This window comes from Myxine glutinosa, chromosome 14, assembly GCF_964187855.1.
Source record: "Myxine glutinosa chromosome 14, kmMyxGlut1.1, whole genome shotgun sequence".
In the NCBI taxonomy this organism is placed as follows: domain Eukaryota; kingdom Metazoa; phylum Chordata; class Myxini; order Myxiniformes; family Myxinidae; genus Myxine; species Myxine glutinosa.
In genome coordinates this window covers 4,912,730-5,047,711 of record NC_136274.1, presented here as the reverse complement: position 1 = coordinate 5,047,711, position 134,982 = coordinate 4,912,730, and the positions used below count along the sequence as shown (strand labels likewise).

General features: G+C 44.5%; 1 protein-coding gene across 1 annotated transcript; it reads right to left on the bottom strand.

The window, feature by feature from the left end:
- Window positions 1–48,579: 48,579 nt before the first annotated feature.
- On the bottom strand, window positions 48,580–126,691 carry LOC137439309 (transmembrane protein 132D). Its single transcript, XM_078767937.1, has 5 exons — window positions 126,680–126,691; window positions 96,174–96,379; window positions 68,533–68,791; window positions 68,123–68,317; window positions 48,580–49,887 (listed from the first exon to the last, which is right to left on the bottom strand). The coding sequence occupies exons 1-5, from the start codon at window positions 126,689–126,691 to the stop codon at window positions 48,847–48,849; spliced, it is 1,713 nt and encodes a 570-aa protein (XP_078624063.1). The 3' UTR covers window positions 48,580–48,846.
- Window positions 126,692–134,982: the final 8,291 nt, after the last annotated feature.

Genomic DNA, 134,982 nt, shown 5'->3' with positions numbered 1-134,982 from the left:
GACAGTAAATTTATTAACATTTCAAGGGTACGTTTTGGAATACAATCCTGATGTGAATATAACAGATATGATCCTAATATTTCAGGAGTATACACTCCGGTAAAGGTTCTTCGACATAAGTTCCGTTTTTAGCTTTACGACTGACGATCCGGATTTCGCGACCGGCTAAACGAGTGCCCCTCTAGTTAAGTCTTTTTTAATTTTATGTAATTTTTTGGGGGAAATTATAATATTTTCTTTTTAAGTTTTCAATATTTAGTATTTAAAATGATAATGATTGACTTTGAAAAGTTTTAGTTTCTAAAAGGCAATATGTATTTCATTTTAACCCATGACAACATAACAATTTACTCTAGTTTGAAAGAATTTTATTAACATCGCATCACATATAATTCATAAGAAAACCACAGAAGTCAGGTTCTCAGAGAATCAGGTAAACACACTAAGTTATTACTCGTCCTTGTGACCACCCTGCTTATCCTCCCCTATGTTAGGAAGCTGTATCACTGTCGTTGATGCCTCGTCCCGCTCTCCTGACCCCTGGTACTGCAGTAGTTTACTGCTAATGTACGCAGAGCCGCGCCTTGTATACACGATTGCCGTGCGGACCCCGTAACATTTGTGAACACTGCTGCCGCAGCCCGCAAAGCAGTACGATAAGTAAAAATCCCATCTACAAACCGCAGACCGCAGAACCGTGCGGCGGCAGCATCATATGTGACTAAGGCATTAGTGTACAAGCTGAGCGTGCATACTGGGAGAAAGCACGAATTCCAGTGCAGAGAGTAGATTCCTGTGAGCGCCAACTTTTGAAGTTGTATGATGCCTACAAACTGGTAAAGAAAAATAGAACCAAGACATTCGAAAACTATAGAGTGAAGGAGCAGATGTTCAAAGATGATCTTCAATCCCTCTTCGATATCTCACCAAATGATGCGCTTGAGAAAATGACGAACGAAGAAGACAAAGCATTCCTTATCATGCAGCGTGAGGATCCCTCAAGTTCACGGATGGGATCTGTGGACAACACTCTGGCAGTGAAGGAGAACAGAAAGCGTATCAGGCTTGAGAATGAAGATAAAAGAAAGAAGAAACATGCCGCTGAGACTCGAACAGCAATGCAATCTGTTCCATCAACATCGGCTGTGGTTGATGATGATGATGAGTCTGAGATTGAAAGCTCCGATTCAGGGGACAATGAATTCAAACTCCAAAGTCCATCCTCTGCCAAACAGGCGAAAAAGGCTCCCATCAAGGTGATCACTCCAGCAATAGCGGCAACTCTGGACAGAGTAAATCTCTCAGATCGGCGTGCTATGTTTGTGGCCAGTGCTTTTGCACAATCTCTTGGTCATACCAATGTAGACAAGTGCAAGCCAACAATAATAAATAATCTGAGGAATTGAAAATAGATAATTATCTATGAATTGATGTATGATGCTAAAAATTGTGTATCTTATTATTCATTATAATTTGTCAACATTTTGAGCAACCTCTAAATGTTGTCCGATCAAGCTCACATTTTCACCGCAAACTCCATTCTTCAATAGGAATAGGGGCAGACTTGTGGAGAAATGAAAATCCAATCTTCAAATTTTTGGACCACCCAAATGTGAATATACAGCGGGGATATACAGCGCCTGTCCATGTGCCCCTTCTTCATGCTCATCCCCTTCCATGTATGTCGACGGTATCCTTTCCCAGAACCTGGCATATACTCTGGGGTATCTGGTCACCATCAAACCACTTGATCTGGCAGAGCCCATCCATGAGAATCCAACCGTGTGTTTCAGGTAGCACTCCACATGGGTTCGGTAGTGATGCATGCTTCCATAGACATGTCCCAGAGTTCTCAGTATCTTGTATTTCAGAACATCCCTACATGGGGACATGCTACTTGGATTCACACCTTTAATATTGTCTCTAGAGGTTCATCATTCCTTTTGGGAGCACAGTGCTGCTGGAAGAATCCATATCGTACATCATCAACATTGTTCATGTGACCCTTTCCATACAGTGCAAACTTTTCCAGACCAGTGATGGAAACCTGTGAGATAACCGTGCTCTCACCCAAACAGAGAACATTTCATCATGGGCATCATTGTTTTCCAGTGTCTGAAGTGGCCTGCACTTCCCTTTATTCAGGAATGCTGCTGTAACATCAGATCCGGTGAATGCATTAAGTCCAGGAAGTGCATCAATCACATTTGGATTTGCATAGAAACAAATGGGGAGATGCTTATGCAACGCCTCGTGTTGGTACGACTCAGCCCAACATCCAATCATACCTTTGGGTTGCTGGACATATGATGCACATGATAAAGCAGTAATACCAGGACATGTGTCATTGCTCAGGACTGATATTTTAGATTGCGGCAGTACATCTACGATCTTGTGTAAGTGATGAATCATCCTCGTATCAGCTTCCTCATGCTGGCACATGGCACACCAGGGAAGGGACTTCTTATCGTTGGACCTCTGGGATTATCAGGTTTATGAATTTTGAGAGTTTTCCCTTTTTCCCCACAGTGATGTCAGGCTTTGAACTCACAGAGGGCACGTAAATCAAGGTTGTTGAAGGAACACAGCAGATAAATAATTCCATTGTATGGAAACTTATTGTGGAGCTGATGCCATAATTACTTCCAATCATCAGCAAGGCCATGATGTCCATCATCCAGTTGATATAAAATTCTTCAATTTTGAAGACTAAACCTTTAAAAAGCAACTCCTCCAGAGCAGCTTGATAGATCGAGTGGAAACTTCACATCCATGTTCCCCAATCCTTGCGAATACCGGGGTGTTTTTGAATAAATCAGAGGTCACATGTTTTGGCAGCCATGTTTGATTGAAGGAAAAAAAAAATTTAAAAATATTTATCTTGAACCGCTCCATTCATCGATGTGAAACTTCAAAATTATAAACGTCATCAAGGGGAATTCTTGTTTAAAATTTCAACGGGATTGGTCGCACGGTCTGGCAGACAGAATATTTCATATTTTGAAGAAGAAGAAACTCTACATTTTTATCTTCTCCAGCCGTGTGACGTTTCGGTATATCTATTAATTACGTACTGTTTGAACTCGGTGGCATCCTGTCTTTTAATTACGTACTATCGGATTGTACCTTTTGCCCCATTGGACTGCTGAGACCCATTAGACCTCTGAAGACCCTTTACGACCCCAAGACTCTTGAGACCACCAAGACCCCAAAATACCCCGAAGACTCTTAAATACTGGGAAGACCCAGAGGACCCAGAGGACCCAAAAGACCCCGAGGTCGCAAAATACCCAAAAGACCCCGAGGAATCAAAATAACCCGGAGCCTCGTCATGTTTTAAAAAATATTTAAAATGCAATTCTGTATCAGTTTTTTTAAAGAGGACCTCATTGGTCACGTGTCCGATGAAAGCGGGGATGTGTCAAAGCGGAGCACATTGTATCCCCGTCATAACTGCGCACAGTTATAAAGTAGTCCGTTGTAGGTGGCCCATCTAGATGTTTTGAGAAAGTTACTACCATGATGTTTCTTATGGTGTTGTGCAGCACATCACGCGTGGCTCAAGTAAGTTTATTATTTTATTTTAAAAATATGAAAACATCCTCTAATTGCCAGTCGTGAGATTTAGTTTTCATTTTTTCGCACAATCATTAAACGTTTGGATCCTTGGTTAAGAACAACCTCATCGACATGGGCATGGACATCGACATGGACATGGACATGGACATGGACAGTTGCAGCTGTGTGATATTTTATTTATTTGCTCCTTCTAGCAATTTCGCCTTGAAATCGCTTCGACTTTGCTTGTGCTTTATTTGACCCCTCGTAGTCACTGTTATCAAATATCCCGAGCATATTGGCGAGTTCGTAAGTTACAGTTTTGTGTGTGTAATTGAAAATTACTCCCGAGCTGTCTTATCTCCCGAATGAGAATTGGATAATGCAAGAATGGCTGCAATACGTGACGGGCAGCAGAGAGCACATGACGTCACAGTAAAGCTGAACACACAAGCAATGTGACCGTTAACCAGAGTGGCGGGTTCGGGTTCGCCCTGTAACCTGCATAACCGGCTCGACATGAAATCGTTCTATTAATGAGCACGTCCAACGGTATCGTGGTAGTGTTTCTGCTTCGATTAACACTTTCCAACTTTCACTTTCCACTGTCTTCCAAAAGAGTGCTAATTGGTTTCATTCGTCGTCAGATGGACTTTCAATCACACAACGTCTTGCAAAGACGAAACTTTATTCCTTCTAAACTGTGAAAAACAATGACACACACACACACACACACACACACACACACACACACACACACACACACACACACACACACACACACACACACACACACACACACACACACACACACACCAGGTTGGCATAGGCCCTACCTTGAAGGATCGACTACCCTGAACATGAAAACAAGACCATTTTCAAAGGCAAACAAACTCACGGTTTGTGGCCAAATATTTACAGCAGGAGCAATGATTGTTTAATCACAAGACCCAATAACAGTGGATCCAAATAAAGACCTGCACCTGTGTACACAAGTAAACTTAGTGAGGGAAAGCACATGTATGTGTACCTACCCTATCTACCTACCTACCTACATGAGCTTGAACATATTCCTCATGAGACCACCACTTTAACCCTCACAGAGCACCACCTTCCTGATTACTTCACCACTTTAACCCTCACAGAGCACCACCTTCCTGATTACTTCACTACTTTAACCCACACAGAGCACCACCTTCCTGATTACTTCACCACTTTAACCCACACAGAGCACCACATTCCTGATTGCTTCACCACTTTAACCCACACAGAGCACCACATTCCTGATTGCTTCACCACTTTAACCCACACAGAGCACCACATTCCTGATTGCTTCACCACTTTAACCCACACAGAGCACCACATTCCTGATTGCTTCACCACTTTAACCCACACAGAGCACCACATTCCTGATTGCTTCACTACTTTAACCCACACAGAGCACCACATTCCTGATTCCTTCACCACTTTAACCCTCACAGAGCACCACCTTCCTGATTACTTCACCACTTTAACCCACACAGAGCACCACAATCCTGATTACTTCACCACTTTAACCCACACAAGCACCACATTCCTGATTGCTTCACCACTTTAACCCACACAGAGCACCACATTCCTGATTGCTTCACCACTTTAACCCACACAGAGCACCACAATCCTGATTGCTTCACCACTTTAACCCACACAGAGCACCACATTCCTGATTGCTTCACCACTTTAACCCACACAGAGCACCACAATCCTGATTACTTCACCACTTTAACCCACACAGAGCACCACATTCCTGATTGCTTCACTACTTTAACCCACACAGAGCACCACATTCCTGATTGCTTCACTACTTTAACCCTCACAGAGCACCACATTCCTGATTGCTTCACCACTTTAACCCTCACAGAGCACCACATTCCTGATTACTTCACTACTTTAACCCACACAGAGCACCACATTCCTGATTGCTTCACCACTTTAACCCACACAGAGCACCACATTCCTGATTGCTTCACCACTTTAAGCCACACAGAGCACCACATTCCTGATTACTTCACTACTTTAACCCTCACAAAGCACCACATTCCTGATTACTTCACCACTTTAACCCACACAGAGCAAAACATTCCTGATTGCTTCACTACTTTAACCCACACAGAGCACCACATTCCTGAATGCTTCACTACTTTAACCCACACAGAGCACCACATTCCTGATTGCTTCACCACTTTAACCCACACAGAGCACCACATTCCTGATTGCTTCACCACTTTAACCCACACAGAGCACCACATTCCTGATTACTTCACTACTTTAACCCACACAGAGCACCACATTCCTGATTGCTTCACCACTTTAACCCACACAGAGCACCACATTCCTGATTGCTTCACTACTTTAACCCACACAGAGCACCACATTCCTGATTGCTTCACCACTTTAACCCACACAGAGCACCACATTCCTGATTGATTCACCACTTTAACCCACACAGAGCACCACATTCCTGATTGCTTCACCACTTTAACCCACACAGAGCACCACATTCCTGATTACTTCACCAATTTAACCCTCACAGAGCACCACATTCCTGATTGCTTCACTACTTTAACCCTCACAGAGCACCACATTCCTGATTACTTCACTACTTTAACCCTCACAGAGCACCACATCCCTGATTGCTTCACTACTTTAACCCTCACAGAGCACCACATACCTGATTACTTCACTACTTTAACCCTCACAGAGCACCACATCCCTGATTGCTTCACTACTTTAACCCTCACAGAGCACCACATCCCTGATTGCATCACTACTTTAACCCTCACAGAGCACCACATTCCTGATTACTTCACTACTTTAACCCTCACAGAGCACCACATTCCTGATTACTTCACCACTTTAACCCTCACAGAGCACCACATTCCTGATTGCTTCACTACTTTAACCCTCACAGAGCACCACATTCCTGATTACTTCACTACTTTAACCCTCACAGAGCACCACATTCCTGATTACTTCACTACTTTAACCCTCACAGAGCACCACATTCCTGATTGCTTCACTACTTTAACCCTCACAGAGCACCACATTCCTGATTACTTCACTACTTTAACCCTCACAGAGCACCACATTCCTGATTACTTCACTACTTTAACCCTCACAGAGCAACACATTCCTGATTACTTCACCACTTTAACCCTCACAGAGCACCACATTCCTGATTACTTCACTACTTTAACCCTCACAGAGCACCACATTCCTGATTACTTCACTACTTTAACCCTCACAGAGCACGACATTCCTGATTACTTCACCACTTTAACCCTCACAGAGCACCACATTCCTGATTACTTCACTACTTTAACCCTCACAGAGCACCACATTCCTGATTACTTCACCACTTTAACCCTCACAGAGCACCACATTCCTGATTGCTTCACGACTTTAACCCTCACAGAGCACGACATTCCTGATTACTTCACTACTTTAACCCTCACAGAGCACGACATTCCTGATTACTTCACTACTTTAACCCTCACAGAGCACCACATTCCTGATTACTTCACCACTTTAACCCTCACAGAGCACCACATTCCTGATTGCTTCACTACTTTAACCCTCACAGAGCACCACATTCCTGATTGCTTCACTACTTTAACTCTCACAGAGCACCACATTCCTGATTACTTCACTACTTTAACCCTCACAGAGCACCACATTCCTGATTACTTCACTACTTTAACCCTCACAGAGCACCACATTCCTGATTACTTCACTACTTTAACCCTCACAGAGCACCACATTCCTGATTACTTCACTACTTTAACCCTCACAGAGCACCACATTCCTGATTACTTCACTACTTTAACCCTCACAGAGCACCACATTCCTGATTACCTCACTACTTTAACCCTCACAGAGCACCACATTCCTGATTACTTCACTACTTTAACCCTCACAGAGCACCACATTCCTGATTACTTCACTACTTTAACCCTCACAGAGCACCACATTCCTGATTACTTCACTACTTTAACCCTCACAGAGCACCACATTCCTGATTACTTCACTACTTTAACCCTCACAGAGCACCACATTCCTGATTACTTCACTACTTTAACCCTCACAGAGCACCACATTCCTGATTGCTTCACTACTTTAACCCTCACAGAGCACCACATTCCTGATTACTTCACTACTTTAACCCTCACAGAGCACCACATTCCTGATTACTTCACTACTTTAACCCTCACAGAGCACCACATTCCTGATTACTTCACTACTTTAACCCTCACAGAGCACCACATTCCTGATTACTTCACTACTTTAACCCTCACAGAGCACCACATTCCTGATTACTTCACTACTTTAACCCTCACAGAGCACCACATTCCTGATTACTTCACTACTTTAACCCTCACAGAGCACCACATTCCTGATTACTTCACCACTTTAACCCTCACAGAGCACCACATTCCTGATTACTTCACTACTTTAACCCTCACAGAGCACCACATTCCTGATTACTTCACTACTTTAACCCTCACAGAGCACCACATTCCTGATTACTTCACTACTTTAACCCTCACAGAGCACCACATTCCTGATTACTTCACTACTTTAACCCTCACAGAGCACGACATTCCTGATTACTTCACTACTTTAACCCACACAGAGCACCACATTCCTGATTACTTCACTACTTTAACCCTCACAGAGCACGACATTCCTGATTACTTCACTACTTTAACCCACACAGAGCACCACATTCCTGATTACTTCACCACTTTAACCCTCACAGAGCACCACATTCCTGATTACTTCACTACTTTAACCCTCACAGAGCACCACATTCCTGATTACTTCACTACTTTAACCCTCACAGAGCACCACATTCCTGATTACTTCACCACTTTAACCCTCACAGAGCACCACATTCCTGATTACTTCACTACTTTAACCCTCACAGAGCACCACATCCCTGATTGCTTCACTACTTTAACCCTCACAGAGCACCACATTCCTGATTTCTTCACTACTTTAACTCTCACAGAGCACCACATTCCTGATTACTTCACTACTTTAACCCTCACAGAGCACCACATTCCTGATTACTTCACTACTTTAACCCTCACAGAGCACCACATTCCTGATTACTTCACTACTTTAACCCTCACAGAGCACCACATTCCTGATTACTTCACTACTTTAACCCTCACAGAGCACCACATTCCTGATTACTTCACTACTTTAACCCTCACAGAGCACCACATTCCTGATTACCTCACTACTTTAACCCTCACAGAGCACGACATTCCTGATTACTTCACTACTTTAACCCACACAGAGCACCACATTCCTGATTACTTCACCACTTTAACCCTCACAGAGCACCACATTCCTGATTACTTCACTACTTTAACCCTCACAGAGCACGACATTCCTGATTACTTCACTACTTTAACCCTCACAGAGCACCACATTCCTGATTACTTCACCACTTTAACCCTCACAGAGCACCACATTCCTGATTACTTCACTACTTTAACCCTCACAGAGCACGACATTCCTGATTACTTCACTACTTTAACCCTCACAGAGCACCACATTCCTGATTACTTCACTACTTTAACCCTCACAGAGCACCACATTCCTGATTACTTCACTACTTTAACCCTCACAGAGCACCACATTCCTGATTACTTCACTACTTTAACCCTCACAGAGCACCACATTCCTGATTACTTCACTACTTTAACCCTCACAGAGCACCACATTCCTGATTACTTCACTACTTTAACCCTCACAGAGCACCACATTCCTGATTTCTTCACTACTTTAACTCTCACAGAGCACCACATTCCTGATTACTTCACTACTTTAACCCTCACAGAGCACCACATTCCTGATTACCTCACTACTTTAACCCTCACAGAGCACCACAATCCTGATTACTTCACTACTTTAACCCTCACAGAGCACCACATTCCTGATTGCTTCACTACTTTAACCCTCACAGAGCACGACATTCCTGATTACTTCACTACTTTAACCCTCACAGAGCACCACATTCCTGATTACTTCACTACTTTAACCCACACAGAGCACCACATTCCTGATTACTTCACTACTTTAACCCTCACAGAGCACCACATTCCTGATTACTTCACTACTTTAACCCTCACAGAGCACCACAACCATTGGATTTGCTCAAATTGATATCCAAGGAATCCACTAATCCCATTTCAATCTAATTACACAAGCCACCATGTATTTCGGCCATTTTAATGCACAATGGACGGCAAGGACGTCGGTGGCAGTTGGAGGGACATCTATCATGGCACCTTCGCTATCCAGGTACGTGCTGACCCCAGGTAATGGGAGAGCAGTGAATGAACAATTATTGGTTTTTAATCTCCGTTTGTAACCAATGATGAGAGAGGACACAATTTCCCACTGGAATGTCTAAATTTATCTTCATTATGTGAGAACAATTTTTTTTTTTTGATCAGGTCGAGTTCATATCTATCTGAGATTATTTAAAGAAATGATTGCTGTCTCCAGGTGCAACGTCCCTTTAATAAGGTGTGCGGAGTTGTTATTCGCGATGGAGAAGGTATGCGAAACTAGACGGTGAATTGTAATAACGATAACACCATTTACACAGCACTCACTCCCTTCAGTTGATGTTATGAATTAAAGCATTAATAATAAAACAAGCACCATTATTGTTCTTTGTCGAGATGCTTTGTCAATTAGTACAGTGTGTAGGCCTAGTGTGTCGTGTGCTGCTTCATAAAATGAAAGTTTCCTCTTCATCATTGTTCTGTGATGCTTGAAGCATCCATCACCGGGAAATGGTGCATCTCCGCTACCTCCGCTAGATCCGTGCCTCCGGCACCGAACAATGGTGCATCTCCACGACCTCTGCTAGATCCATGCCTCCAGCACCGAACAATGGTGCATCTCCACTACCTCTGCTAGATCCATGACTCCAGCACCGAACAATTGTGCATCTCCACTACCTCTGCTAGATCCATGCCTCCAGTACAGAACAATGGTGCATCTCCACTACCTCTGCTAGATCCATGCCTCCAGCACCAGGCAATGGTGCATTTCCACAATCTCTGCTAGATGCGTTCCTCCAGCACTGGGCAATGCTGCATCTCCACTACCTCTGCTAGGTCCATGCCTCCAGCACCGAACAATCGTGCATCTCCGCTACCTCCACTAGATCCGTGCCTCCAGCCCCGAAAAATGGTGCATCTCCGCTACCTCCGCTAGATCCATGCCTCCAGCACCGGGCAATGCTGCATCTCCACTACCTCCATTAGATCCGTGCCCCCAGCACCGAACAATAATGCATCTCCAATACCTCCACTAGATCCGTGCCTCCCAGCACCGAACAATGATGCATCTCCACTACCTCTGCTAGATACATGCCTCCAGTACCGAACAATGGTGCATCTCCACTACCTCTGCTCGATCAATGCCTCCAGCACTGAACAATGGTGCACCTCCACTATCTCTGCTAGATCCGTGCCTCCAGCACCGGGCAATGGTGCATCTCCACTATCTCTGCTAGATCCGTTCCTCCAGCACTGGGCAATGCTGCATCTCCACGACCTCTGCTAGGTCCATGCCTCCAGCCCCAAACAATGGTGCATCTCCGCTACCTCCGCTAGATCCATGCCTCCAGCACCGGGCAATGATGCATCTCCACTACCTCCGCTAGATCCGTTCCCCCAGCACCGAACAATGCTGCATCTCCACTACCTCCACTAGATCCGTGCCTCCAGCACCGAACAGTGATGCATCTCCACTACCTCTGCTAGATCCGTGCCTCCAGCACTGGGCAATGGTGCATCTCCACTACCTCCGCTAGATCCGTACCTCCAGCACCTAACAATGGTGCATCTCCACCACTTCCACTGGATAGGTGCCTTCAGCACCGGGTAATGCTGCATCTCCGCTACCTCCACTAGATCCGTGCCTCCAGCACCAAACAATGGTCCATCTCCACTACCTCCGCTAGATCCGTGCCTCCAGCACCGGGCAATGGTGCATCTCCACTACCTCTACTAGATCCGTGCCTCCAGCACCGTGCAATGGTGCCTCTCCACTACCTCTGCTAGATCCATGCCTCCAGCACCGAACAATGGTGCATCTTCACTACCTCCACTAGATCCGTTCCTCCACCTCCGGGCAATGGTGCATCTCCACTACCACCCCTAGATCCATTCCTCCAGCACCGAACAATGGTGCATCTCCACTACCTCCAACTAGATTCGTACCTCCAGCACCGGGCAATGCTGCATCTCCACTACCTCTGCTAGATCCGTGCCTCCAGCACAATACCATGGTTGTTTCACCTCCTGACGATGATTTCTTAGGTACTGTGGTGGTGCTTCGTGTTCAGCCTGTGGCTGAATGGCTGTGTCAATTTTCTGAAGGTGCAGCTTTGCCACTGATGCAGTGCCCTCCATTGCTCATTTTTCCGACTTCGGAAACATGACAGGCTGAGGCAACACGCTTGGTGTTACTTCAACAGCATGGCAGGTGCTCAAACTCAGAACCCTAATATCTGAAGCGTGCCTCCTTAACCGGCCAACACCGAAGTATCGAATTCGAATGTTTCTAGGTTCTGCTACCCGTGCCTCCGCATTTGGTGATGTTGAAGCGCGATGCTGCGCGCGCTAATGCTTACGCAAGGAGCAAGCGGACAACGCAGTTCATAAAAGAGTTTATTGAAAGTACTCAAACTGCAGCACTAAGCTGCTCAGGGCTGCGCGCCCCGTGTATATCGTGAGGTCACGCCTCTCTCCCTGGCGTGGCCCATCCCCACTTGGTGTGCGGGGTGATGTCACCACGTCAGTGCTTTCGTGTCCGCCACAATGTCACACTTACGAGGTGTGTTCTTCGATCCTTTAAAAGGAGATCTCTAAAATTGGATCGCCTTGTCTCCAGCACTGTATTCGTGTCTTCATCACCAAACCATTCTCCTTCTGCACTTCCATCACCAAGCCATTCTGCTACTTCCAGCCCCAAGCCATTCCGCTTCTCCCAGCCCCAAGCCATTCTGCTTCTTCCAGCCCCAAGCCATTCTGCTTCTTCCAGCCCCAAGCCATTCTGCTTCTTCCAGCCCCAAGCCATTCTGCTTCTTCAAGTCCCAAGCTATTCTGCTTCTTCCAGCCCCAAGCCATTCTGCTTCTTCCAGCCTCAAGCCATTCTGCTTCTGCTCCTTCCAGCCCCAAGCCATTCTGCTTCTTCCAGCCCCAAGCCATTCTGCTTCTTCCAGTCCCAAGCCATTCTGCTTCTTCCAACCCCAAGCCCTTCTGCTTCTTCCAGCCTCAAGCCATTCTGCTACTGCTTCTTCCAGCCCCAAAACATTCTGCTTCTTCCAGCCCCAATCCATTCTGCTTCTGCTTCTACCAGCCCCAAGCCATTCTGCTTCTTCTAGCCCCAAGCCATTCTGCTTCTTCCAGCCCTAAGCCATTCTGCTTCTTCCAGCCCCAAGCCATTCTGCTTCTTCCAGCCCCAAGCCATTCTGCTTCTTCCAGCCCTAAGCCATTCTGCTTCTTCCAGCCCCAGGCCATTCTGCTTCTGCTTCTACCAGCCCCAAGCCATTCTGCTTCTACCAGCCCTAAGCCATTCTGCTTCTTCCAGCCCCAAGCCATTCTGCTTCTTCCAGCCCCAAGCCATTCTGCTTCTACCAGCCCCAAGCCATTCTGCTTCTTCCAGCCCCAAGCCATTCTGCTTCTGCTTCTACCAGCCCCAAGCCATTCTGCTTCTTCCAGCCCCAAGCCATTCTGCTTCTGCTTCTACCAGCCCCAAGCCATTCTGCTTCTTCCAGCCCCAAGCCATTCTGCTTCTTCCAGCCCCAAGCCATTCTGCTTCTTCCAACCCCAAGCCATTCTGCTTCTTCCAGTCTCAAGCCATTCTGCTACTGCTTCTTCCAGCCCCAAAACATTCTGCTTCTTCCAGCCCCAATCCATTCTGCTTCTGCTTCTACCAGCCCCAAGCCATTCTGCTTCTTCCAGCCCCAAGCCATTCTGCTTCTTCCAGCCCTAAGCCATTCTGCTTCTGCTTCTACCAGCCCAAAGCCATTCTGCTTCTTCCAGCCCCAAGCCATTCTGCTTCTTCCAGCCCTAAGCCATTCTGCTTCTTCCAGCCCCAGGCCATTCTGCTTCTGCTTCTACTAGCCCCAAGCCATTCTGCTTCTACCAGCCCCAAGCCATTCTGCTTCTTCCAGCCCCAAGCCATTCTGCTTCTGCTTCTTCCAGCCGCAAGCCATTCTGCTTCTGCTTCTACCAGCCCCAAGCCATTCTGCCTCTTCCAGCCCCAAGCCATTCTGCTTCTTCCAGCCCCAAGCCATTCTGCTTCTTCCAGCCCCAAGCCATTCTGCTTCTGCTTCTTCCAGCCCCAAGCCATTCTGCTTCTGCTTCTACCAGCCCCAAGCCATTCTGCCTCTTCCAGCCCCAAGCCATTCTGCTTCTTCCAGCCCCAAGCCATTCTGCTTCTGCTTTTTCCAGCCCCAAGCCATTCTGCTTATGCTTCTTCCAGCCCCAAAACATTCTGATTTTGCTTCTTCCAGCCAAAAAACAATCTGCTTTTGCCTCAAACACCAAAGTGTAGTAGTAACCTTTGGGATTCTCCTTCATCACCAATCAATGGTGTAATCCCAAACCATTCCACCTCCCGCACCAGGCCATGCTTTTCCTTTCACAAGACCTGTCCAAGGTTTTACCAAGTTCCAATTACCTGTACCAAGCAGTTTTAACTATTGCATCCCAGAAATATTTGCTGCTGCAGTTTATTTTCTGCACCCCATGACCCTGGATATTCTCAGACGATTGAGCACGGATAAATTTAAGTTTGATGGAAAATAATTATTCAGACGAGATTGTGCAGATATGTCGAGTCTTGGCCTTGCAATCATAATCTTGCAGACCCAACTTTAAACTGTCAGATTGCTGTTTATAGGCATGGTGTCGCATTGCGAAGTGTGCCTGCCGTCAGATGGACATAAAGCGGGTATCATACGTCATCAATATGTTTTTCTTGACCAATTTATCCCTAGATCACGCTTAAGAAATTTCATACTGATCGGATCGAGCGTTCTTCTTGTCGAATTATGACGTCATAATGAAGGCAACAATGACATCATCACAAATATATGTTGTTTCACACGGGGAGTACTTGACAATGAGCGATGTTTCAATGTTTTCCATGGAGCAGTTTCAGAGATAGAGGTGCAAAGCTTTTCTAAGATGGCGCCCATACCAGGTAACCTACGACGTCATAATTATCAACAAAAATTGTACAGGAGGCGGTGCTGCTATGGTGAAAATCTCGTGTTAATCGGACCAACAGTTGCAGAGAAAAAAAAATTCATACTGATCGGATCAAGCGTTGTCCCTGTCAAATTATGACATCATAATGAAGGCACCTATGACATCATCATTAACATATGTTATTCCCCATGTGGAGTACTTTACAATCAGGCACCTTTAATTATTTTCCATGGACCGGTTTCGGAGCTAAAGAGGTGCAACGTTTTGTTTTTTTTCCACCAAGATGGCGACCTGTACCACGTGACCTATGATGTCATAATTATCATTTTAAAAATGATACAGGAGGAGGCGCTCCTATGGTGAAAATTTTCTGTCCATCAGAACAAACAGTTGCAGCAGAGAAAAAAAAAATCACACCGATTAGATCAGGCGTTATACTTGTTGAATTATGACATCATAACAAAGGCACTGATGACATCATCATTACCATATCTTATTCAGCATGCGGAGTACTTGACAACGCTGCATGTTACAATTTTTTTTCCATTGAGCGGTTTCGGAGATATCGAGGTGCAATGTTTTTCCAAAATGGCGCCCATACCATGTGACCTATGATGTCATAATTGTGAATATAAAAATTCTACAGGTGGAGGCACTCCGATGGTGAAAAGTTCGTGTCAATCGGACCAACGCTTGCTGAGAAAATGAATTTTAAAAATGCCAACACACACGTACGGCATACATAGGACATACGTACATACATGCATACATACGGACAAAACCGATCGCTTAACCCAGGTTTTTGCTTCGCGAGAGGAGGGTAACAACATATACAAACTGCAGTGCCAAGTCCCCACCCAAAACAACATGTCTATTCCATTTCCCTGCCTTTTCTCGATCATAGAGATACTGTATTTAAATCCCACATCTAGCTCCGTTGGACTTGGTTCCAAACAGGGGCTTATGGATTGAGTTCATCCGTCTGTCCATCCATCCGTCTGTCCGGACGTACATTTGTGCGTCCGCAACCATATCTCGGACATGTATGGACTGATTTTGTTCATACTTGGCATGATGGTGCACATATATGCACATCATCTTGTTTCACGATACGATCAAAGATGGCCGACTGGCGGCCATTTTAGTTGTAAAAAATCCCAATGTTGAGCACATCCTCAACCATTTACTGGACATGCATGTACCAATGCTGTTAAAACTTAGCAAACAGATAATGAATGATGGGTTACATGTGCACGTCATTTATTTGGGAGATCAGATCTGACTGGCGGCCATTTCGTTAGTTAAACGTGTCCCCAACCATTTCTCGGACATGCATGTACCAATGCTGCTCAAACTTGGCACAAAGTAATACATGAGAATATGCATATATGCAGATTTTGTTTTGTAATCTGACCAAAGATGGCGGAATGGCGGCCTTTAACTCCATACAGAAAAATTACTAAAACCATTGGAGCTGTGACATTTTGTCTTTTTCTCCTTTTTTCCTATCCACTTGCTCTCTTGCAAACATTGAGGTCCCACACAATGTTGTTCGACAATCTCTACAGAGGTTCAACGATATTCCTACCTTTTCCTGTCAAATAAGCAATCCAAGACCCAAATCTCAACTTTCTGTTACCCCTCAGGTGAGCTCCTTGAACAATTGGCAAAAGATAAGGTGGTGCATTTCCCCTTCCCCCTTAACCATACTGGGTGAGGTACAGTGCATTCAGAAAGTATTCAGACCCCTTCACTTTTTTCACATTTTGTCATGTTGCAGCCTTATGTTGAAATCGTTTAAATTCATTTTTTCCCTCATCAATCTACACTCAATACCCCATAATGACAAAGAGAAAACAGGATTTTAGAAAGTTTTGCAAATTTATTAAAAGGAAAAAACTGAAATATCACATTAACATAAGTATTCAGACCCTTTGCTATGACACTTGAAATTTAGCTCAGGTGCCTCCTATTTCTCTTGATCATCTTTGAGATGTTTCTACACCTTGATTGGAGTCCACCTGTGGTAAATTCAATTGATTGGACATGATTTGGAAAGGCACACACCTGTCTATATAAGGTCTCACAACTGACAATGTATATCAGAGCAAAAACCAAGCCATGAGGTCGAAGGAACTGCCTGCAGAGCTCAGAGACAGGATTGTGTCTAAGCACAGATCTGGGGAAGCCGACAAAAAATTTCTGCTGCATTGAAGGTTCCCAAGACCACAGTGGCCTCCAGAATTCTTAAATGGAAGAAGTGTGGAACAACCAGGACTCTTCCTAGAGCTGGCCGCCCGGCCAACCTGAGCAATCGGGGGAGAAGGTCCTTGGTAAGAGAGGTGACCAAGAACCCGATGGTCACTCTGGCTGAGCTCCAGAGATCCTGTGTGGAGATGGGAGAAACTTCCAGAAGGCCAACCATCACTGCAACACTCCACCGATCTGGGCTTTATGGCAGAGTGGCCAAACGGAAGCCTCTCCTCAGTGAAAGACACATGAATGCCCACATGGAGTTTGCAAAAAAAGCACCTGAAGGACTCTCAGACTGTGAGAAACGAGATTCTATGGTCTGATGAAACCAAGATTGAACTGTTTGGCCTCAATTCTAAGCGTCATGTCTGGAGGAAGCCAGACACCGCTCATCACCTGTCCAATACCATCCCAAAGGAGAAGCATGGTGGTGGCAGCATCATGCTGTGGGGTTGTTTTTCAGCAGCAGGGACTGGGGGACTGGTGAGGGCTGAGGGAACAATGAATGGAGCAAAGTACAGAGATATCCTTAATGAAAACCTGAAACAGAGCGCTTAGGACCTCAGACTGGGCATAAGGTTCACCTTCCAACAGGACAATGAGCCGAAGCACACAGCCAAGACAACACAGGAGTGGCTTCGGGACAACTCTGTGAAGGTCCTTGAGTGGCCCAGCCAGAGCCCTGACTTGAACCCAATCGAACATCTCTGGAGAGACCTGAAAATGGCTGTTCACCGACGGTCCCCATCCAACCTGACAGAGCTCGAGAGGATCTGCAGAGAAGAATGGCAGAAAATCCCCAAATCCAGGTGTGCAAAGCTTGTCGCGTCATACCCAAGACTCGAGGCTGTAATCACTGCCAAAGGTGCTTCAACTAAGTACTGAGTTAAGGGTCTGAAAACTTATGTCAATGTGATATTTCAGTGTTTTCTTTTTAATAAATTTGCAAAACTTTCTAAAATCCTGTTTTCTCTTTGTCATTATGGGGTATTGAGTGCAGATTGATGAGGGAAAAAATGAATTTAAAGGATTTCAGCATACGCTGCAACATAACAAAATGTGAAAAAAGTGAAGGGGTCTGAATACTTTCTGAATGCACTGTACAACCCCTATTTGAAAAGGAATCGTTAATGCTGTTCACTCTTTCTTTTGAAGGTCTCATGTCCAAGGTTGTTAACATGAGTGTTTTACCTTTGGGTGACTAGTCCCTAAGATAACCTGGAGGATTGGAGATTTGAATTTGGAGTTTCATATCCAAGCACCTGCCAACCAATATTAGGGTGGGTGGGGACATGGCATGGCATTAAAATAAATAAATAAATCACAGTTTCCTTGTTTTTGATTCGCCAGACTCTGTGAGGCAAACTCACCAAATTGTATTATTACAACAAGTGTGACTCGGCGTGCTCCACGCGCCTCACCACACGTCGTTTCAGAGGGATAGGCATCTTTGACCATTTCGGTGTCTTTTGGATCTTTGGGGTCTTTGGAGTCTTTTGGAACTTCAGTGTCTTCAGGGGCTTTTGGGTCTTAAGGGCATTTTGGTTTCTCTGGGTTTTTAACGGTCTTTGGGGTCTTCAGTGTGTTTTGGGTCTTCAGTGCATTTTGGGTCTTCAGGGTGTTTTGGGTCTTCAGGGTGTTTTGGGTCTTCAGGGTGTTTTGGGTCTTCAGGATGTTTTGGGTATTTGGGGTCTTTTGGGTCTTTTTGGGTCTTCGGGGTCTTTTGTGTCTTCGGGGTCTTTTGTGTCTTCAGGGTGTTTTGGGTCTTTGAGGTGTTTTGGGTCTTTGGGGTGTTTTGGGTCTTTGGGGTGTTTTGGGTCTTTGGGGTCTGTTGGGTCTTTAAGGGTATTTTAGGTCTTCAGGGGTCTTGGTGGTCTTAAGGGTCTTGGGGGACTTAAAGGGTCGTCAAAGTGCTGAAGGGTCTCAGCAGTCTAAACGTAAATTAAGAGGGTGTTCATTATATTTGAAGAAAAAGAAGACGTTTTGGTCGCATATAAACATACATATTTCAATTTCAATTATTCAATTCAATTCAATTCAGTTCTTCAATTTCTGATATTTTGCCTTTTCATTCGGGCCTCCCAATTGAAGCCCTGCCCCAAGGGCGGGTACCATTGCTAGTAATATATAATGGCGACACAACAATTTTTACCGCTTTGCTTTGAAGAACAAGATTGAAGGGGGAGGGAGCATGTTAATATGTCTGGTCGAAGGCTTTGGATAGTGAGGGGGCTTGAAGCCAGATTTTAATCTTACAGCCGCCATGTTGGTGCTCGCCGTCTCTGTGATGCGAAGCGAAACACGCCTCAGAGCTGTCACATTCACAATCGCTATGTCGTATGTACTCCCGATACGTGTTTCCTTCATTGTAAAAACTACCAAATCAACAGTTAAAAGGATTTTGAGCCGATAGGTGTTACGGCCTTGGCAAGATCGATGGAGACAGCGATCTGTTAGCTTATACACTGCCTAAATAGCTATGTGGAATTCTCTCATGTAGAGATTAAACTCACGTCGTTTAAACTTTGGCTGAGGTCATTGTTTACTTTTAATGATGTTTATATACGAATCAAAAAAAAGATAATTGGTTTTGGGTTGTCCTTTCCGCATATCTCGTGGGATTGTGAGTTGGAGAGATGATCGTGATGGTGGGGAGGGGGTTGGCATTCTCTCAAGGAGGGAGTCAACCCATGTCCTTATAAAAGGTCTTTGTCCGAGGTCATTATTTTTAACTGTGTGTTTTCATTCTTCAGGTTGCGATCGGTGCAGCCGTTTGTGAGGAACCCGGGAAAATAACGTTATGCGGGAGTCCAAACCTGAAAATTCTGGAGACCAAAGCTGAAATTGGAAAAACAATTTAGCCTATTTTACTCCAGGGGGTCCCAGGATTACCCACCCAAAATATAGTTGCGATCGGTGCAGCCGTTTGTGCGATACCCGGGAAAATAACGTTATGCGGGAGACCAAACCTGAAAATGCTGGAGGCCAAAGTTGAAATTGGAAAAACAATATAGCCTAATTTACTCAAGGGGGTCCCAGAATTACCCACCCAAAATATCGTTGCGATCTGTGCAGCCGTTTGTGCGGTACCCAGGAAAATAACGTGAGGCGGGAGACCAAAGCTGAAATTGCTGGAGACCAAAGCTGAAATTGGAAAAACAATATCGCGTATTTTACTCAAGGGGGTCCCAGAATTACCCACCCAAAATATCATTGCGATCGGTGCAGCCGTTTGTGCGGTACCCAGGAAAATAACGTTAGGCGGGAGACCAAAGCTGAAATTGCTGGAGACCAAAGCTGAAATTGGAAAAACAATATCGCGTATTTTACTCCAGGAGATCCCAGGATTACCCACCAAAAATATCGTTGTGATCGGTTCAGCCGTTCTTGCGGTACCTGTGAACAGACGGACGGACGGACATTTGGTGAATTATAGTAAGATGAATTTTTTTTTATCACAGCCATCAGTTTGTAATAAAACAGTGTTACCCTGTTGAAACAAAATTCAAACTTCAGTGTTTTTTGTTTTACCCCATACGTACGACTCCTCCGGTCGGTTGGGAGCACATGGGGTAGTGATGGGGTATGGCATGGTATAAAGGTACGAATACACCAAGGGGATAGGGATAATGACTCACCACCAATACTGTCATTAGTACTACATTAGTACGTTAGTACTATTACATTTACCTTAGTAATTTTACTTTTAATATTATTTAATAATAATAAATATTATAAAATTAATATTAATAATTAAATAAATAATATTAAATTAAATATGAAATAAAATTTATTTTATGAAATAAATATTTTAAAAATTAATAATTAAATAATATAATATTCGAATAATATTTAATAAATAAATATTATAATAATAAATATAATAATAAATATTATTTAATATTAGTAATTTAGTATTACATTTACTTTCGTACATTTATTTTAGAACTACATTAGTACTCACCACCAATATTGTCATCACCACCAATACTCACCCCCAATATTGTGTTTACTGTCATTGTTTTGACAAATATGCATTTGCATCAGTGCCCCCATGTTGATAAAGGGCCATGAGGAATTTTCATTGCACCCTCTCTTCTCGTATGACCCGGTGACCACGCTTCACCTCCTTTGTGCGGGAATGCTTGCCTGGCATCTCCAAGTCCCAGCACAGCTGCAATAAACAATGACTGTGTGCTGCATTCAAACCACAAAAAGGCAAACGTTTAGACTTCTTCTGGTCTTTGTACTTTCTGTTCCATCAGGACATGCCCACAGATGCCAGCAGAATGCTTTTACAGTTGGCACACACACACACACACACACACACACACACACACAGACTTACTTGGATCCCCTTGTGTCCAAGGTCAGTGGTCTTTCCTCTTGGAAAAGAGTTCAATTATTTATTGTGAGGGGTCTTGCAAAAAATCGAATTCAGTGTCTCTGAGCACCCAACATGTCGCACACCTGTGTTCATTGTGAAGGAAGGGGATGCACATCCTCTCGGACCGAAGCTATTGGCGTTCCCTTCACAATGACACTTTTCCCATTTCCATTCCAGCACAACCAAAGTGCTGCGTGGGCGCCATTCCTGTGTGTGCTGTAATCATCTGTCTGGCAAAGTGTTGTTTGTGATTTGCTGGATTTCAGGTGTATTAACGAGCAGGACAAACTCGTCCTCTTCTGCTTTATTATCCAAAGTAGAATTATTTGTTGCAAACTATGGTGACCCTCACTTGGACACGGACGCGAACTTTAGATGGAAAAACGACACCACTGAAGGCCTGTTCTATTTCAAACAGCAGTTACAATAATGACTTGTTACAAAGACATCGCCATCAATGTGGCAAGGTATATACCTGTGTGAACCTCAATTGTGAGTATGAATTAACAACAACCTGGCACTCCATTGCAATCCAAACATTGACCCATTTATTCATTCCTCGCACCTTCCTCCTCCTGCTAGTCTCGCTGTTTTCTGCGCCATGATCATTTGTGCTTTTTGAGCAAATAGTTTCTTTCCAGCTTCAGAAGTGAACTCCCACCTGGGAAACCTGACTTGTTTTTACAAGACCTTTGTGTTGCTGTTGTTGTTGTTGGGGTTCTTGTTGGGGTCGATTTTTCACCATTTTTTCCCCACCTTTTCCAGTTTGTGCACCCCAACTTCCGCTCCCACTACACTTCACCCCCAACGATCAGGTGGTGCGAGGGGAGCTGGGGGCGGTGGCCGGTTTGGGGGTGGATTGAGAAACACCAATGTCGCCGTCTTTTGATTAAGGCCATCAGTGAAGCGACGGGCAGGATTGGAATGGAAATGTGATACGAAATGTGTTACAGCATGCATGGAGCAGACCAGCTCAAATAGTTAGACCACGGTCGAATAGTTAGACCAGAGTGGTGAAGTCGTAAAAACACTGGTGGGTAAAGCGAAACTATTGAACGACATTCAGTTGAGGCTGTGAAGCAGCAGAAGATGAAGGCTAAGCCATGGGGTGTTCGCAGGCCGTTCCTGCAGGATCCTTGTCTGTGTCCGTGCTGCGGACCCGTATGTGCAGAAGAATAACATTTATATGGAAGACCATGTGGTGCAGGATCTCTGGCTCGTTCCTGGGACATCGATCAGCTATCTTATTCCCATATTCTGGTCGAGTTTATCGTGATCTACAGAATCAATACAGACGCAGTGAACCAATAAACCAATGTTTGGCAAACAGGATGACTAATTGGTCCATCAGCGAAGTGAAAAGTAGGTGTAGTGCTCGTATTCCAGTAATATAGATATCCACATTAGGACGGGCTCTGAGCTTGGCTCACATGGGCCTGGCTTCAAAACAACACGTAACTCCCGCCCTGTAAGTGTCTGTACGGCGTCGTGTTTCAGCAATTTCCGAGGCTTGTTTCCCAGGTATTGAGCCTGTTGATAAAATACAAACACCAACTGCTCGAAGTGGTCTTTGCAAACACCACGATATTTTGAATGAACATACGTTTTGATGTTGAATTTAGTTATTCCTAAATTTTTAAACCACAAAGAACACAATTGTTGATGATCTTTTGGTGGATCAGGGATGCAAGAAACGACTGAGTTTTGTGGGCAACTTGTTGACGATTCGAACAGTTAAAAGCTTGGTGCATTGGTATCTTGAACGCAAGAATAATTTGTGATGAAACGCAGACGTACATGTCTATTAATGAGTTGTGGACTTGTGATGTCATGTGAATCGACTGAAGTTGAATCATAGCAAAATTGAAAATAGTCCGATTATAAAACACGATTATCCGGCTTAATATTCTCCCCAAATTGTTTTTGTGCTAATGGGTCATATATATCATCCTCTTACACATATCTCTTTAAAAGTTTCATGATTGTGTCCCTTTAAGCAATCAGTGAACAAGTGACGAATCAGCTCATTCTGATATAAGCGTAGGAGGGTGACATGGATAAGAAAGTTTGTGTGTTTCCCAATAGTGCTGTTCATCAACATATATATTCACTATATAATACATTAGTATACTATAATCATATATATTCACCTATATTTCATATATATGTTCACTAAATCATATATTAGTACACAATGATCAAAAATGTTGACCTATATATCATAGATATTCACATATAATATTGTTACAGACACGACTTTGATGTTAAGGTGGGCCGAGCGGAATGGCCGTCGTGTCCGCACAAATTACCCGATTGTACTCGAACGTCGACGAAGCCGCGCTACGCTGGCTCAATAGGAAAGAGAAGACACCCGGCTGGGTTATAATGACACAATACGACACCAGGGGTTCAGTTCTCAAGACCTCCGGAGGAGGTTATATTAAGGCGGAAGGTTAGATTACAACTACAAGAGGTACATCATAGGAAGACAGGCACTTAGACACAACCTTATATTATTCCCGACAGACCACAGAGAAACAGGACAAAAACTGACTCACACGGGGATTGATGGCAAGGAAAGCGGGTATTCGATGGCCAGCACAAGGTGCACCTTGTGCTCAGGGACAGGATGGCGCGGCCCAAAAGATGCAGGAGGTCTCTCAGCGCTCGAGGTGGCGTCTTGTCGTCTCAAGCTGGGGGCGCATCTGACGTCACGTCCGGCAAGCGGCTGCGTATATCCGGCGGGGAGTGACACGCCCTCGGCTCGTTAGCTCCGCCTCGTGGAATCGGCACGTTGCTTCTCATTGGGTGCGTGCGGGGGGGGTTACTGGCTCCGCCCCTGACGAGGAGCTGACAGCCAGCCCCTTCGTGGTAACCCCGTGGGGCGCATGGATAATGGCGGCTAACCGAGCCGGAGGGAGGACGCACACTCCCCGCGCGCGCCGTTGTTGTAGTTGTTGTTGTAGCTGTAGTTGTTGTTGTTGTTGTTGTAGCTGTAGTTGTTGTTGTTGTAGCTGTAGTTGTTGTTGTTGTTGTTGTAGCTGTAGTTGTTGTTGTTGTTGTTGTTGTTTGGGGAAGAAGATGGGAGGGGGTATGGGAAGGTCCTAAACTCACTACTGGTGCCATATAATCACATTCTGGTGCAACGAAGTCATAATTAATGGAAACGAGGCCTTAACTGACATAGATTAAGAATAACTAGGAAGATGTCCGAAAGTTGTCTACGTGTGGTGCGGTGGACCTGGGCACGACATTTAATGGGGGAATAAGGGGAAGGTCGGCTCTACTGATTGTTATTTACATGCAATGGGACTAGGGAATGGGGGACTGGGGAAAGTTGGGGAGTATTGGAGAAAATAGGGGAATATTTACAAGCGGATATGGAGGCCAAATTCCATATTCGCAACATTGCACCCTTCTCTACCCTCGGGGCGTCCCGACCCGATAAATTTTTACCTACTTTAGTGTGGCACGCAATGTAGTTCCCTCTACTATTAACTCTACCCTGAGTGCGACAGTTTTACAGATATTCACAAATGAGTAAATATGTCCCCCTGCGACGTTGCACCCTTCTCCTCACAGAAACACACCCACAGGATAACCGAATCCGGAAAGAATTCTCAAACTAAACATACAGCCGGTAGGGAGCATTATTTACACGACTACGCTGCTATTTACACTACGATCCAGGACCTGTTTTTGGAGGGACACATGCAGATGTTATGCATAGAGAGAGCGCGCTTGCCAGCATCGATACACCAACCCACGAGTGCTCTGTGGCCGACGGCCTTTAATAACGTGCAGAGCACCCTTCCCGAGCATCAAAAGCACCACCCCACCACCAATCGGTGCAGTCACCATTGTTCATTGGAATAAAAATAAATTCGACAACCCCTAACCCTGCAGGTGTCTCTTGCTCTTCTTGTGGTGCACTTGGTGTTAATTAACAGTGGTTCACCTTTATGGCATAGGTGCCACGTTGACCCATAGGTCCTTCCACGGGTGGTGCTTGGCCGCAAAAGAGCTGCGGTCCATTGTGGGTGGCCACAAACATTGCGGTCCATATGGTGTATCGATCCAGGCAGCCAACAGCGAAAGTGCAGGCCCACAACTGCGTAGCCAGCACCTCTCTCTCCTCTCTCTCTACCCCAAAGCCAGATCCTCGGAGGTGGGAGACAAAAGAAGAAACAAGTGAGTAAGGTGGTAAGGGCGCAAAAGTGCACGCAATGTAAGGTGATGCACACTGGGGGCACATGGGAACCAGGTGAGACAGGTACGTTCCTATCGTACGCCCCCCCCCCCACCAGGTAACCTACATGGCCCCTCCCTTACCCCTTACTGCATCCACAAAACACAACACTACCCATAAACATCTACTTTACAAATCGACAAACATCCCTACTGTCTTCCCCGTTCCTCCCATAAACCAAATTCGTCTTCTCTCCCTCCTAACCAATCAAATTTGCCATTTTCAACTCTCATCAAAATTTGCCATCTCCAACTCAACATCATAATTTGCCATTACCAATTCATCATCAGTCCCTCCTAGGGAGGGAGAGATGGAATCACCCCAATGTCTCATCCACGTCGTGATGCGTCTCACAAATCCACACAGCGATTCATCTCCTGCAACAAAACAAAGAAAACACAGGTGTGGAGTCATCATCATCACCACAGGTAAGTGGCTGCGTATGGTGCGACAGGTTCATCAATCCTAACTATCTCCTAAATGACTTTAACAACTTTACACTACCCGGGGTCTCTCTCCGGCCAAACCATTGGCCCTCTTACACTATGGGTTCTAAAAACCAATTCCCATTGGCCAAACTGTGGTGCTCTTCAATTTGGGGTCTCACTCCCCCGATTCATCTCCCGGTGCCCTCGCACAATTTCTGGGCTGCGGCGTGTACCTCTCCCAGTGGGTCTACCCACCTGCACACCTCCACCACTGCAGTTGCCTCCGAGCTTACCTGCTCCTTGCCCTAACCTAACTACCTGGGGAAGGCCCTCTGGCACTCTCCCCACTCGGTGCCCTCTCTGGCACTGGGCTACCCGGGTCCATCCTCCGGATCCTCGGGCCCCATCCACAACTCTACCGGCTCCCAGAGCCCACCTGCGGCCTCACCTGGCCGACATCCTCACAGTGGTGGAGTGCCCAACCAACTACACACACTAACAGGCTACACGCCCAGCCATTTCCACAACACTAATGCACCCATCCACAACACCATTCTGCAACCGCACCACAAATGCCAATATCCAACCACAATTTACCTGTACCCTCTACCTAACACTTACACTACCCGCCCCGGGTACTCGTGAAAGGGGTCCACTCTTCCCCCATCCACACCTTCGCACCACGCACACCACTCCATACCACTTACTCCAACTCTCTCCACACACCTGTACTTGCACCCTGTGCTCTCACACCTGGTGCCACCTGCACCCTTCTCTCCCCAAGCGCATTCGCGCTGATCCACACACTCACTACTCATACACGGCTCCACACACCTGTCCAGTTGCACACCTGTGCAATCACACCTGTTCAATTCTCACACACACGGCATCATCTCAGCTAACTACTCCCTTCTGAAACTTGCGCTTCCCAGTCGTCCCTTTAACTATTGCGCTCCCTCGTCATTATAATCCACACTAATCTACCTGCGTCCCCACTACAGGTATCAGTCACTAACTAATCTTAACGTTACCTAATGTCAATCTTCGCTAGATCCCTACACACCATATCCTAACCCACCCGGGCTAGTTTTCACTGCCATACACCCCATAATCTATTGCGCATTTGCCCCACCCCTGTGAGGGATGGTGGATTTGCCATCCCACCACATCGGGGGTCTCTCACTACCAATTTTGCACATCTAATTTCAACAAATTAAAAATTTGCCAATCACTGCCCATCATCTGCCAATCACTACTGCCAATCCCTTGCCAATCATCAAATTTTGTTTTTCTCTAATTTTGGGTCCAAAACACTAACCTCATCACCCAGTCGACTCACTAATACCTCTCGGTGCGCCAATTCCTGTCCAAAGCCCGGCTTCGTAAAGCCAAGCAATGGATGCTGGTTGTTTTGTGCCAGCGGCTGAATGCGTCCGGCACTCGGTGCAGGGACGGGGGCTTACCCGGGCCGAGATCCCACGCATCACCTCGGCGTGGAGCCATCCAATGTCCCGATCTCGACCTGCCGGCACGTCTCAACAAAAAGTGGTCGCCATAACGACCCTTCCTATCCAGCTGCCCGCTCCGCCTAGTGGAGCACGGACGCGGCCGTCCCACGCGAGGCCCAGCGTGGATCGCGCACGGCGGTCCTTTCGAACCCGCCGTGGCTCGGATCCCCGCTGGTTCTCGCGGCACGCGAAGCCCGGCACGCACCGAGGGCCCGATTCGGCTATAAGTCGTTCTAAACTCGACCCCGTCTAACGTCGATGCTTCACCTGGACGCTTACACCCCGCAGCCCGTTCCTTGCTCACACATCCAGCCGTGCCCATGCTCCTCGTACCTTTCCTTACACACCCAGGTACACCCATTCCACTCACAGCCTTGGTCACACACCTGACCACCGAACACTTTGGCACACATTCGTTGCTCGCACACCTCACCAATACACCGCTTCGCGCCCCCTCCTCGGTCACCTCCTCTGTGACAATCACAGGTGTGCCCTCATTCGCACACCCAACCACGTGCCTCACCACCAACTCCAGCGTGCATTCCCACTCACGCTCTACCATTCCAGGTGTGCATCCTTCCATCCCAGGTGTACATCCTCGCTCACCTGTCACAACTAACTCACGCTCCTTGTCACTCTCACTACTTTCACCTCCATTCTTGACAGCGCACTCACCCTTACTCTTGACAGCGCAGTCTTTCCCCATGCACCTGTCCGTCACACACCTTTCTCGCGCACACTCTCCCGTTACACCCTCTGTAACACTCACCACAGGTGGACACTCTTCCTTACTTCTGACAGCGCACTCTTTCCTCATGCACCTGTCCGTCACACACCTTTCTCGCGCACACTCCTGCGCACACTCTCCCGTCACACCCTCTGTAACACTCACCACACCACGCTTCCATGTGCTCCCTCGCACACGCGCTACGACCGACTCACTCTCGCCAGCACACTCACTCCTTGGCACGCACTTTTTCCTCACACACCCCAGAGTCGGACTTTCTTGCACACCTCCTTTTTCGCACACCAGACCCGTCGCACACCTCACCAACGGCCTTTCACGAACACCCGGGTCCATCTCGACCCCCAAGCCTCTCAAATCCCCTGGCGCATCATACGCACGACCATATTGGTCACCACTTACACCGGGTCCTCTTCCTCTTCGCCTCTCCTCCATCACCTGCGAATCCCTCATCCGGTCAATGAGCACATCACGATCCAAACACAGACTTTGGACCAATTCTTTTATCTCCTCTTTTATCTCCTTGTTATCTCCTCTCCGTCGCTTCTTAATTTCGCTCACCCCTTCTTCCACTTCTTCTAATTTGTGCCTCACCTCTTTTATTCCCCGGTACGTCTCCTCAAGCTCGTCCTCCAAGGCTACCTTGACCGTTTCCATGTGCGTCCTCACCTGCCGGTCCTTCGTCTCCATCACCTCTATCACCTCGTCCAACCTCGTTGTCAGTCCCTCACGTACCATCTGACATTCCCTCTTTGTCGCTATCAAGTCGTTTTTTATGTCGTTTTGTGTCGCTTTCAACCCTCCTAATACCGCAGTGTTCCTTTGAACCTGCTCCACTAACTCCGTCTGTCCCACCGTCAGCTGCTCCACCTCCTGCGTCAGGTCCTCTATGCCCCCTTGTAACTTTACAGTCCCCTTTCTCACCTCCTTCTCCATGTGCTCCTTACAGTGCCTCACCTCCTCGCGCACTCCTCCGATCTCCTCACTCACTCCTCTTCTGATCTCCTCTCCCATCACTTGCATCTCCTGCCCAGATGCCACCCTCATCTGCTCCATTTCCTCCCTGTGAGCATCCAGTTTGGTTTCTACCCCCATTCTGACCCCCTCTATCTGCTGCTCCATTTGTTTAACTTCCCTTTCCGCTTGGTCCCTCATGTCCCTCAATTTGCCTTCCATACTGTTTTCTAACCCCTCTAACCCATTTTTCACTCCCTCTATCTGATTCTCCTGGGCAGCCATTCTATTTTCTACCCCCTCTAACCCCTTTTGCATCCCTTCCATTTGATTCTCTTGAGCGGCCATTCTGTTTTCTACCCCCGTTAACCCATGTTTCACCTCTTTTATCCCGTTGTCTAACCCCTCAAAATTATTGTCTAACTTCCCAATTTTCTTGTCTAACTCCTCAAAATTTTTGTCTACCTTCTCACCAGTACCCCTCGCTTCGTCCCTCATTACCCCCATTTGGTTTCCCAACCGCTCACTATCAGCCCTCATTCCCACCATTTGTTCCATAAGGGCCCTCATTTGCAGGAGGAAAAGGTTCGAATCCACCAGGGGCGCTGCCGCGGGCGTGGACGCCGTGGCCACCTCGTGCGTGACAACGCTATTTTGCGACCCTGCCGCCCTCACTGCTTCGCTCTCCTCCTGTCCCTCATGTCCCTCAATTTGGTCCTGGACCGACCCTGCTTCACTCTCCCCTACCGGACCCCAGCCGTCTTGATCCGCCATAGCGCGACTTGCAAAATTCGAGTTTCGTAAAACAAATCCAATTTTTTTTTTTTTCGTTATAATTTCGTCGAGCGCAGTACGCGCTCCGAATCGATTTTCCCTCCCAAAATTTGGGCCTAACTAATTTAGTCCCGGGTCCGAATCCAACTCCTCGACACCAATTGTTACAGACACGACTTTGATGTTAAGGTGGGCCGAGCGGAATGGCCGTCGTGTCCGCACAAATTACCCGATTGTACTCGAACGTCGACGAAGCCGCGCTACGCTGGCTCAATAGGAAAGAGAAGACACCCGGCTGGGTTATAATGACACAATACGACACCAGGGGTTCAGTTCTCAAGACCTCCGGAGGAGGTTATATTAAGGCGGAAGGTTAGATTACAACTACAAGAGGTACATCATAGGAAGACAGGCACTTAGACACAACCTTATATTATTCCCGACAGACCACAGAGAAACAGGACAAAAACTGACTCACACGGGGATTGATGGCAAGGAAAGCGGGTATTCGATGGCCAGCACAAGGTGCACCTTGTGCTCAGGGACAGGATGGCGCGGCCCAAAAGATGCAGGAGGTCTCTCAGCGCTCGAGGTGGCGTCTTGTCGTCTCAAGCTGGGGGCGCATCTGACGTCACGTCCGGCAAGCGGCTGCGTATATCCGGCGGGGAGTGACACGCCCTCGGCTCGTTAGCTCCGCCTCGTGGAATCGGCACGTTGCTTCTCATTGGGTGCGTGCGGGGGGGGTTACTGGCTCCGCCCCTGACGAGGAGCTGACAGCCAGCCCCTTCGTGGTAACCCCGTGGGGCGCATGGATAATGGCGGCTAACCGAGCCGGAGGGAGGACGCACACTCCCCGCGCGCGCCGTTGTTGTAGTTGTTGTTGTAGCTGTAGTTGTTGTTGTTGTTGTTGTAGCTGTAGTTGTTGTTGTTGTTGCTGTAGTTGTTGTTGTTGTTGTTGTAGCTGTAGTTGTTGTTGTTGTTGTTGTAGCTGTAGTTGTTGTTGTTGTTGTTGTTTGGGGAAGAAGATGGGAGGGGGTATGGGAAGGTCCTAAACTCACTACTGGTGCCATATAATCACATTCTGGTGCAACGAAGAGTCATAATTAATGGAAACGAGGCCTTAACTGACATAGATTAAGAATAACTAGGAAGATGTCCGAAAGTTGTCTACGTGTGGTGCGGTGGACCTGGGCACGACATTTAATGGGGGAATAAGGGGAAGGTCGGCTCTACTGATTGTTATTTACATGCAATGGGACTAGGGAATGGGGGACTGGGGAAAGTTGGGGAGTATTGGAGAAAATAGGGGAATATTTACAAGCGGATATGGAGGCCAAATTCCATATTCGCAACAATATATTAGTAGACAATATTTATATATATATATATTCACCGATATGTCATATATATTCACATGTAATATATATATACACTTGTGGGGTCACCCATGGGAATCCCAGGGGCATAGACGAGTTTGACATTTGGACATATAGAGTTAGATGCTGCATATTCAGTTTCACAAAATGGTTACTGGCAATTTATCAGATCCACAACTTATGTAATCGACACAATGTAATTACTTCTGATAACATGTGAATGCAAGTGTGTGCATATGGGAAATAAAGTTTTAAATGTGTGTTTACAGTACATCTCATGTAAAATGTGACTTCAAGAGCTCTAATCCTCTCCCTCACACATCACGCACACTGCACTGGGGAGTGGATCACCCATGGGGGAGTGGGTCACACACGGGGGAGTGGGTCACACACAGGGGGAGTGGGTCACACATGGGGGGGTAGTGGGTCACACATGGGGGGGGGGAGTGGGTCACACACACAGGGGGGGGTCACACACATGGGGAGGGGGGGTCACACACACTGGGGGCTGGGTCACACACACTGGGGGGTGAGCCACACACACAGGGCGCAGGGGGTGGGTCTCACACACTGGGGGTGGATCACACACCTGGGGCGGGGGTGGTCACACACAGAGGAGGAAGGGTACAGGATCGCGATGTACATTGGTGGTCTCGTTCTGTTCCTCAATTCTTTTATTCATTTTGAAAATGACACTTACAAACAACCCTCATGCAACTCATTGAGACAGCGCTGACATAAAGAAGCAGGAATGACCACCCACATGCTCCACATTGCGCAACCTTGAGCAAAAGACAGCTCGGATACACACGACACATATGGAGCATATTCTGACGTCAAGAGCAACTCGCACCAAGAACCTGATAAAACAATGTCTGCAACACGTGACAGCATGGGATCACGACGAATGGCAGCGGACATTAAGCCGCAGCGATTATAGCCGGCGAAGCCGGTGTTGTCAATAAACGCGTACGTATTATGCCGAAAACCTGATTATGCCTTGGCCTGAGAATTCCGAAGCGCAATGGAGGCCACCATCTTGCAGATGCGGAAGTATGCATAACAAATTGAAAACGTTCAATAGGAGTTTCTTTCAACCATCTTTGTTTGATTCACAATCCTATGCATCTCTAATTGATAATTAAAATACTTTAAGACCAACCTCGGCCCGCACGGGCCTGGTTATCTTCAATGAAACGCATCACCAAACACCGGACCCAATGAGAGTCGAGCATTTGAAAAAATATTTCTAAAACCAAATCACGCAATGGAGGCCGCCATCGACCAGATGCGGAAGTTTGCATAAAACAATTGCGAAAAAGTTCAATAGGAGTTTGTTTCACCCGTCGTTCTTTGATTCACAATCTACTGAACCTCTAATTTGTAATTAAAATACGTTAAGACCAACCTCGTTATCTTCAACGAAAATCGTCACCAAACACCAGAACCAATGAGATTCGAGCATTTGAAAAATTATTTCAAAAAAGCTTATTACGCATTTCGGAGGGTGAAAATGGCGTCAAATATTCTAAAATTGACGAATAATTATTTTTTAGAAATCTCGCGGCCGTCGGGGATAGTTTTTCACAGCCAGAAATACGGTATAAGCGGTTTACATATTTAGTTTAGAAATACGGATAGTTTTTCACGGCCGGAAATATCCGAAGTTGAGACGGAATTCACCGAATTAATCAAGAAGTAAATTTTATCAATTTTAATCTCATCCAGAATGCAAATTGTGTCATTTTAGGTCTGAATTTTCGAAATTTTGTGAGCTGACCAATCAGGGATCAGCTTAGGTCAGCCAATCAGCGCCCTCGACACAGGACATCTGACCAGGGCGTCGTCTGCGACGCCGGGAACGAGGTTGGTGCAAAACAACCGAATCACGCATAAGCATATGCTGCTCGAAATAGTTCTCATCATATGCTCAAATTTCCTAAGCTAAATCGTCATTGCTTTGGGCACTGTGAAACGTATCAAGTCACTCGCTTAGTGCACAGCGAAAAAGTACGAGCACTTGAACAACGTGTTTTTCGACTCGATTCTGCAAAACGCCATGTCACTCGGTCAAAGCCAAAACGAGGAACAATGTTTCGCCTCCATTCTTCATCGCCACACCGACCTATCAGATGTGGCATGAAGGACGACGTTTATGCTTAACCACGACATAAATGTACCCATGTCTTGGGTACCCAAGCTAATTCGTGAGAAAGTGTCATGTGACTCCTGCTCATTCACCAGGTTACAATCTACACTGTTTCAATTACCAGTTTAAGTCTACACTTTAACTGTGCACTGCTAAATTTCTCTAAAGCGTGTAAAGACCTTTGAGTGCTGGCACCAGCACATATGTGTTGTTGTGGATGTTCAAGAGTACTTACAGGTCACTATCAGCGTCTATCACCTTCTTTTCGCGATAAAAAACATTGTTCTCACGAAACGTAATTGGAAAGTAAACCACTCTGGGCCATTTTCGAAATTTTTCTCTTCTTTAGTGGTAGACCTAAAAAGCCGAATTAGGCTTCAATCCCATGCTCACATGCTCAGTAGGTTTGTCTGATTTATGATGTTGTCCTGCACCTACTGGTATAAGCGGTTTATATAAAGAAAGAAAGTTCGGTTTGATTAACGACAGTCACACATTGCCGTTGAAACGGTGCTATCGTCTGATCTGTCGGCACTGATCTTACTGCAAGCTAACTTCTTCTGGTGGAGGAAGCCGCAGTGCCCAGAGAGAACCTGTCCTGACAGCGACTGAAGTTAGAAGACTACACACATACTGTGTATGTTAAGCCCAGTTAAAATTTCTTAAAATAGGCCTTAAGCTAGCACATCGTATAGTTACTTCCTTAAGCTTCTTATGACATTTATTGTATGCAGGTATTGGGGAGGACTGTCTGCTCTTCTCTTTTACTAAGTCTTACCAGGTACGGTACCTACTACACCTACCTACTATCAACTACCTAACCTACTGATGCCATAGTGATGGGTAAAATAGTGGCAAGAGGCTTTGGCTTCGCCGGCTCATTGTGGCTTTGCAGTCGGTACTAGTAATCGTAATTACCGGACCAGATTATTTCCCGTCTGTGTTTCTTTCTTTATTTCACATCTGTGAATTGCATGTCAATGCACACGTGAAATGGAGTTTCTTTATGAATCCAGGATGTGAACACGATTCAGCCTTGAAAACTTGTGCGAAAACAAAAAAAAAAATTATTTCCTATGGCTATATGAAACGCATCTTCTTTGGGTGGTGTATAATCGGCCCAACCGAAACAGGCATTGCCTGGTTTCCTTTGCTCGAGTTGTAATCAAAATGTACCTTTGTTTCTTCAAAAGGTAATTTATGATCGAAGACGTGTTGATTCAGTCTTAAAATGCACATCAGAGGCCGATCGTAGGCCTATGGAGCCATGACTTCTTCATTTTTAAACTTGAACGTATCGAAAACTTTTCACTTTACAAAGTAGAAATAGATTAAAACCAAACGTTATTTATAAATATTGTATTCCATAGTTAGTTTACATTATTATGTACATTTTTGAAGTACTGTATTGTTTCATTCCATGGTTGGAAAAGAGTTGACTCGCTTTAAACAAACTCTGTGTATACACCTCAGGAACATGAAAAAATATCATTAGACTTCGGTTCGATCCTGAAATTCAGTATTCAGTTGCTGTACTTTTACGAAGTAATAATATAAACAATGAAGTCCTGGGAACGTTCTCTTCTCTCCTTCTCCTCTCTCCTTCTCCTCTATCCTTTCCCTCTCTCATTCCCCCCTCTCATTCTCCTCTCTCCTTCCCGTGCCCACATAACAGTCAACACATTCAAAACGGCTGTTGGAATATATTTTTCCGATTTTCTCAACTTTAGCTGAAACTGAGACTTGAACCATACCAGCGACTGTCATGGTGAATTAGAGTCGACATAAAACCATGAGGGAGACTCAATGAACTTTATGTTACAGGCCTTTGAAAATGCATTTCGTTCTATAAACGGTAACTTTCATTGAATTTTCTTCCCGTTTTTTGAAACCGAGTCTAAAACCATGTTACTGTGAAAGGACTGTGAAACCGTTCCCAGGACTGTGAAAAATGAAATGAGATATCGAATTGGAGTCGAGATAAAGCCATGAGAGAGAGCAAGCCACCACGGGCCTAACAAAAGAGGCTTCAAAGCTATGCAAGGAAAGAAAATGGTGGATATTTGTTTTTGAAGCCTCTTCTAGAATGGGTGGAGCTACTCCATCAACGGAGAAGGCCACTCCCCCGGACAGACTCACAGACCGACAGATTCACAGAATCACCTACGGAGAATACTAGTACCGACTGCAAAGCCGCAATGAGCCGGCGAAGCCAAAGCCTCTTGCCACTATTTTACCCATCACTATGGCATCAGTAGGTTCGGTAGTTGGTAGTAGGTAGGTGTAGTAGGTACCGTACCTGGTAAGACTTGGTAAAAGAGAAGAGCAGAGAGTCCTCCCCAATGGCAATACCTGCATACAATAAATGTCACAAGAAGCTTAAGGAAGTAACTATACGATGTGCTAGCTTAAGGCCTATTTTTAACTGGGCTTAACATACGTTTTCACAGTATGTGTGTCGTCTTCTAACTTCAGTCGCTGTCAGGCGCCAGGGCTGGTTCTCTGACTCTCCGGGCACGGCAGCTTCCTCCACCAGAAGACGTTAGCTTGCAGTGATTCATTCGGTGAATTCCGTGTCAACTTCGGATATTTCCGGCCGTGAAAAACTATCCGTATTTCTAAACTAAATATGTAAACCGCTTATACCATATTTCTGGCCGTGAAAAACTGTCCCATACGGCCGCAAGATTTCTAAAAAATAATTCTTCGTCAATGTTAGAATATTTGACGCCGTTTTCACCCTCCGAAACGCGTAATAATATTTTTTCAAATGCTCGAATCTCATTGGTTCTGGTGTTTGATGACGATTTTCGTTGAAGATAACGAGGTTGGTCTTAACGTATTTTAATTACTAATTAGAGGTTTCATTAGATTATGAATCAAGGAACGACGGGTGAAACAAACTCCTATTGAACTTTTTCGCAATTGTTTTATGCAAACTTCCGCATCCGGTCGATGGCGCCCACCATTGAGCGCTTTCATTTTAGAAATATTTTTGCAAATGCTCGACTCTCATTGGGTCCGGTGTTTGGTGACGCGTTTTGTTGAAGATAACCAGGCCCGTGCGGGCCGGTTGGTCTTAAATTATTTTATTAATACATCGGAGGTGCGTAAGATTGTGAATCAAACGATGACGGGTGAAAGAAACTCCTAATGAATGTTTTTAATTTGTTATGCATACTTCCGCATCCGCAAGATGGCTGCGTCCACTGCGCTTCGGATTCTCGAGCCAAGGCATAATCAGGTTTTCAACATAATACGTACTCGTTTATTGACAACACTGGCTTCGCCGGCTATTATATAGACTAGTGGGGTCACCCGTGGGAATCCCACGGGCATGGACGTGTGTGACATTTGGACATCTTCATTTAGATGCTGAACATTCAGTTTTACAAAATGGTTACTGGCAATTTATCAGGTCCACAAATGATGTCATCTACACAATTTATTTACTTCTGATAACATGTGAATGCATGTGCGTGCACATGGGAAATACAGTTTGAAATGTGTAATTGCATCTCATGTAAAATGTGACTTCAAGAGCTAAAATCCTCTCCCTCCCCGCCCCCATCCCTCCCAAATCATGCACACTGTACTGCGGAGTGCGTCACGCACAGGGGAGTGGGTCATGCACGGGGGAGTGGGTCACACATGGGGGAGTGGGCCACACATGGAAGAGTGGGTCACACACATGCACGGAGGAGTGGGTCACGCATGGGGGAGTGGGCCACACATGGAGGAGTGGGCCACACACGGAGGAGTGGGTCACACACACGCACGGAGGAGTGGGTAACACACACGCACGGAGGAGTGGGTCACACACACGCACGGAGGAGTGAGTCACACACACACATGGAGGAGTGGGTCACACACACACATGGGGGAGTGGGTCACACAACCACACAAGTACAACAGCAGAGAACAGGGACAATGGCTGATCTGTGGGAGGGAGAGGGCTTGGGGGGAGGAGGCATGGGAAGGGGGGTGGGTGGGTGGAGAGGTAAAAAAAACACATGGACACTGCAAGGACTTCCAGGAAAGAAGTCGGTATTTCAAAAAGTGGATCTTGGGTGAATTAGCGGGGGTAGAAAAGATCAAGGTTTTGGATGGGGGAAGACAGGAGATGGTGGTGAACAGCTGTTTTGATGACCTGGAGCGAGGAGTGGGATTGAAGAGAGTGGGGGAGTTTGTTCCAGAGGCGGGAGAAAAAAGGATTGAAAGAATGAAGGTGAGTAGAGAGTCTTGATTTTGGCAGTTTCACCATAAGAGGGTTACTGGCAGATCTTGTGCGACCTGTAGGAATATTTGGGGGACAGAGCACAGACAGAGCTGGGGGAGCAAGGCCGGAGAGGAGTCGGTAGAAGACAGAAAGACCACCAACCTTGCGGTGAGTGAGTGAAAGGCCCTCAGAATCAGCTTCATCGCGGGAGATTCCAATGATTCTGAAAGCTTTTGTTTCAACAGCGTGAAGCCGAGCTAGGTGAGGCAGGAGCAACAGCCCAGAGGGGACAACAGTATTCAATTGAGCTGCGGATGAAAGCCTTGTATGTGTTGAGGATCTGAGGTGTGCTCAGGTGAGGAGCTCAGGTGTATGCACAAGAAGAATGGGCCAAACTGCAAGTAGATAGGTGGAGGAAGCTCATTCATGGCTATTATATAATATAATTATATTATTATTATTATTATTATTATATTAATTATATAATATATTATATTATAATATAGGAAGCACTTGGCTACAGTTATTTTGTCCAAATGCTGTGCTACCAAATATTAAGTCTATGGTGTCAATAATTTTGTCAATGCCATTTCTTTTTCTGATTTAAAAGGATATATTAAGTTCTTAATCAAAAACAAAGGTTCTGTAATATTAACAGTGAAATAAAGTATTATAGAGACCAAATACTTTCGTCAATTTCAACTTATTTTTAGAGAAAATTGCAAGTTATTTTAAACCAGAACAATGCGAATGTGTCGCCAATATGCCTCCGCATAGTCCCACAATGGGTAGATGCCATCACTCTGCATATCTATGGATATATCTGCATATGTATGGATAGTGGATCACGTTTGTGAAGTTTCATGTTGATCGGATAAGGTTCGTTTTTCTATCCAACATGGCTGCCAAACCACGTGACCGATGGCATCATCATTTTCAAACTATATGCAGCAGTGCTGTTAGATGATATTTGTAAAATTTCGCATCGATAGGGTGAGCGGTTTTAGAGATAGAATTATTTAATATTTCCTTCAATCCATTATGGCTGCCAAACCATGTGACCTATGATGTCATAAATTTAATATTGCAATACATATGGGTCATAGATTATGTGCATGCAATTTCAGATTTTTAGGATAAGGAACTCTATTAAAACATTTTTGGCTGGTATACCACTTCGCCTATAATGTCATCATTATCATACTTTTGTTCCCCAATGGGAGTACTTGACCTTGTGCCAAGTTTCAAATTTCTCCATTCAGCGGTTTCCGAGAAATATTTTTTTAATTATTTGCTTTTAGTCCAAGATGGATGCCATGCCATGTGACCAATGACATCACTATTATCACAAAAACATTCTGCACGGGTGTCGCTCCTACCCTGAAAGTTTCGTCTCAATCAGACATGTGTTTGCTGAGAAAAACGAGGTTTAACCCGTACGGACGGACATACAGACGGACAACCTGAAAACATAATGCCTCCGGCCACCTTCCGGGCGGAGGCATAAAAATGACGCCTGCAAGATTCGCACTCGGGACCTGCCGGTCCACAGGTGTGCGAGTTCATTGTTGAGCCATATGGTCAAACACCATTGAGTGTGAAGACAAAGTACTGTATATACACAAAAAGTACAGTATATCGTATAATGTCGTCTGCACCAAAGCAAAATGGCTGTCCGGAAGGTGTGCGGCACGTGTTTTTTTGCTGGAAACACCCCCTAAGGCCTAAACGAAGGTTCGCAAAAGTCATAATACTTACTGCAAACTACAAACATGTCAAGGTGGGTTTGCAATCAAAGAAACGCGTGCATGCTGTCGCTGGTCGGAGAAGAAGCGTGGACAAAGATGGTCCCTTAGCCTATAAGTATATAGACAAGAAGGGATCCGTGGAACATCCACACAATTTAAAATGGGACTTCAAGTCCTCAACTCTCGCCCCACACCCACCTCTCAAACCCAAGTTCTCACCCTCCCTCCCCTCAACACTCAATGCCTCCAGACCCCTCTTCACCACAACTCCTCAATCCCCCCCACCCCTTCAGAAGCCTCAACCTCCCCCTCCCAATTCTGTCCTATATTTTCTCTGCCTCTCCCCTCCCCCATCCAACTCCTCAATCACCCTCCACAACACCAACCCCAACTCCTCAATCCCCCATCCCGCCAGAAGCCTCAATCAACCGCACCCTCTCACTCAAGCAAATGGGCATTTCTCCATCAAAATAACGGAATACAGTCGGACCCCGCTGTTCGCAGTTCCGCTATTCGCTGGTTTCGTGTGTTTGCAGTTGACAAAATGCGACCTGTTGCGATCAGGGATCTTACACAATGAAAACGCTTCGAGAGATGTTCCATCAGCTGCGTAAACAAGTCAATCCCACGAATTATAGAATGCAAACGCTTCATTAAATCTATTATTTAAATTAGGACATAGGCTCAATACGTCATTATCCGATAACATCCCCCACTAACAATGTGCACAGTATTCACCCCTCCCGAAGCTACCCACAATGCCCGCATTCCTACATATATAGACTGTCTTGGGTTTCAATCATTCTTCTCGTCCCGTTGCTTTCACCTGCGTTTTTGACTCTCGCTCTACTCATCGTTCAATCATGGCTCCCAAGCGTAAGACCAGTGCCGGAGATGCGTCGACTTCCAAGATGCAGAAGAAAGTGCTGAGCCTGAACCAGAAGGTGGAGCTGCTCAACCGGATTTTGAGAGGAGAGAGTGCAGCCTTTGTGGGCAGGCATTATGGCGTCCACGAATCCACCATTCGCTACATAAGGAAGAATGAGAAGGCGATTCGTGAGTGTTTCAGCGAGCGCTGCATCGAGTATGAACCCATGTTCTGCATGTCCACATAGAAAGGATTGAGAAGGCTCTTAGCATATGAACCGAGGACAACACGCAGAAGAATATCCCTTTAAGTGGACCTCTCATTCATGAAAAGGCCAAATTAATTTACGATCAACTGTCTGGCACGGGTGGTGCTAGCACAAGTGATGCTCTGAGCGATAATGGTATAAACAGCGCGACTTCATTCACGGCAAGCAGGGGATGGTTCCATCGTATCAAGGAGCGGTACTGTCTCAAAAATGTCAAGCTCTCAGGGGAGCATGCCTCCGCGGACCACGAGGTGGCAAAAGTGTTCCCTGCTCAACTCACGAGGCTGATCGAAGAGAAGGGATACCGACCAGAGCAGGTGTTCAACGCTGACGAGACCGGCCTCTTCTGGAAAAGGATGGCCACGAGAACTTTCATCTGAAGTGTGAGGAGACAGCATCGGGATTCAAGGCTGTCAAGAACTGGGTATCTCTTCTCCTCTGTGCAAACGCAAAAGGAGACTTCATGCTGAAACCCATGATGTTGTACCATTCCTTGAACCCGCGTGCTCTCAAGGGCAAGAACAAGCAAAAAAACGTGTTTTGGAAGGCCAACAGAAAAGCCTGGGTGACGGCAGCAATCTTCCTGGACAGGTTCCATAATTGTTTGGTCCCTCAGGTGGAGAGATACATGGCAGAAAAAAAACCTTGCGTTCAAGGTTCCCTTGCTCCTGGACAATGCTCCTGGCCATCCCGCGAACCTGGACGTGCCTCACCCGAACATCGAGGTGTCCTTCCGGCCACCCAACACCACCTCCCTCATCCAGCCACTCGACCAAGGTGTGATTTCAACATTTAAAACATATTACATCCGTCACACCTTTTGCCGCATTTTGGATGCGATGGAGTCTGGACCGATGCTCACCGTTGCGATGCGATGCGACCGTTGCTCACAGATGTGATGCGATGGACCCAGGGCTCACCATTGGGCAGTGTTGGAAGGATTTCAACATTGCCCACTGCATCAGTGCCATCAAGGAATCGCTGGATGAGGTGAGATCCTCCATAATAAACGCGTGTTGGCACAACCTGCGGCAATCTGCCAGGCAGGTCTCCATTACCCATTTCTTTCACCCTGCTCCCTCCACCTCAAGACCATCAGCACCCTCTCCTGCTGCCCTCTCAGTGTCCTCACCAACAACCTCAACTGCCTCCTCTCCTGCCTCTACCTCAATGCACGACGTTGCAGCACCATCATTTGGGTCATCCTCAGAGTTTGAGGAATTCATGGGATTTGAATTCATCAACATCATCATCATCCCCATCATCATCGTCATTTGAAAGTTGCGTGTGTTTGTAAAATACAAAATTTAAACAGTACATGATGGTGTTGTGGTTTTTTTTGTTTCACGGTACGGTATGGTTAAGCTGGTTAAGCACTTTTAATAAAATGTAAGCTCATTCCTTCAATAAATTGGAAATGGTACCTGGTGTTGTCGTTTTTAAAAATTTGTATGCATTTTTTGTGAAACTGTAATCATGTGCATTTACGGTCAAAAACATTTTAAACTTTAAAAAATTTCCTCTATGAATCAGGAACCGCCGGGAAGCTATCCCCCTTTTCCCCATTGAAACAATTCCATGTCACACATTAATGGGATTTTCATAGACCTTCGTGGATTTGTCTCACAATTTCCAGGATTATTGCCGACATTCGCGGGTTTTGTCTCACCATTTTCCGGGACTTTCATCGACCTTCGCGGATTATCGTCGACATTCTCGGGATTTGCCTCACCATTCCCGGATTTTGCCTCGTCATTCGCGGTTTGTCCCTCTATATTCGCGGATTTTCGCAACTCGGGAACCCATCGCAAAGGCTCCCCCTTTTCCACTGAAACAATGTTCCGCTATTCACGGTTTTGCAATTCGCCCAATTTTCCAGTAACGCATCCCCCGCGAATAGCGGCGTCCGATGGTATGTAATGCTTTTCCCTCCCCTATAAGGCTGTCACAGAAGCCGGAATTGAAACAACTCCAACATGCCATAGCCCATCATGATCGTTTGACGAACTCACAATCCTGCGAGATATGCGGAAAAGATGTGTGACCAGAAGCAGGTTAATCGTGCCAATAAACAACACAAAACCAATGATAGTCTTCCTGATGCATTCAAAGCCCCTTCAAAAAAACATATCGTCAAAAGTAAATAATGACCTCGGACAAAGACCTTTATAATGAACTCGGACAAAGACCTTTATAGCTGGCGAAGCCGGTGTTGTGAATGAACGCGTACGTATTATGTTGAAAAGCCTGCTTTTGCTGGATCCCTTGAGAATTTTGAAGCTTTGACGCACCAAATCGCTCCATGGAGGCCGCCATCTTGCGGATGCGGAAGAATGCATGAACAATTGCGAAAAAGTTAAATAGGAGTTTGTTTCACCCGTCTTTTTTTGATTCACAATCTTATGCACCTCTAATTTGTAATTAAAATACTTTAAGACCAACCTCGTTCCCCGGGCCCGCATGGGCCCTGGTTATCTTCAACGAAAATCGTCACACCGGAACCAATGAGATTCGAGCATTTGAAAAAATATTTCAAAAACCAAATCGCTCCATGGAGGCCGCCATCTTGCGGATGCGGAATTATGCATAAAAAATTGCGAAAAAGTTCAATAGGAGTTTGTTTCACCCGTCGTTTTTTGATTCACAATCTTATGCACCTCTAATTTGTAATTAAAATACATTAAGACCAACCTCGTTCCCACACGGGCCCTGGTTATCTTCAACGAAAATCGTCACCAAACACCGGAACCAATGAGATTCGAGTATTTGAAAAAATATTTCAAAAAAGCTTATTACCGCGTTTCGGAGGCTGAAAACGGCGTCAAATATTCTAAAATTGACGAATAATTATTTTTTAGAAATCTCGCGGCCGTAGGGGATAGTTTTTCATGGTCGGAAATATCCGAAATCGAGACGGAATTCACCGAATTAATCAAGAAGGAAATCTTATAAATTTTAATCTCATCCAGAATGCAAATGGTGTCATTTTGAACTAGGTACGGTACCGACTACACCTACCTACTACCAACTACCGAACCTACTGATGCCATAGTGATGGGTAAAATAGTGGCAAGAGGCTTTGGCTTCGCCGGCTCATTGCGGCTTTGCAGTAAGGTACTAGTAAATGTAATCATAAATTATACAAATTAAATTACATAAATTATAGCCGGCGAAGCCGGTGTTGTGAATGAACGCGTACGTATTATGTTGAAAAGCCAGCTTTTCGAAGCTTTGACGCACCAAATCGCTCCATGGAGGCTGCCATCTTGCGGATGCGGAAGTACGCATAAAAAATGGCGAAAAAGTTCATCAGGAGTTTGTTTCACCCGTCTTTTTTTGATTCACAATCTTATACACCTCGAATTTGTAATTAAAATACATTAAGACCAACCTCGTTCCCACACGGGCCCTGGTTATCTTCAACGAAAATCGTGACCAAACACCGGAACCAATGAGATTCGAGCATTTGAAAAAATATTTCAAAAAAGCTTTTTACCGTTTCGGACGCTGAAAACGGCGTCAAATATTCTAAAATTGACGAATAATTATTTTTTAGAAATCTCGCGGCCGTAGGGGATAGTTTTTCACCGCCGGAAATATCCGAAGTTGAGACGGAATTCACCGAATTAATCAAGAAGGAAATTTTATAAATTTTAATCTCATCCAGAATGCAAATGGTGTCATTTTGAACTAGGTACGGTACCTACTACACCTACCTACTACCAAGTACCTAACCTAACCTACTGATGCCAGAGTGATGGGTAAAATAGTGGCAAGAGGCTTTGGCTTCGTCGGCTCATTGCGGCTTGGCAGTGGGGTACTAGTAATGACATCAGTTAAAGCCCTACTTCAGAAAATTCACATTGTATTAGGCAACAGACTGCTGCCTCAATCGTTGAGGCCTACCTTCACAAGACCCTGATCACTGAGGCCATGAAGGAATTGTAATGAGTCTTGAGAAGAATTCCTCGTGTCTCCGTTCTCTCCTCTCCTCCCCTTCCCTTCCTCGTCCTTCTGGGCGGAGCCCGCCACCCGCCTTCCTGCCGTCTCGCCCACGGGTGGCCCCAATAAAAATAAATCAATTGCCTGCTTCCGGGCCCTACCGCGCATTACACCGCTGTGGCTGGCACACACTGGCCAGACACATCGTGATGGCCTTTTTGAAGTGTGATGAGAAGTCCTTACCTGGCTCCGCCCACAACCAAGAGGCGTTTATGCATACCATATTTTACACTGACTATCCTGTCTATAAATGGCATACACAGGCTCCTCACTTGTAACAAAATGACTTTCTCTCACAAGTGCCTATTACATAACAATGCAACCTACTCAAAACACATTGACCATGTTACACGTACCATTCCCTCCCTCCCCCCTCCCACCCCTTCCACAAAACAGTATCTTCCTCATTTGCTTTCCCAAATCACTCCCTTTTTAAAATATTTTATCTTGCACTGGTAAAATTCAATTTTGTATGGCCCAGCAACCTTCACTTTCAAGCACGATCTGATGCACTCAGTTCAAGCACCGTCGTGGTCACTAAGGAGATACAAATCAATAACCTGTGGCTATTCTTTAAGATTAGCATAAGATAAAAAGCCTTCAAAGGTTTGGTTCATAAATAATTAGTGATATCTGTTACTGCTAACAAAATGGCCACCTTCAAAGTGGAGAAGAAGCAATTTTCTAGGAATGCCGCATCCCAACCAGATGCTCTGTTTTCCTACCGGATGCTCTGTTTTCCTACCGGATGCTCCGTTTCCCTACAGGATGCTCCATTTCCCAACCTGTTGCTCTGTTTCCCTACCGGATGCTGCGCATCCCAACCAGATGCTCTGTTTTCCTACCGGATGCTCCGTTTCCCTACCGGATGCTCCCTTTCCCTACCAGATGCTCCGTTTGCCTAACAGATGCTCCGTTTCCCAACCGGAGGCTCCGTTTGCCAACCGGATGCTCCGTTTCCCAACCGGTGGCTCCGTTTCCCAGCCGGATGCTCCGTTTCCCTACCGGATGCTCCGTTTCCCAACCGGATGCTCCCGTTTCCATACAGGATGTTCCGTTTCCCTGCTGGATGCTCCCTTTCCCTACCGGATGTTCCGTTTCCCTACCGGATGCTCCGCTTCCCTACCGGCTGTTCCGTTTCCCCACCGGATGCTCCGTTTCCCCCACCGGATGCTCCGTTTCCCCACCGGATGCTCCGTTTCCCTACCGGATGCTCCGTTTCCCTGCCGGATGCTCCGTTTTCCTACCGGGTGCTCCCTTTCCCGACCAGATGCTCCGTTTCCCTACCGGATGCTCCGTTTCCCTACAGGATTCTCCATTTCCCTACAGGAGGCCCCATTTCCCTACATACCGGATGCTCCATTTCCCTACAGGATGTTCTGTTTCCCAAACGGATGCTCCGTTTCCCTACCGGATACTCTGTTTCCCTACCGGATGCTCCATTTCCCTACCGGATGCTCCGTTTCCCTGCCGGATGCTCCGTTTCCCAAGCGGAGGCTCTCTTTCCCTACCGGATGCTCTGTTTCCCTACCCGATGCTGTTTCCCTACCGGATGCTCTCTTTCCCTACCGGACGCTCCGTTTCCCTACCGGATGCTCCGTTTCACTACGCGATGCTCTGTTTCCCTACCGGATGCTCTCTTTCTCTACCGGATGCTCTGTTTCCATACCGGATGCTCTCTTTCCCTACCGGATGCTCTGTTTCCCTACCGGATGCTCCGCTTCCCAACCAGAGGCTCCGTTTCCCAACTGGATGCTCCGTTTCCCTACCGAATGCTCCGTTTCCCTACCGGATGCTCCGTTTCCCAAACGGATGCTCCGTTTCCATACCGGATGCTCCGTTTCCATACCGGATGCTCCGTTTCCCTACCGGATGCTCCCTTTCCCTACCAGATGTTCCGTTTCCCTTCCGGATGCCCCGTTTCCCTACCGGATGTTCCGTTTCCCCACCTGATGCTCCCGTTTCCCCACCGGATGCTCCGTTTCCCCCACCGGATGCTCCGTTTCCCCCGCCGGATGCTCCGTTTCCCCCACTGGATGCTCCGTTTCCCACCCAGATGCTCCGTTTCCATACCGGATGTTCTGTTTCCCTACTGGCTGCTCCCTTTCCCTACCGGGTGTTCCGTTTCCCTACCGGATGCTCCGTTTCCCTACCGGATGTTCCGTTTCCCCCACCGGATGCTCCGTTTCCCCACCGGCTGCTCCGTTTCCATACCGGATGCTCCGTTTCCCCACCGGATGCTCCGTTTCCCTACCGGATGCTCTCTTTCCCTACCGGATGCTCTCTTCCTGTACCGGATGCTCTGTTTCCTAACTGGATGCTCCGTTTCCATACAGGATGCTCCGTTTCCCAACCAGATGCTCCGTTTCCCAACCGGATGCTCCGTTTCCCTACCGGATGCTCCATTTCCCTACAGGATGCTCCGTTTCCCTACCGGATGCTCCCTTTCCCTACTGGATGCTCTCTTCCCGTACCGGATGCTCTGTTTCCTAACCGGATGCTCCGTTTCCCTACCGGGTACTCTGTTTCCCTACCGGATGCTCCGTTTCCCTACCGGATACTCTGTTTCCCTATCGGATGCTCCGTTTCCCCACCGGATGCTCCGTTTCCCTACGTACCTGATGCTCTCTTTCCCTACCGGATGCTCTCGTACCCTACCGGATGCTCCGTTTCCCTGCCGGATGCTCCGCTTCCCTACCGGATGCTCTCTTTCCCTACCGGATGCTCTCTTCCCGTACCGGATGCTCTGTTTCCTAACCGGATGCTCCGTTTCCCTACAGGATGCTCCGTTTCCCGACCAGATGCTCCGTTTCCCGACCGGATGCTCCGTTTCCCGACCGGATGCTCCGTTTCCTTACCGGATGCTCCATTTCCCTACAGGATGCTCCGTTTCCCTACCGGATGTTCCCTTTCCCTACCGGATGCTCTCTTCCCCGTACCGGATGCTCTGTTTCCTGACCGGATGCTCCGTTTCCCGACCGGATGCTCCGTTTCCCTACCGGATGCTCCATTTCCCTACAGGATGCTCCGTTTCCCTACCGGATGCTCTCTTTCCCTACCGGATGCTCGCTTCCCGTACCGGATGCTCTGTTTCCTAACCGGATGCTCCGTTTCCCTACAGGATGCTACGTTTCCCGACCGGATGCTCCGTTTCCCGACCGGATGCTCCGTTTCCCTACCGGATGCTCCATTTCCCTACAGGATGCTCCGTTTCCCTACCGGATGCTCTCTTTCCCTACCAGATGCTCCGTTTCCCCACCGCATGCTCCGTTTCCCTACCGGATGCTCCGTTTCCCTACCGGATGCTCCATTTCCCTACAGGATGCTCCGTTTCCCTACCGGATGCTCTCTTTCCCTACCGGATGCTCCGTTTCCCCACCGGATGCTCCGTTTCCCTACCGGATGCTCTGTTTCCCTAACGGATGCTCCTTTTCCCAAGCGGATGCTCTCTTTCCCTACCGGATGCTCCGTTTCCCCACCGGATGCTCCATTTCCCTACCGGATGCTCTCTTTCCCTACCAGATGCTCTCTTTCCCTACCGGATGCTCTGTTTTCCTACCGGATGCTCCGTTTCCCAACCGGATGCTCTGTTTCCCTGACAGTGTTGCAATTTCATTTTTGTCACACCGCCGCCTCCTCAAATCCCCCGCTCGAGTCAGAATTTATTTAACTGTGTTACACAAAAGGATAACAAAAGGATGACAAGCTTTTGCCTCGAAAATATGGCATTTGCTGCAATGAACTGACATTCTGACGTCACATGTGTTTATGATAAATGGTAGAGGCCTCGATTCACTGGTTTAACCAATGTCATATTTTATTCAAGTCCACACAGTTTCATGGAGCATCATTCTAAGCAACTACTATAACCATGGTACCATGAACAATATTTACAGCAGATATATAAAGTCCACAAAAATATTTTAAAGGACTTTGTGAGGTTCAGCTCAATGACAAGAATGGCCTTATAAGCAATGCACTTTAAGGCCTTCACTTGGAACCAGGCAGGCCCAGCAAGATACTGAAATGGCCAAATCCAAGGAAATAATGAACGTATCCTTTTGTCCACCTAATTTCCGGGTCCGGCAGAGTTTATGCCATGCATTTCTAAAGAAAAAGGAATTGGACTGTTGTCTTTGGATTGTGAAATGGGACTTGATATCCTAATTGGCCTACAATCCCTTCCCGAAAACGCTGGCAGCACCAGCAAGGAGTTTTTCCTTTGAAGTGTTGGGGAGGGAAGTATATCTTGCTGTATGCTTTCATGGGGTCCACAATCGTCAGGCACGTGCAGAGGCCGTTCGCTTTTAGGAGGTGTTTGTTTGTAGAGGCGAGCGACATGGTGAGGATATTCCTGAGCAAGGAGGCTCCCCGGGTCACAAATGTCACTCAAGGAGACCCACTCGTGCGCATGGGGCAGGGCCTCGTTGTGACGGTGCACGGAACCACAGCGATAACGCAGCACGTACACCAGACAGTTGATCAAGAACATGAACATGGCCAGACAGAAGACGCCGAGCAGAGTGAACATCGAATTTTGCACATCCTCCATACCTGTGGGGTTTCGTGTGGACGATGTTTCCTGCTCGGTTCTTATGGAATTTCTCAAGTGTTGAGATTGGCCACAGAGTTTCTGTCGATTCCCCAGCACCTCCTCTCCCTCCCCTCTTGTGATGTTTATATCGCCTTTCTCACTTGTGGAATATTCTCCAGGAGTTTCATCGTCACCAAAGCAGCTCTCGTTCTTTGACTCCCGATTATCACGCCACTCCTCGATTTCCTTCTGATCATCCGTCATCGTTTCAGAAATCGCATTGGCATACTTCTTTGCCACCTTCTTCTGCGTGACGGTCGCTTTTACTTTCCCCGTTGCCAAAACAGATTCCATTTCAATTTCTTGGCAGATTTCCGGTGCGTGCAGCATTACCTGGGCAAACGCGTTGTCTTCTTTCAACGATGACCACATCAATGGCAGTTTGCTGATTTTATGACCATCACCAAAGCCACTCGTTGAACCAACAAGTGAAATGAAATAATCTTCTTCATCATAAATGTCCAAAGGAATTTTCATTCCATCGCTAAATTTGATCCAAACTTGTAATGCCGTGTTCTGTAGAGGAGAAAGACATTAGAAAAAACAAAATTAAAAAAAATATTGAAAACCACAAATGCAATGAAAAACTGTTTTATGAAACTTTATCATAGAGTTGATTGGTCGTGGACATTCAGCATTTTGCTTGAGAATAAGTGTGACGTTTTTGTGAATCAGTGTCTCAGTATGATGTGTAAAACGTACCAGTTGTGATATTGATGACAAGTGGGTAGTTACATTTACTGAACGTTAAATTATGCATTTAAAAAATCTATATAATAAAGCAGGACTGTCTGTCGGTCTGTCCGTCCCTGAACTACTTCCTCTGTTTTGGGACTGGCCTCGCCAAACTTTCTGCAGAACCCTTTGGGGTCCCAGTGGGTGTCCTAAAGTGGACGGGAGGTTTCATAAATTTCTCAACGCAATTATGATTTTGAGTTTCCACCTGCACTGCAAGTATCAAAATTAGGAGAAATGGAAAGTTTTCGGACCAGAAAATGGACAACTGATGGATAGGTAGTACCACATAACTCCGACCTGCTCCGACATTAAACTGCCACATCAATCACATCACACCATGTTCACTTGAGATTTTGTACTACTTTTATGGAATAACTCATTTCCTTCATCATGACACAAAAAAGCCAACCCCCCCCCCCCCCCCCACCCCCTCCACAGCCAACAACATCACCATCGTGACGATGATGATCAGCTTCATCATCATCATTAAAGGTACATTGATTTTACACACTACTACTCACAGTTTTGGGCCAAGCCCCACCAAATTTTGTGTGCACATTTTGAGGGTCACTGCATGTGTCCTAAATTGGGTGGGAGTTTTCATAAAATTTCTCAAAACATTTTCTTTTCAGATTTTGGGCTCCCACCTGTGTGTAGCACAGGTACCTCACTCGTATTCTTTCAGAGAGACGTTTGTTTGTCTGTCTGTGTGTGTCCATTGTTCTCAGAGATGGCTGAACGGATCTTTGCCAAACTTTCGGAGGTTCATCAGTGAGTGGTGGAGAGTGTTTTTGGGCAAAATTAATTTTTTTGAAAAATTTGAAAAAGAAAGTTCGATTTTCTTTTTCTGGATTTTTTAAAATCACTCCATAGTGCCTGAGCCTCTGCAGCTATGTGAAAGGTAATAATAAATTATCCCGATTAGTGTGTGTGTGTGATATTATGATATTAAATCTAAATTTTCCTTAGTGGGTGTACAGATGTGTTTTAGGCACCCACAAAAAATAGAAAAAAACCCAAAATGATTTCTTCAAAATGCCAACAGGATTATCACTGGGCAACACCGAGTACTCCTGCTAGTTTTATATAAAAGTCATTTCAAAATGCAGCTACAGTCCCAATAAAAGCATGTCTTGCTTCATTTACATTAATACACACAATGTAGTCTTCTTTTTCAAACAAAAACACAATTAACACATCACAATATGTCTTTTCCTTCAGGATGGCACAGGATGAGTGAACTTGCATTTGTCATCTTATCTGAATTTGATTCCTGACCTGCTTTGAAATTTTTTAGCTTAATAATGGATTAATTTTTTTTTGTTTATTAACAGATTAAAATGTTCGTTTAATGGCTTGATAAATTACATTTTTCGTTTATTAACAAATTAATTTTTTTGGTTTATTAATGAATTAAATTTTTTAGTTTATTAACACATTAAATGTTTTAGCTTATTAACAGATTAAATTTGTAGTTTAATGGATTAATGAATTAAAATTTTTAGTTTATTAACATATTAAATGTTTTAGCTTATTAGCAGATTACATTTTTAGTTTAATGGATTAATGAATTAAAATTTTAGTTTATTAACATATTAAATGTTTTAGCTTATTAACCCATTAAATTTTTAGTTTAATGGATTAATGAATTAAAATTTTTAGTTTATTAACATATTAAATGTTTTAGCTTATTAACCGATTAAATTTTTAGTTTAATGGATTAATGAATTAAAATTTTAGTTTATTAACATATTAAATGTTTTAGCTTATTAACAGATTACATTTTTAGTTTAATAGATTAATGAATTAAAATTTTAGTTTATTAACATATTAAATGTTTTAGCTTATTAACCGATTAAATTTTTAGTTTAATGGATTAATGAATTAAAATTTTTAGTTAATTAACATTAAATGTTTTAGCTTATTAACCGATTAAATTTTTAGTTTAATGAATTAAAATTTTTAGTTTATTAACATATTAAATGTTTTAGCTTATTAACAGATTACATTTTTAGTTTAATAGATTAATGAATTAAAATTTTAGTTTATTAACATATTAAATGTTTTAGCTTATTACTCCTGCCAGGGAGTAATGCATTCGATCGTGTCCGTGTGTGTGTGTGTGCGTTCGTGTGTTTGTGAACAAGATATCCGAAAAAGTTCTGAACGGATTTGGATAAAAGTTGGTGGGATGATTGCCCTTGGGATAAGGAAGAATTGATTAGTTTTTGGTGAAGCTCAGGATATTATTCCGGATCCAGGAATTTTTTGAAGGATTGTTTACCATTGGAAGATAGGGCTCATTTTTTTTAAACGTTATCTTCTATATATTCTATATTTAACATTGTGATATGAAAATAGTTTTCATATTTGTTGTAAATGTAGTTTAAACTGGTGGTTATGCATTAGAGCGGTGTATTTTGTTAGCAGCGTCCTCTTCAAGGTTCCTTTTTTTTTTCTAATAAAGACATATTCTGTCATTTTAAAACCACCAAAGTGTGTATTCGGTTTCCCCGTTTCATAAAAATGTATCGTTTGATACGTATAATGCTTTAAAACTGTTGTTGTTTTTTTTACCTCAGAAGTGATATCAACATTTACCTCAGCGAATGTCAATCGCGGTGTCAGTATTTGATGAACTTATAAAGACTTAGGTGAGTTATAAGTGTGACAAGCATGTTCACGGGATTCTTCCCAGAAGAATGAGTGGTCGCATTAGCTTGTACGACTTAAAATGAGCGAGTTTTGTTTTCACGTCTGGGCCAGTTTTACATGTTGTATCCCTAAGGAATGAAACGAACGGTTTACAATAATTTTATTTGAAGTCACACATGCCTCAAAATACACTCACTTATATAGAATTGAACGCTAAATCCGAAAATGTAAGTGAAATTGCCTTGTTTTTTTTTTAAACATTATCTTCTATATATTCTGAATATATATCTGTACAGTGTCTGTCTTGTGTTGTCTTGGCTTGTGTTGTCACTGAACTACTCCCTCAAACTTTTGTGAAATCGTACTATTCCAACTTGACCCACGGCGGGAGTATGCGCTCTACTGACTGGCGTTCTAGTTAACAGATTAAATTTGTAGTTTTAATGGATTAATGAATTAAAATTTTTAGTTTGTTAACATTTTAAATGTTTTAGCTTATTAGCAGATTATTACATTTTTAGTTTAATAGATTAATGAATTAAAATTTTAGTTTATTAACATATTAAATGTTTTAGCTTATTAACAGATTAAATTTGTAGTTTTAATGGATTAATGAATTAAAATTTTTAGTTTGTTAACATTTTAAATGTTTTAGCTTATTAGCAGATTATTACATTTTTAGTTTAATAGATTAATGAATTAAAATTTTAGTTTATTAACATATTAAATGTTTTAGCTTATTAACAGATTAAATGTTTAGTTTAATGGATTAATGAATTAAAATTTTAAGTTTATTAACATAAAATGTTTTAGCTTATTAACAGGTTAAATTTTTAGTTTAATGGAATAATGAATTTAAAAATTTTAGTTTATTAACATATTAAATGTTTTAGCTTAACAGGTTAAATTTTTAGTTTAATGGATTAATGAATTAAAATTTTTAATTTATCAACATATTAAATGTTTTAGCTTATTAACAGATTAAATTTGTAGTTTAATGGATTAATGAATTAAAATTTTTAGTTTATTAACATATTAAATGTTTTAGCTTATTAACAGGTTACATTTTTAGTTTAATGGGTTCATGAATTAAAAATTTACTTTATTAACATATTAAATGTTTTAGCTTATTAACAGATTAAATTTTTAGTTTAATGGATTAATGAATTAAAAATTTTAGTTTATTAACATAAAATGTTTTAGCTTATTAACAGATTAAATTTTTAGTTTAATGGATTGATGAATTAAAATTTTAGTTTATTAACATATAAAATGTTTTCGCTTATTAACAGATTAAATTTTTAGTTTAATAGCTTAATGAATTATAATTTTAGTTTATAAACATATTAAATGTTTTAGCTTATTTACAGATTACATTTTTAGTTTAATGGATTAATGAATTAAAATTTTTAGTTTATTAACATATTAAATGTTTTAGCTTATTAACAGATTAAATTTTTAGTTTAATGGATTGATGAATTAAAATTTTAGTTTATTAACATATTAAATGTTTTAGCTTATTAACAGATTAAATTTTTAGTTTAATGGATTAATGAATTAAAAATTTTAGTTTATTAACATATTAAATGTTTTAGCTTATTAACAGATTACAATTTTAGTTTAATAGATTAATGAATTAAAATTTTAGTTTATTAGCATATTAAATGTTTTAGCTTATTAACAGATTACATTTTTAGTTTAATAGATTAATGAATTAAAATTTTAGATTATTAACATATTAAATGTTTTAGCTTATTAACAGATTAAATTTTTAGTTTCATGGATTAATGAATTTAAAATGTTAGTTTATTAACATATTAAATGTTTTAGCTTATTAACAGGTTACATTTTTAGTTTAATGGATTAATGAATTAAAAATTTTAGTTTATTAACATATTAATTATTTTAGTAAAGCGCGGCGTTACGCGCGCTGCTTGCGAGCAAGGAGGAAGCGGACAAGCGGTAACTTATAAGCGTCTATTTCAGGAGCCCACTGTAACACTGGCGCGCTCCGGGCTGCGCGCCCGGTGTATATCATGAGGCCACGCCTACCCCTTGGGCGTGGCCACCGCCCACTTGGTGCGCGGAATGATGTCACCACGCCAGTGGGCTTTTGTGTCCGCCACACGTGCCCCCCCAGAATTCCCGCGCACCTGGAGGGCCTGTTTGCGGGGCAGATGAATGACCCGGCCGAAGCGCCCCCTGGCGATCGGCGGCGTCCGGGGTGCAGGGATGCCAGGTGGGATGCCCCTGGCTGCCCCTGGGATGGGTGCAGGATCGGGGGGCGGCGTGGCGGCGGGGCTGGGTGGTGCCGGGGGTCCGCCCGCAAGGGGGCGGCCCCGACGTGGGGGTCGGGCCACTGGCGGTGGATGGTCCACGTCGAGGTGGGCCGGCTTGAGGCGGTCCACCGAAACTCCTCAGGAGTACCGCCGATGTCCAGGGTGAAATGCTTCGCCCTGGTCTCCAGCACGTGGAAAGGCCCGTCGTACGGGGGCCGCAGTGGTGTCCGGTGGGCATCGTGGCGGACGAAGACGTACTGCGAAGCTCCGGGGCGACGTGCGTCGGTGGGTGCCCGTGGCATGCCGTTGGCACCGGGGCGAACTTCTGGGCGGTCTCTTGCAGAGCGGAGCGCTGCTGTGCCGCGGACCATGGTGCCGTGGAGTCGGGGAGGAACTCGCCCGGCACCCGCAGCGGTTGCCCAAAGACCAACTCCGCCGCGGAAGCGCGCAGGTCCTCCTTGGGCGCCGTCCGGAGGCCCAGCAGGACCCAGGGGAGCCTGTCGACCCAGCCGCCGTCGCGGAGGGTGGCCCGGAGCGCGGCCTTCAATGAGCGGTGAAATCGCTCACACAGGCCGTTAGCCTGGGGGTGGTAGGCCGTGGTTCGGTGCAGCCGGACCCCGAGCCCCTGCGCGACCGCCCCCCAGAGCTCCGAGGTGAACTGGGGGCTGCGGTCGGACGAGATGTCTGAGGGGGCGCCGAACCGGGCGACCCAGGTGGCGATGAAAGCCTGCGCGACATCGGCCGCCGTTGTCGACGCCAAGGGCACGGCCTCCGGCCACCGGGTGGTGCGGTCCACCATGGTGAGGACGTAGGTGAAACCCCGTGAGGGGGGCAGAGGTCCCACCAGGTCCACGTGGCCGTGGTCAAACCGGCGTTCCGGCACCGTGAAACGGGGCCAACGGGGCCTGGGTGTGCCGGTGCACCTTGGCGCGCTGGCACGCGAGGCACGTCCTGGCCCAGCCGCGGACGGCCTTCCGGAGGCCATGCCAGACGAACTTGTCGGCGATCAGCCTTTGGGAGGCCCTCGCGCCCGGGTGGGACAGGCCGTGGATGGCGTCAAACACCTGGCGCTGCCATCCCGCGGGCACGATGGGGCGAGGACGCCCGAGGGAGACGTCGCACAAGAGGGCCGCGCCCGCGCCGTCGAACGGCACCTCGGTGACGCGGAGGCCCGTGACGGCGGTCCGCAAGGCCTGGACGTCGGGGTCAGCGGCCTGGTCCGCTGCCATCCGGGCATAGTCGATGCCGAGGTGGACTGCGTGGGCGACGGCCCGGGAAAGGCAATCCGCCACCGGGTTGTCCTTCCCCACGACGTGCTGGATGTCCGTCGTCTACTCGGACATGGCCGAGAGGTGACGCTGCTGCCGGGCCGACCACGGCTCGGTGACCTTGCCCATCGCGGTGATCAGCGGCTTGTGGTCGACGAAGGCAGTGAACGCACGGCCCTCGAGCAGATGGCGGAAGTGCCTGACCGCCAAGTGAAGCCCGAGCAACTCGCGGTCGAAGGTACTGTAACGGCGTTCGGGCGGGCGAAGCTGCCGGCTAAAGAACGCCAGCGGTTGCCAAGCTCCACGCACCCATTGCTCGTGCACCGCGCCCACCGCGTAGTCCGAGGCATCGGTGGTGAGGGCGATCGGTGCATCGGGCACCGGGTGCGCGAGCATGGTGGCGTTAGCCAAGGCGAGCTTCGCGCCCGTGAACGCCGTGTCCATCTGCTCGGTCCAGGTAACGTCGCCTTTGCCCGGCTTACCTCGGGGAGCTTCGTGCAGGGGGCGCAGGAGCTGGGCGATACGGGGCAGGAACCGATGGTAAAAGTTCACCATGCCCAGGAACTCCTGCAGCCCTCTGATCGTGCGGGGGCGCGGAAACCCCTTCACCGCCTCCACCTTGTCCGGCAGGGGGACGGCTCCGTGCCTGGTTACACGGTGCCCCAGAAAATCGATTATGGCGGCGCCGAACCGGCACTTTGCGGGGTTCACAATCAGGCCATGCTGGCCCAGGCGTTCGAAGAGCGTGCGGAGGTGGCATAGGTGCTCTTCGCGGGACGCGCTGGCGACGAGGATATCGTCCATGTAGACGTAGACAAAATCCAAGTCGCGCAGGACGCTGTCCATCAGTCGCTGGAACGCCTGAGCCGCATTCTTCAGACCGAAAGGCATGCGCAGGAACTCGAAGAGTCCGAATGGCGTGATGACCGCCGTCTTCGGGACGTCCTCCAGCCTGACGGGGACCTGATGGTAGCCGCGTATGAGGTCCACCTTCGAGAAGAAGGACATGCCCGCCAAACGGGCGGAAAAGTCCTGAATGTGGGGGACGGGGTAGCGGTCGGGAGTCGTGGCGTCATTGAGACGGCGATAGTCCCCGCACGGTCGCCATCCCCCGCCGGGCTTTGGCACGATGTGCAGCGGCGACGCCCAAGCGCTCTCTGAGCGCCGAACGATGCCGAGTCGCTCCAGGGTAGCGAACGCTGCTTTTGCCACCGCCAGCTTCGTCGGCTCGAGGCGGCGTGCCCGGGCGTAGACCGGTGGCCCGACGGTGGGGATGTGATGGGCCACCCCGTGCTTGACGGCCCCCGCCGAGAAGGTGGGCCGCGTGAGGGCCGGGAAGCCGGCGAGGAGGCGGGTGAATGCGTCCGCTGCCGGAAGCGTACAGACCAACGTGGCCGGAACCGAACCGTTCGGCAAGCCGCTTGGCAAGCCGCTCGTTGAGCTGCTCGCCGAGCTGGGCAACGCACAAGCGAGCGAGCTGAATGTCTCGGCCTGGACAAGACGTCTGCGCTTGACGTCGACCAGGAGCCCATTAGCGCACAGGAAGTCCGCGCCAAGCAGTGCCATGGGCACGTCGGCGGTGACGAACGTCCATCGGAAAACCTGCCCTCCGAACCGCAGAGAGAGGCAGCGTTTTCCGTACGTACGGATGGGCGTCCCGTTCGCGGCAAGCAGCGCGGGGCCCCCACCCGCGGCGTGCTTGTCTGACGTGCCAGCGGGAATGACACTCACCTGCGCTCCCGTGTCGCACAGGTAACGGCGCCCGGAGAAGGTGTCCGTTATGAACAGCAGGCTGCTCGAACGGCCGGTGCTCATCGCCACTATTGAGCGCCGGCCCGGGCGTTTCCCGACCTGTTGAAGGAGCATGGCGGATGACACTGCCGAGCTTCGTGGCCGAACTTGGAGTGGAACCAGCACCAGGTGGTGGAGCTGGAGGGGTGCGGCTGGCTCCGCCAGGCCGGTGGAGTTGGCGGGTTTCCCCGCGGTGGCGGTTTTCGCCGCGGCGGTGGGCGGGGCGTGGCGGCAGTCACGAGGTGCGTATCAGCATGCTGCGTATGCTGTATAAGCTGATGCTGTGGATCAGCAGCATCAGCAGCATTAGCAGCATCAGCAGCATTAGCAGCATCAGCCACGAGGGCTGTGACGGCCACGCCGACTCTCGCCCGCGTGTCCGAAGCGGCGAAGTACTTGTCCGCCTCGGCCGCCAATGCTCGGGGTTCCGTTAGCCCGGTCCCGTCCAACGCGAGGCGAACCTGCGCTGGAAGTTGGCGACGGAAAAGCACCCGGAATAGAGAACCGGGGGCTTCGTCGCCCAACAGTGACAGCATATGGTCCATTCGAACCGACGGGCGCGTGTCACCGAGCTTGGGGAGATCCAGGAGGCGGTCGGCCCGTGCGTCGTCCATGAGGCCGAACGTGGCTAGGAGTAGCCGCTTGAGTGCCTCGTACTTGTGGCCATCCGGTGGGTGGCGAAGGACGGACACAACTCGAGCGGCTGTGCCGGGCCCGAGGGAGGCGACGACGTGGCAATAGCGCGTGTCATCGCCGGTGAGGCACCGAAGCTGAAATTGGGCTTCGGCCTGGATGAACCAGACTTCGGCCTGAGCCTCCCAAAATTCGGGAAGTTTGATGAAGTTGGCCATGGCAATGGCGTCGCGTGTGGAAGGATCGCTCCGGCAGATCCAACGTCGAGGGTCACCAGTAAAGCGCGGCGTTACGCGCGCTGCTTGCGAGCAAGGAGGAAGCGGAGAAGCGGTAACTTATAAGCGTCTTTATTTCAGGAGCCCACTGTAACACTGGCGCGCTCCGGGCTGCGCGCCCGGTGTATATCATGAGGCCACGCCTACCCCTCGGGCGTGGCCACCGCCCACTTGGTGCGCGGAATGATGTCACCACGCCAGTGGGCTTTTGTGCCCGCCACATTAGTTTATTAATGAATTAAAATATTTAGTTTATTAATGGTTTAATTTTTTTAGTTTATTAATGGATTGAAATTTATTTATTAATGGATTTTTTTTTTTTTGCTGTTCTCCTCTTCCCTTTATAAGGTGTGAGGTCCAATGGTGCCAAGCTCCTGGCCTGCCTTGACCACGAGATTCCTCCACTTCCCTCTGTCCTCAGCCCACTCTCTCCACTCTCCAACCACCCACACCTCACTAATATCTCTCTTCACAAAATCCTCCCATCTCAACCATGGTCTTCCTCTTTTCTTCCGACCTTGTTCCTTCAACCCTTCCGCTCTCTTTGCCATTCTCTCTTCCCCCATCCGCACTAAATGACCAGCCCATGTCAGCCGTCATTTCACCAATCTCTCCATCAAGCTCATCTGTACACCAATCTCCCTCAGTTCAGACATCCTCCTTCCATCCACCTTCTTCACTCCTGCAATCCTCCGAACCCAGTTGTTCTCGTAAACCTGCAGACTCAGTTGTTGTCTCTGTATCGGTGCAACCGTCTCCAGACACAAGACATCAGATCATTTCCTTTCAATCTCATTGAAATATTTTTTATCCGCCATTACACCCTCCACTCTCCACGCATTCACACCCACCTGACATTTACTGAATGTTAAATGCATTCAACTCTATATTCGCATTCGCACCACAAATTTTTCTTTTTTTCATGCCACAAACCCTCCCGGGACTTACCTGAATGCACCAGTAGTTGGATATATTGGAATCCGTTAACCCATTGTCAAGTTATAAAACGACAAAGAAAAAACATGGCACGACTCTTTGTATAATACTAGAATATAAGACTCATCGCTTCGCTGACAGAAATACCAATCTTTGCTGCGATGGCTAATCTATGGGGGAAGAAAGAAAAGGCTTCCAGGGAGATCCTGCTCTCCGTGCACGGATAACCAACATCACGTGTTGGCATTTGCAGTTTTCACACGCGTGTCCATGCAACAATAAAAAATAAAAAATAAAAATTATATATATATCGATACATATATATATATGTGCAGTGTCTGTCTTGTGTTGTCCTGTCTTGTCACTGAACTACTTTCTCAAACTTCTGTGAAATCGTACCAAACTTCTGGTATGCACATATCTCTCCCGTCGGGATGTCCTAAGGGTATTTTTTGAAAAAATGTCAAATATTGTTTTTGGGTTGTTTTGGAATTTTTTCGGGAATTTTTTTTTTTTCAACTTCAATTGTTTATAAAATGTGATATCATGTATATTACAAATACATTTGTGCAAAATAATTGTAAGAATTATGATTGGTTTAAACCATGACAAAACGGCAACTCGGGTACAGTCATTTATCTATATATCGACACATCTCGGCAGTGTCTGTGTTGTCACTTGACGACTCCCTCAAACTTTTGTTTCCGTGGTTGTGAAGTGTTTTTAATAACGTTGTGGTGGTTTTGAATCACGTGGTGGTGAGGTATTTTGACTTATGTGTGGTGAGGTGTAATCGTCCCAAACTTCCAGTCTGCACCTACCCCTCCCCTCTGTGTGTGCTGAGGGGTTCTTTCTTGAAAAAAAAACATTCAACCTAAATTGCCTATAAAAATGTAATATCACAAACACAACAAATACATTTGTGCAAAATAATTGTTTGTATTATGATTGGTGTAAATCATGACAACACAGCAACTCAGGTACAGTCATTATCCTCAGCTAAAATAAGCCCGATCCTCAGTAACGACGCTCGCGAGCCGGGCCAAGCTAGTACAGTATATGTATGTATATATATATATATATATTGGCTGACAAACATTCCCGGGAGTTACCCGAATCCACCGTTTGATTTATTGAAATCCGTTAATCCGTTCTCAAGTTATAACACGACAAACGACAGACAGACAGACAGACAGACAGACAGACAAGGCTCCCTTTATAATATCGAAAGATTACATAAACATTTAAGTAGTTTCTCTGTACTTTTTCATTTAAAGTTCAATAAACCATTATCAATGCAAAAATTGATAATTCCTGAATCTATCTTTCGTGATCTACAATAAAGATTTTCCCAAAATAGTTTTCATCTGTTTACAAATCAACCTATTTGATCTTTGGGGTGGTGGGAAACACTGGGGGGTTTGCCTCACATCTCCTTTTCACTAGATATAAATACTCAAACATCCCTCCCAACTGAAACCAATGATCTTCATTCTCCAACAAACAGGTGCCTCATTGGTCATTATCGCACAACTGTTCCACCAATAAAATAGATTTGACGTCGTCTGGCTCTCTCTCCCACGTCATTGAAAACAATTCAATGACGTAAAATAATATTAAATCCTAAATATAGTGGCCGCTGATTGGTTATATTAAAACAGGCGTCACACCAATATGATTCGCATGACCTAGTCTACGTTTCTGACTTGACAGAAAAGTTCCATATCATAATAATTACTTACACAACGGAAGGTAACAACACAAATGTAAGTGATGTTTTAAAAGGGAATAGCACCGGAAATAATCTCACATTTGTGTAAGCTAGTAAAAAAACATAGGGGCAATACACCTGGCGCTCACCTGGTAGAATAAACAGTATACTGCACCAAATAAAGGTATTTTAAACCAATTTTAACGGTTTCTAGAAGACAGGGCGGCATGGAGAATCATACTAACATAATCACAAGACTTTAAACAAACAAACAAACAAATACCTATTTGGGGGGGGGGTGACCCCCCAGTAGACCCCTCACTGCCCGATTTTTTTAAATGTTGTGAACAAACTTTGGTACAACACGGGTGATTAGGGTTGTGGTCAAGTTTCATCAGAATTGTGTGTGTATATTGTGAGAAAAAAGCCAATACCTATTTTGGGGACAACCTTTGGGGGACGGACTGACGGACTGACGGACTGACGGACTGATGGACTGTTGGACTGATGGACTGACGGACTGATGGACTGTCGGACTCTCAGACTGATGGACTGATGGACTGACGGACTGATGGACTGACGGACTGACGGACTGACGGACGCGCCATCGCATAAGCTCACCTGAGTTTCGTTCCAGGTGAGCTAAAATATATAAATAAGTTTAGAGGCCTGCCAACTATGAAAAATAACCTGTGTAGAAGAGATTTTGTATTACAAATGGTATGATCCCTGATGATGAGCTTGGATCCCCTCCAGGCACACACTAAGGATGTGCTGCTACTTTTCTCTCAACAATGGAGGGAGTACCTGAATCTCAAGCAAGAGGGTAGGACTGTATCTCCGGACACATCTCAAGCGCACGACAGTCTGACACCTTATTCTCCTTGATATGGTTTCTGTCTGTGACATCCGAGGCCACATCCTGTCTTGGCTTGCTGAGTTTCTCCACTCCGACAGTCAGCCCATAGCTTTGAATGGAATCCCTTCATGTAGTCTCCCAGTCATGTCTTTGTCGAGTCTTATTACTCCGACACATAAATGGCTTTGCTGGTGCTCTGGAGAATCTTCAATCCACCTTTCAGATTAACCTGCATTATCTGCAATGAATAATGAACTAAAGTACAGTCCTCCAAAATAACAATACAATCTGAGCACATCCAGAGAGGATGAAGTGTTTGTTTAACAGATGGAATACGCCATTCAATCCAGGAAATTCTCACATTCTTACCTTCTCTCTCCAGAATAATCTATCAAACCTAACGTAAAACGTAAAAAATGTATCAACTGCATGACATCCAATCCTTTAAACTTGTGGGCCTTACCATCAGTTACGATGTCTCAAGAGCACCACCAGCCAGGTTCATGCTGGGTATCCCTCATCGTGCCAAGTCTTTATTTGGTAAAACTGAACTCCTTGGCTTCCAATGTCTCAGCCTACAGCTCAATGGAGTCACTATTCTATCCTATGGACTAATTCCCTTGCTTCACATCTCTCACTTCTGAATGCTGTGAAGTCCAAAGCTCAACATCAATGGTGTCTCTCATGAAGATGCAGAGGCACAGGGCCTGTTGCTCTTTCACTGACGGAAGGATGGTGAACGCTCTTCTGGTCTTTCTTCCCCAGCTTTGTCATATGAAAACAGGGAAATTTTGAAAAATGAAACAACAACCCCTTTAGTTTAATAATTTTTCATTTTACTGGCTCTGTGGCCTTTCTGGTTTACCAAGGCACCTGCATATCAATGCCAGATTGGGTATTTCTGAGGTAGGATGATCAATGCTTTGACTGACCCTGATGTGCAGGGTTATGGGTGGTGCCTTGGTTTCGGTACAGCCACTCACAAGAGGTCCTTCCAAAGGATACTGTATGTACCGAAAGTCTAATGTGCGGAATTTCAAGACTCTCTGCTCACCTTCACTCTTTCATTCCTCTTTTCTCCCGCCTCTCGAACAAACTCCCCCACTCCCTTCAATCCAACTCCTCCCTCCAGGTCTTTAAAACAGCTGTTCACCACCATCTCTTATCTTCCCCCATCCAAAACCTTGATCTTTTCTACCCCCGTTAATTCACCCCCAGATCCACTTTTCTGAAAAACCGACTTCTTTCCTGGAAGTCCAAGCTGTGTCCATGTTTTCTTTTTTTACCTCTCCCAACCCCACCCCCCTTCCCACGCGTCCTCCCCCCAAACCCTCTGCCTCCCATAGATCTCCCGATGTCCCTGCTCTCAAATATTGTACTTGTGTGCTTCCCCCTCTCTCCCCCTCTCGTCTCCAGCTCCCTTTATTTCGTTTATGTGTCCGTTTGTTTTTTTGTTTTGTTTTTGTCATTAATGTAAGCTCTTACACGAGCCTCGATCTTGTATCCCCCAAAAAAATTAATACACACTGCATAGACAATAAAGATAACACATGGAAGATGGCGGGAAAAGAGCACAAAGAGAAACTTATTTGATATTTAAAGAAAGTCTGAGATATTGAACCAAAGTCTCTATAAATGAGCTCAGCTGACATCATGCTCCAATCAAATCTCACCAAACACAATGTACAATCCATGTCAGGCAGGATCCAGCTTCGAAAACTGGAAACGGAAACGGAAAAATTTGCCTTGGAATGGAGTATGTTCATCGAGTATCCCTTTACTTTGGCCGACATTTCAGTCACTTTGGTCTCCAATCGTGTGTGAGCAGAGGGTAGATTAAATATGGCTAAGATCTCGAAATTGTTTCCAAAGTCGTTTGAGGATTCAATAAACTTTATACATCATGTCAAAAGTTTTAACTCTCATGATCAACTACCTTGAGTAGTGGAAGAGCTTTTGGTCATCTACCAAGTATACATTGACGATGGATCGTTGTTATTTTGAAACTTCTTGTTATCATTGTACACTTCCTGCTGCATCTACTCACACTTCCTGCTGCATATACTCACACTTCCTGCTGCATGTACTCACACTTCCTGCTGCATATACTCACACTTCCTGCTGCATATACTCACACTTCCTGCTGCATCTACTCACACTTCCTGCTGCATATACTCACACTTCCTGCCGCATCTACTCACACTTCCTGCCGCATACACTCACACTTCCTGCCGCATATACTCACACTTCCTGCTGCATCGACTCACACTTCCTGCTGCATCTACTCACACTTCCTGCTGCATATACTCACACTTCCTGCTGCATGTACTCACACTTCCTGCCGCATCTACTCACACTTCCTGCTGCATATACTCACACTTCCTGCTGCATATACTCACACTTCCTGCTGCATATACTCACACTTCCTGCCGCATCTACTCACACTTCCTGCCGCATACACTCACACTTCCTGCCGCATATACTCACACTTCCTGCTGCATCGACTCACACTTCCTGCTGCATATACTCACACTTCCTGCTGCATATACGCACACTTCCTGCTGCATATACTCACACTTCCTGCTGCATATACTCACACTTCCTGCTGCATATACTCACACTTCCTGCTGCATACACTCACACTTCCTGCTGCATCTACTCACACTTCCTGCTGTATATACTCACACTTCCTGCTGTATATAATCACACTTCCTGCTGCATATACTCACACTTCCTGCTGTATATACTCACACTTCCTGCTGCATATACTCACACTTCCTGCTGTACATAATCACACTTCCTGCTGCATCTACTCACATTTCCTGCTGCATCTACTCACACTTCCTGCTGCATATACTCACACTTCCTGCTGCATATACTCACACTTCCTGCTGCATGTACTCACACTTCCTGCTGCATGTACTCACACTTCCTGCTGTATATAATCACACTTCCTGCTGTATGTAATCACACTTCCTGCTGTATGTAATCACACTTCCTGCTGTATATAATCACACTTCCTGCTGCATCTACTCACACTTCCTGCTGTATATAATCACACTTCCTGCTGCATCTACTCACACTTCCTGCTGCATCTCTCACACTTCCTGCTGCATCTACTCACACTTCCTGCTGCATCGACTCACACTTCCTGCTGCATATACTCACACTTCCTGCTGCATATATGCACACTTCCTGCTGCATATACGCACACTTCCTGCTGCATATACTCTCACTTCCTGCTGCATATACTCACACTTCCTGCTGCATATACTCACACTTCCTGCTGCATCTACTCACACTTCCTGCTGCATATACTCACACTTCCTGCTGTATATACTCACACTTCCTGCTGTATATAATCACACTTCCTGCTGCATATACTCACACTTCCTGCTGTATATACTCGCACTTCCTGCTGCATATACTCACACTTCCTGCTGCATCTACTCACACTTCCTGCTGTATAGAATCACACCTCCTGCTGCATCTACTCACATTTCCTGCTGCATCTACTCACACTTCCTGCTGCATCTACTCACACTTCCTGCTGCATATACTCACACTTCCTGCTGTATATAATCACACTTCCTGCTGCATATACTCACACTTCCTGCTGTATATAATCACATTTCCTGCTGTATATAATCACACTTTCTGCTGTATATAATCACACTTCCTGCTGCATCTACTCACGCTTCCTGCTGCATATACTCACACTTCCTGCTGCATCTACTCACACTGCCTGCTGCATATACTCACACTTCCTGCTGCATATACTCACACCTCCTGCTGCATATACTCAACACACTTCCTGCTGCATATACTCACACTGCCTGCTGCATATACTCACACTTCCTGCTGCATATACACACACCTCCTGCTGCATATACTCAACACACTTCCTGCTGCATATACTCACACTTCCTGCTGCATCTACTCTTTTAAACCAAACTGTCCCTTAAATCGTAAATTCATGGAACTAGACAACTCAGGCCCCTGCGTAGAGCTTGGTATTGTCATCGTACATCATTGTTCGAAGCCTGAAAATGTAATCATTCACTAATGCTGATTATATCAACATACAGCTGGAATGATAACGAACTAAGAATAGCTGTTTGTTGTGAAATAGGAAGAACATAAAATTAATTTTGATCGTTTAACACAAGTGACGTGAAAAGTTCCCAAAATATCCTCATCCTGGAAGAAAAGATAAACTTGTTTCTTCAACTTCTTTAGGTTTTCCTGAATGTTTGAACAATTTCTACTGCACATCAAGGAACCTCGTTCGTTTGTAAGTGGAGCCGTTGATTATTTATTTTTTGTATCCAAGATCGAGGCTCATGGAAGTGCGAACATTAGACAGGAAAACAAACGGACACATAAAACATGAGATAAAGGGAGCGGGAGACAAGATGGGGGGAGAGAGAGGGAAGCACACAAGTCCGACATTTGAGAACAGCGACATCGGGAGATCTGTGGGAGGGAGAGGGCTTGAGAGGAGGAGGCACGGGAAGGGGGGGGGGGTGGGTGGGAGAGGTATAAAACACATGGACACTGCTGGGACTTCCAGGAAAGAAGTCGGAATTTCAAAAAAGTGGATCTGGGGGTGAATTAACGGGGGTAGAAAAGTCGATTTACCAGTGAAAGCGTCATGATTTGCGACTATTCCCGAAACTTGGATATAATTCCCTTTTACTGTCGTAATAAAGCGTATTTGGCCATCTCGGAAGTTATCCTTTATAATTAGACAGCTGTCGGTCCCATTAGCAGGTTTCAGGTAATATTTTTATGCTTGCGGAACGCAGCACCACACCGGCACGTTTTGATGCTCGGTGCATCACTGATTGGCCCTCGAGGCACTTTTGCCCCGTTCCGCTGGAGCCGTGAACGTGCATCGGTTGGCATGAGGCCACGGACGTTTTGGGACCGTTCCTGTGACTTTGCAGGAACGCTGCGGCCATTTTCCCCATCTTGCCGGTGGCCAATCGCCCGCGGCTAAGCGCCACCTGCCAATGGCCGGCAGCCAATTGTCAAGTGCGTCTCCTTTGTTGTCCCACAGCAATAGCATTTGAATATTCTCAAGTCGTTTTGTCGTATGGCGGTGGCACCACAAGCTGTCTTGCCGCTCAGTTAACATCTGTCATGTGGCGACTCATTTCCGAGATTACCCGGTCAATAAGAGTCTGCTATTGCCGACAGCTGCCATCTTTATTTTGAATTGTTTTTGTGTATAAGCGATTTACACGTTCATCCAAACAATCGTGCAATTAGCCAATTATCGAGCGACAGTTCAAACCAGCTCCAATATTTCTACAGGTTCACTTGGATTGAAATGAGCCCAGTGGAGGCGCCAAGGATCGAAAGCTCCGACAGTGCACCAGCTTGGCGAAACAAGTCTCATATTGATCGTGTTCGGCCTGACACTTGTAACATATGGAATGGGAGCACATCATTCAAGTACATGAATGCTTGTTCCCCTGATCGATTAAAATTCCCAAGGATTGTGCCGTACCAACATCGTTAAGACTCAATGTTTACCGAGAAATGTTTTCCATCTTGGAATAAGCCGCATGGCAAATGATTATGTATCCGTGTCTTTATACCTCGGTGAGACGTCCGGGGCCTGGTCGCTGTGGAATGGTTGTAACTTTGAGAACACGACTGTCCTCCTTGTCAGCTTGAATCGTAAGGGCAAGTCCGACATATGGTTTTAAATTCAATCCTGTCACAAGCACAGCCTCGTTCCGTACGTGCACCGCCTGCTCTCCGAGTATGGCACCGGACAATGGTGCCAGCACCTAGGCGGACAGGGCAGAGTGGTGTGAAAGAATTGGATCGACAACATAACCTCATGCACAAGTTGTCATACACAAGGCATGTCGACTCTGATTTCGTCATCCAATGTGTTACAGAAAGAGTGGAAACCTAAAGGTAAATAATTACAGGTAATCCTGCCTGCAAACATTATATCACTGATGCTGATGTAAATAGCACGTCTGGTACATGAGCTCACCTGGATGGTCGTATTTCCAGGCCAGACACCTGCCACCCTTAGGGAACCCCTCAGCTGCGCCACACTGCCATCTTTGATCCTAAGGTTGCTTTTGGAATGCTTGCTCACGTCTACCAGCCATTTGTTACCCAGCAGGCATTCCTGAGCGTCGACGTTTTCTGTAGTCTCTGCGCACAGCTCGGTGAACACCCGAACCACACCCATCTGGGACTGTAACCCGCAAGCTGGTGTCACTGGGAGCTTTCCATCGTCCAGTGTACTGGAGAAGCACACAGGTGAATGAAATGAAATCATACGGGGAGTAAGGAGGGAAATCAATAAAAATCAGGAATGCGCATTTCACCATCAAAGCAAAATGAAATGCACAATAAAACCACAGAGTAAGGAAGAAATCAAATGATACCAAAACATCATTTGGTGTACTCATTATTATGTCTACACTGACATTTGGGCGAGCTCAAACAGTGGAAAACATTCAGAATCCCATCGAAGTGGAAAACATGCAGCGCAAGAAAGAGAATTAAAAACCAAAAGCCCAAACCACCAGCTGGTCTGGACCAAACATAATTGGAAAGAATATCGCCGACATCAAACGGTGTTCGTGATGAATTAAAACAAAAATGTTCACCTGCTTTCAAAATGCCAATCTAGGCTGTGAATTTGGATATTCTGGAAGTTTCTACTCAACCCATGGGGCTTCAGAGCACTTTAATTATGTTACACTATGGTGTAACAGATGCCACCTTACTTTAGCAAGAATATGAATGACATGTTGTAAATTGAAATATTCCCACTTCCTATGAGTTGCCTCTCGAGGGGCATTCAGTGAAATCACTGCAAAACACAAACAAAATGCTTTTACTTTGAGCGTAAAGGAGCTCATTAGCATGTGGGGTGAAAAGGACCTCATTTATTGGTTCATAAAATAACATGTTATGCACGTGTTTATCCAATGGCTCGTATATTGACCGATTGTATTTGCAAGTCGAATTCATTGAAACAAAACGACATGCCCGTGCATTCAACGAGATGCTTAAAGTAATACTCAGAAAGCAGTTATTATCAGGAAGTTGTCCAAAATACGTGCGACAGATATATCGCAACACATGATCAGAATAACAGAGCACTATTCATGGCCAAGGGGCAGAGGGAGCCATTGCCTTGACAGACTGTACATTTAAAGGCAATAAAGCCTTGCAAAAGGATCGCACTCATACACTGAGTGAATGACAATAGCTTCTGTGAAGATACATTTATAAAGATATTCAAGAAATTCTCACTTTTTTACATTTCAATGGACCTCTGCATCTTCGTGAGAGATACCATTGATGTTGAGCGCTTTGGACTTAACAGCATTCAGAAATGAGACATGTGAACCAAGGCCACAAGTTTCAGTGCATTTCATACGAAAACAAACGACGTGTCAATTGTACAATGCATTTGCCATATTTTTTAAAAATTGTGTTTCCTGAAATATAAAAAATCCTTTCCTATTCCATGTCCAAGCGCTGCATGACGTCATCGCCGAGCACGGAAGGGGGCCCGGTAACGACGCGAGCTGAAAGGGAGTACTCAACTTTCACTCCGGTTGTTTGTTATTGTACATCGCTCCATTCCTATTAAATCTTAAGGCGCTGCATGACGTCATCTCCGGGGAGCAAAGAGGGCCCGGAGATGACGCGCGCTGAAAGGGACTCAGTTTTCACTCCAGTTTCTTTCTTGTTTGTTTGTTTTCTTTTTTGTGGTCCCACACTTGTTTTCTTGATTGTTTGTTCGGGCGAAATCTCAGCCATCCTTTGAGCTAGGAAGCTGAAATTTTGGCACAATAGTGAGCAAGTGCTTTGCCAAAAACTGTATTTTTGTGTTTTGATTAATCAATTAATTGATTAATTACTTAATTATTATCCATTTATGAAGTACTTATTATTTTGTTTCCTTTCCCATCTGGGCATTATCTCAGGAACCTTTTGAGCTGATATTCGAAAACGACAATGACCTAGTGATTTGGCTGTAAAGGGTATTTTTGATTTATTGATTAATCAATTTATTGATTAATCAATTGATTGATTAGTTAATTAATCAACTACTTATTCAATTTTTTGGGATTAATGACTTATTTAATTCATTTCCAAAAAGTTACAGCTTCGGATGAAACACTGGTGGTTGAGGTATGCTATTAGCCAATTGATCAAGAAAATATTTTACGATTATTGTTTATCGATTTTAATTGTGCAATTAATCAATTATTGTACACCTCTCCCTCCCAATACTGTCTGAAGTTCAGCTTGAATCTGTTTGGCAGTTGATCGAGGTGTTTTCTCCACCATTGAAACAATCCTTCGCTGCAATCTTCGATCAAGTTTTCTCTTGCGGCCACGTCCATGGAGGTTGTCTCTACAGTGCCACGGGCCTGAAACTTCCTGATAACATTGCGTACGGTGGACGCAGGTACATCAAGGCCTCTGGAGATGGACTTGTAGCCTTGAGATTGTCCATGCTTGGCTACAATCTTGTGTCTGACCTTCTCAGACAATTCTCTGGTTTTCTTTATTTTCTCCATGCTCATTGCGGTACACACAGTGACACAAAACAGCAGAATGACTCCTTTTCTCCATTCAAACTGGTGGAATGAGTGATTTTTATATTGCAGGCACCTGCAACTCACCACAGGTGAGTTCAATTCCAAAGTAAAGGAGAATCATCTGCTTGAAATCTAATTATTTATAACAACTTCTAAAAGGTGCCAATAATATTGTCCGGGCCATTTTAGGATTTCTGTGTGGAAAAAGCTACGATTTATTCATTTTTTCAGCTTTTTTTGCTTTGTTCCACTGAAAACCAAAGAAATACAAATGTGGATTACAAAAGATTTTTAATTTTCAACAATTTTCTGGAAGAAATCGTGCATTATTTGAAAAAAGTGCAATGGTGCCAATATTTTTGGCCACGACAGTATATATAAATACATATATTAACATGCATATATATATACATAAAAAAAATAAAAAAAAATATATATATATATACGTACATAAATGCATATATAGCTAAATATACACATAAACACACACACACACACATACACACACACACACACACACACACACACACACACACACACACACACACACACACACACACACACACACACACACATACATACACACATGCAAACATTTATACATACAGATAATTGCCTTATTTAATATGGTAGGATGTTATGTAAGTGTTGCATTTTAATGTCATAATGCATACTAAGGTTATGTAAGTCACAATGCAGCCTCATTTGGCTGTTTATGCCACTTCTGGTAATCATGTGCAAACACACACACAAGTAAATTACCTAGACGCAGGAGGAGGCCACTCAACCCATCACGCCTTGTGCTATATCCACAACCTGAAACTCATTGTAAGCAATTTAAAACAGCAGTGGTGATAAAGATGGGGTGAGAGTGATGGAGAGGCGACCAAGGGGTAGGAGATGGGAGAAATGGGCAAGGCCGTAACTGAAAGTCGATTTTTTGTGTAATCCTCAATAAATTTTATGCTAATCAGATACTTTTATAGGTCTGGAAAAATCAAGACTTCCCAATATGTATATTTTTTATGTTCAAGGCTCCAGTCATGGACTATAGTCCTCATCCAGGCCAGGCCTTACACAAAAGAGCTCTGCATTGATGGAATAGTGAAGAAAGAGAATAGTCTAAAAGTTTTTGAGGAAGTAAAAAAATCTGCTTTTGAAAAGGGGAAGGTCGTAAGTGTTTGGAAACACAGACATAGAAAGGTAAAGAGATCCAGAGTTTGGCAGTGGTGGGGAAGAAACAAACATCATAATGGCCCACCCTTGAGTTACCAATGGCCGCACAATAATCATGCGATGTAGAGCGTGTCGAGTATTCCGTGGTCTCGCTAATGGCGGAGGTATGCAAGCAGCAAGTTCTTGGGAGCAGAAACCGAAGTAATATCTGTTGAAAAGAAAAAGAGAGCCAACTTTGTGGCGTAATTTGAGCGGGTCGAGTTTTGAGGTCAGATTGGGAGGGTTGATAAGTCGAATTACTTTGGATTCAATTCTGTCCAGTAAGTATGTGGAACTAGAACCTCCCCAGATGTGAGAGCAGTACTCTATACAAGGACGAATCAATCCTTTATATCGTTGAAGAAACTGTTGAGAGGAGAAGAATCTTCGACATCTGAACAGATTTGTCTCAATTTATTCGAGGCAGACTTAAGCCATTTGTGTAATGTGTGGATTCCAGGATAAGTTTGATGTTAGGGTAATACCTAGTAGGTTAGATATGTTTCTGAATAAATATCCCTCATTCGTTAAGAATATAATAGGTAACAGAATAAACAGAATCGAATAAACCTTATCAGTAACACAAAGCAAAACATCAAAACATATTCATAGGTTCTGAAATTTTGGGTAACCACCCAGAGTTATATCCATGGAAATGGGACATGTGGAGAAGAATGAATGGGGGAGGAGAAGGAATACATACAACAGACAAGACACCACCCTTCAGAAAACTGTATGTAAAGAGTAAACATTTTTTTTATTAAAAAATATCCCAATATCCAGATAACACAACATGCACACGTCTTCTACAGATCACACAAGCCAGTCCCCAGATATGTAGCGAAACCCAACTTTCCAAAACTGATGGCTTTGTGACCCCTATATTACCAAAGCTTCTAAGTAACTATCCAATGCTGTTTGAAGCAAGCTACTTCAAAAATCCCTGCTGTGACCACATTCCCAAGAAGAAAATTCTCTACATTGGCAACTCTGTCTGAAATAAGCTTACTCCAGATATGCTTCTAGCCTAACTCCTCTCTTTTCACTCCAAAGCTATGCCTCCTCGTCCCCTCACTGCAGAGACGTCAACGAGTTACATGTGCCAAGCCTCAAGTAAGACTCAAGTCTATGAGGGCAAGTCTCAAGTCTTTGAGGGAAAGTCTCAAGTGCTTGAACAGGTTCTCATGGAATCAGACGACTATCCTTGGCACAGGGTCATCAAGGATGAACCGCGAGATTATTGAGGCCTGGTACTCCTGTGAAAACCCCATCAACTGACACATCAACTTGCATCTCACATGCAAAGGACTACACAATAAATTACAACAAAAGTGGCAGAATCATTTGAAATCAGGGAAGCCTTGTTATTGGCGAGCACTTGGAGACCAATCCACGAAGAGAACCATTCCCTAATAAAACTTTGTGTCACCACCACACCGCTCTAAATGCCTCTGATGAAGATAACTAGTTTGTTCTTGAAAGATCAGGTTTTTCATAAAGAATTTAAATTTTATTATTGCTTAGTGTGCTATATTTTACCAATATATGAGTGGTCCAGAAACCCTGGGCACATTTTGAAGAACGATACCTGCAACAAACAACAAAGTTTATTATTGTTCTTTGATGCAAAACAAAACATGATTACTCATTAAACAGTCTAATACTAATCAGTCTAATATACATGAAACAGATCAGTTCAAATGTTCAAACTGCTTTCCTTCATTGTCAATGCACCGATGTAGCCGTGATGAAACACTGACACACAGTTCTGCATGTTTCAGTCGTTAAGGCAGCAGTCTCATTACGAATGAATTGTTTCAAGTCTCTAAGGGTTTTAGGATTCCTTGCATACGCTTTGTGTTTGAGGAAACCCCAAAGGAAGAAATCATCGGGTGTTAAATCACAAGACAGTGGCGGCCATTCAACCGGACCACGATAGCCAATCCATTTGTCTGTAAAGTTCAAATTAAGGGCCTGACTTACACTGGCAGCATATTGAGCAGGCGCACCATCATGCATGAACCACATTTGGCCATCATTGAGTGGAAATACATGCTGCTCCAACATTAAAAGGTAATTTGCAGCATTCACATTTTCTTAGAAAAAATATTGGTCCAACAATGCCTCCAGAAGCAATGCCTGCCCAGACGGACACACTAGCTTGATACTGGACATTGTGCTAAACAGTGAATCGTGGGTTGTCTACTGCCCATATCACGCTGTTATGATGATTCACAGAACCAGATAAAGTAAACTTGGATCCATCCTACCACAAGATCCTGTTCTGCAAATCATTGTCCATATTCATTAACCCAAGCAACGTGTCACATGCCTCAACCAATTGGCATTCATAGTTGCTGGTTCACAACCTGCTGAAGTACAAAGTTATTCGTGTGCAGCAGCCGCAGGTCTGGTAAGTTCGGGAGGGAATTGTAGGCTAACCCCCTTGTAGTAGACCCGAACCCCGGGCCGAAACAATATATATATATATATATATATATATATATATATATATATGTATGTATATATATATATATATATATATATATATATTGTTGCGGTTTTGAGAACCCACACAGGTAACATCATTAAAGGTTAAAGGTTGCACCCCATAGTTAGGCCACAAACAACACGTAGGCCCATTTAGAACATTAGATATGTCATAGTATGTGTTTAAGATAAGGCCATTTCCCTAGTAAATCATCTGCGTTGTGGAAATCAAATAAGGTAGACTCCCTTCCATTTTGCCACCAAACCCTCCAAATTCCACCTCGGAGGAGAGTTTTCCTTCCATTCCCCTTTTTGGCCTTTGCACCTTGCTTGCCAGTAGCGTTCGCTGCCCTTGGGCTTTCGCTCGAACCAGCCCAAATGCCACGAGGTAAGCCCCGAAAAGGGGGCGGAGCGCGAGGTCGGGGGTGTGGGCATGTCAAGCAGCCATCAAGGGCGGAGCCGGTAAGACCCCAACAACCAACCAGGGTTGAGGCGACATCGCCTGACAGGGTGTGGCTCGAGGTTCCAGGGGGTTCCCTAGGCGTGGCAATAAAACCCTTTGCGCGAGGCCCCCACCTCAGTTATGAGAAGGGAGAGGCGCTCGTGAGTTTGCAGGACTTCAGTTACAAGAAGGGAGAGGCACTCGTCGAGTTATGAGGAGAGACGCGCTGTGACAAAGGAGGAGGACTCGCGTGCATACGGCAGTGGCAAAGGACTTGGACTTGGTCGGAGCGCATTGCATTGTTGGTTTCAAGGACACGCTGGGGAAAGCGCCATTGTGAACTATTGTGAGAGACGCGCTATCCTGATCGATTGCAAGGGCTCGGTGGAAATTTGTCTGTGGGCTTGCGGGGAGCGCATATCAAGCACCGGTCCTTCTATTACATACGCGGCCGTGAGCCACAATGTAACCGTTACCCAGCCTACCTTCCCCCCACATAAATGTCCGATCCACGCCACCAACACGCGGAGATCTTGCCTGCCATCTACCATCTTCATCGCCTTCGTGGTACGAGTCGGGGACCGGAGCGAGCTGTGGACGCCATCAGTGGACCCTCAACCCGACCATCTACAAACCCCGTGTGAGTAAGTCTGAGAGTGTGACTGAGTGTGAACGGGCCCATGTCCAGGGGATAAGTATAAGACTGTATAAGGCTGCCCTATGTATCTGCTTCTTCTTCTCCACTGTACATTGCTCTTCTTCTTCCTCTTCTTTGTACAAAGTGTGTAATAAATTACCTGTTCTTCCTGTTTTCCTCTTAATTCGACCATCCTAGTGATTTCTCCATTGGGTAAGCGTGGCACGATTAGGAACCGCTCCAATCGGGTTAGTTCCCGTTAACGGCCCGAATCATGGCTCGCTAACGCTCGGCGTGTCCACTGAAACCGTGGTTCGGGTGGGGTTATTTCCTTGCTTCACGGCCGGTGTTAGTACTTAGGTAATAAGAATTCGGCTTACAACCCTATTTAACACCGACCGGAAGGAACATGATAGCCCCGGATCGCGTCGGCGAGTAAAAAGACAAGGGGATTAATCCCCCCTTGCTAAGGGGGAAGGCCGACGTTAGAGATCTGCAAATATATATATATAAATATATATATATATATATATATATATATATATATATATATATATATATATATATATATATATATATATATATATAGTATACAGTCACGAGAAAAAGTAAGTACACCCCATGTAAAGTTTTGACTTTTTCAACATATTTCAACATACAGCTACTTGATCTTCATTTCAACAATATTGATAGATAAAGGTGATATAATATAACAAATATCATGAAACATTTACATTTTGTACTTCATTGTATAATTTAAATAAACATAAATGCAAATTTCGCATGTGGAAAAAGTAAGTACACCCCTACATTTATCACTACTTCAAATACCTAAAATTAGAATCAGGTGCATCAGCTCAGGTGCAAATGATTAGAACATCGTTAGAGAGGATCTTGGAGGAACCTGTCTTATTTAAACCTCAGACATTTCGTTTGGTTTGCTCTTTGTTGTTGAAGTGTGCGGCATCACCATGCCTATATCAAAAGAGCTCTCTGATGCCTTCAAAAAGAAGGTTATGGATGCCCACGAGTCTGGGAAGGGATTTAAAAAGATCTCCAAACAAATTGAAATCAATCATTCGACTGTCCGGAAGATCATCTACAAGTGGAGAAGATTCCATACAACTGCCATCTTGTTCAGGCCAGTCCGCCCCAGCAAGTTCAGCCCGAGAGCAGACAGCAAGATGCTGAAAGAAGTCTCCAAGAACCCCAGAATGTCATCACGGGACCTTCAGGTAGCTCTTGCCACTGTTTATGTCAAAGTGCATGAGTCTACCGTTAGAAAGAGGCTGCACAAATTTGATCTACATGGGAGGTGTGCCAGGAGGAAACCTTTGCTGTCCAGAAAGAACATTAGGGCAAGACTAAAGTTTGCCAATGAACACCTCGGCAAAGACCAGCACTTCTGGAACAATGTGCTCTGGACAGATGAGTCAAAGGTAGAGCTATTTGGCCACAGTACCAGAAGACATGTTTGGCGAAAACCAAAGACAGCATTTGACCACAAGAACCTGATATCAACTGTAAATCATGGTGGTGGAAATATTATGGTTTGGGGCAGCTTTGCTGCATCAGGGCCTGGGCAGCTCACCATCAAATAATCCACTATGAATTCTTCATTGTACAAGAGGGTGCTTGAGGATAATGAGAGGCCATCTGTCGGAAAGTTGAAGCTCAACCGAAGGTGGACCTTGCAACATGACAATGACCCTAAACATACCAGTAAAATCACGAAGGAATGGCTGAAAAGAAAGAAATGGAGGGTTCAGGAATGGCCAAGTCAAAGACCGGATCTAAATCCCATCGAGATGTTGTGGGGGGATTTGAAACGAGCTGTGCATGCAAGAAACCCCTGACACATCGCTCAGCTGAAAGAATTCTGCATGGAGGAGTGGGCAAAAATTTCTCCCAGTCGATGTCAGAGACTGGTAGACAGTTATAAGAAATGCCAACTTGAGGTTGTTTCTGCCAAAGGGGGCAATACCACCTATTAGAGCCAAGGGTGTACTTACTTTTTCCACATGCCAAATTTGCATTTATGTTTATTTAAATTATACAATGGACTACAAAATGTAAATGTTTCATGATATTTGTTATATTATATCACCTTTATCTCTCAATATTGTTGAAATGAAGATCAAATAGCTGTATGTTGAAATATGTTGAAAAAGTCCAAACTTTCCAAGGGGTGTACTTACTTTTTCACGTGACTGTATATATTTACTTGGATTTACTTAGATGTAGAGGCTGGAAGTGATACATATTTACCCTCGTTACTGTGCTGATGCATGTATTCTCACTGATGACGATGCGCTTATGGTAGGGTTGGTACTTCATTGGATGACTTGCTCAGTGTACTTCCAATGCTGACTTGAACTCGTTGACCGTTTTTGCATTGACTGCTCTTTCAGGAAATGAGTTCCAATTGTTGATGCTTCTGACTGAGAATGCATTTTGCCTTAGTCTTGTTCTACACTGGTATTTCTTGATTTTCAGTCTGTGGGATTCAAGTCTGGGCTATGGTTGGGCCACTCAAGGACCTTCACGTTCTTGTTCTGAAACCATTCCAGTGTTGCTTTGGCTGTATGCTTGGGGTAATTGTCCTGTTGGAACGCAAATGTTCACTGCCATCTAACGTCTTTGGCACTGATTGATTTAATTAGTTTATGGATTATGTTGATCAATCTTTTCCAAACATTGACGTAATGCATTCCAGAGCATAGTCAGTCTGCTCACATACATCTTTTTCTCAAATGTATTCAGCCTTTATTCTGTTAAAACAATGTCTCGGGGGGCAATAATAACTATAATCAACTGGAAGGAGCCTACCCGTCACTTCGCTAACGGAACAATTGGTCGTAACGTCTCTTGCTGCGAGAACAGCGAGGAGAGGGGGACTGGTTGCAAGGGGGAGGAGGGGGGGGGGTGATATACTGCATATACATGTTTGGGGGGAGAGGGGGAGAAGGGAGAAGGGAAGGAAGACAAATTTACCCATGCAATTAATGCTTTAACCTCAGCGATGGCCAGGGAAGAACGAAATTGTAATACCCTGTGCCACCACCGCCAGGTGGCGCTATACGGCACACATTTACATAGAGAATTTATGCCCCTCCCTCGACCCCACACATCCCCATGTGAGGCCGTGGCCACATTTGCTATTTTATCCCCCAAACAAAGTTGTATCTGTACCCCGAGTTTGGAGTTTGTAACTTAAAAGACGTGGCCATGCATAAAGACCAAAGGCAGACAGACAGCCACAGAGAGACAATGGCGTTTGTTTATTTATATATACTAGGGCATGCCCGTACTATATATAAGCTAGGACGTGCCCGTACGTGGGTGCCCGTTCCTTGCCAAAAAAAAAAAAAAAAAAAAATTTGTGTAGGGGTGTGTGTGTGTAAACATCCTAGGGCGTGCCCGTACGTGGGTGCAAAAAAACATGCGTGCAAACAACAACAACAAAAAAAAACTTTGAAACCACGTGGCAGTAACGACCACAGAACCCCCCCTCTATTTACATGAATGGTTTGGTCCATTCGCAACGACCACAGAACCCCCCCCCCCCCCCCCTCTATTTACATGAAATGGTTTGGTCCAAAGCGAACGGCTTGCGGTGTTTGGTAAAGAAATCGCCATAGCTCGGTAACTACTTGTCCGATTAATTTAAAACCTTGAAAAGGCACATCCTCGGGTCCCCAGCAATATACCTGGCAAGTTTCAAGTATATCGGACCGGTAGTTGTCGAGAAACAGCGGTCACAGACAAACATACACACATACACACATACAAACACACATACACACATACACACAGAGATTAATGGAATTATATATATATATATATATATATATATATATATATATATGTATATGTATATATATATATATATATATATATATATATATATATATATATATATATATATATATATATATATATAGCCGGAGGGAGGGAATACCCTTTTCAGTTTATCGGAGCTCAGGCCGGAGTTTGTGCACTGCAGTAAGACTAAAGTACCTGCTTGTTTGCTTGTCCTGAGTGGCCACTTAAGGGGAGTATTGGGGTTGTAACCAGAGGTAGAACCGGGTTTGGCACCTCTAGGTAGGCCCAATAACTGTAAAATGTCAATGTTGAAGTTTTGGTGATATCCACGTTTGCTCTATTGGAGCGACATTTAAAGACAAATTTGCTTTTTCGTCGTATAATAAGTGTTACAGTATCCTCAAAGAGTTCATGGAAATCCTTTGAAAGTGTTTTTGGTTTCATATTATATTACGATATATTTTATTATTACATCTATTTTAATAAATCTGCCACTGAACTCAGACTTTTGTACCCCACTCTATATGTATGAATGTGAATACGTACTCTCCTTTTGTCCCAAAATATTTTTTCTGTTTTTATATTTTTGGCAAAATAAACCAAAACATGTTTTTCCAGCATTCCAAAAATCTCAAAAGTGACCTGGGTTAAAATGTGTTATGTTGTTTGAATTATTGAAAGAGGCATTTATGCAATTTTAAAACAGCAAACCTTGTTCCCACAGAAATCATCGCTTGTTAAATAATACAGGCGGCCTGTGAGTTTCCTCTTTCCTATATATAACCACGCAGACATATAAGATTAATCTCAAAGAATTTCAAATCTCGGTTAAAACTTTGCTTTGGGAAGTTTGTTGGTGCCACTCAAGGCCCTGGAACTCCATATAAAAAGTAATGTATAATTTTCCTTTTTCCACACAGCTATCGATTCTGAAAGGGTCACAAAATTGGAAAAGTCAGTGTCAATGACAAGCTCGGATGGAACCATTGTTTCCATATTGGTCCTGAATTCCAATGCTTGTGTGTGCACACCCAGAATAGAACAAAGCGGTGTATATATCCAAGAGAATGTGTATTACAACTGGTGTAAAAATATTTATTTTGCAATAAACATTCTTTTTAAAAAGAAGAAAGACCTCCATGACAAGGAATTTCGCCAGAGTGCAAATCCTGCCACCAATCTCCTTAGGATCCCAAGCCCACCACCCTAACCATTAGACCAACACCTGGTGTTAACGTCACCCATCCTCTCTCCCCCCCCCCCCCCCCCAAATTTAGCTTCTGGGGACATCTTGCCCACCCCCTGCATTCTCCCCTTCCCCTCAACCTCACCCGCATCCCTTGTTTGTCCGTCTCCATTTATGTTCTCCCTCGGCCCTGCTGTTGGCATTTCCCCCTTCTCTTCCTGCTGTTCCTTTTGTATGTTGCGTCCTGATCCGTTCTGTGTTCCAGCTTTTCCATGAGCCTTGACTATGTTTGAAGAAATTTAAATGTAGGAGGAGGCCATTAAGCCCATGAAAGCCTGTGCTATGATTTCCTACCTATGGTTCTTTGTCCATGCTCTATCCCATGGATTCCCAATCAGTGGGCCATGGCCCACTGGTGGGCCACAGCACGTTTTCCAGGTGGGCCACAGAGACTGCCCAATATTTGCCCAAATAATATAATCTTTTCATGCACAAGGCCTAAAACAAGAGTTCAATTATATGTGTGTGTGACGGTGGTGACCAGTGGTAGCCACCCACTATTCCCTGCATATTTTGTTAGTCTTGTTTTTTAAAATATTTTTCCTTTTTTTTTTTTTTTTTTCCAGAAACCATTCTTAAATGACAAAACGAGGATATAATGAGCAATACATAAAGTTTGGATTCACATCCTTACATGATCATGGATAATTAAAGGGACAATGCGTCCTGTGCCAGAAAGTTCTTGGAAATCAATCTTTGCGGCCATCGAAGTTGGAGCTCCATTTGGAGAAGATTCATCCACATCATCAACATAAGGATGTGGACTTCTTCAAGCGAATAGAAGAGAACGTGAAGCGCCAGTGCTTGGATCAAAGTGGAACATTATTTCAGCAAAACAAGCGTCTTACGGAGGCTTCTTATGCCGTCAGACTCCTCATTGCGCAACAGAAGAAACCTCGCACAGTCGGAGAGACTCTAATCAAGTCATGTGCTCTGAAGATGGCTAGGATTCTGCTTGGAGAAGAAGCTGAAAAAAAGTTCAACAAAATGTCTCTGTCAAATAATACGGTTCAAAGGAGGATTGCTGACTTGTCTAGCGACATAAAGGAACAGGTGATTGCTGAAATCAAAGACGCTGCATTTGGAATGTTCTCAATTCAGTTGGATGAATCCACAGATGTTTCATCCTGTTCCCAGCTTCTTGCCTTCGTTCGGTATGTGAAGGGTGATACCATCAAGGAAGAATTCTTATTCTGCCGTTCTCTCGAAAGAAATACCAGAGCTGTGGATGTGATGGAAAAAGTAATAGAGTTCTTTGACCATGAGGAACTGAACTGGCACAATCTCTGTGGAGTGTGCACCGATGGCGCCCCAGCTATGCTCGGAGCAAAAAGTGGATTCCAAGCGCTTGTTCGAAATCTATCTCCAGGCATCATTTCTGTTCATTGTCTGATTCGTCGGCAAGCTCTTGCTTCAAAAACCCTTCCATCTCATCTTCAGGATGTTCTTGAACAAGTCATAAAAATTGTGAACTATGTGAAAAGCAGTGCTTTGAATTTCCGACTGTTCAAGCAATTGTGCACAGAAATGGATTCAGAGCATAAGAACCTGATTTACTACACCAAGGTGCGTTGGCTATCAAAAGGAAATGTTGTGGCACGAGTGTTTGAACTCCGAGAAGAGATGCAGAGTTTCCTACAGATGCAAGAAAAGCACAAACTTGAAGCTTCCTTCCATGAAAAGCTGTGGGTCTTTCGCCTCGCATACCTTGTGGATATTTTTGATCAACTGAACAGACTTAATCTAAAGTTGCAAGGAAAGGGGAACAACTATCATTCAGTTCATTGACACTCTCAGTGCATTTATACAGAAGCTTGAAAACTGGAAACGAAAGGCTGAGGAAGGGAACTTTACCATGTTCTAATCTCTTTCAGAAGTCACAATTAATGAGCCGTTGGATCCTGGCGTTGCAAAGGATGTTGTGACACACCTCAGCTGTCTCTGAGAAGAATTTCTGCAGTACTTTCCAGAAATTGGGAGAGAAGGCCTGGCGCTCATGAGGAATCCTTTTCTTGTTAAAGTCAGTGACGTCCAGGATGATATGCAAGATGAACTGATTGAATTTCAAAATGATTCTGGATGCAGAGATGTCTTTGAAGCTTCCTCTATCCCTGAGTTTTGGCCAAAAATGATGGGAAGCTACCCCAACATTGCAAAGGAATGCCTTCGGAAACTCCTGCCCTTTGCAACAACTTATCTATGTGAATCAGGCTTCTCAACGTTGGTGCAGCTGAAGACAAAGGCTCGGAACCGCCTTGAATGTGAGGCAGATCTTAGATGTGCGCTTTTTACAGCAGAATCTAGGATTTGGAAAATGGTGCAGAAAATTCAGGAGAACATCTCTCATTTTTTTTTTTTTTTTGTATACAGAGTCGAGGCTCGTGAAAGAGCTAACATTTATCAAACAAACAAATCAAACAAACAAGTAAACAAAGTATTCCCCATCTTGTGAGAGAGAAAGCACAAAAACAAAACATTTGAGGGCAGGGACATCGAGGGATGTGTGGGAGGCAGAGGGCCTGGGGGGAGGCAGGATAGGTATAAAACGCAAGGACACCAAGGACTTCCAGGAAAGAAGACAAAAGTCACCTCAAAAAAGTGGATTTGGGGTGAAATTAGCAGGGGTAGAAAAGATCAAGGTTTTGGATTGGGGAAGATAAGAGATGGTGGTGAACAGCCGTTTTAAAGACCTGGAGGGAGGAGTGGGATTGAAGAGAGTGAGGGAGTTTGTTCCAGAGGCGGGAGAAAAGAGGAATGAAGGAGTGAAGGTGAGCAGAGAGTCTTGATTTTGGCAGTTTAACCATAAGAGGGTTGCAGGCAGATCTTGTGCGACCTGCAGGAATATTTGGGGGACAGAGCCCAGAGAGAGCTGGGGGAGCAAGGCCAGAGAGGAGTCGGTAGAAGACGGAAAGACCACCAACCTGCCTGCGGTGAGTAAGTGAAAGGCCCTCGGAGATAGCGTCATCGCGGGAGATTCCAATGATTCTGAACGCTTTGGTTTCAACAGCGTGAAGACGAGCTAGGTGTGAGGCAGGAGCACCAGCCCAGAGGGCAGAGCGGTATTCCATTGAGCTGCAGATGAAAGCCTTGTATGTGGTGAGGAGCTCAGGTGTGCCAAGGAAGGACTTCGCACGACGGAGGATGCCCAGTCGGCGACTGGCTTTGGAGGCCAGCTTGGAAATGTGGTTTTCCCAGGAAAGATGATGGCAGATAGTGAGACCCAAAAGCTTGAGTGACAGAACTTCTTGGAGAGGATTATTCAGAAAGTAGATGGGAGGGTTGTCCAGTCGGTCTTTTCGGAGAGACATCGTAAGAGTGTGAGATTTGTCAGGATTGAAAGACATGTTCCACTTGTATGCCCAGTCTGTGATTTTGTCCAGGTCTGCAGAGAGTGAGGAGGCTGCAGACTGCCGATCTGAGGGATGAGGAATGGAGCGGCAGAGAGTGGAGTCATCAGCAAAGAGATAGAGAGGATTTTCAAGAGAGTCAGAGAGATCATTGATGAAGACCAGAAAAAGCACAGGGCCCAGAACACTGCCTTGGGGAACTCCAGCCTGAACAGGAAGAGGAGATGAGAGAAACCCATTCAGGGCCACACGTTGACTACGATGAGAGAGGAAGTCCGCCAGCCATGCGTGGAGATTTCCATGGATAGCAAAGGAGGAGAGTTTGGTGAGCAGAGCTGGGTGCCAGACCGTATCGAAGGCACGTGATATGTCGAGGGAGACAGCTCTAATTTCCTGTTTGGCATTGAGGACCTCCCTCCATTGTTGAGACAGCAGAAGCAGCATGTCCAGAGTAGAGTGACCTGGTCTGAAACCAAATTGATGATCAGAGATCAAGCCATTGGAGAAGAGGAAAGATTTCATATCTGAAGCAATGATGGATTCCATGTAGTAGCTTTAGGTTAAACTGGTTTGAGTTTTTTTTCAATTGACAGATACAGCAACGTTTGGTGTTACAGCCCACAAGCAAAACACCCTGGAGATGAGTTTTCAAATATTTTTTATTTTCCTGGTTATTATTGCAATGTGTTCATGGAGTTTCATTTCTTAATTTAAAATAAATATTTGTTTTTTATGAAAAAGCCTAGAAGTCTGAAGTGTTCATTTGTCTTTTCAATTGATTTTCTTGATGTTCTGTTCCAAAATTTCTCGCAAGACCCTTTGTCACAAATAAATTTGCTTTCCTTCACTCGCATTAATGCATTTCACAAAGAAATTGTTCAAATGAGAAATATTGTTCCATTAAATACTCTAAAAGTCTAAATTGAATTAAGTTGTGGTTCTTATTGACATTTCTTTGGTTTCAAAAAATTGCTATGATCCCCACTGGGCCATGACATGTCAGGTAAAAAGCCAGTTGGGCCACATAGCCAAAAAAGTTGGGAAACACTGCCAAAACATGTTTTTATGCCAAAACATGATAGAGTCTATCTCTTTCAAATGCTGAGCATCAAGCAAGGAAGTAGCACGTACACCTTTAAAGTCTTTGGTATGAATCGATGAAAGTTCAAACCAGCAACCTCCCAGACTCAGAGCGGACGCTCTAACTTTTAGGCTGCCGAGTCTTTTGATCACTTTCTTTCAGCATGAAGGACAAACAACATAAAATGTCTCCTTAGCTCCACAAGATATTGTGGAACTTTGTTTGTGCCAGAATCAAGGTGAGGCAGCACGAAACTCTGTGATTGAAGCAGCAAAGGAAAAGGCCATGTCGGTAAAAGAAGCAGCCATTACACAATGTAAGCAATATAACCATCATCAAAATCAATGGATGCTTTGATTGAGCAGGTGTACTCCCACACGTGATGTTTCTAAAAAGCAAGCACGCACTTTTGAGCAAACCCAATAATGCCAAATTAATCGAAAATACACCATAGCTGATGGTTTGTAATACTTAACACTGTTGTAAATTACACCATCATGGCCACTATGAAATGCACTAAAAGCGTGTACCTTCTGGAGGGCTGAAGATGCTTGCTTTCTAAACTCCTGGCAGAGTGGCAGACATATTACAACTACAGATTGTTGAAATAACATTGTGGTTTGTTGTATCTGGAATTGACCTGTGACTTTCTATAAGATGCACCGTGGTGCACAACAAAATCTCGATTTTATTTCGACTCGAAAAAGGTGATTTCATGACACTCATCACATTGTGCAAACGTAAGTGTCCTCAAGCAGTTTCCTTGTGGGGGCAATCTTTCCTGGTCTGAGCCTCGTTCCACCATGGTTTGGATAAACAGAGATGCCAACTCCACTGTGCCCGGATTGTTTGTGGAATAAAGGCATTGGGGACAAGACAACGATATTTGTTGATCATACGTCTCTCAAATTCACATCTCTCATATTCTACCAAAGTTTGAATCAATTGATGTCATTAATATGTTTCATTGATGAAGCATTTAACACTAACTACATGATAATCGTACTTGAAGTCGTACGTACGTCCGTCTGTCCGGGAAGCCGTGAAGCTGTGTGATTATATGTCTTTAATTCGGTGCTGTTTGAACGCCGATTGCATCCTGTGTATTAATTACAGTCGTGGCCAAAAATATTTGTACCCTTGCACTTTTTTCAAATAATCCACCATTTCTTCCAGAAAATTGTTGAAATTAAAAGATCTTTTGGTATCCACATTTGTATTTCTTTGGTTTTTAGTGGAACAAAACAAAAAAAGCTAAAAAAATTACTAAATCTTAGTTTTTCCACACAGAAATCCTAAAATGGCCCGGACAATATTATTGGCACCTTCGAGAAGTTTTAGACATAATGAGATTTGAAACAGGTGATTCTCCATTACTTTGGAATTGTTCTCACATGTGGTGAATTGCAGGTGCCTGCGATATAAAAATCACTCATTCAACCAGTTTGAATAGATAAAAGGAGTCATTCTGCTGTTTTGTGTCACTGTGTGTACCACAACGAGCATGGAGAAAAGAAAGAAAACCAGAGAATTGTCTGAGGAGGTCAGACACAAGATTGTAGCCAAGCATGGACAATATCAAGGCTACAAGTCCATCTCCAGAGACGTTGATGTTCCTGTGTCCACTGTACGTAATGTTATCAGGAAGTTTAAGGACCATGGCACTGTAGCCAACCTCCCTGGACATGGCCGCAAGAGAAAACTTGATATAAGATTGCAGCGGAGGATTGTTCGAATGTTGGAGGAAGCACCTCAATCTACTGCCAAACAGATTCAAGATAATCTTCAGACACAAAGTACGACAGTTTCAACTCGCACCATCCATCGCCAACTCAATTAAATGGTCGGAGACCCAGGAGGACCCCACTGCTGAGACAACAACAACAACAACATGCATTTTAAAGGCCATTTTCCCTGCTAGAGTGGGGGTTAGCCTTGCGGTCCCCATGACAATCTTCTCCATTTTGCCCTATTTTCTGCATCTCTCCTTGTTAACCCCCTTGCCCGCATTTCCTCTTCCACCATCTTTAGCCAAGTCTTTCTCGGTCTTCCCCGTCTTCTACTTCCTTCTACATTCATTTCCATCACTCTTCTCAACCAGTAACTTTCATCCTTCCTCAACACATGACCAAACCATCTCAACCTGTTCCTCTTCACAGCATCAATCACAGGCTCTATTCCCATCATCTTTCGCAAATCATCATTTGTCTTCCTCTCTCTCAACGATACTCCGCACATCCGTCGAACCATTCGCATTTCCACCCTTTCCAACCTTCGTTGCTGCTCTACGTTCATTACCCATGTCTCGCTCCCATAAATCATAACACTTCTCACACATGCAGCATAAACCTTTCCCTTCAGCTTCAACGACACTCCCCTCATCATCAGCACACCACTCAATTCCCGAAACTTCTTCCATGCACATCTCACTCGAGCAACCGTTGCCGAGTCTGATCCACCTTCTCCATTCAGCATGTCTCCGAGGTAGCAAAATGTTTTCACACCTTCCAGCTTCACGCCGTCTCCAAGATCCAACTCAAAATTTCCTCCTTCTGCAGCTCCCTCTGTGCACACCTTACATTTGAATGTAGCTGCCACACTGGTTAATGACCCTCTCAGACCACTACATTTTTGATGAACCCACTCAGCGCACATTGTACACTGAATGGAGTTCACTCCGACACCCTTCCTACACACAGCACAGGGCCACTTCCCAGTTCTTTCCACCTCACCACATGCTTTACCACTTGCCATCACCTTCGTCTTTCCGATATTCACCTTCAGACCTTTTGTCTCCATACATTCCTTCCACGTGTTCATCTTTTCCTTCAGTCCATCCATACTTTCCGCAATCAACACCAGATCATCTGCATACAACAACTCCCACGGTAAACCCTCCTTTACGTTCTGAGCCAGCACCTCCATCACAGCTACAAATAGTAGTGGACTTAGTACCGACCCCTGATGCACTCCCATCTTCTCCTCAAACTCACCACTGTTCCCGTCCTTCATCCTTACAGCTGTGCGCACTCTTTTGTACATTGCCATCACTACTCTGATCAACCATTCCTCCACTCCTAACTTCCTCAATGCCCATGTCAATACTTTGCGTGGAACCCGAACGAATGCTTTCTCCAGGTCAACAAACCCAAGAAACAACTTCTTCCTCTTCTCCGTGTACTTCTCTTGCAACTGCCTCACAATGAAAAGCGCATCTGTCGTCGAGGGACGAGGGTACTCAGATCCCAATCCACCGGAATGCGGCCTTCTTTCACCACCAGATTACAGATCTCTGTCATTCTCTTCACACCCCAACTTCCTGCTGCCTTCAACATATCTCCCACAACTCCCGTCGGCCCTCCCGCTTTTCTACCCTTCATTGCTTTTATCGCTTCCTCAACTTCCTTCTCAGTTATCTTCTCTGCCGGTCCTAAAACTGGGTTACTCTCTATGTTGCCATCCCATTCATTCTCTGTATTCAACAGCATTTCCATATATCTTTTCCATCTTCCTTTAATTCCATCTGGGTCCACAACGACTTGTCCCACTTCATCCTTCAAGCAACTCACCCCCATCACATCACACCTCTCTTTCGCTATCTGCTTTGCAATCCTGAATACTGCTTTCTGACCCTCTTCCGAATCCAAGCGTTCTCCGAACATTTTCCTACATGCCTCCTGCGCCTTTGCTACCTCTTTCTTTGCATCCTTCCTGGCTGCCTTATAACTTTCATGCTCTGCTGTTTCTGCTCCCGTACCCTTCGCCTTTTGCCACTCCTTGAACTTCTTCCTCTTCTCGTCAATCCTCTTTCCAACTTCATCATCCCACCACCATGTTTCCGAGTGCCTCGGTGGTCCTTTTGTCCATCCACATACCTCACCAACGGCTCCCAACAGACTAGCTTTCATTGACATCCAACCACTTTCAAGCTCAACCACATCATCCTCGACCCTACTCAGCCTCTCTTTTAATGCCTCCCTTACTGTCACCTCTTTCAACCTCCACACCTTCATTCTCGGTTGGTACTTCACCCGCCGAGCTCTCCTCGCACCTTTCACCCTTATGCCGCAGACAACCAAGTGGTGCTGTGAAACAGCCTCCTCCCCCGGGATCACCTTTGTGTCCCGGAGGTGCCCCCTACCTCGCCTACGCACCATCAGGTAGTCAACGGTTGTCGTCGACCCACCTGACGTGTATGTAACAAGCTTATTATCCTCTTTCTGGAACTGAGTATTACAAATCAACAAATCAGCTCCATCAGCAAACTCCATAATCCTTTCACCTTCTCCATTTCTCACACCATATCCGTAACCCCCATGAACTCCGTCAAAACCATCCATACTCCTTCCCACATGTCCATTTCGGTCTCCTCCTACCACAACAACTTCCTCATCTTTCACGTTTTCCATCAGCTTCTCTATCGCACACCAGAACTTTTCCTTTTCTTCATCGCTTCGACCAACCTGCGGAGCATATCCCGAGATGACGTTCACCAAGAGCTTTCCAATCATCATTTTCACCATCATCAACCTATCACTCACTCTAGTCACACTCACCACACTGTCTACAAACTCCTCAGAAAACAGGACACCAACACCATTCACGCCCTCCAGGCACCCTTGCCACACAAACTTGTATTTCTGTCCCTGCCTACCCTTCACCATTCTCACACCACTTCCCTTCCATCTCGTCTCTTGCACACAACATATGTCCACTCTTCTTCTGACCAATACTTCCACCACTTCTCCTGATCTCCCTGTCATTGTCCCTACATTCCATGTCCCAAAGCTCAGAAACCGATCTCCACTTCGGGCTGTACCCTGCCCACATGTAGTTGTAATTGTCATGGTTCTCTTTTTGAGGCAATGTTTTTATGGCCGGATGCCCTTCCTGACGCCAACCCTCTTAGTCGCCTCTTACGACACGCAGGGATACGGCGTACCTATTCTTATCCAGGGTACAAACTGGGAAACGTTTAAAACATGGAAATTCTGGGGGGTGGGGGGGGGGGGCAGCGTCAGCATCACGGCTGCGGTTTAAACATATTTAAATAAATATTTAAACAATACCATGAAAAACAATCTGGGAAAAGTCTCTAAGTGAGAACGTGGATTTGAGAAAGCAGGAGCAGAGGTGAAAGCAAAACAAGATATAGGGGGCGGGGCACAAGTCGAGACGAGGAGGCCGCACGAGACACCAGGCCGCATGAGGCGCATGAGGCGCGAACAAAGAAACGACTAATTACACACAAATTTGCAACAACTACAAAACCAAAACCAAATAGAAACACACAATAACACATACACAACAAAATACGCAGCGGAAATATGACAAAGAAACGAACGGGAAAACACTTAAACTTTGATGCCGTGGAGAGATCGAAGCAAGCCCCGTCGCTCGAGGGACCGGAACCGGATGAACCACTGCTGAGAGAGAGAGACATAAGAAAGCCCAACTGGAGTTTTACAAAACACACCTGAACAAGCCAAAATCCTTCTGGTAGAATGTCCTGTGGACAGATGAGACCAAATTAGAGCTTTTGAGGTAAAGCACATCATCTCTATGTTTACAGAAAACAAAATGAAGCCTTCAAAGAAAATAACACCTTCCCTACAGTCAAACAAAGAGGAGGTTCAGTGATGTTTTTGGGTTGCTGTGCTGCCTCTGGCACTGGGTACCTTGAATGTGTGCATGACATCATGAAATCAGGAGATTACCAAGGCATTCTGGAGAGCAATGTTCAACCTAGTGTCAGAAATCTGGGTCTCCTTCAAAGGTCATGAGTCTTGCAGCAGGACAATGACCCCAAACACACTTCAAAAAGCACCCAGGAATGGTTCAAGACAAAACGCTGGACTGTTCTGAAGTGGCCAGCAATGAGTCCAGATCTAAATCCCATTGAACACCTGTGGGGAGATCTGAAAACAGCTGTTGGGAGAAGGTACCCTTCAAATCTGGGAGAACTGGAGCAGTTTGAACAAGAAAAGTGGGACAAACTGTCAGTAGAGAGGTGTAGGAAGCCCATTCATGGCTATAGGAAGCGCTCGACTGCAGTTATTTTGTCCAAAGTCTGTGCTACCAAATATCAAGTCGAGGGTGTCAATAATAATTTTGTTAAAGCCATTTCTTTTTATTTTCTGATTTTAAAGGTTATGTTAAGTTTTGAAACAAAACAAAGGTTCTGTAATATTCACAGTGAAATAAAGAATTGTGGAGACCAAATACTTTTGTCAATTTCAACTTATTTTTAGAGAAAATTGTGAGTTATTTGAAAAAAGTGCAAGGTGCAAATATTTTTGGCCAAGACTGTATATGTACGTCTATCTCTATCACATACTGCTGGAATATACCATTCGACCCTTTAAACTGCTGAAACCCCTTAGACCTTTGAAGACCCTTTAGGTCTCCCAGGACCATTAAGACCACCAAGACCCTTAACACGCAGAAGACCCGAAAGTCCCCAAAGACCCAAAAGTCCCTGAACACCCAAAATACCATGAAGACCCCAAAAGACCCAAAACACACAGGAGACCCTTAAAGACGACGAAGATCCAAAATACCCAGAAGACCCAAAATACCCTGAAGACCCAAAACACCCTGTAGACTCTTAAAGACCCAAAATACCCAAAATACCATCAATACCTTTAAAGACCCCAAAGACCCAAAATACCACCAACACCCTTAAAGACCCTGGAGACCCAAAATACTCCAAAGACTCAAAATACCCGAAGACACTTAAAGACCCCAAAGACCCAAAATAACCAGAAAACCCCTAAATACTCAAAAGACCCAACACCCTTCACCCCCACAACCCCCTCAACGCCCATGCCCCCAAAGACCCAAAAGACCCTGACTTCCAAAGTGCCCAAAATACCCTTAAATATGCAGAGGATGCAAAAATCCTTAAATACCCCGCACACCCAAAATACTCCTAAGACCCCTGAGATCCTGAAGACCCTCAAGACCTCAAAGATCCGAAAAACGCTTTAGGCCCATAAGACCAGCTTGGACCCTTGATCATTTAGTTTCGAGCTTTACACCACTTGGACCTTTTTTTATTACAAATAAATAATATCATCAATATTACAAATTAATTTGTACAAAACAAGAAAGAAAGAAATCACAGAAAGAGCAGAAAGGATGCGGTAGAGGGCAGAGGGCCCAACGATGGCGAAGTGTTAAGTAATGGTTCACTTCATCTGTAACCCATCATGCTTTGTTTAAATACACCATTTAATATATTGTTGTAGTATGTACCACTGTAGCACCACTCATAGGTCTACTCTTGCCAAAAACAACATAATTTACATCAACTTGATTGCAGATGAAAAAAAAAACACGAAATCAAGACCTTTCCAAAAGATGCTGTGCTTCACAATGCAGCACTACTCCTGGGGTAGCAACAAACAGTAGGCAACATGTTAATGGGTGTGTGAGAGCATGTACATACTGTACAGTGTACATCAAAAGTTCCTAAACACCCTATCTATGGAATTGATATCATATGGAATCATCAAGAATTGAGATAAATGTATATATGTATATATATATATATATATATATATATATATATATATATATATATATATATATATATATATATATATATATATATATATATATACATGTATATATATATATATATATTGTTGCGGATATGGGATTTGCATCCATCCATATCCGCTTGTAAATATTCCCCTATTTCCTCAATACTTCCCAACTATCCCCAATCCCCCATTCCCTAGTCCCATTTTCTGTAAACAACACTCTGTAGACCCGACCTCCCCCTATTTCCCCCATTAAATGTCGTGCCCAGGTTCACCGCATCTCATGTAAGACAACTATAGGACATCTTGCTAGTTATTCTTAGTCTATGTCAGTTAAGGACTCGTTTCCATTAATTCTGACCCTTCGTTGCACCAGAATGTGATTGTATGGCACCGTTAGGAAGTTTAGGACCTCCCAATACCTCCCCGCAGCTCTTCCTCACGGTTCAGCAACAACAACAACAACAACAACAACAGCAGCAACGGCAGCGGCGTGCACAGGGAGTGCGCGTCCTCACTCCGGCTTGGTTGGTAGGGGGTGTTGGGAGGGCACGAGGCCTTCCCAACGAGCCGCCATCGAATATGTCCTCGACGGGGTTCCCAAATAGGGGCTCCCTGTCAGCTCCTCGTCAAGGGCGGAGCCCAGTAACCCCCGCACCCAATGGAAGCGGCGGACCGGCCCCAGGGGGGCGGAGCCAACCAGCCGAGGGCGTGTCACTCCCCGCTGAGCATGCGCAGGAAGAGGGAGGTGACGTCAGATGCGCGCTGAGCTTGAAGCAAGAGAGACGTCCCTTCCGAGCGCTGTGACACCTCCCTGCATCTCTTGGACCATGCTTGATCCTGTCCCCGAGCCAAGGTGCACCTTGTGCTATCAACCTACCTGTCGATTCCTGCCATCAATCCCTGTGTAAGTCTACCTTGTTCCGTTTGTCTGTGGTCTGTCTGGGCTAAGATAAGACTGTAATTAAGTGCCCATCTCTTCTGTGTCTTTACCTCACTACCTTGTAATCTACCCCCTTTTCTCCACCACTGTAATTATACCCTCCTCCGGAGGTCTTGAGAACTGTACCCCTTGCGTCGTTTCATCTATCCCAGTCGTTGTGTCCTTTCCATCATTGATTTAGCATAGCGCGATTTGGTCAACGTCTGGGTGGAATCGGGGTCTAGTCGGGGAATAACTGTTCGGTCGCGGCAATACCACCGCTCGGTAAATAACATCTAAACCGCGTCCGTAACAATATATATATATAATCGTTAGATTAAATAAGACGCGGACGTAGCTTCAGGACGTCGATCTTTAATTGTCGACAAGCTTTCGACCAACAAAGGTCTTCTTCTGAGTCGGCCCCAAGTTCAACGGAAGTGAAGTGATATATATATACAGACTTGGCATTTAATATGGAATATTTTTTTTGTGGGGGTGAACTTACTTTTCAAGATGTCTTAGAACCAAAAGTTCATTGGAATTATGTTGAAATTATTCCAGATTTTGTTAATGTGACCTTTAAAAGAAAGAAAACCACATTTGACATTTCGAAACAAATAAATTATTGATCCTTGAAAGTGATGTAAACTGATATCGAACTCAATTCATGGACAGTACTGTGTTAAACTTCTGTACGTTTTCGAGAAGTATCTCTTTATTTTGCACATTAGCCAAAAATTTTTTTAACAAAAACATTACGACTGGGATTACGGACAGTAAAATTACAGTTCAGTACTTCGTGTAACCCCCACGAGCATTCAGGAGAGCATGTACACGTTGAGGCATGCTGTTCACGAGATTTGCCAAGGTTTGGACAGGAATCGCTTGCCATGCAGTGACAATAGTCTGCTGCAATTCATGCACAGAGGTCGGCTGCTGGTCCAAGTGGTTGATTTGACGCGTTAATTCTGCCCACAAGTTCTCTCTCGGATTTATATCCGGAGACATGGCAGGCCACTCCATATGCTCTACACCACGGTCAGCAAGAAAGTGTTGGATCATGCGAGCACGATGAGGCCGTGCATTGACATCTTGGAAGACAAAGTTTCCTCGAAAGGCTGCACGAGCAAATGGAAGCAATGTTTCTTGCAGAATGGCCCTGTGCTTGAACTGGTCCAGGTTTCCATTCAGAACAACCAGGTCAGTTTTGCCCCCTGCATGAAAAGCAGCCCAAACGGTCACCCCACCACCTCCAGCTTGGACTCTTGGCACTATACAATCTTTGTTGTAGGCTTCATGCACTTGTCTGCACACTCGGACGTGGCCATCTTGACGATAGACCAGAAATCTAGACTCGTCACTGAAGATCACGTGATTCCAGTGTCCTGGCTGCCATTGACGGTGCTCTCTGGCCCACTGTAATCGGCGCTGGCGGTGTTGTCTGGTCAGGCGTGGCTTTCTCAGGGGATGCCTGGCACGATCGCCTGCTTAAACCAGTCGTTGGTTGACTAGCCTTCTGGATACAGGCACATTTGTCAGTTGCTGCCACTCAGCCCCAAGCTGATTAGCTGACTTGGTACGGCCATTGCGGACTAACCGGTGCAGCTGGCGATCATCCCTCCTTGTGGTTCTGCGGGGACGTACTGGCCTCGTTATTGGAGTAGGGACACCCCTCTGAGCATTTCGTTTCAGGATCTTTGACACCTGACCTTGAGTGATGCCATACTGCCGAGCAATAGCACGCTGTTTCATGCCGTAATTTCGTAAAGCCATCACTCCATGACAAACAGCATTGTCGTGTTGACGGACCATCTCCAGAGGAAGCGGCAATAACTTTTGGAGACGTGCAGCAGTTGTTTTCCACTAATACAGAACGCAACAACCCTTGTATACCCGACTGTAAAGCCAATCATCAAATGCACCTGTCCGTACATTTTGCCACGCCACCTGTGATATAATCCTGTTTTTTTTTTTTTTGTATACTGAATCGAGGCTCGTGAAAGAGCTGACATTTACTGTTGTTGACTTCTTGCTGCGACAGACAATCAGTGACATGGTTTTTTAACAAATAAATCACCAAAGTGTAAAATAAACTCACCAGATTGATATACTGAGTGAAGAAAGTAAACCCAAGTCAAGAAAAAAACAAATTCCATATTAAATGCCAAGTCTGTATATATATATATGTATATATATATATATATATATATATATATATATATATATATATATATATATATATATATATATGTGTGTGTGTGTGTGTGTGTGTGTGTGTGTGTGTGTGTGTGCAGAAGATGTATACCCGTTTTGTGGTCGAAGGGGAACTCTCCAGCGATCAACGACACTCAAAACTGGAGGCGACATTTTCAGGATGAGTGGCATTCTGGGAAACCAAACGACAAGTTCCAGACTGTGTTCCAGCTTTTCGAAAGTCACATGAACTCGGGCCTTGGTCGAACCACGTGATTCGGTGCCATCCATATAAACCCACTCGCAACCTGCAGACACCTGCACACCAAGAAACACATTCAGGTCATTTGTAAGAGGTAAGTGACGAAATCAGTAAAGATGGTGACTTAACCGGTTTGAAAAGCGAAATCCGGTTTGAAGGTTTGAAGTTTGAAAGTTTTGAAGTTTGTTAATCGGTTTGATGGGTTATAGCGAAATCGTCAAACAAGGTCAACAAGCGGTACGCCTAGGTCCCCCGTCGGTGAAGTGATGTGAGTTGACAAAGTGGAAGGCGCAAGGCGGCCATCTTGGATTTTGACGTGGCGACCCAATTTTCAATAGCCTTCTTCCTTATAATAATAAAATAATAATGCATTTATTTTATATAGCGCTTTTCAGGAAGCCCAAAGACGCTTTGACAGAGTGCAAAACATAATGCATAGCAAAACATAAAAACAATCGCAAAAAAAGAAGAATCAATAGGGAAATATTCAAAGCACAAAGGAGGGAGAAGGAGAGGAGATAGTCAGGGGTTAGATGCTGTGGGTTAAATGTTGAATGCAGTGTTGAACAGGTGGGTCTTGAGTGATGTTTTGAATGTGGTGAGTGAGGAGGAGTCTCTGATGGTGTGAGGTAGCGAGTTCCAGAGGGTGGGAGCAGCGATGGAGAAGGCCCTGTCCCCCCAGGATCTAAATTTGGTCCGGATGGGGGGGGGGGGGGTCAGGAGGTTGGTACCAGCAGAGCGGAGGTTGCGGGTGGGAGTGTGTCTGGAGAGGAGGTCAGCCAGGTAGGATGGGGCCAGGTTATGGAGGGCTTTGTAGGTCAAGAGGAGGATTTTGTACTGGATTCTCTGGGAGATGGGGAGCCAGTGAAGCTTGTAAAGGACGGGGGTGATGTGGTCACGGGTCCGGGAATGGGTGAGTAGACGGGCAGCGGAGTTCTGAATGTATTGGAGTTTATTGGTGATTGTTGAGGGTGAACCATAAAGGAGGCTATTGCAATAGTCCAGACGGGAAGTGATGAAGGCGTGGATGAGGGTTTCAGCAGCCACGGAGGAGAGGGATGGACGGAGACAGGCGATGTTTTTCAGGTGAAAGAAGGCTGTCTTTGTGATCTGTTTAGTGTATTTGTCGAAGGAGAGGGTTTGGTCAATACACCCACACCTTATACACCGAACCCCGTGACCTGTGACGTCATAATTACCATTAAAATATTCTACAGACCCAGTCCCCCCTACGGTGTGTGAATACACCTTATAATACACCTTATGCTTGATACACCCACACACCAGATTAGAAGTTGGTACTTCGCTTCTTAGTCCCTACCGGTGTACACCGGAGGGGACAAAAGGTTTGCACGCCGTCCCACCCGTCCATCAGTCCGTCAGTCCGTCACGCAAAGAACAGTTTTCCGGACTTTTTTTTCTAAACCCTTAATGCTAATGATTTCAAGCTTGGCACATGGTTACCTCATGATAAGTTACAGATCAAGTTCGAACTTCACGACGTTTCGATCATTTTTGACAAAGTTATGGCACTTTGAACTTTGGGAATTCTGATAATTCTGATGATCCTTAACTCAGTGCCATTTTAAGTTTTAATTTCCTTTAAAAAAGATTTTTTCTCCGCAATAATAGGACCGATTGAGATCAAATTTTGACCGTAGGGGGGACTGGATCTGTAGAATATTTTAATGGTAATTATGACGTCACAGGTCACGGGGTTCGGCCGCCATATTGTTTTTCGTGAAAATATGAAAACCCCTTTTTCTCTGCAACGGCTTAACAGATCGAGGCCAAACTTTGCAGGCAGAATCGCATACCCATGACGAACAAAAAAGTCAGCGAGCATGACGTCATGCATCACATGGTTTCAGAGGTATGACGTTTTTAATCATGAACCTTTAAAACCGAGCTCCTCCCTCATTTTTGATCCAATCGAGGGGAAATTTCTCAGATCTGTTCAGCATGTAAGTCTACTAAAATGTCCTTTTGGAATTTGCGATAGGGCACGTGGTTTGGCAGATATCGTTAATTAAAGGAAAAAAAAAAAATGGATATCTCTTGAATCGCTAGAACCTCAGACCGTGAGTTGGTAATTATATAATTCACACAGTGCAATACGTGCAGGCTGCTCCACGGAGCGACCTTGCGGGCTTATCAACGAGGCGAGGCATGACACACATGTCTCTCAGCATACCTCAGATCAAGTTTGAAAACCAGCATCAACCGTGCATAAATTTGCATATTCGATCATTTTTGACAAAGTTATGGCACTTTGAACTTTGGTAGGGGACATGTATTGCAGCGCAATACTCAGAATGCTTATTAGTCCCCTACTGGTGTACACCGGAGGGGACTATAAGTTTGCACGCCGTCCCTCCGTCCGTCAGTCCGTCAGTCTGTCAGTCCGTCAGTCCGTCACGCAAAGAACAGTTTTCCGGACTTTTTTTCTAAATGCTTAATGCTAATGATTTCAAACTTGGCACATCGCTTCCTCATGATAAGTTACAGATCAAGTTGGAACTTCACAACGTTTCGATAATTTTTGACAAAGTTATGGCACTTTGAACTTTGGGAATTCTGATAATTCTGATGATCCTTAACTCAGTGCCATTTTAAGTTTTAATTTCCTTAAAAAAAACATTTTCCCGGCAATAATTGGACCGATTGAGATCAAATTTTCACCGTAGGAGGGACTCGGTCTGTAGAATATTTACTAGTAATTATGACGTTACAGGTCACGTGGTTCGGCCGCCATATTGTTTTTCGTGAAAACACGAAAACCCCTTTTTCTCTGCAACGGCTGAACAGATCGAGGCCAAACTTTGCAGGCAGAATCCCATGCCCATGACGAACAAAAAAGTCAGCGAGCATGACGTCATCCGTCACATGGTTTCAGAGTTATGACATTTTAAAGCATGAACCTTTAAAACCGAGCCCCTCCCTCATTTTTGATCTAATCGAGGGGAAACTTCACAAATCTGTTCAGCATGTCAGTCTACTAAAATATCCTTTTGGAATTTGCGATAGGGCACGTGGTTTGGCAGATATCCTCAATTAAACGAAAAAAAAAAATGGATATCTCTTGAATCGCTGGTACCTCAGACCGTGAGTTGGTAATTATATAATTCACACAGTGCAATACGATACTCCTGGTGTTGGGCTAGCGGCTAGGGTGCCAGCTTAGGATACCAAGGATCCTGGGTTCGAATCCCGGTCGATCGCTGAATTAACGCCAGGGGGGTTGACTCAGCCTGTCATACCTTCCGAGGTCGGCAAATTGAATACCAGTACACTGGTAATTCCCTGTTTATCGTAAAAAGGCGACAAACAGGGTTGGCGGCAGGAAGGGCATCCGGCCGTAAAACATTGCTTCAAAAAGGGCACCAAAAAACAACAACAACCACGGTCCCCGAAAAGGCCAACCCCCGCTTTGCGGGGAAAAATTGCCTCTAAACGGTGGTTTTTACACAGTGCAATACGTGCAGGCCACTCCACGAGCGACCTTGCGGGCTTATCAATGAGGCGAGGCGTGACACACATGTGTTTCAGCATACCTCAGATCAAGTTTGAAAACCAGCATCAACCGTGCATACATTTGCATATTCGATCATTTTTGACAAAGTTATGGCACTTTGAACTTTGGTAGGGGACATGTATTGCAGCGCAATACTCAGAATGCTTGTTTTTCAAGATATTCCGCTCACAAGGTTCAGACATACATGGCGGTGGCCATCTTGGATTTTGACGTGGGTTGCACCCACACACCAAATTAGAATTCGGTCCTTCGCTTATGCACGCACGCACGTACACACGCACGTCCGCACGCATGCACTGACGGACGCACGGACAGACGCACACACGGATGGAGGGGAAAACCATAGTCCCCCTTTCGCTCCGCGGCGCGACGGGGGACAACAAGCCCCTGATTTAGTTGCTCAATGGAATATTCTCCTCCTGTGACGAGTCCTCCTGCTGACTCCTCTTGTGACGAGTCCTCCTGCTGACTCCTCTTCTGACGAGTCCTCCTGCTGACTAGTCCTGCTTACTCCTCCTGCTGACTCCTCCTGCGTACTCCTCCTGTGACGAGTCCTCCTGCTTACTCCTCCTGTGACGAGTCCTCCTGCTGACTCCTCCTGCTGACTCCTCTTGCTTACTCCTCCTGTGACGAGTCCTCCTGTTTACTCTTCCTGTGACGAGTCCTCCTGCTTACTCCTCCTGTGATGAGCCTGCTGTTTACTCCTCCTGTGACGAGCCTGCTGTTTACTCCTCCTGTGACGAGTCCTCCTGCTTACTCCTCCTGTGACGAGTCCTCCTACTTACACCTCCTGCTTACTCCTCCTGTGACGAGTCCTCCTGTTTACTCCTGTGACGAGTCCTCCTGCTTACTCCTCCTGTGACGAGTCCTCCTGCTTACTCCTCCTGTGACGAGTCCTCCTGCTTACTCCTCCTGTGAGGAGTCCTCCTGCTTACTCCTCCTGTGACGAGGCCTCCTGCTTACTCCTCCTGTGACGAGTCCTACTGTTTACTCATCCTGTGACGAGTCCTCCTGCTTCCTCCTCCTGTGAGAGTCCTCCTGCTTACTCCTCCTGTCACGAGTCTTCCTGCTTTTTTTTTTTTTTTTTTTTTTTTTTTGTATACAATATCGAGGCTCGTGAAAGAGCGAACATTAATCACATGAACACACAGAAAGACAAACCGACACATAAAACATATAACATAGGGAGCGGTAGACAAGATGGGGAGAGAGGGGGAAGGACACAAACACAACATTTGAGAGCAGGGACCGAGAGACATGGAGACATCGAGAGATCTGAGAGAGGGCGAGGGCTTTGGGGGGGGGGGGGCGTGGGAAGGGGGCAGTGGGAGAGGTATAAAACATATGGACACTGCCAGGACTTCCAGGAAAGAAGTTGGAATTTCAAACAAGGTGGATCTGGGGTGAATTAGCGGGGGTAGAAAAGATCAAGGTTTTGGATGGGGGAAGATAAGAGATGGTGGTGAACAGCTGTTTTAAAGACCTGGAGGGAGGAGTGGGATTGAAGGGAGTGAGGGAGTTTGTTCCAGAGGCGGGAGAAAAGAGGAATGAAAGAGTGAAGGTGAGCGGAGAGCCGAGATTTCGGCAGTTTAACCATCAGAGGGTTGCTGGCAGATCTTGTGCGACCTGTAGGAATATTTGGGGGACAGAGCACAGAGAGAGCTGGGGGAGCAAGGCCGGAGAGGAGTCGGTAGAAGACAGAAAGACCACCTACCTGCCTGCGGTGAGTGAGTGAAAGGCCCTCAGAGATAGCTTCATCGCGGGAGATTCCAATAATTCTGAAAGCTTTGGTTTCAACAGCGTGAAGCCGAGCTAGGTGTGAGGCAGGAGCACCGGCCCATAGGGGAGAACAGTATTCCATTGAGCTGCGGATGAAAGCCTTGTATGTGGTGAGGAGCTCAGGTGTGCCGAGGAAGGACTTCGCACGACGGAGGATGCCCAGTCGGCGACTGGCTTTGGAGGCCAGCTTGGAAATGTGGTTTTCCCAAGAAAGATCATGGCAGATAGTGAGACCCAAAATCTTGAGCGACAGAACTTCTTGGAGAGGATTGTTGAGAAAGTAGATGGGAGGGTTGTCCAGTCGATCTTTTCGGAGAGACATAGTAAGAGTGTGAGATTTGTCAGGATTGAAAGACATGTTCCACTTGTTTGACCAGTCTGTGATTTTGTCCAGGTCTTCAGAGAGTGAGGAGGCAGCAGACTGCCGATCTGAGGGAAGAGGAATGGAGCGGCAGAGAGTGGAGTCATCAGCAAAGAGATAGAGAGGATTTTCGAGAGAGTCAGAGAGATCATTGATGAAGACCAGAAAAAGCACGGGGCCCAGAACACTGCCTTGGGGAACTCCAGCCTGAACAGGAAGAGGAGATGAGAGAAACCCATTCAGGGCCACACGTTGACGACGACTAGAGAGGAAGTCCGCCAGCCATGCGTGGAGATTTCCATGGATACCAAAGGAGGAGAGTTTCGTGAGCAGAGCGGGGTGCCAGACCGTGTCGAAGGCACGTGATATGTCGAGGGAGACAGCTCTAATTTCCTGTTTGGCATTGAGGACCTCCATCCATTGTTGAGACAGCAGAAGCAGCATGTCCAGAGTAGAGTGACCTGGTCTGAAACCAAATTGATGATCAGAGATCAAGCCATTGGAGAAGAGGAAAGATTTCATATCAGAAGCAATGATGGATTCCATGACTTTGCTGATAATTGGGAGAAGGCTGATTGGTCTGTAGTTGCTAGGATCTGTTTTTGCACCTTTTTTGTGCAAAGCGGTGATGTTGGCTGATTTCCAAGCAGATGGCAGTTGACCTTGAGCAAAAGAGAGGGTGAAGAGAACAGAGAGAGGGTGAGATAGAGCAGCAGAGCAGGATTTTAGGACCCGTGGGCTGATGCCGTCGGGTCCAGTTGCAGAATCAGAGTCGAGGGTTGACAGAAACTTTTCCACCTTGTCAGGAGGAAAGGACACGGAGTCCAGGAGCAGCAGGGTACGACTGGGTATGGTGGGTACAGAGAGGGATGGGTTTGGGACACAAGATTTAGAGGCAAACACAGAGTTGAGGCATTCAGCTTTTTCACGTGCGGAGTCAGCTGTGTAGCCGTTTGAGGTAAGGGAGGGGATGGAGGGGGAACAAACACCAGAAACGGATTTGACCAGATGCCACCAGGATTTGGAAGAGGGAGACAGATAAGAGAGTTCGGTCTTGAGAACGGAGAGATATTGTTTCCTGGCTCTCCTGAGGGTGGACACACACTTGTTTCGGGCTTTGTGAAAGGAAATGAGATTTCCTTCCGTTGGATTTGCTTTCCAGGAGACGAAGGCAAGTTGTTTCTGGGCAACAGCCTCACCACAAGATTCCGTGTACCATGGACGGGAGGAAGGGTATGACAACTGAAGACGAGATGGGATAAATCTGTGCATGAGAGAGAGCAATTTACTTTGGAAGAATTCCCAGGATGAGTTGATGTCAGAGGTGGTAGAGATGGGAGACCAGTCCAGATGATTGATGGCTGCTTGAAGACCGTGCCAGTTGGCCTGAGTGAAATGCCAGACTCGTCGACGCTGAGCAGGCTCCCTGAGGATGGTCAGAGAGATGTCCACTTTAACAAGGACATGATCAGATGATCCGATCGGAGCAGAAGAAGAGCAGCAGACATTTTCAGGGAAGTTAGTCATAACCAAGTCCAGAAGAGAAGATGTTCCGTTGACTGAGATCCGGGTCGAGAAATTGACAGATTGTGTCAGTCCCAGTGAGTCGCAGAAGTCCTTTGCTGAGGAGCCATGGCTGGTGAGAGAGGTACCCACACCCAGCCAACTGGCATGATGACAGTTGAAATCACCACATATGAGGAAGAGAGAGTTGGGATGAGTAGATAGAAGTTGGTCCATATCATCAGACAGCGAGATGTAGATGGAGTCATCACTGTTTGGTGGACGGTACAACACACATATGAACAAGAGGTGGGAGCGAAGGGGAAGCCGTAGCCAGAGGTATTCCTGGGGGTGAGGTGGAGAGAGTGCAGTGCAGGGCGAGTGAGGAAGAGAGTTTTTGATAAAGATAGCAACCCCGCCTCCAGGACGAGGCTCAGGTCTATCATACCGGAGGAGGGAGTAGCCCGGGAGAGATACTATGGAATCAGAGACATCATAAAGGAGGAAAGTTTCTGTTAAGCAGATCACGTCTGGTTTGACAGAAGCAACCTGTATGGAGAGATCAGTTAAGTTTGAACGAAGGCCCCGGATGTTTGAGGTCCATACCGTTAATGAAGAGGAAGGGGGAGCATCAGATACAGAACAGGGGGGTGGAGGGGTAGGGTAAGATGTGGAAGAGGTGGAAGAGGTAGGGAGAGCTGTTGAAGGTGTGTCAGAGATTTCAGAATAGCTCGGAGAAAGGGAAGGATGGGGCGGACAAAAGGTTTGATGGTGATTGGGTGAGCCACAATGAGGTGTTATTTGAGGAGGGGGAAGAGCGAGGCAGAAGGTTGGGGGAGATGGAGGTGAGAGTTTGAAGGGGGAAGAAGCGGGGAGGACGCTTTGAGGAGGGGGAGTGAGCGGGGGGAAATTGAGAAGCAATGAGGGTGGGGAGATTTGAAGGGGAGGGGTGAGGGGGGAGTTTGGGAGGGAAGGGACAAGGGGAGGGATTTGAAAGGGATGGGATATGGGGGAGATTTGGAGGGGAGGGGTGAGGCAGGAGTCTAGGAGGGGAGGGGCGAGGGGGCGCCTTGGCGGGGAGGGGTGAGGGAGTAGTTTAGGAGGGAGGGGGCAAGGGGGGAGATTTGAAAGGGATGGGTGATGGGGAAGATTTGGAGGGGAGGGGTGATGGGGAAGATTTGGAGGGGAGGGGTTATGGGGAAGATTTGGAGGGGAGGGGTGAGATTGGATTTTTGAAAGTGTACGATTTATGGGTAACGAACATTTATTGCAAAATGAGTTTCTTGTGACCTTCGAGTTAAAAATACGTTTAAGGACGCTGGATGGAGGATGGAGTGCAGGAGAGTTTAGGGAATGTAGAACAAAGGCACTATAGGAGATGGATATTTTTTTTGGGATGAATTGATTTGGTGAGCAAGTCGAAAGCAGCCTTTTAAAGAAGAAGAAGAAAAAGGTGTTATAAAATATGACGGAATACATAACTTGAGGGGAAAGTGTAAACATTGAAGGTTAATGAGTGAAAACTATCTGGGGAAATGGGGGAGAAACACGTGGTCGAAGAACGAACGAACGAATAAGAATGAATAAACGAATGAGAACAGAGAAGGAAATGTTTTTTTTTTTTTTTTTTTTTTTTGAGTTGAGATTTACACAAGGAAGTAGGCTATGGGTGAAAATGATGACAGTTTGCTTACGCCTCCTGTGACGAGTCCTCCTGCTTACTCCTCCTGTGACGAGTCCTCCTGCTTACTCCTTCTGTGACGAGTCCTCCTGCTTACTCCTTCTGTGACGAGTCCTCCTGCTTACTCCTCCTGTGACGAGTCCCCCTGCTTACTCCTCTTGTGACGAGTCCTCCTGCTTATTCCTCCTGTGACGAGTCCTCTCCTGATACTGGAGCTACTGCTGCTCATCTCATACCTTGAGAATCCACCGACTCAAAATTACTGGACATTGTTGCTATTAATTAGTTATTTGTTTGTATGCAGCACGTGGCTCAAGGCTTTCATCAATTGCTGGGGGAGCACCAGCAGACAGGACACCCAGTTTAACGTACATCAACTAATATCAGCAGACAGGACACCCAGTTTAACGTACATCAACTAATATCAGCAGACAGGACACCCAGTTTAACGTACATCAACTAATATCAGCAGACAGGACACCCAGTTTAACGTACATCAACTAATATCAGCAGACAGGACACCCAGTTTAACGTACATCAACTAATATCAGCAGACAGGACACCCAGTTTAACGTACATCAACTAATATCAGCAGACAGGACACCCAGTTTAACGTACATCAACTAATATCAGCAGACAGGACACCCAGTTTAACGTACATCAACTCGTGCCAGCAGACGAAACACACGTTGATACATTTTAGTTTTGCTGTTAATGAACGTTAACTTGTTACCCTGTACGAGTGAAGTGAAAAACAGGGTTAAGCGATCTCTGCGTCCGTTCGTACGTGCTCACGTGTGGCATGTCTGCATTTTAAAAATTCATTTTCTCAGCAACCGTTGATCCGATTGACACGAAATTTTCACTATAGGATCGCCTCCGCCTGTAGAACTATTAAACGTGATTATGACGTCATAGGTTAAGTGGTATGGGCATCATCTTGGAAAAACTTTGCACCTCTACCTCTGAAACCGATTCATGGAAAAAATGGAAACATGGCTCATTGGCAAGAACTCGCCATGTGGAATAATGTATGTTAATGATGATCTCACCGGTGCCTTCATTATGACGTCATAAGTCAACAAGTACAACGCCTGATCCGATCAATATGGATTTCATTTTCTGCAACTGGTGGTCCAATGGACACAATATTTTCACCATTGGAGCGCCTCCTCCTGTAGAATTTTAAAAATAATTATGACGTCATAAGTCAGGTTGTACAAGCGCCATCTTGGAAAAAACAAAAAACGTTGCACCTCTATATCTCCGAAACCGCCGTATGGAAAATATGAAACGTGGCTCATTGTAAAGAACTCTGCATGGGAATGTCTGTTTTAAGGATGACGTCATTTGTGCCTCTATTATGACGTCATAATTCGACAAGTACAGCGTTTAGACCGATGAGTTTGAAATTTATTTAGCGTGATCTACACAACAATAATCTTAAAGAATGTAAATTTATGATGTCATCAGTCACGTGGTCTGGCAGCCATATTGGATCAAAGAGAAAAACGCTTCAAAAACAGAAGAGTTGGTTCACACCAAGTTGCTTGCGCGGGATATGTATTCTATAAATACCATCTAGTTAACAATATTTTGCTTTACATCATCTAACTCTGAACTTGTACATTTGCATATTACAGACAAGGAAAATAAATAGAGAATGTAAAACTCAAAGCTTTTGCCTCCGCGTCACGAGGCTTCAGAAAACAAAACAAAAAAAACCTGAGACCTTTCTTGGCACACTTAAAATTTTATTACCTGACATTTTACTTGCCTAATAAATAATCGTGGCTGGCAGGATGGCCTACACTCCCTACAGGTATGCACACTCGCCTCTAAAATGTCTAGCTTGGATTCAAATCTCAACCCAGCTAGAAGCCGTCACCCGGCAGGTGATTTCACAATAAACGGTCACCCGGCAGGTGATTTCACAATAAACGGTCACCCGGCAGGTGATTTCACAATAAACCGTCACCCCGGCAGGTGATTTCACAATAAACCGTCACCCCGGCAGGTGATTTCACAATAAACCGTCACCCCGGCAGGTGATTTCACAATAAACGGTCACCCGGCAGGTGATTTCACAATAAACCGTCACCCCGGCAGGTGATTTTACAGGCAGGTGGTTTCATATAAATGTGTGCCGTCCCCCGGATGGACGTTAAAGATTCTACGGTGTTCTTCATGAAGAGCAGGCGAGCTATCGCCGGCACCTTGAACAAATTACAAATACCCGCACTGACCACGACTGCGAAAGCAATGGCAAACCACACAGTATAACCCTTACCAAGGAAATGCTTCGGCAACAGAGTACTGTACGTCACAATCGGAATCAATAAAGACGATGCAAATAATTTACACGAGACCATTTTATGTTGTTTACACTTCAATCCTGCTACCTTTACAGTGGAAATAGAAATCACCTGTGGGACTGTGAAACTTTAGATTAAATCAAATTTATTAACTACTCTCCATGGGAAGAGCAGGTTTCATGACATATTGTGGTTTTTAACTTGTAAAACATTTGGTCACACTTACCTGGTACCTGGTACTCCTTAAAATCAATTGAAATCATATAGATATATCAGCACCTTGATTTACAATCAGGATTACGATTTTGACATTCCTGATAGGAACAAAAAGAAGAGAAAACGATATCAAACAAAACAAGTATTGGGTTCAACGTCAAATATGGGTCACGAATGAAAGGTCAAATAGGGTTCACAAATGAAAGGTCAACGTGGTCACAAATGAAAGGTCAAATAAGGGTCACGAATGAAAGGTCAAATAAGTGTCACGAATGAAAGGTCAAATAGGGGTCACACATGAAAGGTCAAATAGGTGTCACAAATGAAAGGTCAAATAAGTGGTCATGAATGAAAGGTCAAATAGGGGTCACACATGAAAGGTCAAATAAGTGGTCATGAATGAAAGGTCAAATAGGTGTCACAAATGAAAGGTCAAATAAGTGGTCATGAATGAAAGGTAAAATAGGTGTCACAAATGAAAGGTCAAATAAGTGGTCATGAATGAAAGGTCAAATAGTGGGTCTCAAATGAAAGGTCAAATAGGGGTCTCAAATGAAAGGTCAAATAAATGGTCATGAATGAAAGGTCAAATAGGGGTCACAAATGAAAGGTCAAATAAGTGGTCATGAATGAAAGGTTAAATAGGGGTCACAAATGAAAGGTCAAATAAGTGGTCATGAATGAAAGGTCAAATAGTGGTCACACATGAAAGGTCAAATAAGTGGTCATGAATGAAAGGTCAAATAGGTGTCACAAATGAAAGGTCAAATAAGTGGTCATGAATGAAAGGTCAAATAGGGGTCTCAAATGAAAGGTCAAATAGGGGTCTCAAATGAAAGGTCAAATAAATGGTCATGAATGAAAGGTCAAATAGGGGTCACAAATGAAAGGTCAAATAAGTGGTCATAAATGAAAGGTCAAATAGGGGTCACACATGAAAGGTCAAATAAGTGGTCATGAATGAAAGGTCAAATAGGTGTCACAAATGAAAGGTGAAATAAGTGGTCATGAATGAAAGGTCAAATAGGTGTCACAAATGAAAGGTCAAATAAGTGGTCATGAATGAAAGGTCAAATAGGGGTCTCAAATGAAAGGTCAAATAGGGGTCTCAAATGAAAGGTCAAATAAATGGTCATGAATGAAAGGTCAAATAGGGGTCACAAATGAAAGGTCAAATAAGTGGTCATAAATCAAAGGTCAAATAGGGGTCACACATGAAAGGTCAAATAAGTGGTCATGAATGAAAGGTCAAATAGGTGTCACAAATGAAAGGTCAAATAAGTGGTCATAAATGAAAGGTCAAATAGGGGTCTCAAATGAAAGGTCAAATAGGGGTCTCAAATGAAAGGTCAAATAATGGTCATGAATGAAAGGTCAAATAGGGGTCTCAAATGAAAGGTCAAATAAGTGGTCATGAATGAAAGGTCAAATAAGTGGTCATGAATGAAAGGTCAAATAATAAAATGTCAAAATGAAAGGTCAAAATATAAATGTGAGAGGTCTGAATGAAAGGTCAAATAGGGGTCACAAATGAAAGGTCAAATAGAGGTCACAAATGAAGATGCCTTCATCACTGCAGTTTACATTTGTATAAATCCAGACACTTAGGGCAGTTATTAAATTAAATGATCTCTCCTTGCTCTTCGTTATAGTAATAAACAGGCCGAACAGTATTCCATTTTGATTCACAGCAAAAAATGAACTCATCGGGTCCTGATATTCCAGAAATGCTGTGATTTATAACGGGAATGACATCAAATGGCCTGATTATGAAACGTTGTTGTTATCCATAGTATTACCGCATGATAATTTATGGATTACATCGTAATGTATTTGTTATTCACATAAAAAAATACTCCAAATGCTGAACATCAGGTGAGGAAGTAGCATGTGGCATTCTTAGTGTTTGGGATGACCGGGCCAGGGCCGGGACAGAACCGGTCACTTCCCATTCTCAAGGTGGACGCTCAATCGCAATGCTAACGATTCTGATTTTATGTTCAATATAATGTTAACTCATGCCATTAAAGACAGGGTTAGTCACAAAAATGAACTTCATTTTAATTATTTATTAAATCTGCTATTTTATATAACTCATAAAATATATGATACATAAAATAAATCATAAAGTTTTGTTTGACTATAACAAATGTATCACAATTCCCTCCACTGGGCTCTGCACAGTTACGAATAGTTTCTGAATACAGATGGAAGTGTTTCACATGACACTCTGGAAATAGGTCTCATTAACAGCATATTTGAGTTTAGGAATGTTCATTTATTGGGTTTTCTTTGAAAATATCCTTAAAACATCTTCACAGAAGAAAAATATAAAGGTGAGAGGTCTGGAGATCTTGGAGGCCAAGGAAATCCAGATCGATGGGAAATTAATCTGCACCTGCTGAAACCAAGCAGCAGGAACGTTACTCACATGACTCCAGAAAACACGTGTTCAACAGGTGTGTGGAACGTTCTGCATTCACAGGCAACCCTGTCTCAGTATCCTGCTCTTAAACAAGGTATGGATCTGAAGACTACCGACCTGGTTTCTCTAGTCCCCAAAAACGAACAACTCTCTCTGTTTACCATATTCAGGTAAATGCGACAATTGTCGATGGAAACTGCGTCGTCTGTTGATTTCTGCTTCATCAACAATCATACTAAATCGCACCCAACATTCATAAGGTAGACGCTCGTTATCTGAGGATAATTTCTGCATCAATTGAATTTGTCAAAGGCAAAGCCTTCAGCTCAAGTTAAACACATCTAATGACACTCCTTTGGGACACTCCAATTCCATGTGAAATGTGCTGTGTTTATTTTCTTGGGATACAAACACTTCGCTAATTCTGTTTACGGCCTCTGGAGTTCCAATATTCCTCGGATGTCCAGAGCGTCCTGCATTGTTGTTCTTCACAGAGATCTTCACTTTGAACCGATACGATGGATAATCTTCGAGATTGATACATTACGTGAACACACATTTCACTCCAATCAAAGCTCTACATTCTCCTCGACAATGAAGATTCGCTCTGCTGTCGTTAGTTGGCCCAGGGTTCACCTGCAATAATAATAATAATACCTAGAACGGCACACAGTAGAGAGCATACCTCCGCCTGGTTGGCCATATCACTCAATGGTGAACAATCAAAATTTTGTCGAAAATTAAATAATTCTCATATCGGAATCCATATTCAGATCTTCACCAACATTGAATCGATTCTTCCTTGTCACACTCACAACCTGTTCACCAAGTTTCGTCCAAATCCATCCATAACTTTTTGAGATATCCTGCTACATATCATTTTTGGCCCCATCTCCCAATGGTGAAGAATCACTTAAAAAATTATTCTAGCCGGATCCGAATCCGGGTCGTCACCAAAATCGAATCATTTCGTCCTTGTGACATACGCTACATCCCTGCCAAATTTTGTCCGAATCCGTCCACAACTTTTTGAGATATTTTGTTCACAAATAAACAAACGGACAAACAGGGGTGAAAACATAACCTCCATCCACCTTTGGTGGGGAGGTAACAATAATAATAATAACTGGAACTGCCACTTAAAACTGCGGGCAGTGTTGAACGGTTTACTCGCACCCACTTTTGATACAACCCCACTTTCATTGGACATGCTTTGACACAACCCCCTTGGATACAACCCCGATACACACACACACACACACACACACACACACACACACACACACACACACACACACACACACACGCGCGCACACACAGACACACACACACACACACACATCCCCATACACACACACACACACACACATCCCCCCCTACACACACACACACACACACACACACACACACACACACACACACACACACATCTCCATACACACACACACACACACACACACACACACACACATCTCCATACACACACACACACACACACACACACACACATCCCCCCTGACACACACACACACACACACACACACACACACATCTCCATACACACACACACACACACATCCCCCCTGACACACACACACACACACACACACACACACACACACACACACACACACACACACACACACACACGTGCTGGCATGCATGGATATTTTACATCAGTAAGAATTCACTTTGAAAATGCGATCAATTTAAAATGTTAGATTTCGAATAACTCCGTCATTTTTCATCGGATTTCCACCAAATAAAGATTACCATTGCTTGCAGATACCTCTCTTTCTCTCTAAAAGTGAAGACAGGATGAACTTCAGAGCTAGAATAAAGCTGAGGCAGCAGAGAGTTTTACAATGTTATTTTCCAATGTAAATGACAATATAGCGTAGTTTTACGAAAATTCATCAGAATTTGCCCAGATTTGTTGCATTCGAATGTTAACACCCTCTAGCGACTGCCAAATCCGAAGAAGTGGTTATGTCACATGGCCTGGTGAGAAAAAGTGTTGTGGTTCTTCTTCTTCATGCAACAACACCTTCTAGCTTCCAGACCGTACATCCAATCATCTTCAAATTTTGCACACTTGTTCGGCTTGATGGGTTCCAGAAGGAATTAAAAATTCAAGTCGATCAATGCAGTGGTTCAAGAGTTAGAAGCTTTTTTAGGATTTTCCTTCCATTATTTATTGTGGCCAAACCATGTAACTTTTCAAAACGTCTCATGTAACAATGAAACATCCCCCATGAGGAACAATTGTGTATAGTTTCCACTCGATATCTTCACAAATTATGGAGGAGATACCATTTCTAGTTTATATTTAAAAACGTCATAACTCTGAAACCATGTGATGGATGACATCGTGCTCGATGACGTTTTTGTTCGCCATGGGTATGCGATTATGCATGCCAAGTTTGGGCTCGATCTGTTCAGGAGTTATGGAGAAAATGGTATTTTAGTGTTATTTTCAGACTTTTCACTCAAAACAATATGGCGGCCGAACCATATTGACGTATGACTTCGAAATTCTTTGCATTCTGCGTTTTTTTCAACTAAGCATCTGGGAAAAAATATCATTTTCGGGGGTGAAAAAATTATGTTTGACGAATTCTAGCATCTTAACGTTAGCATTTTTAATATACTCACTAAACATGTTTTGTGTTCCCATTGCAGAGTTCTTTAGAATGAGCCATTACTCAAATGTTTCCATTCAGCCGTTCCGGAGATATAGAGAGGCAAAGTTGAAGGTGTTTTACAAGATGGCGCCCATACCACGTGACCTATGACATCATAATTAGCATTAAAAATTATACGAGCTTTGCCGATTATTTGATGAAAATTTCCTGTCAATCCAACCAACGGCTGCTAAGAACATTAATTTTAAATTTTTGAAGGTGCAAAATAGGGCAGAAGAATAATAATAACTAGAACTGCCACTTTAAAACTGCTGGCAGTGATGACCAGTTTACTCGCACCCACTTTTGATACAACCCCACTTTTGATACAACCCCACTTTTTATACAACCCCTCTTTCAGTGGACAAGCTTTGACACAACCCCCTTGGATACAACCCCGACACACACACACACACACACACACACACACACACACACACACACACACACACACACATCCCCAGACCTCTCGCCTACCCCCCCACACAAACACAAGCACACATCCCCCCACCCCACCCACCACCCCCAACACACACACACACACACACACTCCCCACCCCCAACCCCCAACACACACACACACACACACACACACACACACACACACACACACACACACACACACACACACACACACACACACACACACACACACACACACACACTTTACAACAACCCTGCTTTCACATTATTATTATTTTTTCTCCATCAATTTATCACGAGATGATGCTCAAAAAATTTCATCCTTGTCGGATGAAGTTTTGTACTTGTCGAATTATGACGTCATAATGGAGGCACATATGACATGATTCACAAGGCTTATTCTCCAGGGATAGTTCTTTGCAATGAGATATGTCTCAATCGTTTCTACTCAGCGCTTTTGTAGATAGTGAGATGTAAAAAATTTCGGTTTTCACAAGATGGCGGCCGTACCATGTGACCTGTGACGTCATAATTACCCTCAAAAGATTATTCATGCCAGGCGCACCTATGGTGAAAATTTCATGTCAATCCATGCAATGATTGCAGAAAAAGCGATTTTTAAAAGAAAATAAACCTGAAAATTGCAGAGCCAGAATTATTTATTTAGTCTGAGAAGCCAATGCGAGGTTTCTTCTTCCTCAGCTTCTTTCAACTCTGTGTCAAATGCGATCGAGTTACAAAAGTCAGAATTTGACCAAATCTGTTTTATTCGTTTGTTAATATACCTCAGCTGTTGACAAATCTTAAATTAGAATTTTGAGGTTAAAATGACAGCGAGAGATCGTGTCCAATGATGCCTTCAGTCTGTACATGTGATAAATAATTAAATCTGCACACTCGAAGCCTCGTCTTCTTCACGCAATAACAACTTCTAGCTTCCAGACTGTACATCCAATCATCTTGAAATTTTGCACACTTGTTACACTTCATGACTTCTACTATAGTGTGAAGTTTCACCTCAATCAATAAAGCGATTCAAGAGATAACCATTTTTTTTCCTTCGTTTAATTAACGATATCTGCCAAACCACGTGACCTATCGCAAATTCCAAAATGACATTTTAGTAGACTGACATGCTGAACAGATCTGTGAAGTTTCCCCTCGATTGGATCAAAAACGAGGGAGGAGCTAGGTTTTAAAGGTTCATGCTTAAAAACGTCATAACTCTGAAACCATGTGACACATGACGTCATGCTCGCTGACTTTTTTGTTCGTCATGGGTATGCGATTCTGCCTGCAAAGTTTGGCCTCGATCTTTTCAGCCATTGCAGAGAAAAAGGGATTTTCGTGTTTTCATGAAAAACAATATGGCGGCCGAATCACGTGACCAGTGACGTCATAATTACCATTAAAATATTCTACAGATGGAGTCACTCCTCTGGTGAAAATTTGATCTCAATTGGTCCAATTATTGCAGAGAAAATGTTTTTTAAAGGAAATTAAAACTTAAAATGGCAATAGCACTGGGTGACATGGCCTGGTCGGACAAAATGTTGCGTTTCTTCTTCTTTTAACAATAACGACTTATAGTTTCGAGACCGTCCATCCAATCATCTTGAAATTTTGCACACTTGTTCCGCTTGATGAGCGCTACATTGCATTAAAATTCAAGTCGATCAATGCAGTGGTTCAAGAGTTAGAAGCTTTTAAGGATTTTCCTTCCATTATTTATTGTGGCCAAACCATGTGACTTATCAAAACGTCTCAAGTAACATTGAAACATCCCCCTATGAGGAACATTTGTGTAAAGTTTCCACTCGATATCTTCACAAATTATGGAGGTGATACCTTTTCTAGTTTATGCTTTAAAACGTCATAACTCTGAAACCATGTGATGGATGATGTCGTGCTCAGAGGCTTTTTGTTCGTCATGGGTATGCGATTATGCATGCCAAGTTTGGGCTCGATCTGTTCAGGCGTTTTGGATAAAATGGGATTTTAGTGTTTTTTCAGACTTTTCAATCAAAACAATATGGCGGCCGAAGCATGTGACGTATGACTTCGAAATTTTTTGCATTCTGAGGTTTTTTAACTTAGCATCTGGGGAAAAAATCTCATTTTCGGGGGAGAAAAAATTGTGTTTGACGAATTCTAACCTCTTAACGTTAGCATTTTTTAAATACTCAATACACAAGTTTTTTGTTCCCATTGCAGAGTTCTTTAGAATGAGCCATTACTCAAATGTTTCCATTCAGCCGTTCCGGAGATATAGAGGGGCAAATTTGAAGGTATTTTACAAGATGGCGCCCATACCACGTACCTATGACGTCATAATTAGCACTTAAAATTATACGAGCCTCGCCGATCATTTGATGAAAATTTCCTGTCAATCCGACCAACGGCTGCTGAGAAAATTAATTTTTAAAGTTTTTGGAGGTGCAAAATAGGGTGGAAGAATAATAATAAGAAAAACTCTAGCAGTAATAATAGGTTACTCTCCATTTCATGGAGAGTAAACCTAACTAGAATGCCACTCAGTAGAGCGCATACTCCTGCCGTGGGTCAAGTTGGAATAATACGTTTTGTTTAACATCCCCTCTCCCCAAAACAATAAAGGAGCAAGAAAGTAGGCCCTAACTTCAGAGAATTAATTTTGATATATCTCGGAATTAGAGAAAAACATCATTTAAGAATAAGAATAAGAATAAGAATAAAAGCTTTAATGCAGTAAAACAGAAAGAAAAAAAATTCCCAAAAAAATTCCCCCAAAAAATTCCTGGATCCGGAATAATATCCTGAGCTTCACCAAAAGTAATCAATTCTTCCTTCTCCCAAGGGCAATCATCCCAACAACTTTCATCCAAATCCGTTCAGAACTTTTCCAGATATCTTGTTCACAAACACACGAACACACATATGCACACACACACACACACGGACGGACACGAGCGAATGCATTACTCCCTGGCGGGAGTAATAATAATAATAATAATAATAATAAATCGAATTGTCAAAATACCTTTGCTACAAACAATTTGAATGCTTACCTTACCTAATTCACTATATTTGACACTTCTACCGACTAAGATTTTTCGTATAAAATTTTCAAATCAGGTACATTTTTGTGACTCACCTGTACAAAAGTTTTTTGGGGGGATTTTAAGCCCGAAACTAAAATTATTTTATTTTTCTCGAACTACAGATCAGGAACTCTGCACAGAGCCATCATATTGCTGGGAAAACGTAGCAGCAAACTATGATTAAAACGAATACAAGAAAAGGAGTCGCACAGCTTCTGCAGACGATGAAACAAACAAATCGATAATAGTTTAATCTGAGGGATGAGTGTAAAGAGGAATAGCAGCATAAATCAAAATACAGGATGAGAGCAAAAGCAAAGTACACTCTTCCTCATTCAAAACACGAAACTTCTCGGTCATGCATTTCGACCTTAAGGCCTTTTTTGTTTGCAAAATCTTCCTCTTAATGCATTGTCTGGTTTATTCGTGCAGCTCACTTATCGGACCCAAGTGGCGCCTGTGAATCTCCGCTTTGCACTCAAGAAACAAGACAATTTGCTCGTGTCAAGTTTTGGAAGTAGGTTTATTGAGCCGAAGATGGCAGACAACCTCAGTTAATGCATGCTGGGACGTTGTTGGAGCGAACAACAATAGTAATTACCTCCGCCCCCGAAGGTGGATGGAGATTATGTATTCACTCCTGTTTGTTCCTTACGAAATCGAAGAATTGCAAGTATACTGGTTCATGTGGTCTGTTATTACCTCCATCACCTAAGGTAAAGGTGGGCATGAGTTATGTTCTCACCCCTGTCTGTTTGTTTGTCTGTGAACAGGATATCTCAAAAAGTTGTAAAAATATTTGGACGAAACCTAGTGGACAGGTTGGGTGTGCGGACAAGGACGGATTGATTCCATTTTGGTGAAAATCCAAATCCGGATCCAGATCTGAGAATTTTAAAAGTGATTTTTACCTGCGACATGTCACATGTCTACAAGAGCTCTGCATGGTTGTTGGTGCAGTTATTGTGGTTCTTGTTGGGGGGTCGATCTTTGAGATGTGCACCCATTGGTCAGACAGCTGTTAGACCCCACCCACATTTGTCGATGGACTCCACTCACCAGGCACCCAGACAAAATAATATGGCCGCCACCTTGATTTTTATGGTGGGCCTAAGAGATGAGGCCTGTAGGCCTCTGCTGATTATACACTGCCTGGGTTTTCGCATCAGATTTCCATTGGCTTTGTTTGGATCGAATGTTACTCATTATGAGGTACCCTGAAAAATCGAATTAAAATTACTAGTAATGTTTAACGAAGCCCATCACCAGGCTCGGTACAATGGCTTCCTAAAAGAATAGCATTACTCAATTTTTGAACGGCCCCATATTGGGGTTAAATAATCAGTGACCATGTGACGAATCAGCTCGTTCTGATATAACCGTGGTGAGGGTGACGTGGATAAAAGGTGGCGACTTAATCTTTTAAGAGTGATTTAAATGTGTGTTTCCCAATCACACTATTCATCTTTTAAGAGTGATTTAAATGTGTTTCCCAATCACAGTGTTCATCTTTTAAGAGTGATTTAAATGTGTTTCCCAATCACACTGTTCATCTTTTAAGAGTGATTTAAATGTGTGTTTCCCAATCACACTGTTCATTTTTTAAGAGTGATTTAAATGTGTGTTTCCCAATCACACTGTCATCTTTTCAGAGTGATTTAAATGTGTGTTTCCCAATGACACGATTCATCTTTTAAGAGTGATTTAAATGTGTGTTTCCCAATCACACTATTCATCTTTTATGAGCGATTTAAATGTGTGTTTCCCAATCACACTATTCATCATTTAAGAGTGATTTAAATGTGTGTTTCCCAATCACATGATTCATCTTTTAAGAGTGATTTAAATGTGTTTCCCAATCACACTGTTCATCTTTTAAGAGTGATTTAAATGTGTGTTTCCCAATCACACTGTCCATCTTTTAAGAGTGATTTAAATGTGTTTCCCAATCACGTTATTCATCTTTTAAGAGTGATTTAAATGTGTTTTTCCCAATCACACTATTCATCTTTTAAGAGTGATTTAAATGTGTTTCCCAATCACAGTGTTCATCTTTTAAGAGTGATTTAAATGTGTTTCCCAATCACACTGTTCATCTTTTAAGAGTGATTTAAATGTGTTTCCCAATCACACTGATCATCTTTTAAGAGTGATTTAAATGTGTGTTTCCCAATCACACTGTCATCTTTTCAGAGTGATTTAAATGTGTGTTTCCCAATGACACGATTCATCATTTAAGAGTGATTTAAATGTGTGTTTCCCAATCACACTGTCCATCTTTTAAGAGTGATTTAAATGTGTTTCCCAATCACGTTATTCATCTTTTAAGAGTGATTTAAATGTGTTTTTCCCAATCACACTATTCATCTTTCAAGTGTGATTTAAATGTGTTTTTCCCTATCACACTACTCATCTTTAAAGAGTGATTTAAATGTGTTTCCCAATCACGTTATTCATCTTTTAAGAGTGATTTAAATGTGTTTTTCCCAATCACACTATTCATCTTTCAAGTGTGATTTAAATGTGTTTTTCCCTATCACACTACTCATCTTTAAAGAGTGATTTAAATGTGTTTCCCAATCACACTATTCATCTTTTAAGAGTGATTTAAATGTGTGTTTCCCAATCACATTATTCATCTTTTAAGAGTGATTTAAATGTGTGTTTCCCAATCACACTATTCATCTTTTAAGAGTGATTTAAATGTGTGTTTCCCAATCACACTATTCATCTTTTAAGAGTGATTTAAATGTGTTTCCCAATCACACTGTTCATCTTTTAAGAGTAATTTAAATGTGTTTCCCAATCACACTATTCATCTTTTAAGAGTGATTTAAATGTGTTTCCCAATCACACTGTTCATCTTTTAAGAGTAATTTAAATGTGTGTTTCCCAATCACACTATTCATCTTTTAAGAGTGATTTAAATGTGTTTCCCAATCACACTATTCATCTTTTAAGAGTAATTTAAATGTGTGTTTCCCAATCACACTATTAATCTTTTGAGAGTGATTTAAATGTGTTTCCCAATCACACTATTCATCTTTTAAGAGTGATTTAAATGTGTGTTTCCCAATCGGCTCGTTACCATCTTGCCGCAGGTTGTCGGTCATTCTTGTTCACCATTGAGAGATGGGCCAAAAACGATATATATCGAGATATTGGAAAAGGTTCTGGACAGATTAGGACGAAACTAGGTAGATGAGTTGCTTCGGTGACAATAAGAAGCCAATTCGATTTTGGTTCGGATTTGGCCTATCGGTGGGATACGAAATGTGAACGTGTCAGCCTGGCAGAGGTAGGTGCTCCACCGAGTGTCTTCTAGTTTATTATAGTTTGGGATTTAAAAAACAACAGATTACCTCCGCAATTTCTTTACTTACAATCTGTTGCAGTCTCTAAAATCTTGGAAGCCATTTTGTTTTTTTTAACATACTGATTAGGCTATTAGGTAAAATGACACGTTATTAGGAAGCTGCTATCAAAATAGACATCCACACCTGCAATCTTATGGATAAGGAATTATTTTTAAGGAATGTGGGAGTTGCTTTTCAATGCTATTTCATGTTCTAATTACAGTCAATTATAAACTCAATTAAACCATTAGGGAAATATAAAATGGGAGTACCGAGCTGTGACTACATGGGCCCAAGCGCACTTTTTGTTGCATTGTTGGTAGCTCTAACATATATGTATGTATACATCTACATATTGGGATATATTGCACTGTTAGAGTGTATTGATGTCACCTGCTAGGAGCCAATCACAGAACACACAGCAGCACATGACTTGATGCCAAGCCACGCAAAGCATAGTGTATGCTTCTTTGGGCATTTATCGACGTGGAACATGAAAGTGTTTTTGCAGAGTTCAAATTTTTTCGAACCCTGTACTGCCTGGATCGATGACAATTAGCGTGCTGCTGTTTTCAACTTTGTATGATCCGTGGTTTCGAAAGAGCTGCAAAACGGACAAACAGACAGACAGACTGAATTGGATGTTATTATAAATGCCAGCAATGCCACCAATTGATTTACTGACGGCTTTAATTGAAAGACATGTTGCACTTCACAGACATATTGCATGTCTATCTGTGAATCTCAATGAGGATGAAAATGAAGGAACACACTCGAAAATAAGACATTTTATAACAAGTAGTATTGTTGTTGTTGCTCCATTTGTTGTTGTTGTTGTTGTTGTTGTTGTTGTCGTTCGTGTGCTCCTTCCGTGTACTTTTATATAGGTAGTTATCTCTTGCTTCAATAAATATTACTATGTATGATTTTGTGTGCTGCTTCTGTGTGTGTGATGCTTTATTATAAAGTGTCCGTGCTGTTTTTATCCGTGGTGAGCGTCTGAGAGCAATATGTTTTTATCCATGTCGAGCATCTGACAGCCTCATGTTTTTATCCATGGCGAGCTTCTGACAGCCTCATGTTTTTATCCGTGGCGAGAATTTGACAGCATCATGTTTTTATCCATGGCGAGCTTCTGACAGCCTCATGTTTTTATCCATGGCGAGCTTCTGACAGCCTCATGTTTTTATCCATGGCGAGCATCTGACAGCCTCATGTTTTTATCCATGTCGAGCATCTGACAGCAATATGTTTTTATCCGTGGCGAGCATCTGACAGCCTCATGTTTTTATCCATGGCGAGCTTCTGACAGCCTCATGTTTTTATCCGTGGCGAGAATTTGACAGCATCATGTTTTTATCCGTGGCGAGCATCTGACAGCCTCATGTTTTTATCCGTGGTGAGAATTTGACAGCATCATGTTTTTATCCATGGCGAGCATCTGACAGCCTCATGTTTTTATCCATGGCGAGCTTCTGACAGCCTCATGTTTTTATCCGTGGCGAGCATCTGACAGCCTCATGTTTTTATCCGTGGCGAGAATTTGACAGCATCATGTTTTTATCCGTGGCGAGCATCTGACAGCCTCATGTTTTTATCCGTGGCGAGAATTTGACAGCATCATGTTTTTATCCGTGGCGAGCATCTGACAGCCTCATGTTTTTATCCGTGGCGAGAATTTGACAGCATCATGTTTTTATCCATGGCGAGCATCTGACAGCCTCATGTTTTTATCCATGGCGAGCTTCTGACAGCCTCATGTTTTTATCCGTGGCGAGCATCTGACAGCCTCATGTTTTTATCCATGGCGAGCTTCTGACAGCCTCATGTTTTTATCCATGGCGAGCTTCTGACAGCCTCATGTTTTTATCCGTGGCGAGAATTTGACAGCATCATGTTTTTATCCATGGCGAGCTTCTGACAGCCTCATGTTTTTATCCATGGCGAGCTTCTGACAGCCTCATGTTTTTATCCATGGCGAGCTTCTGACAGCCTAATGTTTTTATCCATGGCGAGCTTCTGACAGCCTCATGTTTTTATCCGTGGCGAGAATTTGACAGCATCATGTTTTTATCCGTGGCGAGCATCTGACAGCATCATGTTTTTATCCGTGGCGAGCATCTGACAGCATCATGTTTTTATCCATGTCGAGCATCTGACAGCCTCATGTTTTTATCCATGGCGAGCTTCTGACAGCCTCATGTTTTTATCCGTGGCGAGAATTTGACAGCATCATGTTTTTATCCGTGGCGAGCATCTGACAGCATCATGTTTTTATCCGTGGCGAGCATCTGACAGCCTCATGTTTTTATCCGTGGCGAGAATTTGACAGCATCATGTTTTTATCCATGGCGAGCATCTGACAGCATCATGTTTTTATCCGTGGCGAGCATCTGACAGCCTCATGTTTTTATCCATGGCGAGCTTCTGACAGCCTCATGTTTTTATCCATGGCGAGCTTCTGACAGCCTCATGTTTTTATCCGTGGCGAGAATTTGACAGCATCATGTTTTTATCCGTGGCGAGCATCTGACAGCATCATGTTTTTATCCGTGGCGAGCATCTGACAGCATCATGTTTTTATCCATGTCGAGCATCTGACAGCCTCATGTTTTTATCCATGGCGAGCTTCTGACAGCCTCATGTTTTTATCCGTGGCGAGAATTTGACAGCATCATGTTTTTATCCGTGGCGAGCATCTGACAGCATCATGTTTTTATCCGTGGCGAGCATCTGACAGCCTCATGTTTTTATCCATGTCGAGCATCTGACAGCCTCATGTTTTTATCCATGGCGAGCTTCTGACAGCCTCATGTTTTTATCCATGGCGAGCTTCTGACAGCCTCATGTTTTTATCCATGGCGAGCTTCTGACAGCCTCATGTTTTTATCCATGGCGAGCATCTGACAGCCTCATGTTTTTATCCATGTCGAGCATCTGACAGCAATATGTTTTTATCCGTGGCGAGCATCTGACAGCCTCATGTTTTTATCCATGGCGAGCTTCTGACAGCCTCATGTTTTTATCCATGGCGAGCTTCTGACAGCCTCATGTTTTTATCCATGGCGAGCATCTGACAGCCTCATGTTTTTATCCATGTCGAGCATCTGACAGCAATATGTTTTTATCCGTGGCGAGCTTCTGACAGCCTCATGTTTTTATCCATGGCGAGCATCTGACAGCCTCATGTTTTTATCCATGGCGAGCTTCTGACAGCCCCATGTTTTTATCCATGGCGAGCATCTGACAGCCTCATGTTTTTATCCATGTCGAGCATCTGACAGCAATATGTTTTTATCCGTGGTGAGCTTCTGACAGCCTCATGTTTTTATCCATGGCGAGCATCTGACAGCCTCATGTTTTTATACGTGGCGAGCATCTGACAGCCTCATGTTTTTATCCGTGGCGAGCATCTGACAGCCTCATGTTTTTATCCGTGGCGAGCATCTGACAGCCTCATGTTTTTATCCGTGGCGAGCATCTGACAGCATCATGTTTTTATCCGTGGCGAGCATCTGACAGCCTCATGTTTTTATCCGTGGCGAGCATCTGACAGCATCATGTTTTTATCCATGGCGAGCATCTGACAGCCTCATGTTTTTATACGTGGCGAGCATCTGACAGCCTCATGTTTTTATCCATGGCGAGCATCTGACAGCCTCATGTTTTTATCCGTGGCGAGCATCTGACAGCCTCATGTTTTTATCCGTGGCGAGCATCTGACAGCATCATGTTTTTATCCGTGGCGAGCATCTGACAGCCTCATGTTTTTATCCGTGGCGAGCATCTGACAGCATCATGTTTTTATCCGTGGCGAGTATCTGACAGCCTCATGTTTTTATCCGTGGCGAGAATTTGACAGCATCATGTTTTTATCCATGGCGAGCATCTGACAGCATCATGTTTTTATCCATGGCGAGCATCTGACAGCCTCATGTTTTTATCCGTGGCGAGCATCTGACAGCATCATGTTTTTATCCGTGGCGAGAATTTGACAGCATCATGTTTTTATCTGTGGCGAGCATCTGACAGCCTCATGTTTTTATCCGTGGCGAGCATCTGACAGCATCATGTTTTTATCCGTGGCGAGAATTTGACAGCATCATGTTTTTATCCGTGGCGAGCATCTGACCGCATCATGTTTTTATCCGTGGCGAGCATCTGACAGCATCATGTTTTTATCCGTGGCGAGCATCTGACCGCATCATGTTTTTATCCGTGGCGAGCATGGATAAATTGGTGGAGAACTTTTTTTTAATGATGACGTGGTTTGGCCGCCATATTTGTTTTAACACAAAAGCCATAAAAACAACTAAAAATCACCTCCTGGCGAGGGTCTGCAATATCTGATTCCTCTCTCTTGTTGAATTAATTGTTCCAGCAAACCTCGAGTTCTGTTTCCAAGAATTATGGGTCGAAAATCATGGTGTTCTTGCTGTAAATTGTAATCGCAAAAGAGGGAAGACTGTCGATTTTGTGATAGCAATATAATATATAAAATACAGAGTTGAAAGTTGTATGAAGAAAGAAATGTGCAAAAATGTGCAGAAATGTGCAAAAATGTGCATAAATGTGCAAAAATGTGCAGAAATGTGCAGAAATGTGCAAAAATGTGCAGAAATGCTCCCCCAGCTCTCTCTGTGCTCTGTCCCCCAAATATTCCTACAGGTCGCACAAGATCTGCCAGCAACCCTCTGATGGTTAAACTGCCGAAATCTCGGCTCTCTGCTCACCTTCACTCTTTCATTCCTCTTTTCTCCCGCCTGTGGAACAAACTCCCTCACTCCCTTCAATCCCACTCCTCCCTCCAGGTCTTTAAAACAGCTGTTCACCACCATCTCTTATCTTCCCCCATCCATAACCTTGATCTTTTCTACCCCCACTAATTCACCCCAGATCCACCTTGTTTGAAATTCCAACTTATTTCCTGGAAATCCTGGCAGTGTCCAAATGTTTATACCTCTCCCACCCCCCCCCCCCCCCTTCACATGCCTCCCCCCCTTCACATGCCTCCCCCCCTTCACATGCCTCCCCCCCCAAAGCCCTCTCCCTCCCACAGATCTCTCGATGTCTCCATGTCTCTCGGTCCATGCTCTCAAATGTTGTGTTTGTGTCCTTCCCCCTCTCTCCCCATCTTGTCTACCGCTCCCGATGTTATTTGTTTTATGTGTCTGTTTGTCTTTCTGTGTGATTAATGTTCGCTCTTTCACGAGCCTCGATCTTGTATACAAAAAAAAAAAAAAAAAAAAATGTGCAAAAATGTGCAGAAATGTGCAAAAATGTTTTTCGCTGAAGAACAAAGGAGAGAAAATGCGCAAAACATTTTTGCAATTGCTCCATAAAGCCAATCATGAGACGAGTGCCTTGACAAAATAACGGACATAATAACATAATATACAAAATAACCTGAGCAATGGGAGCAAGTCAGAAATAGTGACATTAAAGATCCATTTTTGGGACAATTTGCCGCAAGGGTTGTGCTGGAGGAACTATGCTCGGTTTGCAACGACTTACCTTGATCTTAACTCCTCCAATTTGTCCCCTTGTGGTGATATACCAGTGTGTGACGGTAGTTTGTCGCATTGTTTGAGGTCGTGAGGAAGATGGTGAACTGCAATGATCCAGAATGCACGAGATGTGCATATTGCAGTGCGACAACAGGGCCTTTACATTTGGTTGAGCTAAAACCCATTGTGTTGAACATGAACTGTAACAATTACTGTTGTCATGGCAACGCTGGCATTATTAACAAGTTATATTACTGCCAAACCGTTTTTATTGCCATGCTAACATATGTTGGTTGAGGTGGCTGGCTTAAGATCACAAGGGCCTGAGTTAAAGCCTCTGTCAACAGTTGAATTAACACCACGTTGGTTGACTCAGCCTGCTATCCTTCCGAGGTTGGCAAAATGAGTACCAGCTTGGTGAGATGAATGAGCCATTGGGGTATCCTTCGTCAGAGTGGTGACCTGTTCAGGATTGTGCCCGCTAGCCAAGAAACTGCTTCATGCAAAAAGATGCAAAATGAAGATGCAAAAAGGAGTGGTCGTCGTCGTCGTCGTCGTCGTCGTCGTCGTCGTCCTCGTCATCATCATCATCATCATCATTCATCATCATCATCATCATCATCATCGTCATCATCATCATCATCATCATCATCATATGTTGGATCTCTCTCCAGCATGCATACATGTCCAATCTAATGCAATGTGTGAATTATATTCATTCCGATAACGATTTCTCATTTAGGTCAGTGTACTATCCCTCACTCCAACTAATCAGGCCTCCACCTCCCACTTCTTCTGTCACTTCTCATATCACTTCCTCCTATGTAAGAGCGGTGAATAACTTGATTTGTGCATCGCCCAAGGCTCATGCTGGAACCAAAGAAAAAGTTTTCACAAACGACAAGACAAACAAAGCAGGATTTATATAATAAATGGCCAACATCAAGGACACGACATAAACAAATTGGCAGGGGTGAGTGAAATGTATATATGCACATTCTGATAAATGGAAAGAGAAAGGGCCAATGACCTATTTGCACGATGCAAAGAGTGTCAAAACAAACACATTACAGCATGTGCAGGGTAATCCATTGGCAAATGTGTAAAAAAAAACTTCCATCGTTCCAGTGCCTAACAGGATGTGGAAGTGGGTCCCAGGTAGAGGGCGTTTATGACATCCCACGCACATGCGATCTGATCATTCCATCCAGAACATTGAAAACAAGGCATTGTCACCACAGATATAGCAGACAGAAAAAAACAAGGATGGCACATTGCGGAGTGAAGACACACGACGAAATGAATTTGATCCAAATGTTTCAGAAAGAACAAAAATGATCAAATCCAAGGAGCTCAAAATTACAAGAGAACTTAGAAAGTGAAGGAAATGATTTTCATATCTGTGCGAGTTGGAGCGAGTGGAGTGATAACAACCTCATGGTGTAATACAAAGAGGTACCAGGAACCTCATGGTGTAATACAAAGAGGTACCAGCAACCTCATGGTGTAATACAAAGAGGTACCAGCAACCTCATGGTGTAATACAAAGAGGTACCAGGAACCTCATGGTGTAATACAAAGAGGTACCAGCAACCTCATGGTGTAATACAAAGAGGTACCAGCAACCTCATGGAGTATTACAAAAAGGTACCAGAAACCTCATGGAGTATTACAAAGAGGTACCAGCAACCTCATGGTGCAATACAAAGAGGTACCAGCAACCTCATGGTGTAATACAAAGAGGTACCAGCAACCTCATGGTGTAATACAAAGAGGTACCAGCAACCTCATGGAGTATTACAAAGAGGTACCAGCAACCTCATGGAGTATTACAAAGAGGTACCGGCAACCTCACAGAGTATTACAAAGAGGTACCAGCAACCTCATGGAGTATTACAAAGAGGTACCAGCAACCTCATAGAGTATTACAAAGAGGTACCGGCAACCTAATGGAGTATTAAAAAGAGGTACCAGCAACCTCATGGAGTATTACAAAACCTCATGGAGTATTACAAAGAGGTACCAGCAACCTCACAGAGTATTGCAAAGAGGTACCAGCAACGTCACGGAGTATTACAAAGAGGTACTAGCAACCTCATGGAGTATTACAAAGAGCTACAAGCAACCTCATGGAGTATTACAAAGAGGTACCGGCAACCTCACAGAGTATTACAAAGAGGTACCAGCAACCTCATGGAGTATTACAAAGAGGTACCAGCAACCTCATAGAGTATTACAAAGAGGCACCGGCAACCTCACAGAGTATTACAAAGAGGTACCCGCAACGTCATGGAGTATTACAAAGAGGTACCAGCAACCTCATAGAGTCTTACAAAGAGGTACCGGCAACCTCACAGAGTATTACAAAGAGGTACCAGCAACCTCATGGTGTAATACAAAGAGGTACCAGCAACCTCATGGAGTATTACAAAGAGGTACCAGCAACCTCATGGAGTATTACAAAGAGGTACCGGCAACCTCACAGAGTATTACAAAGAGGTACCAGCAACCTCATGGAGTATTACAAAGAGGTACCAGCAACCTCATAGAGTATTACAAAGAGGTACCGGCAACCTAATGGAGTATTAAAAAGAGGTACCAGCAACCTCACAGAGTATTACAAAACCTCATGGAGTATTACAAAGAGGTACCAGCAACCTCACAGAGTATTGCAAAGAGGTACCAGCAACGTCACGGAGTATTACAAAGAGGTACTAGCAACCTCATGGAGTATTACAAAGAGATACCAGGAACCTCATGGAGTATTACAAAGAGGTACCAGCTACCTCATGGAGTATTAAAAAGAGGTACCCGCAACCTCATGGAGTATTAAAAAGAGGTACCAGCAACCTCATGGAGTATGACAGAGGTGCCAGCAACCTCACAGAGTATTATAAAGAGGTACCAGCAAACCTCATAGAGTATTACAAAGAGGTACCGGCAATGTTGTATAACAAGCAAACTACCATTGGATGTTGGCCAGGGTATGGAAGGAATTTTGGAAGGAGACCTTGACAACAACGCTTCCAATGAGAATATCTGAAAATGTTGTTGCACCTATAACTGGAAAACATGACAATTTTGAAATGAAAATGAAAACTTTAAAGATTCATGAACGAGGTGACACAGCTGTACGTTCGTCGTGGACTTTTTGCTTTCTCAAACACCTTGGGAGATTGCAACCAACAAAGGTCTACCTTGTGCGTGGGGGAAAGATGAAAGGAAAGAGTCAGAATTGATGGTATTTTTGTCTACACATGAGAACAGCCTCCTCTCCAACGTTCTAAGCATTCTCATGCAGAGGTCGAGGCTCGAGGAAAATGCGAATGGCAAAGTCGACAAAACGATCACAATGAAAACCAAAATGTAGGTCACCTGTAAAATTGCCCCAAGGACGAAGGCTCAGCTCCAAAGTTGTAAAATATTATTTACAGGTATAAAATCCTCTTTGATGAGCACCTGTGTGTCCATGGGGAGGCACCGAGGCGGCAAACAACGGCTTACAATGCTTGGAGCCACCAACTGGGCACATAAGCGGTCAACTGATGATCCCAGGTTCAAATCCCAGGTACACACATAAAATAGGGTGCTTCTTGGTGCGTTTTCTCCTTTTGTCCTTGTAATGCATACAGAGGTACACTGATGTCTCTTAATGTCCTTGTCATGCAAGTGATTTATGTACAAGCTCCACTGCGAGCCTCATTTGAGTGTAGAAATTCAAAGGTTAAAGCGACACCGTCAAAATGTCGGCCTTCATCACCATTCATAATGACTTTTTACTCGTTTGCGAACGTCTTGACATGAACCCCCCATGGAGCCCCATTTGAAAAGGGGGGTTACAGTGGCGTCACCCTCAGATCTTTGCCATTTGTCATTTTCGTGCACGAAGTTTGAAATTGCACGAGTACGGTTCCCTCGGCGTCAGCATACCTCCGAGATACCACGTCACGTCAGGTGATGAACCCAATTTACCTCTTTCACAGCTCACCAATGAGAAACCAACCAATTTACCTCTTTCACAGCTCACCAATGACAAATCAACCAATTTACCTCTTTCACAGCTCACCAATGATAAATCAACCAATTTACCTCTTTCACAGCTCACCAATGACAAATCACCCAATTTACCTCTTTCACAGCTCACCAATGACAAATCACCCAATTTACCTCTTTCACAGCTCACCAATGATAAATCAACCAATTTACCTCTTTCACAGCTCACCAATGACAAATCACCCAATTTACCTCTTTCACAGCTCACCAGTGAGAAACCAACCAATTTACCTCTTTCACAGCTCACCAGTGAGAAACCAACCAATTTGCATCTTTCACAGCTCACCAATGAGAAACCAACCAATTTACCTCTTTCACAGCTCACCAGTGAGAAACCAACCAATTTGCATCTTTCACAGCTCACCAATGAGAAACCAACCAATTTACCTCTTTCACAGCTCACCAGTGAGAAACCAACCAATTTGCATCTTTCACAGCTCACCAGTGAGAAACCAACCAATTTGCATCTTTCACAGCTCACCAATGAGAAACCAACCAATTTACCTCTTTCACAGCTCACCAATGACAAATCAACCAATTTGCCTCTTTCACAGCTCACCAATGAGAAACCAACAATTTACCTCTTTCACAGCTCACCAATGACAAATCAACCAATTTACCTCTTTCACAGCTCACCAATGACAAATCAACCAATTTACCTCTTTCACAGCTCACCAGTGAGAAACCAACCAATTTGCATCTTTCACAGCTCACCAATGAGAAACCAACCAATTTGCATCTTTCACAGCTCACCAATGAGAAACCAAACAATTTACCTCTTTCACAGCTCACCAATGACAAATCAACCAATTTACCTCTTTCACAGCTCACCAATGACAAATCAACCAATTTACCTCTTTCACAGCTCACCAGTGAGAAACCAACCAATTTACCTCTTTCACAGCTCACCAATGAGAAACCAACCAATTTTCCTCTTTCACAGCTCACCAATGAGAAACCAACCAATTTTCCTCTTTCACAGCTCACCAATGACAAATCAACCAATTTACCTCTTTCACAACTCACCAATGACAAATCAACCAATTTACCTCTTTCACAGCTCACCAGTGAAAAACCAACCAATTTGCATCTTTCACAGCTCACCAATGAGAAACCAACCAATTTATCTCTTTCACAGCTCACCAGTGAGAAACCAACCAATTTGCATCTTTCACAGCTCACCAATGAGAAACCAACCAATTTATCTCTTTCACAGCTCACCAGTGAGAAACCAACCAATTTGCATCTTTCACAGCTCACCAGTGAGAAACCAACCAATTTACCTCTTTCACAGCTCACCAGTGAGAAATCAACCAATTTGCCTCTTTCACAGCTCACCAATGAGAAACCAACCAATTTACCTCTTTCACAGCTCACCAATGACAAATCACCCAATTTACCTCTTTCACAGCTCACCAATGAGAAATCAACCAATTTGCCTCTTTCACAGCTCACCAATGAGAAATCAACCAATTTACCTCTTTCACAGCTCACCAATGAGAAATCAACCAATTTGCCTCTTTCACAGCTCACAAGTGACAAATCACCCAATTTACCTCTTTCACAGCTCACCAATGACAAATCACCCAATTTGCCTCTTTCACAGCTCACAAGTGACAAATCACCCAATTTACCTCTTTCACAGCTCACAAGTGACAAATCACCCAATTTACCTCTTTCACAGCTCACAAGTGACAAATCACCCAATTTACCTCTTTCACAGCTCACAAGTGACAAATCACCCAATTTACCTCTTTCACAGCTCACCAGTGAGAAATCAACCAATTTACCTCTTTCACAGCTCACCATTGAGAAACCAACCAATTTACCTCTTTCTCAGCTCACCATTGAGAAACCAACCAATTTACCTCTTTCTCAGCTCACCATTGAGAAATCAACCAATTTACCTCTTTCACAACTCACCATTGAGAAATCACTCCTTTTATCTCTTTCACAGCTCACCCGTGAGAAATAAACCAATTTTCCTCTTTCACAGCTCACCATTGAGAAATCTACCAATTTACCTCTTTCACAGCTCACCAGTGAGAAATGAACCAATTTACCTCTTTCACAGCTCACCAATGACAAATCAACCAATTTACCTCTTTCACAGCTCACCAGTGAGAAATCAACCAATTTACCTCTTTCACAGCTCACCAATGAGAAACCAACCAATTTACCTCTTTCACAGCTCACCAATGAGAAACCAACCAATTTACCTCTTTCACAGCTCACCAGTGAGAAATCAACCAATTTACCTCTTTCACAGCTCACCAGTGAGAAATCAACCAATTTACCTCTTTCACAGCTCACCAGTGAGAAATCAACCAATTTACCTCTTCCACAGCTCACCAATGACAAATCAACCAATTTACCTCTTTCACAGCTCACCAGTGAGAAATCAACCAATTTACCTCTTCCACAGCTCACCAATGACAAATCAACCAATTTACCTCTTTCACAGCTCACCAGTGAGAAATCAACCAATTTACCTCTTCCACATTAAAAAAAACAAACAAAAAAAACCATTGCCTCAAAACAGGGAACCATGATTGTCATGGGGCCCGCAAGGCTAACCCCTGCTCTAGCGGGGAAAATGGCATTAAAACGATCATTCATATTCATACAGCTCACCAGTGACAAATCACTCCTTTTACCTCTTTCACAGCTCACCAATAAGAAATCAACCAATTTACCTCTTCCACAGCTCACCAATGACAAATCAACCAATTTACCTCTTTCACAGCTCACCAGTGAGAAATCAACCAATTTACCTCTTCCACAGCTCACCAATGACAAATCAACCAATTTACCTCTTTCACAGCTCACCAGTGAGAAATCAACCAATTTACCTCTTTCACATTAAAAAAAAAAAAAAACCAAAAAAAAAAACCATTGCCTCAAAACAGGGAACCATGATTGTCATGGGCCCCGCAAGGCTAACCCCTGCTCTAGCGGGGAAAATGGCATTAAAACGATCATTCATATTCATACAGCTCAGCAATGAGAAACCAACCAATTTACCTCTTTCACAGCTCACCAGTGAGAAATCAACCAATTTGCATCTTTCACAGCTCACCAATGACAAATCAACCAATTTACCTCTTTCACAGCTCACCAGTGAGAAATCAACCAATTTACCTCTTCCACAGCTCACCAATGAGAAATCAACCAATTTACCTCTTTCACAGCTCACCAGTGAGAAATCAACCAATTTACCTCTTCCACAGCTCACCAATGACAAATCAACCAATTTTTTTTTTTTTTTTTTGTATACAAGATCGAGGCTCGTGAAAGAGCGAACATTAATCACACAGAAAGACAAACCGACACATAAAACATATAACATAGGGAGCGGTAGACAAGATGGGGATAGAGGGGGAAGGACACAAACACAACATTTGAGAGCAGGGACCGAGAGACATGGAGACATCGAGAGATCTGAGAGAGGGCGAGGGCTTTGGGGGGGGGGCGTGGGAAGGGGGCGGTGGGAGAGGTATAAAACATATGGACACTGCCAGGACTTCCAGGAAAGAAGTTGGAATTTCAAACAAGGTGGATCTGGGGTGAATTAGCGGGGGTAGAAAAGATCAAGGTTTTGGATGGGGGAAGATAAGAGATGGTGGTGAACAGCTGTTTTAAAGACCTGGAGGGAGGAGTGGGATTGAAGGGAGTGAGGGAGTTTGTTCCAGAGGCGGGAGAAAAGAGGAATGAAAGAGTGAAGGTGAGCAGAGAGCCGAGATTGCGGCAGTTTAACCATCAGAGGGTTGCTGGCAGATCTTGTGCGACCTGTAGGAATATTTGGGGGACAGAGCACAGAGAGAGCTGGGGGTGCAAGGCCGGAGAGGAGTCGGTAGAAGACACAAAGACCACCTACCTGCCTGCGGTGAGTGAGTGAAAGGCCCTCAGAGATAGCTTCATCGCGGGAGATTCCAATAATTCTGAAAGCTTTGGTTTCAACAGCGTGAAGCCGAGATAGGTGTGAGGCAGGAGCACCGGCCCATAGGGGAGAACAGTATTCCATTGAGCTGCGGATGAAAGCCTTGTATGTGGTGAGGAGCTCAGGTGTGCCGAGGAAGGACTTCGCACGACGGAGGATGCCCAGTCGGCGACTGGCTTTGGAGGCCAGCTTGGAAATGTGGTTTTCCCAAGAAAGATCATGGCAGATAGTGAGACCCAAAATCTTGAGCGACAGAACTTCTTGGAGAGGATTGTTGAGAAAGTAGATGGGAGGGTTGTCCAGTCGATCTTTTCGGAGAGACATAGTAAGAGTGTGAGATTTGTCAGGATTGAAAGACATGTTCCACTTGTTTGACCAGTCTGTGATTTTGTCCAGGTCTTCAGAGAGTGAGGAGGCAGCAGACTGCCGATCTGAGGGAAGAGGAATGGAGCGGCAGAGAGTGGAGTCATCAGCAAAGAGATAGAGAGGATTTTCGAGAGAGTCAGAGAGATCATTGATGAAGACCAGAAAAAGCACGGGGCCCAGAACACTGCCTTGGGGAACTCCAGCCTGAACAGGAAGAGGAGATGAGAGAAACCCATTCAGGGCCACACGTTGACGACGACTAGAGAGGAAGTCCGCCAGCCATGCGTGGAGATTTCCATGGATACCAAAGGAGGAGAGTTTGATGAGCAGAGCGGGGTGCCGGACCGTGTCGAAGGCACGTGATATGTCGAGGGAGACAGCTCTAATTTCCTGTTTGGCATTGAGGACCTCCATCCATTGTTGAGACAGCAGAATCAGCATGTCCAGAGTAGAGTGACCTGGTCTGAAACCAAATTGATGATCAGAGATCAAGCCATTGGAGAAGAGGAAAGATTTCATATCCGAAGCAATGATGGATTCCATGACTTTGCTGATAATTGGGAGAAGGCTGATTGGTCTGTAGTTGCTAGGATCTGTTTTTGCACCTGTTTTGTGCAAAGCGGTGATGTTGGCTGATTTCCAAGCAGATGGCAGTTGACCTTGAGCAAAAGAGAGGGTGAAGAGAACAGAGAGAGGGTGAGATAGAGCAGCAGAGCAGGATTTTAGGACCCGTGGGCTGATGCCGTCGGGTCCAGTTGCAGAATCAGAGTCGAGCGTTGACAGAAACTTTTCCACCTTGTCAGGAGGAAAGGACACGGAGTCCAGGAGCAGCAGGGTACGACTGGGTATGGTGGGTACAGAGAGGGATGGGTTTGGGACACAAGATTTAGAGGCAAACACAGAGTTGAGGCATTCACGTTTTTCACGTGCGGAGTCAGCTGTGTAGCCGTTTGAGGTAAGGGAGGGGATGGAGGGGGAACAAACACCAGAAACGGATTTGACCAGATGCAACCAGGATTTGGAAGAGGGAGACAGATAAGAGAGTTCGGTCTTGAGAATGGAGAGATATTGTTTCCTGGCTCTCCTGAGGGTGGACACACACTTGTTTCGGGCTTTGTGAAAGGAAATGAGATTTCCTTCCGTTGGATTTGCTTTCCAGGAGACGAAGGCAAGTTGTTTCTGGGCAACAGCCTCACCACAAGATTCCGTGTACCATGGACGGGAGGAAGGGTATGACAACTGAAGACGAGATGGGATAAATCTGTGCATGAGAGAGAGCAATTTACTTTGGAAGAATTCCCAGGATGAGTTGATGTCAGAGGTGGTAGAGATGGGAGACCAGTCCAGATGATTGATGGCTGCTTGAAGACCATGCCAGTTGGCCTGAGTTAAATGCCAGACTCGTCAACGCTGAGCAGGCTCCCTGAGGATGGTT

Coding starts and splice junctions, on each gene's coding strand:
- LOC137439309 (XM_078767937.1), bottom strand. Junction 68,318..68,532: donor CTGGAAATACGACCATCCAG/GTGAGCTCATGT, acceptor CTGTCCGCCTAG/GTGCTGGCACCATTGTCCGG. Junction 49,888..68,122: donor GCCCCGGACGTCTCACCGAG/GTATAAAGACAC, acceptor TCTCCTCTACAG/AACACGGCATTACAAGTTTG.